The sequence below is a fragment of the Pelecanus crispus genome, chromosome Z (assembly GCF_030463565.1).
Source record: "Pelecanus crispus isolate bPelCri1 chromosome Z, bPelCri1.pri, whole genome shotgun sequence".
Lineage (NCBI taxonomy): Eukaryota > Metazoa > Chordata > Aves > Pelecaniformes > Pelecanidae > Pelecanus > Pelecanus crispus.
The window spans coordinates 66,625,204-66,764,543 of record NC_134676.1 but is presented as its reverse complement, the minus strand read 5'-3'; the positions used below and the strand labels follow the sequence as shown (position 1 = coordinate 66,764,543).

The 139,340-nt window shown below is 41.1% G+C and overlaps 1 protein-coding gene across 1 annotated transcript; it reads left to right on the top strand.

Moving 5' to 3' along the window:
* The first annotated feature begins 29,880 nt into the window (after positions 1–29,880).
* PRDM6 (PR/SET domain 6) lies at positions 29,881–106,076 on the top strand. Its single transcript, XM_075727026.1, has 7 exons — positions 29,881–30,406; positions 40,386–40,693; positions 81,748–81,875; positions 85,568–85,692; positions 88,805–89,147; positions 98,728–98,904; positions 105,962–106,076. Exons 1-7 carry the CDS (start codon positions 29,881–29,883, stop codon positions 106,074–106,076), a joined length of 1,722 nt encoding a protein of 573 aa, XP_075583141.1.
* Positions 106,077–139,340: the final 33,264 nt, after the last annotated feature.

Genomic DNA, 139,340 nt, shown 5'->3' with positions numbered 1-139,340 from the left:
CAACGTGTTTTCAAAATAGTCCAGCTGGAGCCAGAACCATTTTTGCTTTGAGAACATTTGTTTACAGGATATCAGAGCTATCTGTAATTGCACATCTCACTGTGGTGAGCATTTAGCACATAGTCATTCATTTGAATTCTGTTTTTCATAATGTCTGCAGTTGCATAAGATTCCTTAGGGGAAAAGAAAAAAAACTAGCAGTAAAGCCTATCTGTAAGGAAGCGAACAGTTCAGATTTCTTTGTTTTCAAGGCAAAAAAGCTGAACCTTAACTAAAAAAAGTAAAACTTCATAGCATCTTAAAATTATGTGATATTTTTTCTTTCTCTGATTATTACTTACAGTAAAGATTCTAGTTCTCCAAACACTTCTGCAGATCCCTTAACTATGGCTGTGGTCTTTCTTCCATGGAACTACTCACACCTAAAGATAAGTACATAGGTGTTTGAAAAGTATGCCTTTGTCAATAACTTGAAGCTCCAGTAATCAATACTTCTAGCCTGATAATGCCCAGAGGTGGAAATCAGGATATACAGCCTGTGGCTCTGAGAGAGAAGAGGAGAAAATTCCTTCCTTAAAAACACAAATGGGAAGTTGAAAAAGTTGTGAAGCAACATCCCATCACATGACTATGGTGAAGAATTGATCCAGCTTTGCTCTTTTCATGTGGATTTTTAATTATTACTAATATAGTTGTTGCAGGTTTTTCTGAGCAAGGGGAAGGCAGGGGAAGAAGGAAATAGGAAGAGTGAAACAGAGAAAGCTTATTAATTGTTTAGGAGGTAGCAACTCAGAAGTAACACTGTGAAGATGACTAACATACTCAGCATTGAGAAGGCATGTGAATGGGATTGGTCCCCACCTTCCAAATACTGGAGTATTCTGACTGTAGTAGTCACGAGGAAAAGTGGGGCTTGTAGCTGTTCAAGAAGAAGGTGACAATGACAAGTACAAGAGCTTTTCCTTTTTGAGTCATAAAGAAAGTGGTCAGATGTTTAGACAGCTTTTATATGACAAGTGATAATTTTGGAAAAGACCTGAGTATGTAGAACCAGGAGAAGGCTGCTTCAAGGATGGTTTCAAATGGATAAAAATATGTTGGTGGTTTGTTGCAAGATGAGTGAAAGGTGAGGATAAAATATATTTCTCTCTTCAACTTACTGTGGAGCCTGCTGTGCTGACAGAAGGACAAAGTTAGCTTCATTAATACAGGAAATATGGCTTAGAAGATACAGAGAAAACAGGTATGTGTAATTTCAGTGTCCCTGAAGTTCAGCATTGTTATTACTGTGCTAAAAGTAGTGTCTGATGAAGGACCCCACCTATCTAGCAGCTTTCTAATCAGTAAGATGCAGTGTTACTGAACAGATGAGTTCATTTACTATGTTACAGACTACAGTACATAAGAAAGATATCTTAAGCCACCTACAAAGATTTGGGGCCAGTTCTTCACCTGCGTATTTCCTTTTAACTTTGAAAGAGATTTCATACTTACACATACGCAATTGCCTGCATACACTTGACTTGGAGACCGCCCTATTTGTTGCATGTTTCAGGTCATTATGAAAATATACACTGAAGTAAAGAAAATATTTTATTAGAGCTGTAATATTCTTCCTGGAGATGTTGCCAATCAGAGATCAAATTTCTGAGAAATACATAGCATGATCCGTTGTCTATATGAAATAATTTTGTATAGATTTTTGTACATTAAATGTGTGCCGTAGCTAAAGGAACTCTGCCAGGATTACGTAAGGATCTAGGAAAGGCCACTAGTGCTGCTTACAAGATGAGCAGGAGGCACTCAGCTGTAGGCAAGTATATATAGTTGGTGTTTTTCCTTAGTATCTTTTGCCTGAACAGTGTTATGGTCAGTCATATGTAAACTCCTGTGCGGTGATCCTCATTAAGAATTTCTATGTCACAGTATCTGGGAAAGTATGATGGTTTCTCGCACTTGAAAAAAAGCAGTATCCTGTCTATCATGATACAGTAACTCTGCATGTATTGACATTTTAGTGGTGTTTGTGTGGGTTTTGCAACATTCAAATGAATGCCATTGAAGCTATTCTTCTTTCCTTCTCTGTTATCTATTCTAACTTGATTCTCCCTAAATATTTATTTTATAAAAATCCTAGAGTGCTCTGTAAATTCTACATTTTGTGCCCAGTAACTTCTTACAGCAGTCACCCTTACATTTTATCGCAGGGTTTTTTGTAGTGCTAGTAATGAATGGTGATGTGAGTGTGTTATTTTTGAGAAAGGAATTCTAGATAATTTGGAAATAATTCTGATTCTCAGTTTAGGAGAGCTGTACTGATGGCAGTGGGACCCTTTTGTGGTGGGTTGGCCATGGCTGGACACCAGGTGCCACGTGCCAGGTGCCCACCACACTGTTCTGTCACTCCCCTCCTCAACAGGATGGGGGGGAGAGAATAAGATGGACAAAAAACTCGTGGGTCAAGATAAAGGCAGTTTAATAAAGCAAAAGCAAAGGCTGGAGCACAGAAGCAAAGGAAAACAAAAGATTTATTTTCTACTTCCCACCAGCAGGTGATGTCTAGCCACTTCCTGGGAAGTAGGGCTTCAGTACACCTCCCGGTTGCTCTGAGAGGCAAACATCATAAATAATGAACGCCCCCCGCCGCTCTTCCTCCTTTCTCTTAGCTTTATTGCTGAGCAGATGTCATATGGTACGAAATATCCCTTTGGTCCGTTTGGGTCAGCTGTCCTGGCTACGTCCCCTCACAAGATCTTGTCCACGCCCAGGATACTCGTGAGGGGGGAAAAAAGTGTTGGAGAGACAGCCTTGATGCTGTTGTGGGAGCACTGCTCAGCAGTAGCTGAAGCACTGGTGTGTTACCAACACCTTTCTAGCTACCAATACAAAGCACAGCACTATGAGGGCTGCTGTGGGGAAAGTTAACTCCATCTCAGTCAGACCCAATACACCTTTATATTTACAAGTCAGATGTTCAGAGGTGCCTGAAGGATCTCAGCATTGGATTCTCATTATCAAAAGAGGAACCAAGAGGCCTGACATGAAAGGCTGGGGATATTAAACACCTTGTTCACTTTTGGGAAGGGAGCTTTCGGCCATTGGGGAACTTTTCTGTATTGTTTTTAGACTTCATGGGGTTAAGCTAGTGGAAAAAAGTAATGTTTTACAGATTTTTTTAAAGTGTCAGCAACCCCCTTAAGCCCTGAAGACTACACAAAGCATTTTAAAACAAGAACTTCCTATAAAACAGGTTGAATATACATAATGCATGGAAATGCAATTGTCTGGAATGACAATTTGCTCATACTGCTGTCACTTCTCAATATTTAATTCATCAGAAACTGATGCTGATGACGTTTTCCACTTGCCATTTGTGTTCTCTCTATTTGCTGTGAAGCAAGACTGCTAAGCCTTAACTCTAAGTGTTTGTTCTTAGTACATTGCCATTAAATGTTTTACTGGATTTGGGGTTTATCACTGATTGATATGAAGCACTGTAACATGTCAGAAAAAGTGCAAACAGTCTGGGAAATTTAAATTGGTCTAAATAAACAGAGCAGGTCTCTGAGCAACCTGATCTAGTTGAAGATGTCCCTGCACATGGCAGGAGGTTGGACTAGATGATCTTTAAATGTCCCTTCCAACCCAAACCGTTCTATGATTCTATGAAAACGAATCAAATTTGTGACTGCAAGCAAAGGAACCTGGAATAAATAGCTCAAGGATCAGATGTGTTAATATCATTTTACTGGGAAATGCTTTCAGACATATGACTTCACACTGTGTTTTATTATGCTGAAATGCTTAGTGTAATTGTAACACCATTGAAACTTTTGTTATTTCTTCTGTCTTTAGATTGCTTATACTTTGCTGGATGCCGTATTTTCTCTATGTCTGGAAGCATATCTTAATTATATAATGTTTTGGATGGCACATCTCACAGAGTTTTGGTTGACAAAGTAATGGTTTGGACAATGAAACAGATTACAGAATCCCATTTATATTATTTAATCCATTAAATTCTAGATAATCCTCATTAAAGACCCAAAAGCCTTACATTGATTATTGTTTTTCAGTTCAAAATAGACTTTGGTGGATTTAAATCAAATCCCGCAAATGCTACCTGGAAGCTGATTTAATTTTATGTCAGTTTTTACATATCTTGAAATATGGCCCTGGTTTCTAGCAGAAGCAGCAACGGAGTAGAAACAAAGCAGATGTTTCTTTGATTGTATCTAGGGATATGTCAATGGTATTCTTAGAAATAGAGAAATTTTGGCTTGGCAAACTACTGGTGGCATTTTTCTCCTCATTAAAACATCAGATTGATAAAGTCCATGTACTGCTCTGTTCCAAAATGTTCAGGCTTATTTAAACATTAGCATTCTTATGATTTCATTGGCACTGCAGGCTTCTAGGGAGCTCACTTTTTACAGATCTCTTCCTTCATATCTTTCCTTCCATCAACCTGACAAGTGAGAAAAAAGTCACCCCTAAGACTGCCAGTTGTGGCTGCTGCTGAAGGCAAGGGATTACAGTGAATACTTAAAATTCAGTTCCAGGGAAGCTTTTTCCTTTCTGGGGCGATGCCCTGTCTCCCTCCCAGCTGACAGAGAAGCCAGCACTTTCTTATATTCAGCAATGTTCTGTGTCAAAATTCTCTAACTTCAGACAGCATAGCCAAGGAAGTGACAGCTTTATATGTATCCCTTTGTAGAAGACCTCAGTAGTGTTGTAAATCCGGAGTTTATTCACAACTGTTGCGCTCGTACATTGCTATAAAAGCAGACTGATGTATCATGTGACGTGCAAACTACTGTTTTCACACTTAGAACACCAATCTGTAAATTTGAACCAGTAAATCTTCTTGAATGTGAAGACAAAATTGGTACTCATTTCATAAACACATTGGCTATGTATATTATGTCTAATGCAGCAAATGTTCCCCTAGAGGATAAACAATGTCATCCACAGCTAAAGTGTTGTCTTTTAATGACATGGTTCATAAATTATAATGTCAGTAGGAAGTTAGATTCAAACCATTTAGAAAAGCAAAATGAGTGTTTGAAATGTAAATTAGAACTTGGATCTGCCTCTTTAGCATCAGTGTAAACTCAGTTCTTACAAAGTGGTGTTTGCCTCTGTCAAAGCAGGATACTCAAGAGCACGAGCAGCGCGTTGGTGAAGCCTTCCAGCAGGGGTGTCCTTGTTGGCTGACCTTCTCTTCTCTCCGTCTTCTGTCTGTGATGCTTCCCCATTAATTGCATTTTCTGTCTGAGTAGGATTTTTACATTTGATAGTGTAGGATTTGTACATTTGGCAGCCTGTAAGGATCAAGTTGGCTAAGGATGTTTTTCTAGTGAGACTAAGAGTGTCCACATGTGGTCTTTTCTGCCAGAAGGTAGGAGTAGGAGAAGAGATGTCACAGCTATGTTCTGATTAAATTAAGCTTACCCATAGTTCTGTCTGAACCTCTTACCAGTTCAAAGATAGAGGTGTGATTGATGCTTCTTCCTTCAGACCTAGAATAGGTCTGCATGACTACAAATATTATCACAAGTTTTATTTCAGCCATGACCTGAATAAGTAAAATTGTCAGGTGTCCCAATCCTGATTTCTAGAAGAAAATAAGATGACCACGGTTTTCAGATCAATTCATTAGAAAGAACTCCTCTGTGAAAGCTGGGACAGGAGCAGGTCATCTGTGAGGGACAGCTAAGAAGACAGGCACAAATTCATACAGTGGCAAGCAGGGATAAACATGAAGTTAAGGCTTCAGGTTTCCTTTCCTTTCCTTCCCTTCTCTTCCCTTCCTACTGACTTTTTCAGAGATTTTAAAAAAGTTTTAGCTCATCTGCCTGCGCAGTGACTTGTATCACTACCTCAATGCTACACAGAGGTCAGTGGCTCAGTTGCAGGCCCCGTCTGTATTTTTCAAAAGTTACTGTTGGGAGAGTAAGTGATGCTGGAGCAGCTTCCAGCAGTATGACGACAATTGTGTCTCTGTCTTCCAGTGGATGCTATTGCCTCTGCTATTAAGACGTCATGATGCTGACAAGAAATTAAGTGCAACTAGTTCATCCTGAATCACAGCATGGTCAAAACTGTGAGATGATGCTTTGACTACCTGTCTCAGATACTGTTTCCAGCAGTACACACACCTCTGTGTCACTCTATGAAGCCTTGGCATCCTGTCTGAAATTGGATAATCAGGTAGCATCAGTATCTACAAATGGCTTATTTAACATTTAGCTTGCCTGTAAACTTTGTCTCTCCCTGCTGGGCAAGGACCTGATAAAGCAAACAGTGAATTTTGTTGAGATCTTGAACAAATCTCTGCTGCTTCAGTTGAAGCTGGCTGGCTGAGGCTGTTAGGAGCCCATCAGTCACTGAGCTCCTATCCAGCTTTGCATCCACTTTTCCAATGGGATCATCTTCAAAGTCATGAATTGTCTGAGTGAGTTGAATGAGGTAGAAGGCAGTTGTCCTTCCCTAAACCTGTGCTTTTGTCACCTACTAATGTTGCCTTTCTGCATCTACCTAGCAGTAATGTCAGTAAAACAAGCAAATTTAATAGATAGTAGATCTTCAAAGGATCTTCCCAGGCATTCAGAGCTACAGAAGCTAAAGTGATGCCTTGCTGGGGGGGAGGATGGGCAGAGGGGGGCAGGGTAAGCAAGCTTCTGGCATGAGTAATCCCAGCTGCTGTCAGTAATATCATGTGCTGTTGGTAATATCATGCAGGTAATTGCTATTAAGACTGAGCAGATGCTCAAGATTCTGGGGAAATAGTTAAAATTATTTAAATTACTTGCTTGATTCTAAAATTGTAGTCCACTAACCAGCTGCAAATTATCTGCATTTTGTTTTCTGAATAACAGATGTGTTTGGAAGGCATTGATTTCAGAATAATAGAATTGTTTTTTAAAAGAACTCTGGGCTTCCCAAGGAAGTGTTTTTCAGAATTGGCTTGGGAAAGGAAGAAGAGGTCTTTCAGATACTCCAGTGTCTTTGCAAAGAATGTGGCTACAGCTCCCTTCTCAGGGAACTGAGAAATTATCATATGTGTTTATAGATAGCTATAGATCATAAGCTCTTCGCTGTTTTGTTAGGAACATTATCCCTTCAAACTTTAAAGGGTAGCAGACCTTAGTTGTTGGCAGCTGCCAGTCCTGGAGCAGGAGAAATTAGTATAATCCATGTAAGAGGACTCTTAACATGTAACGTGTAAGTGAGGAGCAGGCAGAAGGCTTCACACACCGTCACAGCCATCTTTGACCCAGACCCAACTGCTTATAAAAGCTCAGAAGCTGCAGTGGCAGTTCCATTTCTCTCATAAAAATATTGGCAGTTGAGAAGAGAGTTTGGTATTCTGAGGATCTGGCTTTCAAAACAGCCTTAGAATTTTATGTACTGGCCTGGAAAGTGCTGCAAGAGACTCTGAAAGAAGTTGTCTAAAAAAGCAGCCAGAAAACGCACATGGGAGTAGAGTGAGTGGGCTAACAGAAGTGGTGAATGCCTGCCCTGACTTCAGGTGTCATTGTCATGGTTTAGCCCCAGCCAGCAACTAAGCACCACGCAGCCGCTTACTCACTCCCCCTACCCCCATGGGATGGGGGACAGAATTGGAGGAATAAGAGTGAGAAAAACTCCTGGGTTGAGATAAGAACAGTTTAATAATTGAAATAAAGTAAAATGGTAATGATAATAATAACAATATAATAATAATATACAAAGCAAGTGATGCACAATGCAGTTGCTCACCACCCACCAACCGATACCCAGACAGTTCCCGAGCAGCGATTGCTGCTGCTCGGCCAACTCCCCTCAGTTTATATACTGAGCATAACGTCATATGGTATGGAATAGCCCTTTGGTCAGTTTGGATCAGCTACTCTGGCTGTGCCCCTTCCCAGCTTCTTGTGTACCTGGCAGAGCATGGGAAGCTGAAAAGTCCTTGACTAGCATAAGCAGTACTTAGCAACAACTGAAAACATGAGTGTGTTATCAACATTCTTCTCATCCTAAATCCAAAACACAGCACTATGCCAGCTACTAGGAAGAAAATTAACTCTATCCCAGCCGAAACCAGGACAGTCATGAAAGCTGCCATTGATTTCAGGAGGCCTTAAATCACGAGTAAAACTCTGTTGTCAAGAGTTGCATGGCAACCTAGTTCAGACTAGTATCACCACAACAGCAGGAAAGACTATATTCAACCACATCAAATCTGGTGTACTTACAAGCTACACATCACTTTCAGCCCCATCTTATGATCAGTGTGGTAAATTCAGTAGGATTTGGGTAACAGACTTACTCTAGTTTATCCTCGAAATAAGGGTATAATTATGAAGAGAAGAATCAGTGCAGTTCATGTTTATTTTGTATGTCTTCTTTCCCCCAAGAACTCCCAAGAGCACAAAAAGAAAAAGATAGACTGAAGAAAGTAACAAGAACAAGGCCAAATTACACTCAGAAATACCTTTTTCTTGGCTGGATGGCAGTGCCCAGAGAGTTGTGGTGAATGGAGTTAAATCCAGTTGGCGACCAGTCACAAGTGGTGTTCCCCAGGCAAGTATCAGTCTTGGGGTGAGTCTTGTTCAATATTTTTATCAACGATCTGGATGAGGGGATTGAGTGTGCCCTCAGTAAGTTTGCAGATGACACCAAGTTGGGCAGGAGTGTTGATCTGCTTGAGGGTAGAAAGGCCCTGCAGAGGGATCTGGACATGCTGGATCAATAGGCTGAGGTCAATTGTATGAGGTTCAACAAGGCTCAGTGCCAGGTCCTGCGCCTGGGTCACAATAACCCCATGGAATGCCACAGGCTTGGGGAAGAGTGGCTGGAAAGCTGCCTGGCCAAAAAGGAGCTGGGGGTGCTGGCTGACAGCCGGCTGAACATGAGCCAGCAGTGTGCCCAGGTGGTCAAGAAGGCCAACAGCATCCTGGCTTGTATCAGGAATAGTGTGGCCAGCAGGAGCAGGGAGGTGATTGTCCCCCTGTACTCGGCACTGGTGAGGCTGCGCCTGGAATACTGTGTCCAGTTTTGGGCCCCTCACTACAAGAAGGACATTGAGGTGCTGGAGCATGTTCAGAGAAGGGCAACGAAGCTGGCGAAGGGTCTGGAGCACAAGTCTTATGAGGAGCGGCTGAGGGAACTGGGGTTGTTTAGCCTGGAGAAGAGGAGGCTGAGGGGAGACCTTATTGCTCTTTACAACTACCTGAAAGGAGGTTGTAGTGAGGTGGGTGTTGGTCTCTTCTACCAAGCAGATAGCAATAGGACGAGAGGAAATGGTCTCAAGTTGTGCCAGGGGAGGTTTAGATTGTATATTAGGAAAACTTTCTTCACAGAAAGAGTGGTCAAACATTGGAACAGGCTGCCCAGAGAGGTGATGGAGTCACCATCCCTGGAAGTGTTCAAAAACCATGTCGACATGGCTCTTTGGGACATGGTTTAGTGGGCATGGTGGTGTTTGGTTGATGGTTGGACTGATGATCTTAGAGATCCTTTCCAACCTTAATGATTCTATTCTAGTTGTACTTTCATTAAAAAATAATCCAGCCACCAAGCCAGGAAACATGAAATTAATTATTACTCTACCCTTAATTGGGTTAACGGTTGGACTTGGTAGTGTTAGGTTAATGGTTGGACTTGATGATCTTAAAGGTCTTTTCCAATCTAAACAATTCTATGATTCCATGATTCTACATTTTTAGTCCTGTCTTCTGTTTCCTTTTTCACTTGAAGGCAAAAGAAAAATGTTATTAAAGTTTCCCAGCAATAACACATGGCGCTAGTGGCTACTACCATTGACTCTGAAAGGAGTAAGGATCAGAAGGGATGACATAAAATGCAGTCTTTACTCAAATTCTGGTTGATAGGATACAGCTGGGGTACCTTGTTTTAGGAAGAAACAGGTTCAAAAAGTTTCAAGGGTAAATATGCTTTTTATTTTCAAGAATTATTGGTATGAATCATGTAGGCATACGCTTTTTTGTGAATGTAGTTATAGATTGCATATTTCCATTATTTTAATTTTTATTTAATTCAATTTCCCTGCCTTGTTTCAACCACATAGGAAACAGGAGTAGCAATATTGGACTTTGAGAAAAATACAGAGAAATAGGGAGAAATCACTTTGATTAGACTAGAATACTCTTTGGAGGCCAAAGGATTTTTTTTCTGCAGAAGGACTGAAGTAGATGTTTCAGAAGTTGCCAGTCAAGAGACACCTAAAAACTAATAATAGGGCTATCTTGCTCTTCCCTCAGCATGGCAGAGTAGTAGCCTGAGAGATGAGTACTGTAGGAAGCCATTTTTGGAGTTCAGCTGCTTTTACTAACCCCTTTTTCCCTTCCTGAATGTAATGTCTAGGGGCCAAGAACCATGATTATTTGGCAAGATGAGAGTTCCCAAAAGTTTTCATGGTTTCATCACTCCAACATATAACTTTAAGATATCTGCAGTTATGAGGCTGTCATCCAAAGGTCGTCAAAGGAGCATTTCGTATTGAATTTCAGGGAAAGGGGCATTGAATGAAGACCTTTTGTGTTTACTCATAATTACTCAGACAACTTTTCAACAGAAGATCTCTGCAGTAGATAGAATTGGAGAGGAAAAGGTAACAAGCCCGAGTACTCACTCACTAATGATAGTACTAGCCCCCCACATTTTACATTAGGCCCCTGCATGTTGCTCTATGTTATTGAGGATTAGGCAATGGATAATATTGATGAGAAGATTATCCTCTTTCTCTGTAACTGAAGCTACATGTTATTTTTCATTGTTTCATAATCTACACTCCTTAATCTGCTTTTCTTCAAGGCCTTTTCCACAGTCATTGAAAAGGGGAACTGATACGCATGTAAGAACCAGAGATGGTACAGAGCCTAGCACATAGCCCGTGAGATGCTACTATCAGCAAGAAGTCTGACTGTGGGGAGGCAGGGTCTGTGATGTGATATAAAAAAAACAAACTGATGGGAGTCCTTATGGGTGCAACAGGACAAGCCAGATTCAGAAGCTTTATTGCACTGTGAGGATGCCCTTTTGCGTTGCACCTAATCTGACTTAATTGTGGGCTGTTGCCAAAAAGAGGTGATCCCATTCTTTTTTCTCCCTTCCTATGCATCACAAGTGGCAAGCTCTATCCAGTCCTTTATGTCACATGAGATAATCATACAGCTATGCAGTGACTCAGATAAACCTACTGATCTGGTAGAGAACGTACCCTTCTTTTTGTTGGATTAGTTATCTGGTGGATCAGTGAACCAGAAGAGCTCACTCTAAAGCCTCATAGTTAATAAGTCCAGTTTTACACTGGTGAAGGAAAGACAGAGAGTAGAAGAGTGGGACAGTGAGAGATGCCTGCTGTCGTGTAAGATTAAACAGAACATGTAGATGCACCCTAAAAAATAGCAGGTAGCTGTCTAGGACAGACTCAATTCTAGGGTCTCATAGTCTATTGGTTCTTTCTGTACCTATTTCCTTTCCATTCAACAGATATGTAAGTGCTTTCGTATTTTTCTTTGCAAAGCATTGCAAAGACAATTGACTAATTCAACAACGCAGTTCCTCTCAGGATTTGTTGTAGATTCTGGTGATGACTTGCCCATGTTGCACTCCCATGCTGTTACCAGCTTCCTTTTATCTCCTTTTGTACCACTTCTGGTGTCTTGTTAGGCCTACAGGAAGGAACTGACTGCAGTGGGCTTTTTGAATGGAATAGGAATGCCTTCCTCTTCCTCACACAACTGAGGACTGAGACAAAAAGGTTAAGAGTTATCTAGGTGGTAAATGACTCTTGGTTTTGTTTTGATCAAAACATTCAGGTAGTCGAGCTAAAGCATGCAGCTGTGCTTACACATGCGCAATTCTTGCTAACAGCTTTCTTGCTGCTCTGCTTTTTTCCTCAGAACTCTTCCCTGTAGCATCACTGAAAGTTAAATTATTAATTTCTATTTTTAATTAACATACCAAATCAGGAAAACCAGCTACTATTTGGCATAATTTTATTTAAAAGTTTTTAATTTAATGCAGTTTTAATGCTGGAGTGGATGATTGGACACCAGTTCAGGACTCCCCAGTACAAGAGACATGGACATACTAGAGAGAGTCCACTGAAGGGCCACAAAGATGATGAAGGGACTGGAGCATCTCTCCTATGAAGAAAAGCTAAAAGAGCTGGGACTGTTCATCCTGGAGAAGAGAAGGCTCAGGGGGATCTCACCAATGTATATAAATACCTGAAGAGAGAGTGCAAAGAGGACAGAGCCAGGCTCTTTTCAGTGGTGCCCCGTGACAGGACCAGAGACAATGGGCACAAACCAAAACACAAGAGGCTTCCTCTGAACATCAGGAAACACTTTGTCTCTGTGAGGGTGACTGAGCGCTGGCAAAGGTTGCCCAGAGAGGTGGTGGAGTCTCCCTCCTTGGAGATGTTCAAAAGCTGCCTGGCCACAGTTCTAGGCAACTGGCTGTAGGTGTCCCTGCTTGAGCAGGGGGTTGGACCAGATGACCTCCAGCTGTCTCTTCCAACCTCAATTGTTCCATGATTCTATTAACCTCCTGTTTTTACTGAGAGTTTGAAGTTATATCACTTACTGCTTACCACCCTTTCTGATGATAAAATATACAGTAATATGATTTCCCAATGTGTCCGACTGTTCTGTATGATTCATCCACAAGAAGAAATACCAGAATTACTGCCATATGCACTCTGTCTTTAATCTTACAAAAATAAACACTGAAGCCATTGAGGGTGAAGCAAATTGCTCAGTTTCCTAAAATAGAACAAACAGCAACATGTTATCCTCTTCTTCATCATGCAGAAGTAATTGAAGAATTCTCTGCTAGTAATTAACATGGAAAAAGTGTAAGAGAAACAAGGCAAAACCTACATGAATGTGGAGGCAATTTAGGAAAGATTTTGCAGTATGTAGTTAAACCCCCAAATCTAAATGTCCCATTCTCAGAGTTAGCGCCAAGAACAACATTGTACTCCATGATCTAGCTGCCACGAATAGGACTTTCAGTAGCTTTACTAAAGGCTCTAGTCATCAAATTTAAGGGCACAGGCAAAGGAAATCGATTCACTTCTGGACCGTTTTCCACTGAATGACTTTCCACTGTAAAATTCATAAAATAAACAGTCTGAATGCTGCAGTACTGTGGCTACTACCAGTTGCAATTGGATAAGACCACTGCACCGTTTTTCTTAGGCTTTTAGATGAAGATGTGGTCTTTGTGTTCCATCCCCTCTAGATGAATGTCACTAGTTCATTGTGAATTATTATTGCACGTACACAACACATACTTCATACAACATGCAGGGGTAGCTGAAGAATATCTAGGACCCTTGGATCTTGTGTCCCCGTCCCAGACTTGTGCCCCTTGTGATAGAGAGGCCCTGTTACTGCATTGGTACAGTTTTTGATATGTCTTATGATGGTGTATGGATTGCTGTTTAAATTTGTTTTCCAGGTTTCGGCTTTCTGGTTATTTCAATACCATAATAGAAATAGGGCTATAGGTGAAGCACAGAATCAAAATCACTGCAAATGTTCAAGTTACAGGTTGTACAGTATCCTCTGACAACACAGGATTCTTCTACAGAACATGTCTCTAAGTCTTTCTGTACTCTAAATGAAATCATCTGTCTTTGTGGGACTTTCTGAAAGATCAGTTGAGATCACGAGGTGTTTGGGACAGACGTGTCATAGAAGATGCAGCCATGGAATAAAGCAAATCTGTTTTCCTGTGTTGCCAGTCTGCCTCAGTCCTACACTATCAGCAATGGTATAAATTTAAGGCATTGCACTAAGCTTTTTTCCTGCTCATGTTTCTTGTCTAGGCATTAGCCTGATTCCCATATGGTGCAGACCTTCTCTCCATGTCTTCTGTAGGGCAAATTAACTTTGTTGTTGTACCCCACCACCACCACCTTATTATTGAGCTCATTTCAGATACTCCTACAGCATGTCTCCTTTTTCCCTTGTACTTCATAATTCTCATCTCTTCTATCTTTAAAGTTTAACACTCTGCCTAACATCAGTTAAGTAACTTTTGAGGCAGCCCACTTGAAGGTAAATAATATAAATAAAGCTGTTCTGACATAGGTTGTCACCTCAGAAGTGCCAGAGCTGTGGACAGTACTTTATAAAAGTCATCTGTTCTTCAGCTGCTGGGAATGAAATGTGACAGTGCAACCTCTATTTGCGGTTTTCTGTAAAAGGCAGAGGCAGTGGGAATGGGAGATTCCAGTGTCCTAATTCTGTTTCGTAAGGATTATGTTTGTGTCCTGAGAAAAATAATGAAAGCCCCCCAAATACCACACGTATGTTTAGCTGCTCACATTGTATTTGTTCCATTGATTTCAAATGATGTATTTTTTATGTATGAAGTCTAAACCCATACTTACTTCATGTAGGATCAAGACTTATTTTTTTCACTGACTTGGTTTCTTCATCTGGAGGATAGTCATCTGCTATGTTAGTGATATTGATAAGAAGGTTTGTAGATAAAAATTGTGAAGGAGGTGCTAATTGCCACTCTTTCTTTTTACTTGTTCCTACCATTTATTCTTGGCCAAATTAAAAAAAAAAAATCTTAACAGAATAAACTCTGAGTAAAACTTGAATACGGTTTGTGGTACCTTACCTTTCTATTCATTTTTAACAGAACATAATTGTTTGCCAGACAAAAGCAGCTTCCTGTTATTATTACTGATTGTTCCAGGAAGTTCCAGATTTTCTCCTGAATATATAACAGCTGAACCACCCTCATAATGTCCTAAAGGGCATACCACTTCTGTAGACTTCTTTTTGGCAGATGTACTCCAAATTGAATGTTCTGGGCTTCAAGTTAAATGCTGTTTGAGGACTTCTTGACTGCATGTACACTTACAAGTTTGGACCATATAAATGTGTACAGAGATGTTTTGAAACAAGCCAGATCTGCTTATTATTCCAACTTAATTGCTGAACGGGCAGACTGCCCTACTCTCTTGTAACTTTTTATTGCAGGGAAGCTGTCTAATCTGGCTCTTCCTCCAACAACAGAACTTTATGAACTGTTCACATCCCACTTTGAGAACAAAATTAAGATCATTGTGAGTCAGCTGCCCTCTAACGAAGCTGCCAACACTAACAATTCTGTAATTCCAAATCTTGAGCCTGTCACAATTCTCAAGCTACAAATACTTCTGGCATTTTATGCTCCAGCACCTCAGGGCACTATTATGTTTTGCCAAATCTTTGGTCTAAACAGTTACAGTTTTTCTTGATTCTCTAATCCCTCTGGGTTCTCACATTGTTAATCTTTCTTTGATGGTGGAGAACTTCTTAATAATGCCACAAAGTAAAACAATTATCAGTCCAGTTTTTAAGAAAAAAAATCTGTTACCAATAGAAGATCCAGCGTGTTGCCATCTAATACTCAATCATCATTCTTTCTTCTTTATTTTAGTGATTGTAACACATTGCAAATGTGGCAGTATCTTTCAAAGAAGGTCTCTTGGCTTCCTCTCAGGCTGGATCCTGTCCTCTGCACTGTAAAATAATATTCTTAAGAGGTTATTTTTGATCTTCATACCCTGACTGATGATGAATTTTTTGCTGCTGCTGCTTGACCTCTCCATTTCCTTTGGCATTATTTTGATCATAATAGAATATTACGTCTCTTGGCAACCCACATTGATTTAGCTCTTGTTTTCATTGAGATCTATTACGCACATAGTCATTCTGCCTTTCTCTCTGTCCCTCTCTCTTTTGCATATATTCACAGGCACACACACCCAAGTATCTTCTACGTACCATAGCACAAAGCAGGCAAGCAGACATGGTCTGATGGTGAATAACCAACACTCCTGGCCAATGTGTGGGTTTATTCACTATAATTCAATTAGTAGATGTAATACCTAGCACGTACACCATTTTTAATGAGAAGGTATGAAAGCTTTTTACAAAGATGTGCAAGAACTAGTATCTCTGTGGAGACACTGTTGCAGACAGGGAAGTTTGCCTATTATATTATTGGGGAGAGTAGCTAGTCTTGGAACAGAAACCAAGCTATTAGCATACAGTGTCATGAAGAAAAGGGTATCATTACTGAAGTTTCATGGTTTTTCAGCCGTCCTGTCTCAACCTGTTTATATGGTATCGTTTTGTGCGTACTATTTAGGATATAAAGAGGTTTAGGTCCTGTTTCTTTTAGTCTCTATCTGTCTCAGTGCAGATCTTGTATGTCATTTGCAAAATGTTTGTTTCTAGGCCGTTTTAGGTGTACAGCACTGTCAACTGGGTATTCATTTGCCCAAATGTAGTTTCATGCTACACAGTCTGGTAGATCTGCTTAGAAGTTCCGGTGTTAGATCACTCCATTTTGCAGCGCAGTGTCTATTAGCACTGGTCTTTTGCTCAGCTTTTCTTGAAATGTAAAACAAAGATGTGTAAAGCTGAATCACTAGTCATTGGTTCCCGAAAGGAATTGCACCTAGTTCCCTTGTTTGCATTCTTTATCGATGCTCAAGGTATTCCTGCCTCGTAAATCAAATGCCCTTTTTTACCAACTCTTATAGACAACTATTTGGTTACATTTGGTATTTGTCGTGTTTCTTAAAAAATACCAAAACACTGGTTCATTCCTTTTTGTCAGTTATGTTATTTTAAATGCTTTATATATTCAAGTCTCTTAAGGTCAACATCTATTCTCCAAAATGTTTTAAAATTATCTGGGATATTTCAGTAAGTGATCTGACTGATTTTCCTCAAGTAAAAAGTGAAATCTTAAAAGGATAGAAAAATGAAATCTTAATTCCATTCTTCTTGAGTCATTGTTTCTGAGATTTGTAAGAATATATGAAACATCATGGGTATTTAATCAAAAATATATTTTAGATGAGTCAGTAATCAAGCACTCGAGTTATCAAATACTAGTGATTTTCTTCAACAGACTTTACGTGGGAAAATGCTTAAAATATGGCTTTTATGTGGCTGTAACTATAGCATAATAAAGGTTGTGTTTTTCATTGTCTCTTAGATTTTCTATATTGCATTTGTTCTTTTGAGGGGCTTCAGTGCAGCCTGCCCTGAAAACCTAACCTGTGTTCTAAAAGTAAAGCTGCTCTTTTTCTGATCACACTGTATCACAGATAATAAAGATTAAAGAATCAGAGGTTAGCTAATAAATCTGCTTATCTTATATAAATGGAAAAGTATCTAGCTCATTCTCCCACAGCTGTATTGATTCTACACAACGACTAGGAATTATAAGTGGTAAAAAATGTATTTTAATCACAGAAAAATAGAAGGAAAAGCAGCTATGACTCAATGCAGACCAGGAATAAGGCTGTTGGAAGGTGCCATTTTTATATAACCACTTTGCTGACCACAGTCACACTTTGATTTTAAACAGATACAATTGTACCAGTCTTGGTGTAAAAGGCTTAGGAACTGTTTTCAGTACAGTGTAAACTTCTTATTGAGTAAGCTGAAATTAAGTATATTAAGTATGCTTAACAATAATAACTTTTTTGAAATGGTAACTTCCACATGCCTATTCAAGCTAGTAGGTTAACGAACATTTAACTAACTCGTTTTTTTCTCAGATATATACCTTGGTCATTTGTCAAGTGAAAATATGTTCCAAAAGTCTAGTGAATACTAAACCAGATCTAATAAATCTAGTATCATACTCTGTTTTATACAGAGTCTATTCCTTCTGACTGAACCCCTATTGATTTGCAATCTACTTGGAGTACAAAGGTAACATATTACAAAGGTAACATATTACATAGCCATCAGATTAATTTCCAGAATTCTGTATCTGTCCATATGTGCAGATTTTAACAGAAATGAATGGACATAAGTGTTTTGTGACTCAAGTTCAGATTGTATTCAAGGAATTCTGTGTTGCCTACACAAACATCAGCACACCATCTCCCTTTCTGGAAAACACTTTTATTAAAAAATGTTACAGAAAATAGCCATTGAGCGCACTCCATGGAGGATACACTCTGCAAATTGTGTCTTTGAATGTTGTCTTGTTCAAAGCCTAAAAAGGCTTTGTGGAAAAACTGAATTCTCCTGCTGAACCTGAAAGAAGTTCTCAAGCTATTCTGAATTCAGTCTCTGAATGTTATCACCCTTTGTACATGATCAGGCAAAGTTAAAAAGAAGTAGTAATGATTCTGTCATTTCTTCAGGTCATGTGGTTTTAGCTGAGGAATCATTTTCCCTCCAAATCACTATGCAAGAGAACTACTGTAGTCTTTAGCCATGGCATAAATCTATATTAAAATGATTCTTACTGCTTTTGTCTGAAATATGTGATTAAAGCATGCAAATCTTCAGTATTTTCCAGCAACAATAAGATGAATGATAAGTGCTTGATTTAAAAATGGAAGCTTTGTATTCTGAGTGCCTGATAGTGTTTATTATAGCACTTGTCCTGCTGCAATCAGTAGGACTTGGGATGTGCTGATGGCATCAGAATTTGTCCATTCTTATTATTCTTTACTCTTGCTTACCAAAACTTAAATAAAAAAAGAATTATCTAGTAAGGGAGCTTTTCAAAGTGCATGTTTTCTCTTTACTTAACATGCTTCCTTTCTTCCAGCCCTATTATTTTTGCTTTGGAACTATTTATATAATCATAAAAGAAATGGTTTAATATAATATTTCTTTATGGTCTGTACTACTTACATTGTTCTGCATGCACTGAAGGGAGTCTAATGTTGCAGTTCTATGTTAAATCTGTAAAACCTTTGTTTTGAGGCTTTACAGCCTGAAAAAACTAAGAGGTGCTCAGAAAAACAGCACCTGTACTTCTTTTTTTTTTTTTTTTTTTTCTGTACACTACTTCTATATCTTCACATTTCCTGATGCTTATTTCTGAAAAAAGTGTCTCTTGCTCTCTTGCTAGCTACTCAGCTCTTCTGCCTCGGCTCTGTCTGTCATTTTTTCAGAAATCTGAAGAACTCTCTGGAAGTTCCACAAAGAGCAAGACTGCATGGTGGACAACCAAATTAGCAGTCAAAATGGCAGGAAGAATACGTTTTGAAAGATACATGCCAGGGTTACTCAGGCAAAGGGAAGTTTAACAGAGCAGAAGAGTAAGATCAGGAGTGTACCTGCCTTGCCTCCTTGAGATGTAACTAAAATCTGCTGTTCAGGAACAGAAAGGACAACAACCTGGCAACACAGGGATTAAACTTAATCTCTTGCTAGAATCAGTCTGAACTTTAAAAATATTGCAGGTTTGATTTAGATGGCTAGGACAGGTCATGGTTTAGATTAGGCTGGATTTGTGTAATGAGTGCATTTGTTTCATAGCTATAATGAAGCTCACTTGTAAGTGATTAAATAGTATAAGCTAAGTCACTGTTAATGTTTTTATGTTATCAGTGGGGTTTAGGGCATTTTATCTGAAGTAGTGCCATTGTATTGAAGTATGTGGCATGTTTTAAGAATCCATGTAGGTGCAGAATAGACAGGAAATTATTCTGAAGTGTAGAAGATTTTGAATGTCAGAGGACACTAGGTTAATTGACTTGCTTGGCATGCATTAAAAGTCTGCTCTGAGAGAGAAATGGGTGGTTTCATATTAAAAGTAGTGATAACATTCCAGACTGTTACGAATCCATTTCAGATAAATAGCACAGTAATCCATCTATATTTAAGAGGTGTAATTTGGGTTTGTTTGTCTGAAAAGAAGCAACACAAGTAATGATTAATTTGACTTTTGAAAAAACTCTGTTGAACTGCATATACTGCTTGTCATTTAAGTTCCTAATCATACATTGTATTGGCAACATGACTTTGACTTTTTTGATATTCCCTGGAAATATAAATGTAATAGGCTGAAAATACTAATTTTTGGAAAATTCAAAATCATAAAGGCTCTAGTGGAAATGATAGTCCTTACCAGGACCTTTACAATAAAAGAATAAATGCGTTTATATGACTAATTAGCCTAAAATAGGGTAGCAATAAACAAATTTTCAAGTTTAGCACTAAGTACGTTCTGTTTAGTAGACCTTTTGTTAGAGAAGGAAATCTCAAGTTATCCCCAGTTCCTTTCTGGTAGAGTGGTGGAGGTCATTTTGCAAGTTCCTCCTGGACCCATCTTCTTTAAGTGACACAGGCTGTGTATATCACAGCCTTCAGTGTCACAGAAAGAGCATACGCAGAGAATTTCTTCTCAGTGTAGCTGTATGTGTGAAGAAATTACCAACTACAGTTTATTTTTATCACCTGACAGCTAAAAATTACAGCATGTTCAGCCAGCACAACAAATAGCAAAGGAGGTCCCTTCAATTCAGCACAAGACTGAATGAAATTAAGCTGCCTCTGAGGGTATTTTGACTTCATCTGACTGATATGGACTGAATAAGGATGTGATTCCTTTTCCTACTTCTATCTGAAGATTGTAAGCTTCAGAAGAGATGTGATAAGTTATTTTAGGACAATAGCATCTTAAGCTCTAAGAACAAATTCCAAAGTGAAGGTATAGTACTGTGGTTAGGTTACCGAAATATGAAACACCTGTACCTTACTACTTACATGTTGTCCCATAAATGTCATGTATAAACTGTTGAACCTGTTTTAAAGTGAACTGCCTCATACTGTAAATTAAATAACCAACATAAAAGAACATCAGAAAATCAAATTCCGTAGTTTGCAAACTCCAAAACATTCAGTCTATGCTGTTGTGAAGGTCTGAACAACGTGTCTTAAGATCTCTGTAGTGGGCTTCTCTCACTGGAACAAAAGGAGCAATGACAATCCTTTTGGGATTAAGTGGAAGGAGATATCCCATGTGTGTTGCTAGAGGAACTGTTTGCATACCAGAAGCGGAGTGTGGGAGGAACAGCATTCCAAGGTTTGCCCTTGGCTTTGGGAAGGAACCAAAGTCTTGTGATCACAGCAGCGGCCGCAAGGGATGAATCATGTATAGATTTGACACTCTTGCAAGTGAACATGGCTTAGCCAGTGGCTCTGATATGTGAGATTTGTCTACAGTGGTTGTCGGGCAGAACCTTAAACTTTTGTTCATGCTGTTTCACCTAGTCTTCATGCCGTTTCACCTAGTCTTTGTGCCATTTCACCTAATCATCTACATGGAGCAGCAGTGAATGCCATTTGAGTCCTCACATTACGGTCAAGTTCCTTCTACCCCAGGTAGCCACTACCTGTTCTACAGAACAGTTTGCCTAGCAGGGGTGCAGATAGCCAGTGCCTAAGTCTCTGCTGCTTTCCTGCATAGTTTGTTGTCAAGAAGTTAGATGGAGTTTTCTAGTTTGTTGTTTGATTCTTAACCCTTTGTTTTCCTCAATGGTTATTCCAAACTGCTAGCACAGGCATTACCTGATCCCAGCTTCTATAGGCTGTCTCCCACTTCCTTTGTCCTTCCATTGTATCTATATATACCATAATAGGGTAGTTGGCCTCAGTTTTTCTTGATGCTAAATCGTGTTCTGATAAATTATCTGTATTTGCCTTTCTTTCAAGCGTCAGGAATTGCTGCAAGTGCGCTGATGTGCTTAATATCTTGGAGGGTTCTCAGTTTTATCTGGTCAAGATTTTCTTACGTTTATGAGATAAAACTGACCATTACATTTTGGTCTAGTGGAACCTTTCCCTGTGGTTATCAGCGACTGCTGGAGACATTTTTATTTCCTCTGTTCTCTGTGGGGTATTCCCTTTCTAAGGTCCCCTGGACATTTTCACTTGACCAATTCCTTTCCCAGTGCAGAGGCCCACAGCATCCCTTGTCTTTCCATTTCTTTACCTATGGTACATTGTATTCTGGAGGTTGTCTTTTTGGTCTTTTCTACTAAAAGTCTCAAGTTTGTTATAGAGATTTTTGGGGGGAAGCAGGAGAAGGTAGGGCTCTTACAGCATACCATAGAAAGAAGAGCTTTATTTTTTAACTTTTTTTGCACTTAACTACTATTCCACAGTTGCCTGCAATGGTAGTGTACTGAACTCAGTGATAAAAGTGTTTCTTTCCAGTTTACACTTTCTGTGTCTTCTTTTTAAACCCAAGAATTAGTACTTGTATTGCCAGTGTAGAAGAACACCTAACCTTTTCCACCCAAAATGAGAAATAGCTCACAAAATCATGTATCTCTAAGAGCTTTGAGTTTTAGGGTTGTCTTTTTCTAATGTCTGCTCAGCTGGACGGAGGCTAAGTACCTGTGACAGGCTACAGAGAGCCTACTTGTTTTCTCCAAACAAGGGAGTTGGCTCCCAGTATAGATTTAGCATGGATGCACAAGGTGAAATAATAAGGCCAGTCTGGTTGTCAGAAGGCAAACAGGAAACTAGAAAAACTGCTTGTTGTTAGTCAGAAGGGAAGAGTGCAGAACACAATGGGATGCTTAGGCAGGTTTCTAGCCTAAGGTGTGTGGTCGTTCCGTGTATTTCCATACATCAGCTGTTTTGGTTTTTGCTCCCTTGGCATGAATAATTCACAGTTGAGGATGTCAGAAAGTAAGCCTTGCTGCAGAAAATCGCCAACTGCAGTATGATTGCTATCTGTTGAAAAGCCAGTTGGTTTATCTGTGTCATTTATTCTTTGAGCAGCTGTATTTCTGGGTTCAGCTCTGGACTTCAGTTGCCACGAACCCGTAGTTCTAGATAACCTTGTGGGAAGTACTTAACCACATGACCTGAAACAAACATTTGTCTGGTAAAGCATCAGAAATTGAACTAAAGTAACTATTGTGGAGTGGCAAGAACTCTACTGTAGTTACTTAGTTATTTCATGTGTTGATTTAGATATTCCTCCTTGAGAGTTCATCTCCATACGCTGTTCAGTTTTATTCATTTACCTAGCAAACTCCATTGGTCACGAGGTGCTACTTATTAATACTGCTGTAGCAGCCCAGAGTTTTCTACTTGCTGCCTAAAGCTGTGACCAGGCATTTTTCACAGTATGCACAGTACCCACCACACATCTCTTCCAAAAGAGCTATTACCCTCTCCCCAAGTCCTTCTCTACACATGAAAGTTTACCAAAACAGCTATTCCTGAATAATGGTATCAGAATGAACACTTGTATTTGAGAATTTGACTTACTGAAGTCCCGCATATGGGCTGATTTTAAGCAAAAAAATCATCTACCAGACATAGTCCAGCAAAAAATGGCAAACATCAGCAGGACAGGTATTTCAGACATGTTCTATGTTCTTGCAGCCTTCTACCACACAGTACACAAGGCAAAAGAAGACATGGGCCCTGCTTTGAACTTTTGTTCCCTGGGGCTGTCGGTCTTTTCCTTTCCCTATCAATAGATTCACTGGTGATTTATGAAGGGGGGGGGGGGGACACCTACCAGTGTGTAGGCCTAGAAAAATCTGTCAGAAAAGTGTATGCTGTGAAAAAGCAGTTAAATGGGAAACGTAAAGTGTGAGGTTTTTTCTGTTTTTTCTGTTAAAAAACATTGAGTCATGATTATGATACTAAGCCAAAATTGAAAGAGAACCCCATAATTTCCATTTATTTCTGCAAACATTATGGTAAAACCGTGCCATTCTCATGACAATACTAACCATTGAAATGCTACTATTCTTGAGTTTTGTCCAGACCTTATCATTCTCATGTCACATGCAAACAATCATATTTAATAGATTCCGTATTTATGAGAGCTATTTTTAGATAAAGTGCAGGAAAACTCTTTAGACTATGTTTTGCTGTTTGCAGCAGCCACCCAGTGTTGCTTAAGTATTCAAAATGTTGAGTTGCGTAGTTTTGGAAAGCTTGATATCAGAGATTGTGAAGGAGGTCTGCCTCTCAGAGTGCTTCCTTACACCATTTCTGAAACTGTGGTGAATGAAATACACGTAAAAGCACGCACTCAGCCATGCAGGAATCAAAAAGTCACAAAAGCTGTGCTTAAAGATGTCGGAAGTGCTTGAAGGACTCAGCCTATTAATCTTGTTATCACCCAGAGAATGGATTTTAAACTGTGTAATCCTACCTGGAAAACCGTCTTAATGTACTGCATTATAGATTAAACTGTGTGTTTGGTTTAAAAAAAAAAAAAAAAAAGGCAGAAGCCCAAAGGCAAAGCCTATATTTGAATAGATAATTTAATTCTCAAATAATTGAGAATACTTTCAGATGGGCTGTGCATGAAAGTAGGAATGAAATTAACCCAAATTTGTCATGTTTAAGTTCAATTTTATTTGTACCCTGACTTGATTTATTTTTACTAGGTCTTTACAACCGAGCAATTCCTTTTCTCATCCCATCTGCAACGTGCCTTGCTTGGAGCAGAGTTTGTTTTGTTGATGGACATAAATATTTGAATCTGTCTGTGAGGGGGATTTGGTGGCTCAGGGAATTGGTAATAGACTATGGAGCCTTTCACCTCAAGGGTCACTAGTTCACATCCGTATCAGGTCAATAGTGGCAGAAAGTCATTATGCATCTGGCTGGCACCTGCCTGCTCGGTGGCCATTGCCAAATCCTTGCATAATCGGAGCCCGGTTCCACGTGGCCAGGTGCGTTCTGTTCTCCCCGAAGCAGCGGCCTGCGGCAGACCTCCTCGGCCAGTCTCTTGCCACCTGCTCCCAAGGCAGGATCCCAGTTCCCCTCTTTCGAGGGACCCCTTCGCGTCCCCCCCGAGACCCCGGAGCGGCCTCAGCCGGGGACCAGCGCTCCCCAGGCTCCGCCTCGCATCGGCACCCGCGGGGAGAGGGCGGCAGGGGCGCCGGCTGCCCGCCCCGGGGGGCAGCCCCCAGCTGCCCCCCCCCCGAGCCCCTGGGCTCGCCATCCCGCGGCGGGGGCCCCGCGGCCGCGGCGCCGGCAGCGACCCCCGGGCCCCGCGGCGCCTCCCGCCCCGCTCCGCCCGCCGGCGGGGGCGCGGGCGCCCTCTGCGGCCCCTCCCGGCCGCCGCTGCTCGCCCGCGGGCGAAGGGCAGCCCCCCGGCCCCGGCCCCGGCCGCGGCTCCTCCCGCGGGGGCCTCGCCGCCCCCTGCCCACGGGGGACGCCGTGGCGGCCGCACGCCGCGCCGGGGGTGCCCGCCTGGGCGCGCTGCGGGACGCGCTGCGGGACGCGCTGCTCCCCCCGACGGCGCCGGCCGCGGGGCCAGCCCGCCTGCGGCGCCCGGGGCGCGGAGGGGGCTCGGCACGCCGCCGCCCGGAGCCGGGTCGCCAGCCCCGGGGCCGGGTCGCCCCACGGGGCTCGCCGCCGCCGCCGCCCCGCCGCAGCCCTTGGCGCGCCGCAGCCCTTGCCTGGCCCTGGGGGCGCGCTGCCAGCCGGCGGCGGGCGTGGGGGAAAGGGCTCCTTCGGTCAGTTTTCTCCTGCCACGCTTGGGCTGCTTTCTAATTTCGGGGCAGGGGAAGGGGGAGGGCGGTGCCTGGCTTCGGTTCAGGAGAGGCTCGGGCGGTGGCGAGTGCCGCCGGGTCGCCCGCCCCTGGCCGGGCAGGCCCGGGGGGCGGCCCCGCTCTCAGCGGCGGCCCCGCAGCGCCGGGGCCGGGGGCAGCGCGGGGTCCGCCCGGCCGTGCGGGGCTCTGGCGGGCCCGCTGACCTGCCCCGGGCGGGCTGCCGCTGGGGGCACCACGTTTTAACCACGTGTGTGGAGATAGGTCCGTGTGCCGTGCAGAGCCTTCCTCCCTCCCTTCTCCTCCCCCTCTTCTGCTCTTCGGGGGAAGCTAAATCCGAACGGTGAGATGTAGGAGAGCGCGAATCCCCGTGAATCCCATCTGAATAAATGTCTATATTAATGAATTATTAACTCAGCCGCTCGTGACCTTAAAACTGGAATGAGGAGACGCCTAGGGCAAGAAGGAAAGCTGCTGAATCCTTTATCGGACTCCTGTCAGAGGTAACCGACCATTTGTCTTCCCCAGATCAGGAGAATTAATTAATATGAAAGGCAAACTTTTTAATTGTGTGTCAAACGAAATCAGATAGGGTGTCCCCGATTCAATCCCCTCCTAAAAGGGGTTTAGCTCCCTTTTCTACCCCCAGCCTAAAATAAAACCTTCGAGTTTCCGAAGAGACGCGTATTCTTCCTAAGGGTTATTTACAAAACAAAAAAACAAACAAAAGAAAAAAAAAAAAACAAAAGAAAAAAATCGCAGGGAAAATGATGAATTTGGGTAGTTAATTTATCGATCTTGGCTCCTCTTCCCGCTTGTTTTATTTTAGAGGTCATTAATCAATGAAGAAAAACACCACCGTGTTCCCCCTTTGCATTTAATACACTTACCCTCCTTATTTATTTCTTTTGAACAAATTCCTAGCAAATATTCACCAATCGATTCGTAGGCGATGGATTTTTATAAAGGTTTGATCGCCTTCTAAACGGTCAATGTGATTTGTTTCAGTGCTCGTCCTCTAAATAATGAAAAAAGCCTGAGAGAATGGGAAGGGGGAGGCAGTAGTTAAAAACTCCTCTCTTTTTTTTCTGCATCTTTACACACAGAAGTCACATCCAGGAGCGGGGGGGATTTAAAAAAAAAAAAAAAAAAAAAAAAGAAGAAAAAACAACGAAGAAATAGTAACAAATAGACCGTGGACGAACTCGGGGGAGACAAAAGGGAGGCGCACGAAGCGCTCTGCCTGGGGAAGCGAGACCAGAGGTCAGGGTGGGCTAAAGCCACCCCGGGGAGGGGCAGGTTCAGGGGCTGCCGGCTCTGCTCTCTCCGAGGGGGTGGTGGTGTTTTGGAGAGGCTGGGACCGGCGCCCTTCCCTGTCCCGACGAGGCGCGCCGCTGCCTGCCCCGCCGCTCGCCGAGCTTCCCCGCCGGGGGTCGAGTGAATCCGGCGCGGCGGGGCCGCTCGCCCTTGCCGAACAGAAGCCAAACCAGGAGGCTCGCTGGGTCCGCCGGCCCCCGCCGCCCCCGCCCGGCTGACCGGGAGCGCCGGCCGCTGCGCCCCGGAGCTGCGGGCAGAGCCGGCGGCCGCGGGGCCGGGCTGCCTGAGGGACGGCTCCGTCCCTCCGTCCCTCCGTCCGTCCGTCCGTCCGTCCTTCCCTCCCGCCCGCCGCCGGCTCCCGCTGCCCGCCCGGCCCTGAGGACGGGCGAGGGCGGCGAGCCTTGCACTCCTTTCTGCCTCCCGCCTCCCGTTAGGCTGGGTCCCAAAGTGTCAGGGGGGTCTATAAATTTTCTTCTGCCACCTTGATCCCTCGAAGCGCTACTTTTCTAGCTGTAAAAACCCCACGGTTAACAGATTAAAGCCCTCCTAATATGAACCCGCATGGAATATTTCTGTTAACAACTCGAGGCAAGTGCAGATATTGACAATGTACTTAAGCCCATTAGCTAGGAGCTTTTCCCCACTTCATCACGTTTTTCTAGCTCGAAACGAATTTTTAGAGATTGCTGCCACTAAAAGCAATTCGGTGTTTTTAAAGGATGTCCTGTAAGGTAAACGACAATAACGCAGAGGCGCGCCTTTGAAAAAATGAAAAGTGTCCGAAAGGGCGGAATAAAATGGTGACCAGGGAGCGAGCTGGCCAAGGACGAGACACTGCGTTAGTGCGGTGAAAACAGAGAAAACCAAGCGCGCCCACTCGCAGATGAGCGCACCGGCAACGCGGCGTGCACGCCAGCGGGTGTGCGGACAGACTGCCACCCCGCACCTCTGCCCCTCAGCTGAACGGCACCACTTCAGGACTTCAGAAAGTGGATTAATTGGGCGGGAGGGCTGGAAATCCATTATACGTTGCACAATGGAATTGATCAAAGACATAGAGAAGGTTTTTACAGCCAACTTTATAACCCATAAAAATCGGGGTTCTTTCCTACTCGTGTTTGCCTTTAACTTAGGTGTTATCAATCTATACAGCAGATGACGGATGACCTTGTCAAAATGACGCCAGTCAAAACATTTTTTTGCCCCAGCCCTGTTCAAATTTGTGTTACAATGTCCTGCCTTAGACACAGACGAAGTCTAAACAGCAGCAGCTTTCCCAGGCTCTGCGAGAGTGAAGGGTGGGAAAGAAAGAAACTAGAAACAGGGTGGGGGGGAACGGCAAAAACAGTTTACACGCGCACACGTCGCGTTTGTAAGCAAGTCTGCGCTCAGTGGCAGCCTGACACCTGACAGTGGGGGCTTTGCTGGCACTAGAGAGATGTTTTGGCGACCTGAACGCTCCGTGTTAAGTGTTTTGTCTTAAACGCGTCTCGTTTTTCGTACGGTGGTAGGAAAGAAACTGAAAAACACTGTTAAATACTGGTATGTGAGCTCGACGACTGAGTGGCGGGGCGGGAAAAAAAAAGCCAATTTTTAAGCAAAGTGGAGAGAAAAAGTCGCTAGAGATGAGAAGTTTCTCGCCACAGGTTGCGTCTCCGCCTGCGCGCTTCTTGCTCTGCGCTCTGACCGAGCGGAGAGAGCGGGAGAGGGACGCGCCGGTGCCCGGGGGGACAAGGTCTGGGAGGGGGATCCGAGGGCGCCGAGCCCCCTCGGCGGTGCCGGGACCTCCCGGGGCCGGGCTCAGGTGGCCGAGGGGAGCGGGAGGCGGGTCGTCCCAGGAGACACGTAAGTGACGTAGGTGGGACAGCATCGGGAGGGCGAAAGGCGCCGGGGAGGTCCCTCAAACCCACCTCGGCCCCCGAGGGGCGAGCGGCAAGCGGAGCAAGGCCGCGGCTGGCGGGAGCCTGGCGGGGTGCGAGGCGCCGGCGGGCCGGGAGCTGCCGCCGCCGCCCCGGGCCCGGCGCTGGGGAGGGCGCAGCGGCGCGGATCCCGCTCGGGGCTGCGCCGGGCCATTGTTCCCCTTCCGCCAGGATTAAATCCCAGCGCTTCCCGGGGCGCCGTGCTCCCGGAGCTGGGGCGGGGGGGGAGGCGGGGGGAGGGAGGGACGGAGGAGGGAAGGAAAGAAAGGGACACCTTTAAAAGTTGAGCAAGGAACAAAGTGGGGGAAGTTGCCAAAAAAAGGGCTCTGCGTTCAGGCTCGCTGGTAACTTCCCGCTCCCTCCCCTCCCTCCCGTACACACCACACACGCTTGTATTTTGCGCTGTCGTAAAACCCACGTGTCCAGCCCGGAGTCTGCCAGAGCCCAGCAAAGCGCCCGGGCGCGACTGCGATGCGCAGCCACGGCAGAGGGAGCCCGGCGGCTCGCGGCTAGCCGGCCCGCCGGTCCCCGGCCACCTGGGCGAGGATCACCCCGCTTCCCCGCGGACAAAGGCCAGAACAGTCCCTCGTCTCCACCCTCCTCCGCCTCGCAGGCTCCCGCCGCCGCCCGCACCCCCGCACGCCGACCGCGCAGCAGCCGCTCCGGCGCGGCCCGCTCAGGTAAGGCAGCTGCGGGCCGGGGCGCCGGGCAGCGCCAGCCCCGCCGGGGCCGCGGGGGGGGCTGCCTTCGCCCGCGGGTGGGTCCTGCCGCGCCGCGACCCCCTCCTCTCAAGGCTGGCGTGGGAAGCGGGAGCGGCCCGGGGAGAAAGGACTGGCGCGGGTGTGCGTGGGGCTGAAGTTTCCTCCTCCTCCTCCTCCCCGTTGTCAACTTTGGAAGCCGTTTGCCGCCGCGGAGGGAGGGAAGGGGATGGAAGGGGAAGGCACGGCGTGGGCCGGGGCCGGGGCGGGCTTCGCGCCTTTGCGGGCCGGCTGGCTTCGCGGCGTGGGGGGCTGCCCGCAGCGCCCGCGTCCTGCCCGCGCCCCGGGGCAAGCGGCGGCGGAGCGCCTCGTCGCCCCGGCCAGCGCCTCCCTCGCCTGATGGCCCCGGGGGAGGCTCTTCGGGCCGAGGTTTGCTCCTGCCGACGCCGGCACGGGCGGGGAAGCGGGGACGGCCCCGGCAGCCGGCGCGGGGAGCCCACGCGTGGGCCGGCGTGTCCGAGCGCGGAGAGAGCCGCGGGGTCCGGGCGGCCCGCCCGCGGCGGGGCGGGGGTCTCACGTCCGCTGTCGCCTTCCTCTCCGCTCCACAGGCAGCGCGATGCTGAAGCCCGGCGACCCCGGCGGATCCGCGTTCCTGAAGGTGGATCCCGCCTATCTGCAGCACTGGCAGCAGCTTTTCCCGCAGAGCAGCCAGCTCAAGAGCAGCGGGGCCCTCGCCCAGCTCCAGCCGCCCGAGAGAGCCGAGCCTCCGGCTGACAGCCTCCGCCAGCGCCCGGCCTCTCTCTCCTCCGCCTCCTCCTCCTCCTCGTCCTCGTCCACTCCGTCTTCCTCCTCCACCTCCTCCTGCGTGGCCGCGGCGGCCGCTTCCCTGGCCGGCCTGACCTCCCTGCCTGTGGCCCAGCTCCCGGTGTTCGGGCCGCTGCAGAGCTCCGAGCCCCCGGCCGGGGGAGCGCCCGCTCCCCTGCAGGGCAAGGACTTGTGCGGGGCCGGCGGCGGCGGGCAGTGCGGCGAGCGTGCCGCCGCCCGGTTCCGGTGCACGGCCGAGGAGCTGGACTACTACCTGTACGGGCAGCAGCGCATGGACATCATCCCCTTGAACCAGCACACCGGCGACCCCAACAACCGTACGTACCGCGCCCCTTCTCGCAGCCCCCGACCCCCCCCCCCACCCCCCCCCCGTCCTCCACTTCTCCCCGCAGCGGGCCAGCCGAGGGGACGCTCCAAGCTGGGGGGCCGCAGTCGGTGCCTGCACCGCTCTCTCCATGAGGAGCATCCTCCGCCCTGCCCTTCCCTCCCTTGAGCCGGTTTGGCGTTGGTTCGCAGTGCTTTGGGGAGGCGGACGGGGACCCCTCGGTAATAGCTTTTCTTGTCTGAGACCCAGCGCCTTCCCGGCAAGGCACGCTGCACCGGGAAGGCTGCTGTGGGGGTAGATGTCTCTCGGAGGGCTGCTTAGGACAGTGGATTCAGAAATGGTTCAGAGCAACTTGCGGTAAAGCTGGTCCTTTCCCGCTTCGCTTCTATCACTGCGTTCCTGCCTGGAAAGCCCGGGCTTCGCCGAATCAATTACTCCTCCGAGCTGGGCAGGGGAAAAGTTGCAGTTTTCGTCAGATGGACGACGGCAAAGTTTTCCTCCCTCTTATCTCCGAGTATCGTTTTCCTTTCAGACCTCGTTAACACCTCGCCGGTTTTAGTTTTCACCCCTACGGAAAAGTGTGACATTGTCATTTAATAAGAAAAGTTGAGGTTTCTAGACGAAAAAGCTCGTCTAGCCTTAGTGACAGAATTCATTTAGCACTTGCTGGTTAGAAAACGTTTAATACTGCTGTTGCCAATTATAGAGAGGGTTGGGATTTGGTTTTTTTTTTTAGGGGGGCGCCCCTATTATTAAACATCTGTATCGACTAGAGGTTTGTGATTTTAGAAATTGGTTCTGCCTGTGTTTTGTTCCTGTATCTATAGATACTATGCAACCGAGGAAATTCACAGGGTGAAAATAATTAGATGAACTATATTAATTAATCAGGTTTATTACTAACATTCAGAGCACACAGATCTGTCCTTGTTAAAACACTTGAACATGGCTTCAGCGTGTGCACTTTTTTCCCATTGTTTCAAACACCCTCTCTTGTTCTAAGGTTTCTTAAAATTCTTTATTTTTGTTGTCCCCAAATGTCTGTTTAAGGAAGGCTGTTGAACAGACAAACGATACCCCAAACCAGTGATCCACAAGCACATGCCCAAGCAAAAAGCAGATTCGTTTAATTTCATTTCAGACGCAGAGTTTGTTTTGAAACTTTCCATGAAACTCTGCTGTGTATTAATTAAACTGCGTGGATGCTAGCATAGTCTTAATAATTGTGCGTACGTCTTAAAGAGCAAGAGGAAAGTTGACTCTGACTTTGGCGGGTATTTTTCCCCCTTCTTAACCGTGCAAATCTTTATGTATTGGACACTGACTTTGTTTTGAGCAATTTCCTCATGCTTAGTTTTACCCTGTAGTGAAACGTGTTAGTGTCTTTTCTATTCTTGGGTGCAGAAAACGTGATCTCATAAATTACATGCACTTAATGGAATCTGAAATGCACTTTTAATCGCCGACCGAACCGTTTAGACAATACATGTTTTACTTCTCGGAGCAGGTCTGTAAATCTGCAAGATAAAGGTTTTAAAAAGAGAAAGCAAGATAAAAAAGCGATCTGGGGGAAGCATTTTTAAGGAGTGAGTGGAATAAAAGCACACCGCAGAGTCGCGGGGGAAGTCTGCGTAGTTTCTTCCCAACGGCGATATTAAAGGTGGATTCGAGAAAGAAAACGGGTCGGCTGCAGAAAGGACGCTTGTGAATCGCGTCCGACTGGGACGAGGCAGCCCTCGCCGTCTGAAGGACGGAGCAGGGTGCTGCCAGCACGGTCTCTCCCTTTTTTTTTTTTTTTTTCCTGCAGCGAGATCTGAAAAGTCTTTATCATTGAACTTGTTTACAAGGCGACTTTCGCTCCAGAGGTTATTAGTTGCCTCTGAGCAAAACTTTTAACCCGAGTTTTCAGCCTTCGGGGACCAGGTGCGTTTGCTTTGGGCAACCCGTTCTTGAAGAAAAAAGCAAAGTGCAAGCGAGGAAGGAGTGAGGGAATTGCAGCCCGTGCCGTGCCCCGCACTCCGCTCTCTCGCCCGAGCAGAGGCGCGACAAAGCGAGCTGCAGGGCACCGGCCTGGGTAGTGCCTCGGGGGGCCGGGGGTGCCTCGGGGGTCACGCAAGGCGCCCGTGGGCAGGCGGGATTTTCAGCCGCTGCGACCGGCGACCGCGTCCCTCCCTCCCCGTGCTGCACCGGAGGTGCGCCTCTGAAGGAAGGGAGGTCGGGGTTGTGGCGAGGTGAGGGGCGACCGACTTTAGCCCGACTTACGCTGGCTCGGTGCACTTCTGGCTCCGGACAGCCCCACCGAAGCTCCGAGGCGGGCAAACGGGCGCCTTGCGGGGGGCGGGGGGGGGGGGGGGGGTGTCCCCGGGCCCGATCCCGCCCGGGCGCGGGGCGCAGGGCCGCCGCCTCGGCCCCGCAGCTTGCCGAGCCGGGCTGGGCGCCAGGCCCCCGGCTGCTGCCTGTTCCTCGGCCTTTAGTTTTGGATGCACCTCCTTCGCGAGCCAAGCGAGTGCCCCGCTCCCCCGTCTTTCCCAAATGCGCCCGGTCTGCCCCGGAGAAGAGGGTCCAGCCTCTCGGCAGAGGCTCCCGCGAACTTCACCGGTGCCTCCGGCCGCGCTGCGTGGGGCAGCGGGGAGGCGGCCGGGCGGGCGGCCCCGCTGGGGCGGCGGCGGCGGCGGCGGCGGCGCTGCCTTCGCGCCGGGAAAGGCCGAGGGTCGGCGGCGCTGCCGGCTGCCGCCACCCCGCCCGGCCCGGCTCCCCAGTGCCCGCCCCAGCGCCCGTCCAGGCTCCCCAGTGCCCGGCCCGGCTCCCCAGCGCCCGGCCCGGCTCCCCAGTGCCCGCCCCAGCGCTTGTCCCGGCTCCCCAGTGCCCGTCCCAGCGCCCGTCCAGGCTCCCCATTGCCCGTCCCGGCTCCCCAGCGCCCGGCCCAGCGCCCGTCCAGGCTCCCCAGTGCCCGGCCCGGCTCCCCAGCGCCCGGCCGGCTCCCCAGTGCCCGCCCCAGCGCCCGTCCTGGCTCCCCAGTGCCCGTCCCGGCTCCCCATTGCCCGTCCAGGCTCCCCAGCGCCCGGCCCAGCGCCCGTCCTGGCTCCCCATTGCCCGTCCCGGCTCCCCAGCGCCCGTCCAGGCTCCCCAGTGCCCGCCCCAGCGCCCGTCCTGGCTCCCCAGCGCCCGTCCCGGCTCCCCAGCGCCCGTCCAGGCTCCCCAGTGCCCGGCCCGGCTCCCCAGCGCCCGTCCAGGCTCCCCATTGCCCGTCCCGGCTCCCCAGTGCCCGCCCCAGCGCCCGTCCTGGCTCCCCAGTGCCCGTCCCGGCTCCCCAGCGCCCGGCCGGCTCCCCAGTGCCCGGCCCAGCGCCCGTCCAGGCTCCCCAGCGCCCGGCCGGCTCCCCAGTGCCCGGCCCAGCGCCCGTCCAGGCTCCCCAGTGCCCGTCCCGGTTCCCCAGCGCCCGGCCGGCTCCCCAGTGCCCGTCCCAGCGCCCGTCCCGGCTCCCCAGCGCCCGGCCGGCACCCCAGTGCCCGGCCCAGCGCCTGTCCTGGCTCCCCAGTGCCCGTCCATGCTCCCCAGTGCCCGGCCCAGCGCCCGTCCCGGCGTCCCAGCGCCCGTCCCGGCTCCCCAGTGCCCGCCCCAGTGCCCGTCCCGGCGTCCCAGCGCCCGTCCAGGCTCCCCAGCGCCCGTCCCGTCCCGGCGCCGGGCAGCCGCGGTGGGGAGATGGATGGGCGGCGGTTTCCCTTAGACACACGCCTCGATCGTCGAGTACCAGGGAATGTGGCACGGTCTTGGGCGGGGGGGGGGGGTGGGGGGAGCTCCAAGGAGCTGTGGGTTAAGTGTATGTAATCGTTTTAAATTGAAAGAGGTTTAGTTAGGGGGGGTGGGGGGGGGAATAAAAAAAGAAAAACAAAAAAAAACCCAACCCAAAAAAACCCACCAAACCCAAAAACCAAGAAACAAAACCCTAATTGGGGCCCTGCAGCCTTTACTCCCAGGGAAGTAAAAAGGATTATGTTAAAACCCTGATAATGTGGCAGGCGGCTGGGGACCGTTTTCTTCCCAGCTCTGAGTCTGGAGAGATGAGGGTATTTCTGGGCGCTGGGGGAGGGGCGCTTGCGCGGCGAGGAGGAGATCTCCTGGGGTGAGTTCGGGGGGTGCGGGGCCGGCTCGCTCCCGTGCAGGCTTGCCCCTCGCTGCTGGGGAGAGGCTTTCGCGACGAGAAGTCTGCGACTCCTCTACCTTCACCAGAAAGCACCAACCTGCCACCGTAATAAATATGCCGCGTAAAATTAAAGTGTCACGCAAGCAAGCAGTTTGCACGCCTCTTCCCATTCAATTTACGGGGAGACAGTGTATATATAACGCGCTGTGAAGTGGATCGGTGTGGGGAATATTTGGATTTTTTTTTTTTTCTCTAGACTGCTGGTAACCTGTATGATTTAGCTATTTTACATCATTAGTTACCCAGCACCCTTAAACATAGCGGATAGCCATATATTAGATTGAGGTTAGAGAAGGTGGTGACTGTTTATTTAGGGTGATAAAATGGTCCATCAGCAGTAATCTCCATCGATATGTGCCACCAGGAGATGAAGGATGAGGGGACAAGCCACAATTAATTGCCCTATAGTTTTGTAGGAGAGAGTGGAGCTGGTGCGGACTGAACTTCGATCTCCTCTCCCAGAGCCTATTCATCATCTCTACATTGTATATGGGGGTCTCCTAGGGGCAGGGGGTGGCAAGGTTTATCTACACACAATATTCTCCTACCCTTCTCATACCTGACACGGAAATTTAATTCATTCATACCTTCAGTCGAAGGCAGGGAAAATCAAACACACCTCCCCCAACCCGCCCCCCACCCGCCTCGCAAAAGTAACCCGACAGCCGCTCCGCAAGCGGCAGGGTCCCCTCGGCCTCCCGGCCCACCCTGGGGTGCCCAGGCGGGCTCTCGCACACTGTGTCCCCCGGGGGAGCTGCGGCGGGGTGTGCCTGACTCCCCGACCGGGGGGCTTGGACCCCACGGCAGCTCTTGCTCTGGTGCGGGAGCAGCGGCCGGCGGGGCGCGGCATGGCGGGGGCTTGGTCCCGGCTGGGGGAGAGCGGGGAGGCGAGGCGACGGGGTAAAAGCCCGGGGAGGGCGGCCCGAGACCCGGTGCTCCGCAGCGAGTATTTAGAATAGATAAATAAATAAAAGGAACCCGGGGGGAAGAGCGCGCCTGTGTTTTGTCCCCCCGAAAGCCTGCCTTGAGTCAGGCAGTCTGCGAGAAGCTGCGATTAGTTTCGCAGAAGGAGGTGGACGTTAGGCTCGTCGATGAGGAAACTGAGGCAAGAAGAACCCGCAGTTCCCAGGAAAGCGCCAGCCCTCAGGAAACGAAAGGGTACTGTCTCACCCAGCCCACCCTCCTTCCTAGCTGGGTACCCAGGCCCAGCCAGGGATGCAGGGCCAGCCACGGTGATTTACACTTGCAAGTGAGTAATACGGTGTGAAATGATGGCCACTTACACCGGATACCTGCGTGCTTGCGGTGAATTATGAAGCAGAGGGTCAGAGGCCATCCTTCTTTAATACCAGCAAACTGCAGGTATCCAGTATAACTGCACCTTTGAAGCATATTATTGCCAAGACAAAAATGTATTTCTTTCATTTATTGTTACAGCTGGTTTGCTGGTTAAAACACTATGTTGGACTCTACCTTTGCCTGACAAAAGATTTCTCTGCTCAGATTTCCTTTAAAATATGCAGTAGTAGTGTTACTTAGGTTGGAGGGTGTTTAGAATTATATTTGGGGGGCAATGATGTGTCCTTTCCCTTTTGCTTATGTTTAGTACTTTTAAGTGTACTCGCATGGAGTTTTAGTGCTGGCATTACACTGTGCTCATTTTTATGGAGGCAAATAAACGATAACATATTGCACTCCTCCCAAGAGAGCCATACCAAACAGCTCCACTAGGAAAATGTTTAATTTTTTTTCTTGCTTCTTCCTTGCCTTAATCCTCCCATCTATAGAGCATGAAGGTATAAAGTGAGAAACTGATCTCCTTCCAAAGAGTCTGGCTGCATCTGGGCCTGCAGTGAAGCATTCCCACTGACCTTACCTTCTATGTCTCCTGGTTTTGTCAGGAGACACTCTGCTCTGGCTGCAGTCATCCTTGCTTTTTCCATTTTTAGCAAATCCCTCGATTTTCTCACATTTTTTGCTTCTTCTTGTCTTGAATTGGGGCTTAACTGATGCGATTACAACCAGTGGAAGTATTCATTTCAGCGGTCCTTGGAGGAGGCCTGCACTCACACAGCTGCCAATTGAGGCCAAAATAGGAGGAAGAGCACAGTACCTCTCTCCTTGTTGCCCTTTGTGCCAGTCCTCTGGAAAGCTCACACTTGTCCCGTCGTGTCCCTTTTACGTGAACTTCCCACACGCATGTGGGTCTTAACGGTTGCCGTCCAGTTTGGAGACTCTAGTGATGTCAGTGGACCACAGTGCTCTCCCGCTTAAAAAGAATCCCTTCTTTTCAATGTATTATTAGGCAAGTTGGTGCACTGTATCACATCCTACTTTGTAGTATCCATGAAGATGATGCTGTTGATCCTTTCTGTGAGGCAGGGTATGAGTCTTGAAGTTCTCCCTTTTTTCCCCGATCTGATATTAAGGACTTCCTTCCCTTGACCTCTGAGGCAGACAAATCCACTGCGTGCAGTGACTGTCTTTAAATGGGTGATATAATGTTATTGAAAGTGTACTTGCGTCAAAGTCTTCTCCGTACCATTACACAAAAGTTAGTCACAGAAGAGGAAAAGATGCACGGTAACTTTTTACTCAAGGCATGGTAAAACATGTCTAGTAGGGCTTCTGCTTCTTATAACATGTATGAGGAATTTTAAAAATTTTATTTGTACAATTGCATAAAAACTAGAGAGAGATGTATAAAGCATGTGACTAAGAAGAATTTCAGGGCTGCTTAGTATTAAAGACGGACTCCTTCCCTCTCATCAACAAGCCGTAAGTCAAAACAGTTTCAGAAGATGTCCCATTTTCCAAATTTTCAGCTTTGGCAGGACAAAGGGAAAGGAACACAGCAGGAGATCAGATACTGCCACTGCCCAGCATTAAGACATTACCAGTGGTTTTGGATAGTGGACAATAAATTATCACTATGTGTGACTTTCTGTAAGGGTAAATGACAGTGGCACAGGGTTTGTTTATACTCCTTGTCAATTTCTTAGTTTCTTTACCTTGAAAAGGTAGAAATAAAATGTTTTATGCACACTCATGCACACATATTGTCAGGATGAATTGAAGAAATCCTTGTTCTATACAGGTACTAAAAGTTGTGTGCATTAGAAGTTATGCATATCTGGTGGCAGGATGCAGGAAATTGACTCTAAAATTGCCTGAGTGGAGTCATGAAAATGCCTTAGTATGTTTAATGTAAGTTGCTACAGAGACATGGCGTCTCCAAGAAAGCCATTAATAATCAGGTAGTTGGGAGGAGAGCTATGCGTCTAGGAGACCATCAAACAGTGCAAACACGTCGGATTCAAGGACCTGCCCTGGGTGCTAACTGACATCATGGTTAGACGTCCTCTCTTTCAGCCCTCAGTTTTCCTGTCAGATGTTTCCTTTCTAACGTGCATGCTAGGATGCCAGATTTGTTTGAAGTGTACTCACATGCCAACCTGTTTGGGATTGGCTTTTTTTCCCACCCCCATCTGAGATCCTTTCCTGTATGATCTCCCATGCCAAACTCCAATGCAGCCCCTGAGGTCTTTGGATACGCCAAAAACACAGGGTTTCTTGATGACTGGTTTTGAAGAGGGAAGAAAAGATGTTGTGGTGGTACCTCACTTTCCAAACTAGCTGTGGAAACAACAACAACAGAAAAACCCCTGGCATGTACTTGCTGCCTTTTATTCATCATGCCTGGGAATGACTGTAGGAATATCTGCTGCACAATAATCTTCTCTCAAGACTAGCCAGAAACCTTTTCCCTGGGGTCCTGCAAATCTCATCCTCCAGCCACCTCTAATTGACGTGGCTGAGCGAGCAAAACCCCTCTGCAGTTGCGGCCTTAACCCAGCAAAAGAGTCGTTTTGCGACCGGGATTATACTGTTAAGGAAAGGCTTTCACCCTCCAGCCAAAAGGCATTTTTTTTGCCAATATAAGCACGGTCCCCAGCAGGGGGCTTTGTCCTGTCGCTGCAGCGCTGGCCAGGGCTCTTCTTCCCTCCTGCCTTCCTGCCCTTACTCTGCGTGACATGTTAGGGACAGCATGGGGCGAGTTTCGTATGCGGGCCGCCTTCTGCCAGGGCACCCGTCAGAGTAATGCACAGCTCAGGGTCTGCTTGCTCGGTTCCTGCTAACATCTGTAATCGATCTCATGGGTAGAGAACAGATGAGCACCAAGTAGGGACACATGCATTTCCTGCAAGTTGTAACAATTTTGAAGGAAATTAGCTTCCACATGTAACTTTCAAATATTTTCATATTGCATCATTTTTGTATGGTACAATTTAAAAGAAGATGACAGGAAATAGTGCTTAGAAAGTGTGTCTAAAATTGGAGAATGCGAATAGAGGCTATATTTTGAAAATGCAGCTTTTATTACCCTTTAGCAGCTTTTACTGAACAGAGAGGAAGGTTTTCCTCTGAAGGCTGTGTAGGAAAGAGGCCTATGTAATACATGGTATAGCCACCTTGGAAGGAAGAACAGCTGAGTCAGTCCCCCCGAGAATTGAAACTGTGGTTACAGGCAATCTAGCAAGTCTAAATCTGTGGCTTAGACCAAGAAGCTCCGGCTTCTATCGTGAATACCGTGCTTTATTTTTATAAGAATGGGTGTAGGTTGTATAAAATTATTAGGGGAAAGTTCCAGGACTTGCTGCATGAAATACTATGGCATAGTTAATTGTTTTTCCTTTGTATTTCTGGAATAAATTTATATGAAAACCTTTACTGTGCTACAAAAGTGAAATGTGCAGAAGATGGTAACCTATTTCAATAGATTTATTGTTATGCTAACTCAGCATACCTCCAGAGAAGTGGATTTCCTGGTATGAAACATTTTCCTGGAAGTTGTACATTCATGGCATGTGCAATAGAGTGCAGTGGAAGCATTTAACCAAAATTTTCTTTGCTCAAAAAAGAAAAATCACAGTAGGATCTTCCCAAAATAGAGAAACATCGTCCATTATTAAGAGCAGTTAGGGAAATTAACGTTTTTACAAAATGGTCTTTTTCATGGGAACTGCTCACAAAACAGACATGCTGTTTTTGTTCTTAGCTTCAGCTACATGTAACAGGCAAAGAACATGCATTCTGATTCAATAACAATTTTCAAATGTGTGCTAGGAAGCAGCAATATTTGCTACATAATTTCAATTTAAAGATTAGATTCATCTATAAGAAAGTAAATGTCCAGGCATGCTCTGATTTGTCATTCATGAGGTTCCATTTTATTAATTTTATTTTCTAAACAGACAGGCATGCACACACATGTTAATGTAAAAAGTAGAGTGAATGAGTGAAAGTTCATTTAAAATAAGGATGAAATTAAATCCCGTTCCAATTAAACCCTTGGTCTGAGCTGTGGTAAGGCAAATGAGGGGGACTTGCGAGGCGTTATGACTGTGTTTTAAAATGTCTCACTGAAACACACTAGGATGGTTTAAATGGGCTGTTTGTATTAGTCAAAAAATGACTCTTAAAAAACTGTTAAAATAAATGAGTCTTGGCAGGTCTGTGAACGCACCAGGCTTGCAAAATGTCTGCAGGGTTTCTGCTCAGCCTTTGGGATTTCTTATTAAGGGCTTTGGTGAGCTTAAGAAAACCATCCTAATCAACATGCAAAAGGGCATGGTGTCTACGAGTGCCGAGCTGCCGTGAAACGGTAGGAAGAGTAGAGGGATCTGCATGATCTTGCCCGTGGCAGTGATCGTGGTGGTGGCCAGAAGCACCGTATTGACCGCGTTTTCCCCTCTTTGCTCCCCAGGATGTGACATGTGTGCCGATAACCGCAACGGCGAGTGCCCCATGCACGGGCCCCTCCACTCCCTGCGCCGTCTGGTGGGCACCAGCAGTGCTGCCGCGGCAGCCCCTCCACCCGAGATCCCAGAGTGGCTCCGGGACCTGCCCCGGGAAGTGTGCCTCTGCACCAGCACGGTGCCCGGCCTAGCCTACGGCATTTGTGCCGCGCAGCGGATCCAGCAGGGTACCTGGATCGGGCCCTTCCAGGGAGTCCTGCTCTTGCCAGAGAAGGTTCAAGCAGGAGCCATCAGGAACACTCAGCATCTCTGGGAAGTAAGTCATCGCCTTTATTTCCTTGTCAAGTTTGATTGTTTTGAAGTAGATACTGAGTTGAATTGTACGCAGTACTAGCACCATTCGCTAGCCATGAAAAAAAACAACACAATTTAAGTAAGCTGACCCAGCAGATTTGAAAACGTAGCCAGTGCGAGCAAAAGCTTTGCTGCACTAGAGCTAGCCTGAAAACCGGTGGACACCTCAGAGGTCCAATTGCTTTGCACAGGAAGAGCAGATTGTTGCAGGTGCTGTGATGCAGAATAGAGAGAAATGGCCAGAGAAGGCTGAGGGTTACAACACACGGTGCTCTTTACGTTTTGACCTGAGTAACAAGAGCTGATGGAGCTCTCAGGTCACTGTACCAGCTGTATCATCTCAGTCTGAGTAGCACATCTGGGTTGAGATGGAGTATTGCACCATTCTGGTGGCCTACAGTCAGTCCAAGAAAGCTGCTGAAACAAGTGCAACCTATTCGACAGCCCTGCTATTTGCACAGTGAAGGTATTAGTGCTTGTTCACAATTTCGTTCAACTCTGGTCCTGCGCTGACCATGCATTCCTAATGATGCTCTCACTGCTTTTGTGTGAAAGCCACTTTCAGCTCTCTGAAGATGTTCTTTTTTTGCATTTGTCACCCTCTTGAGAGGACAACAGTGATAATTGATATGAAAACATTCAGGCTGTGATAGTTTGATTTATTTTGCAATGAACACTGACTGTGGTTTGGCAGAATAGATCATAAACCTGCTATTGTATTCTTTTGGCCATGCAGGGACATCCGTGGATGTTACTGTTGTGACCGTGCACATTTTCTCCAGTGAAACACTGGAGTTCTGTGCTTAGGTATAGTTTGTATGCAGATTGCTAACAACAGCATCATGTGGTATGTTAATTTAGAAAGAAAAGACAATATATGCTCATTTTACACACAGATATAATAATTAATATGGAACATGTATAGTCCCTGTGTGTGTCAGTACTTCCTATTTACAGAAACAGCCTGCTGTCTACCTATTCTTTTGCCATTCATTTCTTTGCTTTGTGCTGGAAGGTGTAATTTCTTAGTTCTGCTTAGTCTTCTGTAGCTGCAGCTTCTGCTCACCTCAAGACTAACTGCTAATGGAGAGTCAGTAGAAACATGCTTGTAGATCTGCAGGTGATACTTACTCACCTAGACCAAACCCAGATCTTCAGAATATAAGGGGAAGTGCTTGCTGATTACAAACCCGACAAGGAGTCCGTGAAGACACAGAGTGTTTTTGCTGTCTTCAGTGGGTATACAGTAAAAGTGAATGGATTTTTAAAACATATTTGGTGTTGTGGAGACAGTATGTTGTGTATAACACTCATTTGTGGAGAACCTGTGAATATTTAGATTGTCAGCTCTTTGGGACCGATTACCTCTTTTAATCATTATATTCTATTTTTGCATACTATCTAATATGTGTGACTTCCTTCTGTGAGTAGGATCTCCTGTGCATTTCCTATATGCAAACAAATAGTAAATAACACTTCGGGGTCTTTGTCTCAAAGTATTTACCCAAAAGAGTCATTGTGGCAAGAGGGAGATTTCACATTAAAGAGTAAAAGATCAGTCTCAGAACACACCTAAATGTACTCAGTACAATTATATGACTTGCAATCATTGGGAGTTTTGTTGCTGCCTTCAGTGGGGATGGAATTTCTCTTGTATAGAAGATATTAACAAATCGGACTTAAGCCTGTTCCTACCAAAGCCCAGTGATTATAATGAGAGCAATTTGGAATATGTTATTAATCACATCTTTTTTTATGTAACAGTCTATCGTGATGTTGGAGGCTTTATTTTCATTGTTAAGAGTTTAGATTATCCTAATTAACAGAATACAAAATAATAAAATAAGAAGCTTGCCAGATCATAAAGTTACATAAAACACTGAAATGTAGCTAAAGTAAGTGGAGTTAGAGAATTTTACATGATCATTAAATATTTGTATTATCAATTTATTTTTTTAAAAAATTGAATCAGTTTTATGCAAGTTAAGTTGCAAATATTGATAATATCTTTTTTAAATAGGCAAGAATTTTTTAGTTTAATTTCAGATGAGCTTAAAATTGTTTTAAAGCAATGAAAGAAAGAAAGTTGTTGGGGGGAAAGCCAAAAGCAAAGAAGAAAAAGATGTTAATCAAAAATAAGAAATAATACTGATGTCTGTGCCAGATGCTGGCCATCGATGGGCATCAGCTGAGTTTTTGTGTGGGTTTGCTCTTCTGTTCTTAACACAAAACACAGATTTCCTGTTGGCTAGCAAAATGAGTGTGAGTATTTCAAGTGAATTATCTTAAAAATAATAATTAAATTTAGTTTTTTGGGAGAGGTATTGTGGGCAGCTCATGGTCTCAGATTATTTCTGTTAATGGCAAATATTGTTAGCAAAGAATTACATACTCTAAGCTCTAGCTAAAAGTTTTGGCCGTTTCTCATTTGTTTTGACTTTCAGTGTAGTATGTTTTATCTATAAGAGAACTAATGTTTAATAAAGAAAAAGTATAGCAAAAGAAAGTAATCAGAAAGTGTGTGTGATTTTACAAAGCTGATCTATGAAAATAAATAAAAGCAGTTGAAAGTATGTATCTGAATAGTCTGTATTCTTTTAGTCTATATGGTATAGGATTGTGGATTAAATCACTGTAAATGTTAAAGGAATGTCTCATCATTGCCCCTTTGTAAAGTTGTGGTTCTAGTCAATTGTCTTCCACCAATCTTTTCAAGATAGCTACAATACAAGTATGTCCACAGATCAGTTATTCAGCATTAGTCCTGATGGACCTTATAGAGGCAACTTCTCTTAGTACCGTAAATAGCATTTCAATATTTTTTTCTCTCAGCACTGCAAAGTAAAGTTGATAGATTTTTGTTTGTTTGTTTGTTTACAGTTCTTTGTTTTCAATGTATACCAGATAAAGAGGAGGGCTGTTGCAAAGACTTTCAAATGTAGTTACTGATTTGGAGACTTTTTTTATTCTCTTTGTTGTGGGAAACATCAGAAGCACTGCATTTGATGTATAGTTCAACGCTATAGAAATATGCTTCAGTCTGTCTGCACAAGTGTTCCCACCATGTAGTCAATGTTTGCTTTGTATGTAATGCACACAGCATAATGTACAGTGATTCAGAGTAAATTACATACCATTCCATTACCTCACAACAGGCCTTGACACCTATGGGTGTTCATGGGAAATTATAGAGTTCTCTCGCAATCAGCCAAGATAATTTTTTATAACTTACAGAAAGATCAGTCCTTCAGAAAGCCAAAAATATTAGTCATTTTTAGTTGTAGTTCTTTTTTTCCCCTTTGGCCCACTTCTATCCAATCCAGAGTTTGCTTGTATTTTATAAAAATACAATAAACTCTGATTTGTTTAAAACAAAAACAGGACTGGGTGTATTAAGTAAACACTCTCTTTGGTAATACAGGCATTTATTCCAGCACTGCTTGATAATATTTCTGATCTTTTTTTTTTTTTAAATTTTTTTTTTTTTCCGTTTGGAAGTAATGAGAACAATCCTTTTGTTATTGCAAAGAAAACAGAGACTTTCTCAGCAATTGGGTCTTACTGATGAGAATGAGATAATTTTCCCCTAATGTGTTTTCTAATAAAGAAGTGAAAAGGCACACTTGATTCCAACATATATGAAAACATTATCTCAATTATTAATGTGTCCGTACTCCCTGGAGATAAATTAATCTAGTTGCACATGGTTTCCCCTTTCTGTTTAACATCAAAATTTAATAAGAGTAGACTTAAGGAATGTATACGATATACACTTAAATTCTATTAGAATAAAATACAGAAGTTTAAAAGGCTTATACGTTTTAGTAGTCAAAATTTTTCAGACTTTAAACTGTGAATTCTGGAAACAGCTAAATCGTAAATGGTCTTTTCCCCTGCACATGCAGTTTAGATGAAAAAACTTTTACTGACAGACGTATCAAAGGATAGAATCTTACAGTTTCCTTTTCTTCATTTGCCTGACAAAGAGTTTGCTTTCTTTTTTTCTTGTCAGAGGTCAAATAATCTTTTTTTCTTGGAATAGGCCAAGAATGTAAAATATATTGTTTCACTTTATTTTAGCTTGACTTAATTTAAGTTTTGCTTTTCTGGAAGAAATGCTTTTTCATATGTTAGGTTTTTTTACAGGGATGAGCAAAACATACATATAGCAGGGCGTTCATTAGTAATTACAAAATGCTAAACCCGTGTTACTGATTTTCCCCTTAAATGGACAGGATTAAGTGGCACTACTAGAAAGTGTGCATGTCATTTTAATAAAGTACCATTTGGGTACTTATTGGCCTTTTAGTGCCTCAACTGAAGTCAAAGAAAACATTGCCTTTGACTTCATCTGGGCCAAGAACAGGCATTTTGCTGGGATGCAGGCTAGCCAGAGTCCATGCAGCAGTACTGTACATTTCTGTGCGTATTAATATGCAGAGAGAAACCTTAACCTTTCAAATGAAGCACTCATTCCAGTTATGGTGTTAGAATTGTATGCAGATTCTCAAGGCTGTAGTTTTGGACTAAATTCGCTGTTACAGCAAAGCACTGGGGGATAGAATTATGTGCATGCCGTAGTTCTATTAAAGTGAAAATTATGTTTCTCAGCAATCCATCATCTAGTATTCTAGACTGCTTGTCAACCCTGTTTCAAATATGTCATGTTAATGAAATTCAAATAATTTTGTGTTGAAAAAAACCCTTAGTTATATTACTATTAGATCTTAAATTATGCATAGTAACAGCTGGTGCCATTCTGTTGTTGTTTTGTTTTGCCTCTTCTGAGGATTTTGTGTGATGTACCACCCTTGTGTTTATTTTCTATTAAAAAAAGCACAATAATTTTTACTTTTACGTGGATTTAAAGTTCACATACAGACTACTGGAAATATTCCTGATGTTGTGTTCAGTAGCTTGCTAAGCTGAAAGTTCAGTAAGAGCACATTCAGTGCCACAACTTCTTTAATTTATGTACCTTAGAAGAAAATCGCGCTAAGCTGCTATAAAGCAGCTTGCTAACATTAGTATTTCTGGATCACTTAGTATCACATTTTTCCAGATAACTTTTGTAAGTTGTAGGTTCCTTACTTAGGGTCAATATAAAGTTAGTTTGATCCCAAATATAAAAACTACTTTGTTTTTGATAATCATTATTCTTAGAAAAGCTAAACTAAACCTTGATGTTTCTTTTAGAAACCTTGTGATTTTTATAAGACTTCTTCACACCTTACCTTCATGTATCTCCGTGTCTTCAGTATGTTTATTTCATGTACACAAGGTAGCTATTATGTGCCTGAGCAGATAAATAAGCCTCAGCACACGTGCAACAAAATAAACTTAATTTGGCACAGGGACTGGTTCTCTTCCTACTTAATGAAGTGAAGTTTGGAATAAACTTTGGTGGGGAGTTGGATACAGCCCCAGAATCTCAACAGTGTTACTGAAAACAATAATTCTGTGGACGGCATGGAACATGCGTGCGTCCGGACACACATTATTCCCAGAAAAGAAAATATTTTCTAAATTGCCAGATCATGCAGGGACTGTCTGTTTTTCCATGGCACATAATCTCACCTTGGAGATTTTATTATGTAATACACAAAAATACTGAAATGGAACACAAATAAATATAAAGGCTCATTTCTGTCCTTATTTGACCACCACCTTTCCGTATTGCTCAAAAGTGATCTAATCACCAATATTACAGAAACACTTGACCTTTTTTTTTATTAGTTAGTAAAAGCAATTTCCATTGTTGGATGAAATCTGGTTTGTAAAGCTTGAAATGACTCTTTATTTATGATACCATTAACAATGAATTATTTCTATTGACTTTTGATTCAAAGTGAGTGAATAAAGGCAGTATTTTAATGAGATATATGGCTATGCAAAATGTGTTGCATACCTGATGCCAATAATATATTGGTTATAGATTTGATAAGCCGAAACTGCAGCACACACTTTTCAGGGTGGCGGTGGTGTTCAATATTTTGCAGAACTGTCTCCATCACTGTTTTGTGTGTTTTGGCCCCCCAGGTTTCATGGCATCAAACATGCATGGACATTAAAAAGCATACTTTTAAGTAACTGCTTAACATAAAAGCTGGAAAATTCAGCCCAGGGTGTACTTTCCTTCCACACATATGGCACCTTTTTCAGATAAGTTACAGAATTCCATTATCCAAATTGTTACACATGTGTGACAGAGGTTGACCTTTAGTCATGTCAATCCTTTTTGTGTAGGCCTCGGGCTCCAGCCTAATGGCTCAAAGCCTGATTTACTCACTGTAATAAGGGCAGGAGGTCGAGCAATTGTCAGCTTGCCTGCTCGTACTCGTCTCAGAGCCTGGTTGAAGGCTGTTAACACAAAGCTTTTCAAAGTGAATTTACAACCACCACCACTGACAGAGGCCAATCAGTACACCATAAATGTCAGGTTAGTGAGATTGAGCAGTAAGTAAAGTACTGGCAGCCCACTATTGGCTGAAATCAATTGCTTAAGGTTTAACTGAGAATAGCAATCCATGTATAACTATGTCTGCGGAACTGGCTTAAGTATGGAGAGCAAGTTGCAGAGTGGATTAGGTAGAATTACCCACCAGCAACAGCCATGGCACCAAGCCCTGCATTTGTTCTCCTCCCATACGAATGGTGCCTGCACTGATGTGATTCATGGTGAAAAAGCTGTTGGACCTGCCTCTTAGTTCTAGAAATAAGATTATTCTTTTTCATGTACAGAAAAAAAAAGAAGAAAGGTAAAACAGTGTGCTATCTTACTTGGACAAACAAGGCTATGAAATTTTTTAATGTATTGATTCAGTAATACTCGACTATTTTTAGTCCTTGGTCCCAGAGAAGGTTTTTTCATAAGGAAAGCATGGCTTTTTGCTGTAGGCTTGTAACTGGAAACTATCACAGAATTCACTAATGAGTGATTATGTACCTGATGGTCTGAATATCCATGAGATGTAGTTACCCACAAGACTGAATGTTTTTATCATTTTGTGTAGTGACAGCTTGGACAACAATTCATTTGGCTTTGAAAGCATCAGCATTAAAATGTAGGAATCCATTAAAATGCTGTATGCCAGCATTTATAAATTAGGCAATTTCCTTGATTATTGCAATCATTTACAAAATTGATTGTCCCAGTGTGGTATAAGCAGACTTCAGCAATGATCATTGACAACAGGCACATCCTCTAATATCTATACTCATTGTTCCCTAAAAGAAAAGCCACTCTACTGCGAGGTTATTCTCCATCTCAAGGTCAATTATGCATTGAAAAGTCTACTAATGTAGAAGAACACACATCTTTAAAGGAGAACCACATCAGCTATTTATAGACTGTAATGATAGCCAGAACACTTATTTTTTCTTCTGTTTCTAATTTGTTTGCTGACAGCCAAGGCATTCACTTGAGTCTGTAGTGCACATTCTCTTTGTGATCCGTTATTGAAAGGTAAATAATTTTGGCAAATTGCAGCTGTAAATATTTATTTGATTGAAGATTTAAAAGTCAATAATGTGTTTTATTTGTTGCATCTTAAAGTTCTAATTAACCTATAGATATAGTGTATAGTAACTTGATTTGGGTCAATTATTCCTGCAAGACATAATAAAGACATTATGTCACAAAGCAAATACACTCCAGAAGTTTTCCTATATTAAAACAAATACAATAAAGCCACAAAATGCTAGGCACCAACCACAAAACCACAGTGCTTTGTACTTGCGTGAAAATAAGCAATATGCATGGTAAAAACGTATAAATGGTAAACCTTAACATGCAGGTGATTACAGGAGATTCTTTCTGCAAACTGTAGATGAGGTCCAGTCATAGCTGGCAACAAGCTAATTTGTGTCAGGTCTCATGCAGATCATGAGCTTCCAGGACTAATATCCTGCAGTTGTTAATCAGTCCTTGCTCAGACAAGATAGCCATTGATGTCACTGGGAACTTTGATTTAATGAGGTCTTCAGGCATGACTGAATAGCACAGTATCACTTTAATCACAATTCTTAAATCATTTTTTCCCAAGATAGGCCAACTGCTCCTTCAGAACTACAGAGCCACCTGCATATTGTCTGCCACTGTCTATACAACAACAGTAACACGCAGTTAAAGTAAAGGTACCCTTGTATAAATGCACTCATTTGACCTAAGGATAGTATTTTAGTGTGAAGAAAGGGAGGATTGCATTGCCAGTGACTGTGCAGTAGTACGTTGTATTTAGTTAGATAAATATTAACATCAAAGAAAAATATTTTTTTTGTATCTTGTAAAAAAATCTGTAACTCATAAATTTATTGTTTGTACTACATTGCATATTTGTTGCATGGATTTAGCAAGATGTACGTAAACAGTTCCATATTTTAACAATAATTCAACCTGGTACTTTCTGTGTAGAGACCTACTGGTGTATAAGCAAGCAAATTTAGTGACCCCAGGGCATTTCTAAAGATGTTTTGATTTCATCTGTGGAACTACACAGTAGAGAAAAGTGGTTTTATCATGAGTACAAGAAGCTCCTACCAAAATAGAGGCCATATGAAGGCTCTGTTCTTCATGTCGTTCACCTGTAACACAGCCCTGAATTTGGAAATAGAGTAATGGTCAGTATTTGTAACAGTCCTAAACTGGAAAAAAAAATAATCCTACATTAACTGAAGTGTCACATATAAAGCGAGTGAAGTAAGCAAATCTAGGATTCATGACTTCTACCTAGGCTAATCTTCCAGTTGTGTAAAGGTCAGTATTTTTTAAAAAATTGTTTATATGTACTTTTTGCCTGATGCCATGTCAGCAGTCACTGTAGAAAGCAGCGTATTAGTTTTTATCAATCTGTCAAAATAACTTTTATAGCAGTATGGATTGCTGACTGATACTATTTTTAGACCACCATTTTATAAAAAGACTGTATCATTGAAGTGACAAAAAAAAAAAAGTTCTGTTTTCTATATTCTATTTCTATTTCTATTTCTAAGTTGTCTTGAATTCTGTCCCCATGTCCATTGCTCCAGTAAAAGAAGGCGATGTAAAAGGAGATGAAAGAAGGAGATGCACAATTACTTAGTGAAAAATGAGAAAGATTCAGGTATATTTTTTTTATTTGTAAGATCAGTTGCTAGTAAAGAACATCCTCATTTCCATTTGGAGATGTGAAGTTTTGCTGAGCTACAGGTATTTACCTGAGTTTGTGTTAATTCATTTTATTGTGACCAGTAAGATTTCAGTGACAGCTGTCGTAGCAAAGTGACATTTGTCTGCCTCTAAAAAAATGAGTTGCCTTTCAGAGCAAACATTCTGAGAAGAATTTGACATTTGATGGAAAAAAAACCCCAACTTTTAAAACAATTTGATTCTCATCCATGACATAGGGCCATTCTCCATTTTCAGAGCAGGAAAACTGGCATGCAGGTTGGTTAGGTGCCTCTAGGTGGCATGCATTTGGAAGGTTCAGGAAGAAACACAACATTTCATCACAATAAATATGTTTTTAACTAATGTAAAAATATCATCAGAATACTTAAGCAAAACTGATAGGTTCTTGAAAAAGAGTTTAATTTTTTACAAGATGGTTTTTTCATGCAGAAAAGTGCAGCTCTAACAGAAATGCCTAAGAGGTTAAACAGGCTTACAAATTTCTGTTAAAGTTACCATAACCATTTGGGGCAGTTGGCAAACTGTATCAAGCTAAGACCTCAGCTGTGTTTCCAGCAGTGTTCTCTTTTCCATGGTCCCAAACCTGCAAATTGATAAGTACCGTACTCTGGCTCTGGCATTTTGCTGGTGAGAGGCACTTCCTGAGAAATTTGAGATCTTGTTTCTGTGTTGGGACAAAAACTTTTCACACATCAGAACCGCTTCTGTTGTTCATGGACCAACACAGTAGAGTTTAATTTGCTGTAAATCTTTCAGCATGTTTAAAAGTCAGGTAAGGTGTTTAGGAAGCTCAATTTCTGATGCAATTTTATCACAAAGGTAACCAAAATTAAGATGAACATTGGCATTTCCTTAGGCTACACACTAATCATGAAGACGTTTAGGGAAAAGAATAGGTGCCGTATTGATGTTCAAATCTTTGCATCAATGTTGTCTCATCTGAATTTCATTCTCTTTTCTTTTCTGATTGAACCAGGACCACATTCATGTTACTTGGAATAGGAGGTAGTTTTTTAGGAATATTAACTTGCTTGCTTATTTGTTCAGAATGGTACCTATTGCATCCCCAGTCTAGGGATTTGGTGAGTTTCCAGCAGTGAGAGTTCAGCAGAAACCTCATGGCCTGGGCTCAGGGGTGTCTATAGCCCACTATATGGTGGAACATACATTAGAGTAGGCTATATATCTGAGCCTGGGTGGGCTCAGACAGTAACTCTGGCCTCACAGTTATTTGACCTTGGAGTCTGCCATTCCCAACAAAAGATGGCTGAGGGTCAGGCTGAGGTCTGCAGCCTCCCTTTCCTTCAAAGACTACAAATCTCTGTCTGTTTTCTTAACCTTTGTGGGTTTTTGTTTATTTAATAAAATGCTAATTTTTATGCCCTAATTACCCAAAAATGACATGTCCCAGGGGCAGTAGTGTTGCAGAAGTTTTACGTCATTATTTTAAATAGATTTTTCCTTTACTTTTGACAGGCTAATTTTTGTACAATTTCATTGTTTGCTGCCAAGCCAAATCAGATGGTTTCTTTTTTAAAGATACACTGTCATGTTGGATCACTTTAAGGACTTTGTAGATCTTAATTTGCTTAATCCTTCATTCTGAGTTTGTATTTCTTCCACATTATTACTTATCTCTTCTGAAATCTCACAGGTCCACATATTATACTTTGTGCTATTCATTCCCACTCTACGGCCTGCATGTCATAGTGGCTGTATTTATGATCAGATATAGCTAGCAATGCCTCTCTGTACACTGCCAATCACAATTTGAAATAACAACAATAGCTACTGAACAAGTTTGCACAAGGCCGCCTCCCTTCTCTGAAGCTGAGCAGCATACTGCTCCCATATCGCACCCAGGCACTGGTCAGTGGGTAGTTCAGGAAAAATGCTCCTTTCTCTGTCATATTTGACTTTCAGATCATTTGTTTTAGGGGATGAAAGATGTCACAAATTTAAACTTGCTGCTGCATCCATGGAAAAAACAGCCTGCTACAATGATAATTAAGGCAAGGCAATTCCATGTCTTGGCAATAATTTATGCTTAGAGCCAACCTATTGTGAAGGTATGGATCACCATGGTGTTTATTTTGCTATTTTTTACCTTTTCTTGCTTTTGTTTTAGTACTTTTCATTTCTTACTATTTTTACTTTTTTATTTAATTATTTATTACTGTAAAAATCTTACATTAAAAATGCTTTTTGTGATTTCTGAAAAGATGTGCATTTGTCTCAGTGCCTTCTACAAAGAGGCCAAACATTCTGGCATTTCCTTTCCGAATTAGCAGTAAGTTTGCTGTTGACAGCATCCGTTTCTAGTTCTAGCTGTCATCCCACATTAACAGTTGAAAAAAGTTTTCTCTTTCACTGACAAAGCTGGACTGGATGTACATTAATATTTTGATAGTTAATTCCATTGCTTTATTTAAATAATGCTACAGTCAGTCATTGCAACTTGATATTAACTTATCTGGTAAATCTCTAAAAAAAAGTAATGCTGAGAAATTTCTATGTAAGAAAGACTTTGTAGTAGAGTATCCAAGGATCAGATTGCCACAGACTGAAAGTCTGACTGAATTTCTCCCTCCTTCATACTCTTTGAAGGTCTAACCGTAAAAATCAGAGAGCTAGATATCTTATTTTCCACTTTTCCTCAGCAAATTCATGTGTCTATGGAGGCTGAAAAAGTGGACCTTTAGATCATAGTGAAAATTGGGGCAACAGACAGGTGCAGGCTGCTAAAACAGTGTGTTTGAAGAAGATGGAGAATAGGATAGCAATGCAATGTGGTGCCAGTGAGTTTGGAGAAAGAGCCAGGGCGCTCTCAGACTCTGACTCTTGTAGAAGATTACTGCTATTCTTTCTCTTTGTTCTCAAAGATTACAGGTAATTTTACCACTCTCTCACAAACCAGGCTAGACTTGTCTCATGAGCATTACAGTGCTGATCTATCCATTATCCAGTTTTTGAGCTGGCACTGCCTGATGAGGAGTTGTGGATATCCTACAGAAAGTCACAGGCAAAACGCTAAGAAATGATGGCATTCCGAATTAATAATTTTCTCCCTCATGTTCTCATGGTTTTCTGCTCTGGATTTTTCCTACTCTCTTGTTGATTAATTTAAATATTTTATCTAGTTTAAGGTTTCAAAAAGTTGCAAGTACTACAAAAGGTAGCTTTGTGATACTCTTGAGTATGCAAAGCTTTTCTTAGAGATCTTTTAGTTTGTCCTTAGCATTGCACTAGAAAATATGATATCACACCGAGGGTGGACCATAGGCCGGCACAACGGGGCAGAAACTTGCTATGTCTGTGGTCTAAGCTGACCAGACAGAAGCCTGCTGTGGACTGGAAGCCATGTGGGAGTGTGTCTGCTAGCACAGTGCCATGCCCAAGGGAACAAGTCCTAGCAAGGTTAATTGTCTTATGGGCTGAAACAGGATTGTGCCCAGGCAGTGTTTAGTATGATTAGAGTGAGCTGGATCTCTGTGCCGTCTGACATGGCTTTGTCCTGTGCCTGCTGGGGAAAATTTTTGTGACTATTTGACCAGCACCTTACTAGATTTTCTGAAAACTTAAAAATAAGATAGGCTTCCACTTTAGCTGCAGCTGATTTATCCTAGCAGTAATACTGACAGGGCTCCTTAGTGGCTTCAAGTTGATCATGAGCAAATGGTGCAATTGCAAATACCAGAGAAGGTCTTATACTGTGTGCTTTATAATAGAGCAGTTGTGCACATACACACAAACCAAATCAGTACTAACATTTGCTAAAGCTGCTCACAAATCATATGGTTGAAAGTTGAATAGTTTCATATTAAAGACTTGAAAACTCCTAGTAAACTTCACTATTAAACAAACAAACAAACAAATCTATTGCTGTGCCTAACTATGATCAATTGGGAAAGAATATTCTTCTCTTGTGTGCATGACAGCTATAGATAGTACATATGGAGACCTGGGTGCTGTAAGCTCATACCACAATGTCACTGTATGATTCTGAGCTTTCATTTATTCTCCAGCTTTGTTGGGAGCTGGTAGTGTTGAGGAGCTTACAGAAAGCATGGAGTGGCTTCCAAGATCAGGATTCCCTAGCTTTGTCCCAATGTCAGATTGCTGGATTTTTTAGGTCTTTTCATTCTGTTTCATGGTAATTGTACTTCCTAGTGAATAAAAAGACTCCAGTGTTACTCCCCATTCCAGCAAAACAAAAATGGCAGGAGTTGCAAAGCAGGCAAATATTTTAAATTCATACATCGGTCTCTTAAACTTTCCATCCTGGAGGAGCCTGTTGGAAAGGCACCAGGGAATGAGGAAAGAGACCTTGGCTTGGTGCATGAGCATAGGAATTTGTGTTTGAGTTGCCCATGAGTATTATGGCATTTAACTCTCCAGCAGAAGCGTTATGGTAGCTATAAATTGTATAAAATGAATAGTATCATCTGGCTGAAATATCTTTGAAGAGTTACCTTGTGTCTAGGGACCACAACTAGAGAACTGTGAGAAAAGCGAAGAGAGTACAAGGTGGCTGTGGAAGTGATCAGCTTCTGGGAAAAAAGCCTTTGAATGGGGTGCGTAATGGAGCTTAATATATCGTCTTCATTATGGAAGAGGTTAGAGTTGATTTGACTTCTTTGTATGGACACTTACATAAGGAAGAAAAAAACCCTGGCAGATGGGCTTTTCTATTCAATGCATGAGATGAGGTAGACAAAATACCATGGCTGGAAGCTGAAGTTAGACAAAATGAATCTCAAAAGAAGGAGGTAATTATGTTTTGCAGTAAACGTAAGAATATCTTACTAAAAGAGGCAGGTACCTTACTTTGAGTCTTTCGAAGGTCATTAGATGTGTCAAGTTCTGCATCTTTGGGTTTGATGATCTGAGCCTTTGCCTTCACAGTCTGTGAACCTCCAAACCCTTTGCTTTACCTCCTAGGCCATAGATAAGGAGAGCAAGACTGCCTGCATCTGCCTTGTAGCACTTTGCATAAGGGTCTCATCTTCAGTGGGGCACTTGCTGTGAATTTCTTTCCTCAGCTGTCCAGGTAGACTCTGCTTTCGCTTTGCTTTTTTTGTGGGGCCAGAGAATTGCTGCAGGCATTGGGCCAGGGACAGTGGTTTGAAGTGTTAGTCTTTCATTTCACAACTAGCGTATTTGTGCCCTGGGCTGACTGCCACCGACCTTACAGGTTTGTCATGATCTCTCCAGCTCAGATGAGGCCATCCTGGCTTGTTGATTCATCTGGGCATTTCTTGCCTTAGCAATTCCCTGCTGTTATGAGGGCATCAGGTAACCATGGCACACTGGTTCTCTCCCTTTTTTCTGTGCCTTTTTCTGGATGGAAGCTAATGGCCTATGAAGTGTAGTCTGGAGCGGATGATCGAACAGTCCCTTCTGGCTTTAAAATCCATGAAACTATGAAGCCAACCAAGAAAAGTTACTGTGTCTGTGTAAACCTTATCAAAAATGAGCTCTGCTCATTCTCCCAAGTGAGAGTTTCTGTGCTTATAAATTCCTCTCAGCCTCCTTTTCTGACAGAGTGCAGCACATCAGAGGAATTGTCTGATAAAGATGGGGAGAGAGGAGAGGGATTATTATAAAAGCTGGCCATGTGGCTTCTGCCCGGAAGTCTGCACATTTCCCTTATACATGAAGTGGTATATACAGACTGCAGCTTAACTCAGAGATCCAGAGGAATAATAGTGTGAAAGAAAGAGCAACAGTAGCTTTGCATTTCCTTGCAATGATCCTATTGCAACAACATGAAATGGACATGCAGCCATACACCACAACCCCCACAGCTGTCACTTTGGCAAACCTTTTGATGAATTGGATCTTGATATTTACAGAATCTATTAAAATACAGCCCATCATGTGTTTGTTTATATGTTGACAAGATGATGTACACCCTGCAGGTCAAGGGTGATGTGAACTGTTTTGGTGTTCTTGTCAAAGCAGCTAAAAAAAGAGCATTTAAATAATTTTTGTAGAATAATTGTCTAAGAATGTAAGAGCAACATACAGAATTCTTACTTTGAAAAAAATCTCTACTGATCTGACACAAAAATCTGAGCTTGTTATCAATCAAAAAGACTTTCCTACTTCTTTTCTAATATGTTAGAAAATTGGCAGCTTAGATAGAAAAACAAATAGCAAAATTAAGCAGAAAGGAATTGATTTAACTACTTGGGTGGTTTATCCAGTACCATATAAAATTTTTCACTTGGGCTTGTCACTTACTAAATATATTTCTTAACAAATGGGGCCATACAACGTATACAAAATCTTGCACTATTTTGTTATAAATATTCTAAGTCAGAATTAGCTTTATGAGGGTATCAGATGTATTTCTTTGAACATCATTCATATGTGTTTGATTTTGCTTTGCAGTTATGAAGAAAAAGTACTGTCTGAAATTAAACCATGTCAATGTAGTTGTCGTCACGGCTACGCCTTGTAAATCCAAATGTGCCTGTATCAAGGGTGTTACCTGTGTAAAATTGGACCCCAAACTCATATGCTGAAGGATTCCAGAGCATTCTCCCAACTTCATTGTATTGTTATTAGATTATATTCTTATGAAGTGGTCTAAAAGCTAAGACAACTTATTGTAGAAGAATCTCTTTCCATCTCAGATTTTTATTACTTGTTTTTTTCAGTGCCTTGGAGTCATGTGCCTGAGAAATAAATAATTCCTGTCCCAACATAAAGCTAGCACTTGGTCATTTTGGGCCCATAAAAGAAATCATGGAAGAGAACAGATAAAGAAGATGAGTTTCAAGGGAACAAAAAATATACAGTTTTCTCAGATTTGTTATGCGCATGTTGCCAAATTGTTGCAGTATCCAAATGCTTCACTGTTTTAGAAAGGAATGGGTGCATTTGGAACACAGAGTGGAGCTGGGATGAAAAGCCAGAGAGAGAAGAAGGGTGTGTGAAGGTGAAAAAGAAAGAATGGGTGGATAAAGGAGGGCAAAGGAAGAACTGGATCTAGGCAGTGTGAGAAAGGAGGGATCAGGAGTGTTGCAGATGAGGAACACAAGGTGACTACTGGACATGAGCTGTCCTGAGACATTGTGCTGAAGAAGTGGCAGTGTTGGCCCTCATGTCCCCCTTGAGAAGAGGGACCTGAGAGCAGTTCGTATTACCTTCAGATTTCCTCTTCCTCAAGGCTGTGCTTGTTCAGTTCTGGTGAAAGCTTATTCCTGGGCCCTGGAGTCCCTCGGAGAGCTGCCCCTTGGATCAAGTCTGGGAAAGGAAGCAGAGCAGCCTGTTCTTTTATTCATATTACAGAAAAGAGGTTCAGGGCTTTTCTGAGCTGAAATACTGCTAGCTCTTTTTTTCTTCTTCTTCTTTTGTTATATATTTCTAAGACTGTTTTGGCAAAGAAAAGTGCTTATAACTTTGTTTCAGAATGAAAGCCAAGAGCCTCCTTCACATATCTGGGAACTTCTCTCTTCCTCTTTTTTTCCTTCAACTTGCCTTAACCTTGCTCCAAAAGCATTACTTTAAATATTTTTCTCTCTCTTTTTTTTTTTTTTTTTTTTTTTTGACTTTTCTGTTGGGACTGCCAACAATGAACCAGTTAGAGGTAGTTGTGAGATTGCAGTCTACAGGCACTTCCCCAGATGAAGCTGAGCTGATACCACCAAAGGCATGGTCATCAGATGCTAGTGCCCTTTGGTCACAAAGGATATATCTACCCTCTACAATGAGGTGTTGGGCTGAGTTATTTCTGAATAACCTATTGTACGTACATGGCACAATATAGCTGAGTTTTTGATGTTGTTAGCCTGGATGCATCATTGCTGCATCGCATAATGTTAGCAAGGTTTGAGATTCTGCTCCCGAAACCACCCAAATCAGTGATCAAGGCTCTGAGCAGAGCTCAGTGGTTAGACTGAATACAAGATGTTTGTGTCCTGGGAATAAAAAAATAGTACCCCAATTTGGCTGTTGTACTGAGCTGTTCATTATGATGGTCTCTATTTAGATGCTACAGATCTTTCAGGCTCATGGTATGTGCAAACCTCAAATAAGAAAATCTGGAACTGGATGACTTCTTTTTTTCTTTTTTAACTTAATTTCGAGTGTTAAGCTCACAGCAGAATCAGAAAAATTCATTATCATACTAATGACAAAATGTGCTTAATTTTCTGGAAGCTTACATTAAGTTTTGATGTGTAACATTTAAAGCACTTAAGCAGTACAGTGTAAAGCAAAGGAAGGAGGTGAAGGTGATTTGAAACTGAAGGTATATGCAAAAAAAATCCAATTCTCTTAAACTTTGTTCTATTTTATTCTATTTTACTCTATTTAATTTTTATTTATAAACAGCTAATAAAGGTTGCAGTATGGTTTATACCCCTGTAAACTGGTACGTGAGTTACATACAAGTGTCACATTTGCATTACATTTTCCAGATTTTCCAAGTTTGTCAGACTAAATGCTCTTTGGACAATGTTTCTGACAGTTTAATTAATTATATTGGAAATATAACAAAATGCTCATGCCTTTAACTGTATTCTTTGGCAAGTGTAATACACTTTATGAAGAACTTCATAACTCTAAAAAAGAAAAAATCCGATATATTAGTTAAGCTTTTTCATTTTTATTAATGGTCTTTGTTATGTGCTTTCTTATGTGGGAAACAGACTTTCAGGCAAGAATAATGAAAACAAGAAAGAACCAAAGAAACTTCTCTTTCAGTGTTATGCTAATGGGGTCTCATAAGCCTTATGAATGGATTAGCTCCCATTCAGTGAGTGTGCTTAGAAATGAGGAGGTATGGTACAGGATTTAGTCCCTGGTTATAGATACATAATCCGTGGTGTTAGGGTCAGATGTTAAAAAAAAAAAAAAAAAGAAAACAACCGAGTTGCCTACTTGTAACTGTGGTTGCTTCCACCAGAGGCTACTATGCTGTCGTCCATGGCTCCCTGGTGGTCTGCAGGACCTTGCAAAACGTTCTGCAGATCACATGGAGGACTGAGTTCAAAGGAGTCTCACTAGGTGGTATAATCGTGAGCTGTATTTCAGCACCATCGTGACAGATGCTTTCCCTGACACAAGACAGGACCTGCACCATGCCTGGCATTGGCATTCCACTAGGATTTCCACATACACAGTTAAGGATGTCCGTGTGCTCATCAGACACTTGTTTGCAAATGTCATGTGTACGCAGGCACTCAGTTTGCCTGTGAAATCTTGTCATAGCTGAACACCAAGTGTCAGTATGGGTGCAGCTCACTTCAACAGAGTAAAAACTGGCCTTTCTTGTAGCTGATTGCACTGTCTGGATAATAAGATTATGGCAAGAGTCACTAGATGACACTGTTACATAGTTTCATACAATCTTTTGTCTTAGTGCCTGTGTTCAGTTTTTGAAGTTATGCCGTACTGTCTCCTGTGTTTCAGTTCCTGTTAGTTTATACTGCTGCAAGCACCAGGACAATTTTCTGTCTGATTAAATCTTTCTGACTAGACTTTGCTGGAGGGCAGAGCTGGTCCTTCATTTTGGACAAGACTGAACATAATTTGCATCCCAAAGACCCAATTTTGAGAGCAACGATTTCTCCTCTGTTAAGAAAGAGATCTGCAAAAACCTCTGCCTTTGGAGAACTCAGAAGATACTCATGTCCACCACGGGACAAGGCTGTGGTGGCACAGGGACAGCTGGGTGGTATCTGCTGTGGTGCCTTTGGAGAGAGCAGGTCAGCAAGGGGAACCACAGCTGCTTTACTGAAAGCCCACCTGGTTCTGCTGTGGAGTGATGGACTGCTTGGAGCCACTGTCACCTTCCATGTGGCAACTATGGTTTCCCTTGGCCCTTCTCCTGGTGGAGGCATAAGAGCCTCTGGTCTTAAGTAAAGACTTTTTTCTTCTCCATCTGATAAGGTTGAAATAGTTAGGCTCACCAGGCTCTATTATTTTACGCTGTCGTCCGCAATGTCAAGATTTTGCTGCAGTGGAAGCAGTGGTATGCAATTATTGTCAGGCTCCAGACATACTCATATACTTGCCACTTGCATATTATCTCAAGGCTTCCAGAGAATGACTTGAGGCATCCCAGCCAGTCAAGTCTTGAAATTAAAGTTGAGTGGAAGTGGCACGCTTTTAGTGGTTTGTTTTTTTTTTTTAAACTTTTAATCATGTGTCTGAAAAGCTTTCCCAGCACAGTAGTTTTGTGAGCAATATGGCAAAAAGTGATTTTTTTTTTTCCTTTTTGCTTTTGAGTTGCCCTGCTGGAATCCTTTACTGGGTAGTAAAGGTCATTTTAGGGAAGCAGCTTTCAGCAGCATTACAACCACAGCTCTCCTAAAAGCTGCTGTTGCTGTTGTTCACTGTACCAAAAAAAAAAAAAAAAAAAAGAAGAAAAAAAAGTGAGAAGTGTATTTTGGAAAGAAAGCTGAAATTAAAAAAAAAAAAAAAAGAAAGAAAAGGAAAAAATGATGATATTCCTTACATCATTTCTCCTCACTGGTTGACAGCATGCTTTCACAGTCCAGTCATTAAGACTGATAGGATGCTATACATTTACTTATAAATATATTTATATAAAGAGGCTATTCTTGTTCTGCTAGTCAAAAAAGCACTACGATAGTCACACTCAAATATTAAGATGCTAAAAATTGTTTATACCTTTATTCTTCCTACAGAGCATGAGAAAGAAACCAATATAAAAGCAATACAAAATATCTGACTTTTTTGAGGACTAGTCTCAGTGAACTCCATCCAGGGTGTGGCAATTTATAACAGGTGATATTTGCACTTTCAGTCGGTAATATTAGATATCAGTAAGTTAAGTATCTGGTCTAAGTCAGTTAACCTTCCTTATGATGTATTGCCCTCTGACGGTACCTGTTTCTCTCTATTGTCCCTACAAGGACTTTGGGTAATAGGGTTAGGTTATATACTTAACCTTAGTTGGTTGACGTTATATGAAATGAATCCTACCTTCAAGTCGCTTACAAACTTCATTTTACACTGCATGTGAACAAAGTAAGTAATCAACAGTGCCCCAGTATTTATTATGAGTTTCCCCTATTGTAAATTCACTAAGGGCATGTTACATTGCAGCTGAAGACGTGTCTGCACCTCTGGGCAGATACAAGCCAACTAGCTTTAATCGAGGTGATTATTTCAGCCTTATAAATAATGTAACTCCAGCAATACTGAGCTTACCATGGGAAGCAAAACTCTCAGTAAAGCATAGTAAATAGCCTTAAGCACATCCCATGCTGCTGTGATTGCCCTGCTGTTGTGACCCAGGTAGCTAATTTACACCTAGAGAACAGATTTGTTTGCATCAGTCCCAGTCACTTTGATTGCAGTGTACACATGCTCTAAATCAGTAGGATTTTTAATCTGTGATTATACATGATATATATGAAAGCAGAACTGGGCTGGTATCTTTTCCTATGCAATGTATCTGATATGTCTACTAAAGCAAAGGCTGCTTAATTTAAGCATTCTCTGTTTTGCAAATGCAGAGCCACCAATATTTTTCTTGGATAACATTTGTTCCCAATTGTAGCCATCGGAAGGTCAGAAGAAGTTCAAAATGACATGATGGAGTTTATCTATTTGTTTGGAAAAATGATCTGGTCATTGCCATAGTAAGTTATATTAAATTGTTTTGGTTGTATGATATAGGATTTTTATATTAATGCCATATTTTAAGTGTATTTATAAAACAGTTGAGCTTTGACTATTATAGTTCAGATCTGTGCAGTTTTATAACTGAGACATTTGCAAATTTACAGTTAAAATTATTTTGGCAGGGACCAAACATAGATGCATTTTAAAAGAAAAACTTTGGATAATTGCATCATGATGGATCTTTTGAGTCCTGTTCATTTCTGCACTCAAAAGATATTAAATCAATACAAATCTCAGGACTGACTGTGTACAATATGTGAATGATGTATGTGATGAGGTTTGGATTTTTTTCTCATTTATGTGCACAGTATATGTAGATGTGCCATTAAAGTTGACAAACTGTTTAAGCAGAGTTGCAATGTTAATGGCATGGTTTACCTCAGGTGTAAAATGGGAATTGCAATACATATCTTTTGTAATATTACAGGTGAAAAGTGCTACAATCATTTGTTATAAGTGACAAAAGGTCTTCCTGCTCTTTCTCTCTCATCACCACAATAATTTAAAAATCTGCTAGCTATCTGCTTGCTGCTGGTTATTATTGTACTGACTTTTAGAGGACTTACACCATAATTAAGAGACTGAAGCATAGGTGCTCTGCATTGTGAAGAAAGACGCCTTTTGATACTACTTGTAGTCTTTGCATGGAATTTTGTGTGTTAAGAGTTGCTCATGGCAGTATGATTTTGGGTCTGATTTAGATCCTATTTACAATGTTAAAACCTTTGTTAGAAGCGGAGGGTTTTTTTTTAGTGTTCGTTGGTTTTGAACATTTTTAGAGAAATCACATTTTAGATTGAGAAAATATATCACAAAAAATTTATGAAAAATTCTATGAATATGAAATGTATCTACAATTGAACTATGTTATTGCTAATGATTTACCTGTAGTGCTTGGAATTGATTATTTCATAGTCACAACTATAATGATAGGAAGACCATAATCCCTCCTTCATTTTCACTAAATTTGATATAATAGGTATATAAGTTAAATCTCCTGAAAGGTGGAAAAAGTAGCAAAAAAAAAAATGACAACAGGAAATGTAATTTTCTTCTTTCTGATTGCCAGACATTCTGTATAATACAGGATGTCCTGTATACATAGTGAAGTCAAATATGAAAAGCATACAGGGCACACTCTTTTCTGTATTGTCATGGCAACTGGTGCTTTTCCAAACATGCAGCAGCTTAAATTTCCAGAGATTCAGGAAAACAGCAGCTGTATCTGGACCCATTGCCTGTGCAATTGGTCCAACACATGAGATTTCTTAAGCATGTGCAAACTGTGCACCATGACTTTTCTGTCCAGCACTGTTCCAGATTTCACGTTCTTGCTACTTGACATTTCATCATGTAACTTCTAAAAGTAGTCATACGCTTTTGGGATGCTGTTGAGAAGATTATTGAAGATGCAGATGAGTATTAATGGGGATCAGCAAAGGTCACTGACCCAATCCATATGTCACTGCCGAGCAAAAATTACTGGTTTTTTTGTGAGCATTTATTGTCACCACGATACCACTTACTTACTTGCACATCACAAGGCCAGATATCCCAGGACACCATTCATCCTGCATCTGCAGTGAGAGACTCCACCATACATTTTCCTCTTCCGCATGCTGAACTTCCAGTGATATCAGCAGCAGTGCTAAATATGTAATAACTGAAAAATATTTAGATATCAGTTTTATACACTGGAATCAGTGTAGAAGTGGAGATTATTACAGCAGTAAAAGTTTTGGGGACAAAGGACACACATCCATACTAAAAACAGGCTTCATTAATTCTGCTCACTGAGCAGCTAGCCTTTAAATTATGGAATGCTCCCAAATGTACCTCATTATTAAGCCTCTGGTAAGTGTCTTTTCCTCTCAGTCAGTTTGTTTATTCATCCTTGATTCCAAGGATTTGCTCAATTTTCTAGTAAGTGTAATATATTTCCTATCCAGATGCCACATGGGATTACTAGACAATTTACTTATCTGGACAAAATAAATGTCTTTCCTTTGAAGCCTGGAGTAACTCACATCCTTCTCTGGTCTCTACTGGAGAATGAAAAGTCTTTGAGAAAAAGAAACAAAATCTTCCACAGTGACATACTATCATATTCTGTTGGATGATCCTTGGTATTTTTTGACAGAATGAGTCAGCATAGGCTAGAATCATAGTGCATTAACCTCTCCCGTCTCACTCATCCCATACTCCCAGTTTCTTGGAGAGTTTTTAGACAAATTTGAACAGGCTAAGACAACAGCCCTGGGATTGCAGCAGCTGTTTGGGCTGTCTCAGTACAGTGTGTTATCTAAAGTTGGCCGTGACTCTGTAATAGCAGTGACTCCCTAATGCTAAAGTACTTTTTCATCTTCTCCTCTCACCTTTTACTTTGATTTTTGGCTGAAAATGTTGGCCTCTTTAGTTTACTGTTGTTAGGTGGAGTGAGTTCAAGATACTAAGCAACCAAGGGGTTTGAGTTTAGGAATGTTTTCAAAATAACTATAAAATATGAAATTTATGTTATCCACAATATGTTGGAGGTCAGTTCGCCCTCAAAACATAATGTCTGACAATTGTGCTTTCTTAGTGTGGGTTAGAAAAAGAATATAGTAGACTTAGGAAAACATCATAATTTAAGAAGTGACACATTTCAACAAAGACATAAAACTGTAGGCAGCACAGAAAAGAAGCAAAACCTTAGGAAACCATTACTTCATTAGGACAAATATTTTATGTCTTTTAAAAGACTCCTTATTAAAAAGGGTGAGCTCTAGGACATTCATGTTTGCATGAAATCATAAATCTGCCATTTGAGAACAAGAAGTGCTTCTTTCTATGGATAAATTGATTTTTATTACAGCTTCATCAAATTCTTTGAAAATAGTTAATCTGAGTGTATGGCTAAGAGTCGGCACACAGTTATTTTTAATATTCTCTCATCTTACAAGTGTAGTTGTCAAGTCAGTTAGGAAAGTCAGCACCATACAGTAAGTATGCAGTCTGTGAGGCATAAAAAAAAGCTGAACAAGGGCTCATTTGCTTGCTATTAGCAGGAACATGTTCCTTTTGAGGAACCCCTTGCATAAAATATACAAACGTACTCTTTTATTTCCCACATTGCCTAGCTTCTCCCACCCTTTCTTTAGTATGCCTTCCCTTTCCCTTTGCCTTCAAAAGTGTGGGCTAATATATGCATATGACATAAGGCTACCTGGCTTCTGAATGCACTGGCAGCCAGGGAATACTAGCTGGCCAAGAAAGGGCTTAGATTTTAACTTGTCTGCATGTAGATTTAGGGTATATTTACTCCATGAATGGGAGGGAGCTGATAGAGCTCTCTACCCCACTGGTAAACCCAAGACTTTTCTCTTCTGGCAGAGGAGAAGTGGGGCAATTGCTGCTTAGCTCAGGAAAACTGTGAAGTTGCACTCCCTGTTAAACTCTGTATTTAAGCAGAGAATTTTTGTGATTATGCATGAGGCACAAAGAGACAGGAAAGGAGTGGGGAAAGGTTACACTTTCATCATGTTTTCTGGGTCTCCCAATTCATTTAGCCTTATCTGTGTCTTTTAGATTGCAAGCTCTTAGGTGCCACGACTGTTTTTATGTATGCCTTTAATAGCCTATCACTGGTGTACAACAGATAACTGGTTACAAATTGTTGGTGTTTTGAAGGAAACAATTTTTTTTTTCCCAGAGCGTGCTGAGAAACTAACACTGCTTGCATTAAAATGTCAGTTTCAGGGAAACTTCTGATGAATAAAACTTTGGGGAAAATGGCTCAAAACCATCTAAACATGTTGTTCTTACATTTTCTAAACAGAAAGCTCATTTCTCAGTTCAGAACTCCTTTCAGTTTTAAAGCTCAGTAAGCTTATAATGCAACTTTTTACTATGGTTTATAAAATATTGAAATTATCCAAAAGAGTTTTTTTAACAAAAAAAATCTTGCTTTAAAACATTTTGTTATTGCTTTTGCTTTACAAACATTGTGAGGTTTTGGCTATATTCAGAAAAATATTTTTGCAATTTAGCAATCTGCTAAATAGTGATTAATTTCCCCTTTGTGTTAAACTTTGAGGATGATGGGAGAATAATCAAAATAAGAACTGGTTTATTTTGCTTTGTTTGTAGAATTAATTTTGGAGTAAAAATAAAACCTATTTTGGATGAATCATTTTACTGTTAAAATTTTTGACATGGATTATAATCACTGGTTCTATTGGTTTCTAATTAATTCATCTGCTTTGAGTTCCTTTGTAAAAAAGTCAACATCCAAGGCCAGTACACTTGCTGCTCAAACTACTCTCCTATTTCTGAAATATACCTGCTGCATCTGTGTTAGCCTACATAAGCTGTCTAAATATTTGCACTTAAAACTGGGACCAAAAAAATGCCCTTTTACCTAAATTATTTTGGCACAGAGAGCTGAACTAAGAAATGCTGGAAGGATAAAGGTAAGCTGCATAGTGTTAAAAGATGAATAGGAAAAATGCAGAATGGAATAGAGAAAGAAGAACACAGACCTTTGCAGTCAATCCTTGGTTTTCACTCTAATGAGGCATCCTTGGGTGTTTTTCAGCTGCCTTGATAAAATGAGGGACAGAAAGAAAGACCATCAGGAGGCAGTGGCTGATAGGAGAGTAGAGGGAAGTAAAGAGAATTTTGAATAACATTGGTTAGATATAGAAGAGAAAGTTGGAATTAATAGTAAGAAAAATGTTTCTTAATCTAATTAGAAATAGAATCATAGAATCATAGAATCATTTAGGTTGGAAAAGACCTTTAAGATCATCCAGTCCAACCATTAACCTACACTACCAAGTCCACACTAAACCAATCAAGGGTAGGCTAGACTAAACCATGTCCCCAAGTGCCACATCTACCTGTTTTTTGAACACTTCCAGGGATGGGGACTCCACCACCTCTCTGGGCAGCCTCTTCCAATGCTTGACCACCCTTTCCATGAAGAAATTTTTCCTAATTTCCAACCTAAACCTCCCCTGGCACAGCTTAAGCCCATTTCCTCTCATCCTATCGCTAGCTACTTGGGAGAAGAGACCAACACCCACCTCACTACAACCTCCTTTCAGGTAGTTGTAGAGAGCGATAAGGTCTCCCCTCAGCCTCCTCTTCTCCAGACTAAACAACCCCAGTTCCCTTAGCTGCTCCTCATAAGGCCTGTGCTCCAGACCCTTCACCAGCTTCGTTGCCCTTCTCTGAACACGTTCCAGCACCTCAATGTCCTTCTTGTATTGAGGGGCCCAAAACTGGACACAGTATTCCATGTGTGTCCTCACCAGTGCCGAGTACAGGGGAACAATCACCTCCCTGCTCCTGCTGGCCACACTATTCCTGATACAAGCCAGGATGCTGTTGGCCTTCTTGACCACCTGGGCACACTGCTGGCTCATGTTCAGCCAGCTGTCTACCAACACCCCCAGGTCCTTTTCCACCAGGCAGCTTTCCAGCCACTCTTCCCCAAGCCTGTAGCATTGCATGGGATTGTTGTGACCGAAGTGCAGGACCTGGCACTTGGCCTTGTTGAACCTCATACGGTTGGCCTCGACCCATCGATCCAGCCTGTCCAGGTCCCTCTGCAGGGCCATCCTACCCTCCAGCAGATCGACAGTCCCACCCAACTTGGTGTCATCTGCAAACTTATATAAATATATATAATATAAATAAAGACAGAGAAGAACCATAGTAGTGTAAATGATATTCTTGTAACAAGGTGCTATCCAGTCATGGAGCAGCATAACATGTAGATCCAAATGTAACCATTTATAGACCATATATCTATGTTGTGTGTAATGTTAGGGGTGGCAGTGTTTGATTCATTCCAGGAACAAGGAAATACGCCTCCTGTTGAATTGCCAACACTGCTTCTGTCAGCATCTCCGTGCTGCTTGGACATCTACAGTCCCAATACTGTCTTTGTTAGATACCAGATGGTTTTGGAGAACTGACTGAAGCACTGCAGAATGTAGCTTGGCTCCATGCTAACCTCTTGGAGAGAGGCTAATTTATATTTATTTGTAAATCTGTATCATTCTATGATATTCTTTTTCTTGGCATGTATCTAGAATGTGGAGACCTAAAGGGGAAATGCTTAATTTTTATTATCATCCATGTAACTCTCCAAAATAAGTGCTTCCGTTCTTACCCATTGAGGCTCTCAGTCAGGTTTTAACTTTCACAGTGTGAAGATGTGATGAGTACAGGAGCAGTTACTCAGATTTGCTGGTCATAGTCTGAGATTAATTACAAAACACAGGTTTGCAACAATGAGCTTGCCAAAATCTATCAAACATTGATCCTTTTTCATGTCAGCAAATATGGAAATGAAAAGGATGAAGGAAAGCTTGAGCTGAAGAGCAGTTGGAACCTATTGTGTTTCGTCCACCTCAACAGATAGGCAAAACATTGTAATGCTGAGTCCACCCTTTATTTAGAGTATACACAATTCATGGCAGTGGTTTTTATAACTCTAAAAATTACACTTAATAAATATGAGAAGATACAGGTTTTCTTGATTACTTAAACCTAAATGTTTATTCAAGCTTTCATGAGAAGTTTGTCTTAATTTAAACAGAGCTAGGGCTGCTGAACGGATGCCATTTTTTTGATGTGGACTCAGCACACATGAAACAAGTTTTAATAACATCCACACTCATTTAACCGGTAAATGTATTCTACAGAGGCTTTGCTTCAGCATGGTTTGCCTACTGCAATCAGAATGAAACTGAAGTCGACTTTTCGTAGGTAGATTGTATTTAAGGGTTTTATCCTTCATTTCATGTAATAAAATGATTGCTGGCTTTAATTAAAAAAATCAGAAGAAACGTGTGTAAATATTGCTGCTGTAGTTCAGAGCAATGAAGTGTTACTTGTATTTTCCCTTTTGGTGTTGATGTTATGTAGAAGTTGGAGACACTAACACATTGTGGATATTGCTGCTGAGAAGGAGAAGGGAAAAAGATAGGCTTGAAACACAGCCTGCAAGATGGCACAAGGCCAACGCACTGAAAAATGGCAAACGTCACATTTAACAGCTGGACACAGAAATATTTCTCTTTAATTTGGAAGGAGAAAATTTTTTTCACAGCAGGGCACTCTCAAAAGAGCACAACATCAAAGAGGGTGGGTCTCCCCAGTCAAACATCATCTGGCTCCAGTGATGGAGCAAAATGAATGAACTGTCAGGACTTTTTTCCAGTGTGTATGTTTTTGCCAAGTGAAAAGTAAAAGGTTCAGTGGCTTGTTCTGATCACAGACCAAATCCTGATAATGGAAAGCTGATTCCCTGAAGTCTTCCTCTGATCAGCTGACAGGCAATGTCTGAAGAAGACCCCAGATTGATTGATGGTCCACTTTGTATTGATGGCCCCTGCCACCCTTAGAGATAAGTAAGATATGCCAAATGCTTAACAGCTCTGGAGGGCTTCTGTGATTGTGACTCAAGCAATGTTCTAATCTAATGTTATAATCCTCATAGAAACAAACTCTCTTCCAAAGAAACTTAACATGATACTTACCAATACCAGACCTGCACTCTGGCAAGAAAAAAATCCATTTCACATTCTCCACCATGTGTCCACTAGCCACACGAGCAGTACTTCTTAAGGCACCCTTTTCATCTGCTTCTTGACTCTGACTTCAGCCCTGAAGCAGTTGCAAACTAACCGTCACCATACTGGTTTTCTGACAATCCTATAAACTAACAAATTTGAAGGCACAGGCATTTTTTCAATATAAAAACATGGTGACACAGTTTGTACAGCCATTACTCATTTGTTTTATGAGGAATCTCAGGCATAGTTTATCATATACTTTATTACTTGACCTTTTAATCATCATCTGGGGAACTTAGCATTCCAGACATTCCAAAATATTCCAAACTAAAAATATCAGTGTGCCTCATTATTTAAAACTCACAAAGGAATTAAGTAGATTTTCTAAAATATGTCATTTTTTACTGAAATTACTCATTTATGGTGAGCCTTAATGAGACATTTAAAAAAAGGTACAAAGAATTATCTGTGGAGTCTGTACTGTAGTAGTAAATGGGTGCTCCGCTGAGATAGATGTTCTACACATATACTGTAAAGACAGTTCCCACCCATATTTACATACAAACTCAGAGTGAAGATAAACAAATGGTGCACAAAAAAAGTATCAAAATCCCTGTTTTCTATGGCCACAGGATCAAGACACAGAGTTTAAGTATTTGCTGTTAGTCATTTGACAAACCTTTACAGAGCAGGAGCTGAGCCCAGGCATCTGCAAAGCAATTCCAGTGTCTGAACAGAGATGCTTAATGCCATTTTAAATCCTGGAAAGTATCTAAGACATATAGACAGGGCTGACAGGTAAGGCACAGAACTTACAGACATCTGCCTGCCTCTGGAGCAGTCACTGGAAGCTCAGCAGCGTACTTGGGGCCATCAGAAACACTAGTGGAAACTTAAGTTTAGACACCTGAATATAATGCTTTGGAGCCTAATCTGGTGCCAAACCCACTTATCAGTGGGTCACCACCATTAGAGTAGGCAGCAATGCTTTTGTCAGAACAAAGTAATGTTCTTGACATTGCTTGAAAGTGAGGTTACTTGCAGACAGGCTTTCATTTCAGAGGGTTTCTTTTACACGTAACTCATTTCTGAATTATATTTTTTTCAGTTCCTTTTTTCTCATAGAATGCCAATGAACCATGAGTCAGGAATTTCAAAGTGAAGGTGGTGGAGGTCATCACTATCTTGTGAGCTGACAAGATGATCTCCAGATATCCCTTCCAACCTCAGTGATTCCATGATTCCCTGAAATGCCCCAGACTTCAAATGAGACCATAGCCTCTCATGGCACGTGTAAAGAAAATAGAAGAATTCTGTGTCTCAAGGCAAGAAGTCTTGCTTAGAAAGTTAGAGCAAATTATAGCTGCTTTTACCTGCCTAAAAAGCAGACAGGCATGTAGGTTTCCAAAGTGTCCAAGTCAGTAGGAGCATGAGTCCCATTGAATTCCGTGGCAGTTTTAAGTCTAACTTGCTAAAGGATTTTTGCCAGTTTTACTACAGGACTGAGAGCATCTCTAGGAGCTCTGGGCTTGAGAAGGTAAGTACCTTTCTAAACGGGCTCTTAAAATGCCTAGGGGGATATGGTGTTGGAGCTTTAAAAAATCCTAAAGGTAAAGAAAAGAATGAGAAGCCCTAAGTGCTTCTTTTAGAATTATCTCTAATCTAGCAAGCTTCATTTACAGAAAGATAGCTGTGCCATATATTCTATGTGCCATACTTTAGTACATCTGAAAGCATAACTAAGCAGTGAGGCTGGGATTTGTAAGTCTAAAATCTGCTACCTTCCTGTTAGTGCTAATTCACACATAGACACAGTTTCATGCACAAAGCTATGAAAACACAGTTTGGAACCATGTTTTGAAAATGTACTGAACAGAAATTACAGGAGTGAGGGATCAAAACCTGTTCTTTCTTTGTGCCATCAGTTTTCTCTTGGTCAGTAGTAAGGTAAGCCCTGAGTCATATTTGAACAGCAGACTTTCCTTGCTCTCCCTGCAATTTCCTTCCTTCTCACATATTAGAATCAGAGCAATTTAGAATGATTTCCACTTATGAATGTCTTTTGGTCCTGAGTGATTTCTCTAAGGTCACTGAGTTATCAGTAAGTCACCTTAGGAGCTACGTACCCACTCACTTGTTTCAGCTGCATTGCCTAGCTTGACGCTGAGTGATGAAATCTGCCAAAACTTGTTTTTGTACATGCTGCTTTGGAGTGCTGTCCTCTGTCACATTATGTTTGTGGTTAGCTATTTTGCTCTTTTAATTCTTTGTCCAATTGGATGGGTGTATTGACTATATGGAAATAGGCTGAAAGAACATCTCAGCTGAATGACAGAGGACCCCTCTGGAATTCTTGGTTGCTTGTAAAAGAGTGAAAAAATATGAAACAAACACTTTTTAATAGAACTTTGCAACGTCTAAAGGTTTTGAGAAGCTGCAAGAAAATGGCCAAAGCTCTGACATTACCTTGCAAAGGAACCAGTCATGTTTTTGGAGGCACCAGGGGCAACAAAGATCACCATAACCGTCTTGACTCCCTACCTCAGAATATAATCTGAGGACCTTTATTACTGAGTAAGTTCAGTGAGGCTTCCCAGATGAGTCAGGGTTTTCAGCATCAGGCCCTTATAATCTTCTTGTAACTCCCTCCCTGATGCATGTATTGGCATATGCATCTACCAGTGAACTGTTGTGACAGTCTTCTGTTTGGGTTATTTCAGCTTTGATCATTTGCCTCCTTGTTTTTAAACCATCTTCTCCTTTTTCGTCTGTCTTTTTCCTCATCTCTTTGGATACTGAGCTTAGAACAATTTTTCTCTTCATGCTCTGTCCCCCACATAAATGGGACTGCAGAGAACAACTTCAGTCTGTTGCCTCCCCATGCTCTTCTGCTACCAGGGCTGCATGGGAGTGCAGTGCAGTGAGCAAGGTGGAAATATCAATACCAAGCAAAAATGTCTCCATCTCCATCGCAGAATGACCCATGGCCAGAGTGCGACTGCTTTTTCTGTCCTTTCACTGGACCTGTCAGAAGAGTGCAAAATGAGGAGGCCATGTTACCTCATGCAAGATACACTGCAGGAACACCAGTCCTCTACAGACCTGTTTGCATGTGTGCCAGTTTCCAACTTCATGTGTGTTTTTTCTGCTCTGTGTCTTCCCATTTTTGTCCTGTTGTTGAGTAACACTGGTTTGTATTACGTGGAATTCTTCCCCATTCCAGGACCTCCATGAGCTAGTGTCAAAACACACTGTTGAGACTTGCCTTAAAAAAAAAAAAAAAATAAAATTAATGAAGTCCACATAATCAGCAGGGCATTGCTCTCATGACACTTTCTGGAACAAGGCCCCAGTCCTCCAACCGCTTACACAGATGCTTGATTTCACACACGAGTAGTCCCATTGAGATCAATGAGACTACAACATGTGCGTAAGTGTTTGTTAGACTGGGGTCTAAGTGAGAGATGAAGCCTTTCACCTAGCACAGACAGTTCAAAACAATGTTTATAGTTTCATATGCTATAATCCTTTGAGAAACATTAAAACTAAATAGCTTTTAATATTAGTTGGCAAGTATTCTCTTTTATAAAATTTGCTAGATGATGCCTGCTAGATTAAAGAGAAGAAACATTAAGCAGATATCACAAGATGTACCCTCCATATCAGATATGGCTAATTGTAGAAAATTGCTTTGAATAGTGTGAGCAGTTAAAGACCATTGGCTGTCAGGATATATTTCTGTGCATTTTCACAGAGGTGTTGCATCCCAGGGAGATTATTGCCAAGAAATGTTGGAGAACATTTTAGTCTGATTTTAACCAGTGAGGTCTCCTGATGTTTCCTCCTTGCTCACTTGTTTAAGATTTCTATTCTGTTAATAATTTATAGCAGTTCAGAATGCTTCAGTGCAGTTTAAAACATTTGGAAATCTTCATGCTAAGTAAAATATAAAGAGATTGACACCATTGTGCATGTAATTCAAAAATTGTAAAAGCAAAAATCATTCTTTAAATGAACTGCTGCATTTTTTACATGGCAACAAAATTTTATCCAGTTATTTAAAAAATAGAAGTGCTTCTAAGTAAGTAACTAGTTATTGACATAGATTTATTTCATGTACATGTAAAGACTGTAGTAATTAGCTTTCACTGTCTACATAATAATAAAACCAAAGCCTTGTATTTCATCATAAGCCAACAAGCTTAGAAGTTATCTGTAGCATATTTATATTTTTAATTCTGATATCTGTCCATAAAGAATCTGAAGGCATATTTTAAGTGGCAAACCAAGTCAGTTAGTCTTATCAAGCAACAGAGGAATATAGGAGTAGCATTTATAACTGACTAATGTCTTTCTGAAATGTCCATACAGATGAACAGTTCCCTAACTTATCCAAATGTTTCCACTTATAGTGAAATGAGGTTGCTGACATGTATGCTACTATTTTTTCATAACAGTTTTATTTGTGTAGTTGATTATTACAGATTCAATAATATTTATTAGGCATCAAAGTTAGGGTTATCACAATGTGATGAATAGACATTTCTTTATACTGGCTAAGAATAATTTGCCTGTCTACTGTACAGGTAATATAAAAGATAGTATGTCATTTACAAAGTATTTCAATGTTTGTGATGTGGTCTTTGTAAAGAATGTGACTATATAATGTTGTTATTATCTATCCGTGTCAGTGTTTCTTTTTAGTTAAGCTATATTTGCAGACTTTTCCATGCATTGCGGTTTGCTTCTGAGTTTCACTATATTTCATGTTTTCTTTTATACAGAGAGACTAGGAGTTGTTCTTAAAATGTTTGCTGAACAGCCTGACTTGGTCACCAAGCTCGTGAATGAAAGAAGAAAGATGTGATGGCTAAATGCATGATTGTTTCTACACAGCTTTCTCATTCAGTGTGTAACACGGAGAAGATGCATATTCAGAAGGACCCTCCTCCTCCTCTAAATCAGACACCTAGCTCCTAATATTAAAGACATTTAAAGTCTAAAAACATCCATTCTTCAAAGAGTTTTTATCATCAAATATGAACCCAGCTGTAGTTTGATTTGCAGCCTAAAATACACTCCTCAAATGGAATCTTTTCAGGGAATTTTGTCAGTTGTCTCCTCTCTTTAAGTTCCTACAGCATCTTCTTCTGAACATTTCAAACTTTCTAGATAATGAGGTCCTTTGGTAGTGTGTTTATTTCAAAGGGAGCTAGGCACCAATGTACTACACAGAATCCAATCTAAATGAGTAAGTTATCAAGTCATGCATACAATCCAGTTTGCTTTCAGTTTAACATGATTAGAAATGCTAACAAATAAATAATGTATACATGTCATAATAAACACTAGAGCCCATTGGCATTTTGCTCAACAATCACTGCCTTAGGCAAGTCAGATCACTGAATTTTACTGTACGCTTACCTGTGTGAGTCTCAGAGTTTTTCAGAAAAGTGACGGCTACTTCATCTGCTTTGCAGAAGAACTAACCTTCCTTGTCATTTGTTAAGATGGCCATACTGTTCTACCAGTAATGTCACTGAACACTGTCTCCTAATCTATCAAAACATGATATCATAGAATCATAGAATGCTTTGGGTTGGAAGGGACCTTTAGACATCATCTAGGCCAACCCCCCCGGCAGTGAGCAGGGACAGTTTCAACTAGATCAGGGTGCTCAGAGCCCCGTCCAACCTGACCTTGAATGTTGCCAGGGATGGGGCCTCTACCACCTCTCTGGGCAACCTGTTCCAGTGCTTCACCACCCTCATTGTAAAAAATTTCTTTCTTATGTCTAGTCTAAATCTATTCTTCTTTGGTTTAAATCCATTATTCCTTGTCCTGTCACAACAGGCCTTGTTAAAAAGATTCTCCCCATCTTTCCTGTAGGCCCCGTTTAAGTAATGGAAGGTCGCAATAAGGTCTCCTCGCAACCTTCTCTTCTCCAGGCTGAACAACCCCATTTTCTCAGCCTGTCCTTGTAAGAGAGGTGCTCCAGCCCTCGGATCATTTTTGTGGCCCTCCTCTGGACTCGCTCCAACAGGTCCATGTCCTTCTTGTGCTGAGGGCCCCAGAGCTGGACGCAGTGCTCCAGGTGAGGTCTCACCAGAGCAGAGCAGAGGGGCAGAGTCACCTCCCTCGACCTGCTGGCCACGCTTCTTTGGATGCAGCCCAGGATACAGTTGGCTTTCTGGGCTGCAAGCGCACATTGCTGGCTCATGTCCAGCTTTTCATCTACCAGTAGCCCCAAGTCCTTCTCCTCAGGGCTGCTCTCAATCCCTTCATGCCCCAGCCTGTATTGATATTGGGGGTTGCCCCATCCCAGGTGCAGGACCTTACACTTGGCCTTGTTGAACCTCATGAGGTTCACACAGGCCCACCTCTCCAGCTCGTGCAGGTCCCTTTGGATGACATCTCGTCCTCCTGGTGTGTCAACGGCACCACTCAGCTTGGTGTCATCTGCAAACTTGCTGAGGGTGCACTCAATCCCACTGTGTATGTCATTGATGAAGATGTTAAATAGCACCGGTCCCAGTACAGACCCCTGAGGGACACCACTTGTCACTGGTCTCCAGGTGGACATTGAGACATTGACCACGACCCTCTGGATGTGACCATCCAACCAATTCCTTATCCATCGAACAGTCCACACATCAAACCCATATCTCTCCAATTTAGAGAGAAGGATGTTGTGGGGGACTGTGTCGAAGGCTTTACAGAAGTCCAGATAGATGACATCCATTGCTTTTCCCTTGTCCACTGATGCAGTCACTCCTTCATAGAAAGCCACTAGGTTGGTCAGGCAGGACTTGCCCTTGGTGAATCTGTGCTGGCTGTCTCAAATCACCTCCCTGTCCTCCATGTGCTTGAGCAGAACTTCTAGGAGGATCTGTTCTACGATCTTCCCAGGCACAGAGGTGAGGCTGACAGGGCAGTAGTTCCCAGGGTCCTCCTTTCTTCCCTTTTTAAAAATGGGCGCAACATTCCCCTTTTTCCAGTCAGCAGGGACTTCACCTGACTGCCATGACTTTTCAAATATCATGGAGAGTGGCTTGGCAACTACATCAGCCAACTCCCTCAGGACTCCGGGTTGCATCTCATCAGGTCCCATAGACTTGTGTACATTGAGGTTCTTCAGGTGGTCTTGAACCTGATCTTCCCTTACAGTGGGAGGGGCTTTACCCCCTGGTCCCCATCTTTTGGTCCATCGATTCAGGAGGGGTGAGGAGAGAGGTTGCCGGTGAAGACTGAGGCAAAGAAGTTGTTGAGTACCTCCGACTTCTCCTCGTCCGTTGTATTCAGCTTTACTTATGGTACTAGTTTATTCCAGGGGATGAATACAATGCTGCAAAGCAAATTGAAAAAAAAAAGAAAAAAAAGGGAAAAAAGATAGAGAAATTAAAGAAATGGCAGTTACCTTCAAATAATTAAATAGTGGAACCAGCCCAAAAAGGACCATAACAGACACACAAATCCTGCGCCTTTTTGCCTGTAACTTTCTTCTCCAAATGTCCAAATGAACAAATGGACAGAAACATGGCCTGGGTGGCTGAAGAGTTATGGGCTCTAGGGAGGAAACTGGACTCTGAGGTTTAGGATGCATCAGAAAGATTATGTGTCAGGCAGTGGGTCTCACTGGCTCTCCCAGGAAGGCTGCTCTCTCTAGTGTCAAGAATAGGCTTTATATGTCCAGTCTCAGGATGTAATCTTCCATAATTACATACCTTTCACAGACTGTCAGCTAAGTACCCAGGCTTATCAAACATTGCTCTTTTGGGCATTTTTTTCAGCTTCTGTTTAGGATACAGTTACCTGTAGAGGATGTTGTAGTGTTTTTATGTCAAAAGCAAGGTCTCACAGTAGTGAGATTTGCCTAGTGTAGAGATTATTCAGTTTTGATGTCCAACCCAGGGAAGGAAGAAGCTTTCAGTGTTGCTGTAGCTTGTAGGTGCATACATTGTTATAGAAAGAATATAACTTGTGTGGGTGCTACCATACTTGACACCTCAGTCTGTTTCATCAGACTGTTACAAATTTTTCCCTGTATTTCCAGCAGTTTAGAGTACATCTGTGGTTTTTAACCGTATGGCTGATGATTTATGAAATGTATGTACTCATCAGAAGTACTTCTTGGTATCTTGACTCTTCCCACTGAAGTCAAGGGTAGAACTTCTTGTGGGAGGAGAAGGCTAATACTGAGTGATTTGAAAGTCTTATGACCTTATGCATGTGATGTCAATGAGAGTAGCAGTGAACAGCAAAAAGCAAGATTCTCTACTAATGGTAAGAATTAATTCTTACATATTTTGTGGTTTTCTTTACATCTCTTTCGATGTCTTGCAACATTAAAAATTATTCTAATAGCTATTTTTACAATACAAATGTACATGCAATGAAAAATTCCACTTTCAGGACCAGTTTTTTCTCCCTCTGCCTGCAAGGAAAATGAGAGGTCAATTAAATTGTATGCTAATACCTTTTTTATTTGGCTAAATGGAAGAATAAAATGCAGGCGGAATTTCAAAAGATACAATCCTTTAACAGGCCATGGAAAGAGAACAAAGGAAAGCAATAGATAGGAAAGATCTCCAACAAACTAAACATTTTTGCTCTCCCTATCTCTTCTGTGAAAGTGTTTTTAATTGCTTCATAGCTTGGCTTTCTCTGCAGCTGTGCTGTTACATTTGGGCTCCTTTATTCTAAAATTCTGTGGCATCTGTACTAGAAACTGGCATAACAGTCTTTAGCATTGGAATTACTTTTGCCCCCATCTATCCAAATGAGCAGTAGTGGCTATGTCGGTACTGAGGTAATAGAGAGTTCTCAGCAGGCTCTTTAGCGGTCTGGCTTATCTGTTATACTACTTAAATCTTACATTGTCCTACCTAGACTTGGTATCTTGCCAGAGTGACAGAAGTTCCAGCAACTGCTGTTTACTTTACTTAGTAATGGTCATTCATAGATTTTAGAGCATCACTTACATGAGATGCTGTGCTCTTTAGAAATTATATTATTATCACCATTATGTGTTGCTACCATCATTGTCATTATAAGTTTCAGTATCTACAGCCTCCAAATAATTATCAATAACCAATCCAACAAGTAACAATCCATTCCTTCAAATTTAATTTATATTTGCATGCCACTACAAATGAACCTGACCAGTATCAATACACTGGCATCCTACCTGCTTTTTCCCATATTTTCCAGTTGGAATGCATGTGCAGGTCATGAGGAATATCAGTGGCACTCCGTAAGAAATTTCATCATATACCTTGCACCTTTCTGTATTTATGTCTTGGTTACTGACTAAACTGGTGTTTATAAGGAAAGTAATAAAAAAAATGGAAAAGAGACGACTTGAATTGTGCTGGTTACACTCAAGACTTACTTTCCTGGAAAATGAAGCTGTTTCTACTGTATTCTGAAGTCAAAGGATGAAATTTGTGTCATAATAATATGCTTCACATTCTGAGTCTCTTGATGTGTAACATACCAGTAAACTACCAGTAAATAGTCAAAAGCCTATTAAGAAATTAATTAATTATATGGGAACTACTAAGGAGGAACACAAGGTGTGTCAAATGAGAAGGTGAGTGCAGTCCACTTCTATCAGGCTCCAGTCTCTGCCAGTAGTCTGGTGCACTCCTCAAAATTGGAACAGACCATAAAAAAGAAATGTTAAAGCTTTGAAACATTTAAAGCAAAAGAAAAAGAAACCTTAAAACTCAGCAAAAAGAACAGTTAACAAGTACTTAGGGGCAGAAGAGAGAAAAGATCCAGTAAGCAGTTTAGGTAACACTTCCAAGTGTAATCAAAGTAGAAAAATTACATAACTAATTTTGTTTCCTCCACTTAGATCAATGACTGTTGTGAGATACAGAAAAAAAAAACATGCATTCTCCATAGGTAGTTGAAGAAATGGTATTTTATTTTGCTATGAGGCTCTTGCAATGTGTTAAAAAGTTATGCCAGCATAGATGGAGGTAGTGATCTAGTGAGATAGTAAAAGATTTTCAGTAAAATGAGTTTATCACAGGATTCTGCAGTAGTTTTTTGAATAGATGAGTATTTTAGTACACATGTGGATGTAATACAGATGCAGGTGAATATGTATATCCATATAGTTTGCTATAATGTCTGGGTTTGCAACTTATGCTACAGGTTTGCTTTTCCTGTGTTATGGCAGGTCATGGTTTGCTTCCTTGTGATGGTTTCTTCAGGCAATTATGTAGTGGTTGCCAGATTTAGGCAATTGTAAAATTACTAAGAACTGGTAATATGAATAATAATAACCATATCAGTTAAGTTTTTTCACATTTTAACCTGTATTATGCAATCTGACAAATAAACAGATACAATGCAGTGTTGCTATTTCACTTCTAAGGTTAGGGTTTCTGCTTCCTTGCAGCTGGATTTTCATTCCTGTAAGAACAGGGCTAAGAATGCTGTGGGATAGGTTCTGACTATGCAGGTTTATTTGCAATGTCAGTAATATCCCCCTAGGAAAGGAGGGCATAGTGTCACTGATGCATCAGTAGTTGCAAGAATAAAGCATATGAGAATATTTAGTCTTGCTTGTAGAGCAGTCCTTCCTACTCCAAGCCAAGGCCTGAGAAAGCTCCAGTCCTGCATTTTCATGGCAGGTTTTAATTTCTCATGTCAGCTCATGACTGTCCATATACACAAAGTTCTGAGTAGGTCCCTGTGTGTCCAGGTATGGCTGTCAGTACCGATTATGGCAGTCATCTTTGTCTTTCCTGTTTCATATCATCTGGGGATTAGGAAGCTATCAGCTCTTTATTTATGGGGATCATTTTTGCCTCATGTTAAGCCATATATTATTATGTTCGTAAGAATCATGCAAATGAATAGATAATAAACACTGTGCTGAGATTGTCTGGATAGATATTGCTTAAAAAGTCCCAGCCAAACACTGTTAGGCATTAATTTTTCCTTCTCTTCCTTTTTGTGGGCTGATTTCCTGTAAAACTTTTCCATTTCCACTACAGATTTTTATTGGTTAGCATATTTTGCTCATATGTCCAACATAGAGTAACATGTTTACATAAGAATAGGTCCTTGCTGATAATCAAAAAGCTACCATATATAAAAAAAAACCCACGAAATCCCCAGTATTGGAGTACATGTTTGCCTCTGAAGCATCTTGCTTCTCCAACCCATGAGCATCTGGCCAGGTTCCACCTGGTCTTTGTCACAGGCACACAGGAACAAATGATAAGGATCTCTGTAGACACTTGATTTCTCTGTCTCTCATGCTCCAGCAATGGTTATTTTGTTCCTGATTACTCAGAGTCCCTCTTGGTCAAAAGCAAAGGCAAGGCTGGCTCCTGAATTTGAGACTCTCATGTGGTGGAGTAAAGAACTACATTCTGATTCATGTTTATGTTTTGTGTGCATTGTAGGAAACACTCTTTTAATAAATCAGAAATATTGAATATAGTCACATAATTTCTGAGATTTTTCTCTTCATATTGAAACAGAAATGCACGATTGTTAATTTGCTTGCTCTAGAAATGTTCAATCCAATGCAATAAATTTGCTTCCTCTTTAATTAGCAGAATTAATACTTTCAAGAACACATCAATTTAGGCTCATACAATTTCAAAAGGCATAACATTTTTGGGGTAGGATTATTAAAACAAATGGTGTCAGTGGAGGGTCAAAAGATCTGAAGATCAGGTTTGCTTCAGATAAGCACCTAAATGTTCAGATGCATTTCTGAAATTTAACAAAGTAATTGTGTAACAGGTAAAAATCTTGTGAGACCATGCACTTTTACTAGGATTAGCACTTCCTAGATAACATTTTTTAAGCAGTCAGAAGGTCAGGTATGCAAGAAACATGTATCTTTTCATTTCAGAGGCTCCAGAGCAAATTAATTCTTCAACTTTAGAGGGAGCATCCAGTGCAGAATAGAGCCATAATACTTTCTTTTTCTAAATTACCCGAACTGGTTCTCATGTCCTTAGCAAGGATGTCATGTTTAGGAAAACCATGATTCCCTCAGGACTGATTTCTCATTTACTACTTCCAAAAATTATATGTCTCAAGGGAGCTTCTAAAGTAATCTCCAACTCTCTTTTTCCTTCTAGTCTCATTTGTTTTGGTATTATGAATCCTACAACTCCCTAATGTATCATGTGAGGTTGCTGAAGTACATGCTCTTGCTGCAACTGAGATGTGAAGGAAGGGATACTTGTTTACGGATTACTACTGCCCCTTGCTCAGATGTTCCAGCCATTTCAATGCAGGCTTTACATCCAGATTTTCTTGTTTATCTGGCAGTTCATTGTTTAAGGCCAGCCTGTCAAAATAGGTTAAATATTCTTTGGGAAACATGGTCACATCTTTGAGACACCACAAATATGTTTCATACAAAAAGATTGGCTTGATAAAAGAAACATGATAAACTTGCATCCCCCAAAACACTTTTCTGCTGTTCCATGTAGATTTCTAAGAGCATCAGTACGCATGACAAATCTCATGGCAATAAATTCCTGGAAAAGGCACAGAGAGACACCAGCAAAGCAGTGAAAATGATTGCAGATGATTTGTTCTAACCACTTGACCTTGTGACATCTCCCCCAGATATATGACCAAGATGGGACACTGCAGCACTTTATTGATGGTGGAGAACCCAGTAAGTCAAGCTGGATGAGGTATATCCGATGTGCGAGGCACTGCGGGGAACAGAACTTAACAGTGGTTCAATACAGGTAAAGTGTGTTTTGACTTACCCAATGCAACAAAGTGAAAATGTTTTTAGTGAAAAGTCAGACTGTAACTGTCACCAGTACTATTGCCTTTGATTGCAAAGACAGTAGCAGGGCTTTTGTGAATGTGCTCATTCGGGGCAATACAAAAGCTGCAGAGTGTAGTGAGGATGGGTTTAACCTTGGCTGCTCTGAGCTGAAGGCCATTGTCGTAAGCGTGCTAGACCTGGAGCTCCTGGGAACAAGTACAGCCCTGTGTCGTTCATGTGACCACTACGCTGCACAGAGCCCTCTGCACGTTTTTCAATGGTCTCATCAGAAGCAAGACAACACAAGTAATCTTCTGCCCTTAATAAAGATGCATGTGCTAGAGGAAGGGGAAAAATGGCAGGAGAGGAGTTTTGAACCCAAAGGCTTTCTGAGAGTCAGTCATGAGACACATATACATCTAAAGCTTATAGGTTGAGTGCACCTGCTAGCCAACATTGCTAGTGCTTGTGCCTCTTACATCGCTGGCTAGAGAAGGTCAAAATGTGAAGAAAAGTGTAAAGAAATTATGGTGCATTTTACTTTGTACTTGCTAACAGATCCAGAAAGCCCAGACGATGCATTACATAAATACATGATCTCAGCTATAAACAAACCTTTTGCCTCAGAATCAGAAGCAACTGCTTGGCCTTATTAAACGTGGAAGGAAGCACATCAAAGAATGCCCCAGGCTTGCCAGTCACAGTGAGCAATCCTGATTTTGGCTAGTTGTTTTAGAGAGTGGAGATTCTTTTCTTTAGGAAGAATCTTAAACTTATTTAAAGTACCTTTAAAATTAAAAATAAAACATACAAAAGCAAGCTAAAATGAAATATATATAAAGTTTGATTATCCCATAGGGTTCCAATTTAACAATGGTAAAATTGCTCAATTCCATTTTCAGCTTTTTTATTCTCTGTCCAGTTGACTAAATAATGCCGCAGTTAAAAAAAATAACAATCCTATTTATACAGTACAAATCTTTTATTATACCCTTAAATATCTGATATCTATAGCTAAAACCCCATTGGATTTTAAATAAACACACTGGATAATGAATAAAGATTTCTGTGATGAAAGAGTATTTTTGTAGGTATCTTGTGAACTATTTCTCAGTGTGGTGGTGTGTGCACGCACATATATATATAAAAATAAGAAAAAAATGTATATGCGTACATATACATAGATGACAAACCTAAATGAAAAGTGAGCATGAGAAAGTCATTACACATCTGTCAATATTAAGTGGATTTTACAACTCTCCTTTCATGATGGAGTTTTTGCTTAGAGTTCCCTCTGTTGATCTGTTTTCGATTACTTCAGATCTTTATAAAATGAACTACAAAAACACAATTTAAAAAACTGGCATCCATCACCAGTGACTGCATCCAAGTGTAAGAAAATAGAAAAGTTGGACACTGAAAAACCGGCCTAATTTTTATTGTACATGGATGTCCTCCTCACAGAAAGTCAGCTGGTTTAAATTCATTCTGTTATGATTTGTAATATCTAAATGGAATTTTCTTCAAAGTGCTCTTGATTGATTGACCCTTAGCTGAACGTTTTGTTTTTATTTTGAGGCTGACAATAATGTTTGTTGGCATGTGTTCTGCTTCAACTGCGTTGGGACGCCATGAAGCTATCTTTATGAGTCATCCAACCACAATACTAAATACATGTCAGCAAAGGAAATATTATCCAAAAAGGGAAAAATCCCTTTGATGTACTTCAGCATGCAGAGATTTCTGCGAGTTTTGGAAGCTCTGCACACTTGTAAGGGACGGTGTACGCTTACACTTTTTTTTCCCTGCCTACTCCAAGCCTCACAGACCACCCATTGCTCAAAAACAGTTCTGCTCTTTCAGCGGCAAAGTGTGTCATTTGGTTTTAGCACATTCATTTGCTGGGCTGCTGTGTTTATGTTAAGGGAAGCCAAACTGAGAGATGAAATGTTACAAGGGTGAAGTACAAAGTAGACTCAATTTTTCTCAAGTTAGGGGATGCTGGTAATTTATAGCATGGCTCCAATTTTCATTTTAATGTAACAGTGGAAAGAATTAACAAAATGCGCAGCTCTGGGAAGAAAGAGACGGAGGAGAGGAGGAGAGAGGGGGAGACACAAAGGGGAAAGTTTTTGTCAGATATGCATAGAAGGGTAGGAAAATGGTTCTGCTTAGCTAGCAGTGCCCTCCTGAGACAGGGTGGCAGTAAGCGAGGAAAATAACAAGATAAATGAAATTTTTGCAGCTGCTAGTAAAATATTGAGAATCTGCACTTTTTTATTGATCTTTATGATCCTGTTGCCAAGAGCCACTTTGCGGTGACAAAATATGTTGACAAGTGCATATCTCACTGCCATGAAAAATGTGGTAAAGGATTCTCCTTATGTCTGCAGTGTTATACAAGGAACAAATTGCATTGCTACAGCCAATTCTTTACAGAAAGTCTAAATTTAAAGCCTACCAACCCTAAACACTTTTATCTTGAACTTCAGGCTAACGTTTGTAGCAATTCTTCACTCAGAAAACCGGTTGAGGCCTGACGGGTTTTTTTTGGTCTATAGATGTTTTTCTGCCTTACATAAGCTGTTATAAAAAATGGTCATTTCTTGGTACTTTGACTGTATCATTTTGGTATGTAATCCTTCAGCGAGAGTGGAGTGTTATTCTTGTATATATTGAATTTCTATCCATCTCACAGGAGTGTGTTTTACTGTTCCATATGAAGCCTAAGGGAAAAGCCACTACAAACTGATAACATTTTTATTTTATCTTGTGCCTGATTCTAATCTTACATAGTTTTTGCCCCCATGTAAATCTGTTAACTGTAGAAGTACCACTCTGAAGCTATTTACATCAGTGCAAGACCAGGATAAGGCTCTTGTTTTTGTGGTGGAGACTCTAGTTTTTTTTTCCCTTTTTTCCCTCAACTCCCAGTTCAGTGGTATAGGAATATCCACAGTCTTTTCCCACAGAGCGATGTGATATCACATTTACAGTAACACTAATTTATACTTACTGAAGGATCATTAATGTTACCCTCATGTTTGATACTGGGGAAGGTTTTTGTGTTTGTATGTTCAGATTAACCCCAATTTTATTTCCCTGTCTATTTTACTCAGCAATCCAATATCTCTCTTTTTGGTGGTATATTACTGTAATGAAAGGCCACATCATGCTACTTCAAACCTCTTGCTGAAAACACTTATTCAAATAAAAGAGTTGTTGTCTATTTACCCCTAAAATATGTTAGCTTTATCTTAGATGACAAATGCAAAGCTGTTTAAATGGCTGAACTTACCTAACTCTGGGAACCACTCTGATGCTTGTACTGTGTTAGCAAAATACGTAATTTCTAAAATCACTTTAAAAGGAACATTGCAAGAAAATATCAATCTTTTCATAAAATCTTGGTGCTCGTAAAATCTTAGACTTTAAAATATGCTAGGTACAAAGTGCCTGTAAGCTCTTTGTTACCCTGTGCTACAGGAACAAAGTATCATCTGCCCTGATGATAGATTTGGGTTTAAAATAATCAGTAAGTTATTAATTTAGTTACCTGCAGAAATGCTTCCAAAACAATGGATTTCTACTGTGATACTGTGTATGATAAGAGGGGCATGCTCTATTCCTAAAGTAGGCATTTTTTTTTCTTTTTCTCTTGATCAGGTCAAATATATTCTACCGGGCTTGTATAGATATCCCCAGGGGCACTGAGCTGTTGGTGTGGTACAATGACAGCTACACATCTTTCTTTGGAATCCCTCTCCAGTGCATTGCACAAGATGAAAATTGTAAGTTCTTCCTTGCATTTCTGCCTGCATAAGCCGGAATTCCTGTTTCATACCTAATCAGCTATATCCTTAGAGAGTTTTAAGACATAGTAAATGAAAATGGTTATATATCTAAGGTAAGCTTGATGTATACAAAATAAAACCTTGAAGCTGATACACTTAAGCCATGCAAAACCATGGTATGGTTACCTAGATCAACAGTGGTGTTTGGAAGTGTGCAGGTTGTGCAATTAAATAGCAAATTTCCCACTATGGCAGCTCCACATAGCTTGGTAGTGTGTAGAATCACTCTTCCTTGTGATTCATTCCTAGTCTGTTCTTAACCAATTTGCTTGGCCCTCTCCATTGTTATCAGACCTGTCAGAAGAGACTGTCTTGCCAAAACAGTAATGCATTGCAGGTCTACAAGGCCTCTGTTAGTTCTTCATTCTATTACCACTGAGTAAGCTGAGAAAAGCTTTGTCTCACTGATTGTAGAGATGAGATCCTTGTGGGTAAAATAAAAAAGCTAGCCTCTCTAAATACAGCTTGAGCGTAAGCAGCCTGAAATGACAAGGAACTTCCATTCCATCCTGCCCCATCCCCATTTCCATCCATTCTTCTACCCCTTCTCAATATTTTACTTTTAGTTTGCTAGCAATCATCACAAAATTAAGCATGTAACTTACTTACAACACAGACCCAGTGCAACCTAGTGCAGGATACCTTTGTCTGTAATGGGAATGGGTGATCCACGCATGCCCTTCAGTTTCACTGTTTGTGTATGGAACTTGATTAGAGCTTGCATCAAAGACCTCCCTTCCATTTTGACAACTCTGTGTATCTACATTGTGGAAGAAGCCAGTAATGAATGGCTGATTGACTTTGGTCTAAAGTAACCCTGTGGCTGGCCATGCTTAATCAATTGCATACAAGATGTATTTTTTGTGTCAAGTACTTGGATACTTAAACAGCAATGCTAGGATGAACTTGTGTGTCGTAGCAACTTAAATACTGAACCAAGCGGCAATAAAACAGCAAGATAGCAGGGATTAAACTGTCAAAAATAAACATCTTTTTTCATCTTAAGTTTTCAAATCTGTTGGGCTTGAGAAAAGTTTAAAAGAAATTTAATTACTGGCAGTAATGTTTGCTGATAAAACTCATGCTCTGCAGTGTACAATATAGAAATATTATTTTTTCTTTCATGAGCTGAAGCTTACAAAACCTTAGTTGAAAAGCAAAGAACTATGGTTAAAATCTCCAAATATTCTGACTTGCTATTTTGCTGTGAGAGAAACCAGAGTTTCATCCACAGAGAGACTGGCATGAGTAGATGAAATTAATCTCCAAGCATGGAGCCAACTGCAGGCTGGTATATGACTTAAGTGTCACTTAACCCCTCAGAGTAGACCTTCTGCTTATCTTCTGCACAGAGGTATTTTTACCCAGTAACTCTGCCTATATTCCTTAGGTCTTTATTATCCTGATCTTATTGCTTCTGTGGACTTTTATGAATACATTTTAAAAAAAAAAAAAAAAAACAACTATTTCTTGTGTGAGAATGTTGGGGCAAAATGGAAGTATACAAATTGCCCATTGTACTGAAGAGAGACATAGAAGATGTGTTATATGTCTGGAAACTTGTGATAGACAGCCCCCTGGGTGTAACTCTACTTAGAAATCAGGACCTTAGATACTCCAGAAAACAAAAGTCTAGGAAGGACCTCAACCTACATAAATTAAATAGCATGTAATATTATAATATTAGAGTTATTATGATTGCTGGAAGATATTAAAACATAACTCTGTGAAGTAACTGGCATTATTTAAGGTATTACCAAAACATTAGTTTGCATTACATTTTTATTGTATAGTAAATTATGTTGGATGATTCCAGCTCACAACTGAAATTTAATTCTTGTATTTGCTCTTAGAAACCTGTCATCATGATTTACTTAAACAGAGTTGCAGTTTCTAATCACCTGTTTAGTAGGTGCTATGTACCTACATGTGGATATATACATATAAACACTTTGTGACAGTAACAAAATGTGTGAATATGTACACAGACATATGCATTCAACATATTTCATTAAAAGATCTCCATTAAAATATTAATCTCATGAGGCTGAGCATGCCAAAACTAGAACACATGAGAAGGTACGAGGTCTAGGTGGCCTAAATTATGCTTGGTTTTGCATTGTGATACAATCTTGCATGAGCTGACCCCCTTTTTCCATAGGACCCTTGCTTCATTCACTGCATGATCTAGATGGTACTCAAGGAGTGAGGCAGCTGTTCAACTTTCTTCTATATGTTTGACCTCCAGCCTTCCTTATCATGCAAAATCCAAATTCAGTATTAAATCACTTCTTTGTGAGAACCGTGTATATTGCATTTGTTGCTGAAATATCTCATAAGCCATAGTTAATTGATGATGATAAGACATTTATGGGACTAGAAACAATTTTTGTTCCTATTTTGTAGGTGGGAAATTGATGCACAAAGATATCTCTGTCTATACTGTGCATTGTCTCATGGTGATCTAACTGCTGTTAGCTTTAATTATATGAGTCATGGTGAAGTCACTGGCTTTGTATTGTATTGGCTGTGTGACTATTTGTGAAATGTAATACTATAATATCCTTAGTGGCTGCCCTTTAACAGGATAAGGGAACTATTGCTGCGATATTTAAACCCTGTTGTATCTCAAGGAGTGTCTGAGCAAGGATTTTTTTCCCCATAATCTCAAAATCCATGCTTGTCTGTGATATAGCAATTGGACATGCTGACTGCAACATGCAGAGTCAGGGTATCACAAGTACAGCAGCATTTTCTTTCAGACGATAATCCCGTTGTGCAATAAATGTATATCACAGTCAGGCCTCTCTGAGTCTTTTCACTCTCAGACACCCCTTTGCATGAGTTTTCATTTCAGTGTCACAGGATCAGCATCATCCATTCAGATCACTGTGTCATTCAAGCCCATTTTTTTGTGCATTGTTAAAATAAGGTGTTTAATTCTAGTGTCAAGAAAATGGATGTTGGTATTTTTTTGGTGTCTCCCACACTGTATTAGTTTTAAAAAGGCATAAAAAGGATCTTATTTACTTTTCTTGTTTTCTCCCAGTGAATGTCCCTTCGACTGTAATGGAGGCCATGTCCAGACAAGACACCCTACAGCCATTTAATAAAAGTAGCAAACTATCCCCTGCCACTCCACAGCGATCCATAGTATTTCCACAGACTCCGTGTAGCAGAAATTTTTCTCTCCTGGATAAGTCTGGGTCCATCGAGTCAGGATTTAACCAGATCAGTGTCAAAAACCAACGAGTTCTTGCAAGCCCAACTTCAACAAGCCAACTAAATTCTGAGTTCAGTGACTGGCATCTTTGGAAATGTGGGCAATGCTTTAAGACTTTCACCCAGCGGATCCTCTTACAGATGCATGTGTGTACGCAGAATCCTGACAGGTAAAGCCCAGGCTCTCTTTATTTCTGTATCTACTGATAGCCAGATCCACTGCTTTCTTCTTTTATCAAGCTGTTATCATTTCCAAAAACAAACCATTATTAGGAGGAGCCTGTACGACATAATTCATCTGCAGCTGTGTGAAGTAAGCCGATAAAAACCATTGCTTGACTTCACTATTTGTAAAAACATTTGGTGCCTAAATGTGCAGATAAAAGGAAATAGCTAAGGATATAATCTTGTTTTCAGAATGGTTTGGTACATCTGATGGAGGCAACAAAATAGAAGGAAAATTTATTAATATCATAGATGGAAAAATGAGGTCAAGATAATTAAAAGTCTCTCTGTCTTCCAAAGATAATCTAACTTGCTGCTCAGTGGCTGTCACAGTCATTTCAGGGTTCACCTATAGTGTGCAATGTGTATGAACTTAATTAAGTACTAAGAGGTAATGAATTGGAATTTTTTGCTTAGTACTATTTTTCTTCAGAGCATGCAAACCCATAAATCGTGCAAAGCTGTCAAAAGGAAATACCTACTCCACTAGTGATGTGGAGGAAAACAGATGCCACTTATTCAATAAACTAATATCCACACAGAAGAAAAATGTTGACTAGATACCTCAGAGTCAAAGTTGGTTTGAAAGTTTGTCAATACAGAATTTTATGGCTGTGAACTGAGGATGAAATTTAGCTGAACAAGTGAATTAAAATTTCAGGTACTCTGACCGGTGGCACAGTAAATATAATGGAACCATTATTTATTAATCAAAGCTGGTTTATTTGACAATTTTGATAGCTGGCAGGACAAAAGACAAAAATCAAATTAATTCAATAAAAAAGGCTGCCCATATTTTGTCTCTTCTTCAGCTGTGAAGAAGGTTTGAACAGAACAGCTGAATCCCTGGAAGGTTGTTCTAAAAGCAGCATTTAATTGTGAACTACATTTAACAAAAACACTACCAAAACATACTCAACAGTGAGTCTGTGCATGTGTTTGTGTGCTTGTCTATGTCTCTTTGTGTACGTGGTTATCTACATGTACACATGCTTGTGTGATTCTGTGGGTATGGAGATACTGGAGCATAAATCTGGTTTTCCAGGAAGAAATGTCAAGCATGCTAGGGGCAAAATAGATTCTGTGGAAATCTTCATAACACTTAAAGAGTTGATAATATTGTGAATGCAAACAAGCACTTTCAACATTTTCTGAATTTTATGCTGGCCTTAGCAGAAACAAATGGCATGCTAAGGAAGCTGTAGGACACAACTGTCAATTTAAGTCCCTCAATGTAGAATATAGGTCCTGAAAGGTCCACTCCCCTAAGTTTCATGGACTCTCGTGTTTCCAACATTAAAGTATCCTAAGCATACTGTAAAGCATAAAGTGCTGCATCAGGGAGTCTAGAAGAGGTATGTTGTGAGGCTCCTCCACATACTTTTTCAGTGATCCACCCAACCAGGTGTGACACCTAGATTTCATCCTTTCCTTCACTTGAACCTGTGTCTTCCTTTATGAAGAACCAAACTGCAGTTAATAGTTAATGCAAAAAGAGTCTCTCCTAATGGGGCTATTCTGCATTCAAACAGATAGTTAAATATTCATTTTGCCAGGGAGAAAATGAGGACAAGTCTATCCTACAATGAGGTCTGTCATCTTGGAGGTGAGAGATTTGATTTTTTTTTTCTTTGTATTTATTGTTATTTATTTTCTCCTAAGTATCTTGTGTTAAATATTGCCTGAGACACAGGCCAGATTTTAAGTCTTCCCCCAAGAGGTGAACATCCTCATTAGTAGGTTACTGATCCATGACGTTTTACTGTTTTGTCTCTTCTGTGCCTACCTAATTTCTCCATGCAGAACAGCTTCAACAAGAAAGTGTAGGGCATTTTTAGCTTAGAACATGCTACAGCATAGTAGGAAAATTATCTGGCTCAGAAGACAAGCTGGGTCCTCCAGGAACAAAAAGAGCAAAGGGTGACTTCAGAAAGGACTCAGCAGATTTGGGGAGGATTGGGGTGGAGGGGAGGTAAGTGAAGACTCTGAGTTGTAAGTGTTGAATCCTGGAAGCTTTCAGGAAGATTCAAAACATAATAGCTAACGCCTTTTTCTCAATATTGATACTGGCTATCTTAGCTGATTTCCTCTTTTGGCTTGTTGGGTTTTGTGAATCCTGTTCTTAAGAAACTTTTTCTCTTGTGTTATACAGAAAGCATAAAACTTTAATAAGGTTGCAAGATACACTTAGGATCAATCCTAAGTGTATGCAACAAAGGTCGCATAAATACTAGATACTGCAGTACTCTGTTCTGTGACACCTGTGTTCCCTGTGTACTGAAAACTGGCTTACATCTCTATGTTTTCATTAAATAAATTGTGCAGACTCCTTGCGGAGGCCAGTTTTGTAATGCCTTCTTTGTTCCTGTGAGGTGTGCCATCAACGTAACTGCTGTAAAAGCATTTCCCAACAGGTCTTCTTTAGAGTGTTACGTGGGACGTCAGTCACATGAATCTGTTTAAGCTCACTGCCGTTCATTCGGTGTTTGAAATTACCAGAATAATAGTTACTGCAGATCATAACTGCCCTACGATCTGTGTTCTCATATCCCTGGTTAGAAATCCTTACAGGCTGAGCTTACATCACCGGCAGCTTTTTGTCTTTTAGCAGGTACCAGTAGACCAGCTATTTAGTGACACAGTGGCTGGAAAAGAGTTGTCTTTCATTTCTTAAACGTACTGCATTTCTTCAGATGAAAAATTCCTGAAGTGTTTTACAAAATTTCCAGGAGACAAGAAAATAAGGTATCATTTGTGAAAGAATACCTGCCTGCCAGCCTGAAGTACTGGGTGCAACTCTCTGGTTTGTATTTTCTCAACAATATCTGCAGCACCACTCCAGCTGATAAACAGCTCCCCATTTATTGTCAGCAATTTGTGAGCACACCAACCACTATATCTTTGATGTGACTGAAGCAGCAGGGGCTGCCTTCTCTAGGAAATGGCTTTAGACTATCTGTTCTGGCTTTGTATTTGTTTTTCAACAACGCTGATTACCTACAGCATGAGGTGCAGGGGAAAAGTCTTTGAATCTATACAGGAGTCCCGTTCATGGGCTGAAATTTGAGAAGAGCAGACTACTTGAGAAATTCAAAAAGAGAAATTACTTTAAAACCACTTAGATTCAGAAAACATAAGAGTAGGTATAAAAAAGGCCAAAATATACTTAATTGAGTTAAGCAATAAGAAAGAAATGGTCCTATTTAACAGGCAGATGATTTAATAAATAAAAATAATTTTTAAAAATGATGAATCCAAAATAGGGAGAATTATTAAAATCATCTACTCTGTTGTTTTAGATTAAGATTAAGGTTTTAATTTAAATTAAAATTAACTATAAATTATTTACTGGTTTACTTATAATTTACTTCTCCCTTTCCACTGAGATTTTTTTAGCTTGTTATATTTTACAGGATTTCTCTTTGAACTTAATGGTAGTTGGGATTGGAGTGGGTGTGGGAGGTGAAGACTTAAATCCATCAAGATTTGAATTCTGCGATTTTCTGAGCCTTTGGGACTTTTTTTAAGCCTTGTCCAGATAGCAGCAGTTTGAGCAACTATTCCTTGAAGCAGAAGTCAGAAATCTATTTGCTCTTCTTTTTTTATTTTTGGTTTTGCTTTTAGTTTTTTTCCTCGCCCTCCTGCAGAAATTCCCAACAATCCTATTTCGGGGGCCTGCACAAAGAGGTAACCAAAAGCCTTTGATCACAGTGAACCATTTTTGGAGCAGGTTGGGTTTTGTTTTTGTTTTTGTTTTTGTTTTTGTTTTTGTTTTTGTTTTTTTAACAGCAACCACTTTTCTGATAATGACACAGTCTCTTTTAATGACATCTTTCTCACTATGATCACCAGATTCAGGATCTATTGGTGTTGCGGGAAGGCAGATGGCTGCAGTTCCCAAGAGCTGTCTGTGGCACATCTTCATATACAATATGTACATCTGTATGATATATATTCTCATTGATTGCCATGTATTTAAGCTGATAATCTGAAGGAAAACCCACTCTATAAGTGTGTCTGTGGCTGATAGATTGTGGATGTTATCTGGCCCTCACAATTCTTGTTTACTCAAAAGATATTATTGTACTCATGTTTTGCTGTAGCAACTCAGTATTAAATTGTGAGGTTTTTTAAAAAACAGGAGCTTGAAGCTTGAAGTTGGCAGTTTAACAGATCCTTTTCTCTAAGATTATGGCTCAGCCCATTTTCTGTGTCTTTGACCTTTATCTCTTCCCTAAGTCCATTAATTAATTTAAACATCTTCCAAACAGACCTAAAAAAAGTAAATTTTGTGAGCAAGAGTTGACTATTTCTATTTATAGAGTGGCTATGAAATATTGCTCAATTAAAGTAAACATTATGCTGAATATAATGGTTCTTCTTGCATAATCTTTTCACAAAGGTTTGCAAACTCCCAGTACTCACTTAGTAACAATAAAGGGTGTACACAGCAGCACCTCTCCCTGACAGTTTCAGAAGTTTGAAAACACTTCAAGTCCACTGACTTTCTGCTTTTGCTAGTTCCTCCATAAACATTTGTAAGAAACAATCCCAGAACTCCCAGTGGGTCCAGCTCTGCCATCCCCACTGCTGTGTGGTGCCTGCAGTGCTCAGGGCAGCAGCTGTGCCGCCTAAGGGGAATGCCAAGGCAGGAGGGGATGGAACGAAAGTCCAGAGGTAGTGAATGCAACCCACCCATGGCCATGCCGATGCTAGGCATGCTTCTGTGTGCAAGCTAACAGTACCCTTAGAAGTCACTTTGTTCTCCAGCTTCTTAGTTCAACTTGCTAGAAAAAGGCATCCCTCCAAAATACCTTTCCATTAGGACAACTGTGACCTAACTCCTCTGACTGCAGCTGTGCTCTTAATGCTGTGTTGTACGAAGGCCTGTCCCTGAAAGCTGATGCTGGCCCCATTTCAACATGCCCTGCTTTCATTTTTTTGCAGAGGCTGTGGTGTGACAGCGTTCCCCCTATCACATCATGAAACCCTACCCTGGGTTCAATGGAGCCCTGCATCCCATGCTTTGAGACCCTGACATCAATCACATTCATTTTTTACTTCTTCTTAGTCTTCGCTAAGGAGAAAAGCACTTTCAACCGCATGTCAGTCTCTCTTCTTTCACCTGATGCTTTTCTAGCTTTTTCTAAGGGGGAAAAATGACAGCAATGTGCTATTTTGTCTCCCTGAACTGACACTGTTTCAATGATAGAGTTACAGGTATTCAGGAACTCACCATTACAAGCAATTCCTCTTCTAAGGATTGCACTAGGATTCTACATGCCCCTTGAAAACAGCAAATTCGCTTCTGAAGAAGCCTCACGAGAAACCTGTTCATCATAAAGGAAAGAATTTTAAAATTCAGAGGAAAATAATTATAAGATTTTTCAGGATTCTAATAATTCAGACCATTAATCAGTTACAATGTAGAAAATAAGTTAATATTGGCTGAATGTAGTTAGCAGTCAGAGGCTGGAAAGTGTATTGTTCTAGCAGGGAATAGTACAAGGCAAATAATTAAAGGCTATGTCAGTTTTGCCAAATGAAAATCTAAGTAGAATCAATCTAAATGTACAGTTGTCTGTCAGCAGCTATTCCAGGGGCAAAGGCACGGATTTTTCTATTGCTATCCCTTAACGTGCTTTATACATGTTAAGGGATCCCCATCCCCTGTACAAAGCACGAGCTTTGGTGAGGTTCAATAAGCCTCGGAGAGGAACATAGGTTTTGCGCTGGTCTTACACATGATATAGTTTCACGCAGAAAAAATCAGCTACAAAGGTTGAGAAAATTGTAAGATGTGAAAGGACATCACCAAACAGCAAAATCATTCAAGAGATTGTCTAAATTAGGGAGCAAAAAATATTTTGACTGATTTAATTTTGAAAATGTAACTTGAAAAACTTGGAAAAGCTCAAAATCTGAATAACTACAAAACTTGAAAACTATTACATTACAGTTGCCCCTTATTGAATTTCACTTTAAGTGGCCTGTGTTCCTACAGTGGGCCATCATATAGTCAGGGACTGTAAGATTAGGGCCTCTAGAAAAAGCTGGTGGACTCTACATGATAGTAAATCTAGATAGCTGATAGATAGTGCATGAGGTTAATGACAACAGTGTAATTTTTCCAACAGGAGAATTTGCTTCTAGGTAAGTAGATTTCCTTCCTTTAAGCTCAGACAGGAAGACAGAGAACTAGAAAAATATGTAGCTACGTGTTTAATGAAAAACATTAGAACTGCTTTTGGTGGCTGTCAGCACATCATTCTCATCTGCACATTGCTATACGTCAGTTTATCTGTTCTTAAATGTAACTTAAAAATACTATATGAGAAGATCTTGATCAGGCTCAATTTACATCTGAAAGGCCTACAAGATCCTTTGAAGAAAATGCAATGATGAAGACATTCAAAACTATGTTGTTTCTGCTACATGATAGCTGGAGAACAAATTTTTGTTGGAAAAAAAATTCTTCATATAGTCAGCATGTACTTTGAGGCCCTAGTACACTTGTTTCATCAAACTGATTATTTTCATGCTTGCAAATCTGTCTGTACATCTGCAAAGGAATATTTTAGTTATACATGCTTTCACATATGAAGTGACTGACATCCATTTTGTTTGAACATTAATTTTCTGGAGCATCAACGCACATCTGGACTGTGACACAGCTAGGCTAATATTCACAAGGGTACCTTGAAGCTCAGGAAGGTACAATGTGTTCTCGGCTATTCCAATGGAAATGAGTTTTTTTGGGCTGGGACTGCATTCAGTCTAGCAGCACGTCTTCGAAAATACAGCATATGAAGACAACCATTTTTGTCACTATATCCCTGGTCCTTCTGTCTGCAAACCTCTGCTATAAAGAGGTCACCATCTTAATTCATTGTCCCAGTGCAGACCAAAGTGGTGGCAGAAGACATAACTGCTACATCAAAGATAGCCCTGCTCTGTCTATGTCAATGTAGTCACTGAACCGAGCATTGCTCATGTTCAGTACTTCCGCACCACTTTCATTGTTTTTAAAAACAACATATTGATTTTATTTTCTGCCAAGAAAAATTTCTGAACACAGTAAAATGATTACCAGAGATCAAAATGATAACTTTTACACTTATTGCATGACTTTTTTTGCTCTTGGAAAAAATAGTAGTATCCAAAAGTTGTCAAGTTGTGGCATATTTGAATCTGTAATTGTGCAAATTAGATACAGCATTTTTAAATTGTCACAGTATGTCAATGCATTTATAGGCTTTCTTTTTAAAATGAGCTTTGTTTAATGTGTGCCATGTATCTAGCTTGAAAAAAATTACTTTTTCTGCCCATTTTAGTATTAATCAGAATCGCCTGTGTATAAGGTGGAGAAATGCATCGCCTGCAAAAAGAAGGGTAACTTCTTTAATAGTTGTTCTCCCAAGATATAGAAGAATGGAAAAAAACCAAAGTGATCTAACAATAGGTGATTTTTTACAGGGCTCTTTTTCTTGAGCATCAGCCAGCGAAATGTATTCTGAGTACATACATTAATATCCTTTGTAAACAAGAAATTTTTTTTTGAGTCAATGTAGGGGGTAAAAACATTTTACTTGGCATCACAATGTTCAGTTTAGAATTTTGACTTTACAGACAAGTTACGGTGTGACTTTTCACAGTACGAAATTAATCACATCGACTCTTAAAAAAACAAAAGATTAATTAGTTTTATGTAGTGTTGTATCATTTATTGTGGTAGCTGTTAAAAATAGATAACCAGGGGCTAATAGATGTTAATGGTCCCTTTCACTATTAAAAAATCAATGTTTCTTGGATACAGAATATCTTAATGTGTTCTTTCTGCTTAAAAGTGTTTGATATGAAAATACCCAAACAAATAAGTCTGCATTCACAAATCATCTTTGTTGTACCAGCACTTGAATTTTCATGTCAAGTTTGATAAATATTTTCTATGCAAATTAACTGTGCACTTCAAGAAAGGAGAAGACTGGGTATGTTGCTACTTGTCTTCCAATAAGGGAAAGAGATATTCAGTACTTATTCTTTTCTTAAAATAGTATTTTACATATATAATAATGTAATTTTTAAGGGCCATGCCATCTAGGTTAAGTAACCTTTCCACAGCTTTTATATATTTCTTTCAAGCTTGTTGGAGAGCAGTTAGATTTTCAAATGTAAGTAATTAAAATTGTAAGCTATTGAGTTATTGACCAATACTGAGCTATTAATCAAGCTAAAAAATTCTACAATCAAGGTTCAGTGCTCTGAAGCACTGTAAAATAATAGTATTTGTGTTCAGTGATGCAAGTAGCCACAATTAAGCAGTTCACTTGACAAATGAGATAGTTCACTTTATTTTGCACTTAATTGAATTGTACATGCTTGGTCACCATTGTCTCCTTCCCTTTAGTTTTGGTTTCTAGCCATTTAAACATACACATTTATTAAAGAGGGAGCAATTAAGTTGGTGTTGGCCATCGGCTCTAGAAATGCAGACATCAAGAGCTGTGCCTTAAAACATTGTGCAGGGTAAAAATGATTAATATCCCTTTAGAAAAATTCTTAATTTTCTTAACAAAAATCTGATGAGAATGTAGGACTCTGTCACTAACTTAAATGAGATGTGAAACGGAAAAAAAAAATCTGTAAGATGTTGATATTAAATCACTTTTACCAAACAGAAATGTATAGACATTGTTTCTTTACATTTTATTTTAGTTAGCAATGGCATTTGGATTTCAGCAGTCCTGTCTCACCTTGCTGTCTTGTATCCTTTTCTTTCTATGTTTGCAGTCTGTTTGTTATGATTCTGAATTTGTAGCATCTCAGTCAGTTTTGTTTGTTTGTTAATGCTGTTTTTAACAAACTGTGGTGTTGAAAACCTAAGTTCTGTGTTTCATTTCAAGATCACAGAAAATGCATTTTCAGTCTGGATGGGAGAAATGTGTTATTAAAAGCAAATGTTTTCAAGAGCAGTAAGAAAATAGAAAGGTAATTGTAGCATAGTGGGTTTTTTTTCCAATGTTTCTCATTGAAAAAGGTGATTGCAAAACCCCTAGATTCCTCCAAAGCAATATGAAGAATTTAATTGCAAACAGTCAGAGAATCCACCTAGGATATAGGTATAACAATCAGACATGCATTTGTAGGTAAGACAAGCAGACAGAGGATTTCATCAATCTCTTAGCTCTGATGTGTGAGGAGTTTTTTGTGACTGAGGAGTACCATGTTGAGTTTGGGGGAAATAAGGCAGGCATATGATGTGTAGTGCAGGCTCAGTAGCTTGCTGAATTATGTTTTGTGTGGCACGATGCCCACAGACTCTCAGTCAGTTCCTGCACAAGCGTTTCACATTTGCTAAAGTGGTCTTGAAATTTTGGGTATGTGTCTCCCAAGAAAGCCCTAGAGAAGTGCACCCGCAGTTCTCTTTGGAAATCACTAGGAAGACCAGATGTTCCTGCCCATATAGTTTCCTGTTCGTGGCAATAGAAAGCACTGACGGCATGGTGTTTCTTTTTCCCATTGCAGGCCCTATCAGTGTGGTCACTGCTCCCAGTCTTTCTCCCAACCTTCAGAGCTGAGGAACCATGTAGTTACGCACTCCAGCGACAGGCCTTTCAAGTGTGGCTACTGCGGTCGTGCCTTTGCCGGTGCCACAACACTCAACAATCACATCCGGACACACACTGGGGAAAAGCCCTTCAAGTAAGTACTTGAAGCCAGCAGCCTTTGCCAGCTGAGATTAGAGAGGGACACGAATCACTGCTATTCACTAGCATCACTGGTCCATACCAGCACACAGCAGAGGTTCCCTTGAAAGCCACAGTCAGATCTCCAGATAAATCCATTAGTGGAGTGGCTAAAATCAGGATTAAACCAGGCTTGTTGTGGGGTGCCTTGCAAGCCCTGAGCAATCTTCTGTTGTCTGATGAGAACTTGACTGTTTTAATTAAATGACAACCTGCTGCCAGGGAGCCATAGCTGAAAAGACACTCAAAACTGGGACAGTCTATGCTGTAAGAACATTAGTATGATTCTTTGATATCTATATGCTGAGGTAGATGGAGTTTCACATAAAAGCTAATTTGGACCTGGTTAAATATGGGGGAGAAATATGTGTCAGAATCACTGTATAAAAAATGCAGTTCTGGCTTGTGGCATGAGTTTGGTGAGATCATAATAATAAATTGACAGTGTTCAGGTGTCCAAGTATAAGGGAAAAAAATAAGTCACCTGGTCAAGACAGTTTTTAATTAATTAAATTAAAAAGACTCTGCTTATTTCTGCAGTTTCTGTTTGCTGAAACTAAAGTCAAGCACACACCTGCCTCTCAGAAATTTTCCCTCTGTGCTCACCTACAGCCATAACACAGCTGATCCAGGTGGATCTTACCTTCTGCTGTGCAAGACTCTGCCTACCTAACAGGAGGTGTTCTCCAAAACAGAATACAAATTTTCCATATTTGTGTCTGTGTCTTTGCTGAACCGATAGGCACAAATTTTATGGATATTGTACCTGGAACAATCTGCTTTGGAAGAAAAATACTGTATTGATATCAATGTATAATGTATTGATATCACTTCTTTTGGAAGCTACCTGATGTTCCTAGGAGGAATGGGAATAAGTGTAGAAGAAGGTGTGTATCTCTCCCAGTTCTCCAAGAACTGTCTGTCCTCCATCTACTTTTCTCCATTTGTCTGTCTTTTCTACTTTTGGTCTACTGTGCTCTTGGTCTGGTTAATGTAAGAATGCTCAGCCATGGGGCCTGTCAGAACCCCTCATAACAAGCTCGGTAGAGATACCGGTAGAGATGCTTTGCCTCCATATATGGTTGAAAGGAAGCATGGCCTCCATACATGTCTCTGCTGGGGGCAAGGGGACAGCGCCAGGAACCAAATACTGCATATCCAGTACAGAAGAGCTTGCATACCAGAAATCATGGCTAGGATAGTGTTGTAGGTGGCAAAACACGGAAACTGAGAGCATCTGAACATCGACTCCTCTAGAACCAGTCTGTTGAATGCTCAGAGCCCATAGAAAGTGAGCCAAAAATAGTGTGAGCAATCAGATTGATTTTATCTAGTTGCTGTGTAAATAGATTTTAGTAATTAATGGAAGAGGTTTCCGGGTCAAAATGGAAAATAGATTTCTTTTAATGTTAAGGTGTTACTTATGTGTAACCTTGTTGACTCCACTTAATTTTTTTCCTTAACATCCTGTTTTTGTCATGTTTCCAATAGATCTGCTATTTTGCCCCATTTAGAGTCATTATTTTTCCCCCTTGGTTTAGTAATTTTTTGCCCTTTTCCAAAATGGTCTTGACTACAGCACAATATCATTTGTGAAAGGGCTTAATGTATGTGCTAGAGTTAACCAGTGGTCTGGGATTTGTTTGTTTGTTTTGCCCTTCTTATGCTGAAGTATTTAAGTATTCTGGGATGTATCTGCCCATTCTTAAAGGTGCAGGGCAGAGCAACAAAAAATGTGGATGCTTTGTACTGCTTCTGTATGATGTATGGCATAATTTCATGCTTGTAAGATTTTTATTTAGTTTCTTCCTTAAACTGAAGAAACAGTAGTACCAATTTCTCTCTGGAAGACTTGTTGGAATATTTGCAGTAAGCTGACTATTAATTTCACATGAAGCTAAAACTGGAGCTGCAGATCTTCCCAACCCTGCTAGTCAGATAAGGGGACACATACACCCTGATCCTGCAAGCTGTTCAAAAGGGCAGATTTGCCTCCCGTGCAGGACTGCTTGCATTTGAGAGAGGAGGGGCAGAAAACTTACCCAGAAACTGACCCACCCTCTCTGCTGGAGGAAAAAGAGATAGCTGCAGCTCATCTTGGTGTCTCATCACCATTTAGATCCTCTGAAAAGGAGGGATCCAAGACCTAGTGTTAAGCACACTTAGGAAAAAACCTCAACAAGTTCTAATAAACAAGAACCATAAATGGGACAAACAAGATTTCTGTCTCTTGATCATACAATTTAGGTTTTAAATGTTTGTTTACAAAGGGATTTTGAGTGTATTCTTACCAAAAAAAGTGCAAACTGGAAAAGTCCACTGAGTCCATTTCTGTACCTCAAAAAAGTCTATATTTGTGCTAATGTACATACTTCTGTTGGATAATATTTTTTACTCTTAGCAAGAACAACCATGCATGAATAGTGCCAAATTACTTAAATTCTAGCTAAGTTATTTTAAAAATAACAGCCATAATTTTAAAGGTATTACTAAGTTCAATTTCATAGGTCAAAATAGGCAGTCAACTGGACAGTTAACTTGCATCTACCGTGAATGCAATCTCACTATTTCTAACGCAGTAAAGCAGTTCTGTTTGTAAGCGTTATTTGGACAAATTAGAGTGTGCATGGATTGAGCAGGCAATGTCAAACAATAACTGTATGTTTGTATGCATATTATTTTCAGAAGGTGGTTTTAAAAACAGTGAACATAGAGTGAGAGCATTTTAAAATATTTCAAATTAATTGTTATTTAAAAGGAAGTCTGTGATTGGTTAAAAAACTTTTTCTATGAGAAGGCACTTTCTTTGTAGGTAGGTAACTTTGGATGTATGGTGGAAGACTTTTCTATTTGCTTTTCATTACAGATAACAATGCTAAGTGAGGTTATCTGTAGTCAAAGCTTTAGCTGCATTGCCTGGACCGCAGGTCCAGTTAGAAGGGATTTCTTTTCATGTCATCACAAGCTATCAAGTCAGCCTCACCACTGTAAAGTTTTTGTGTATTCTTATCTTACTGAAGTCTCCACTATGGCTGCTAGTCTGGGAACAAAGCTCTTAAGCAAATTAAAAGGTAAGGGAAAAAGGAAAATTATTGGCCATCCCTGTTTTCTTAAATTCTTCTGCCCAGTCTCTTCCAGTTCAGCAAAACTAAAGATTAGTCAAGGGACTTGCCTGCAGAATCAGGGTTATGCAAACATCTAATATTCAGCAGTCAACCAAAAGAATTAGAAGAAAGATTCTTTCAGATTGGGATAACCCAGGTGTCTTTCATTGTTTCTTACTGAAATTTAAAACTGGGGAACATTAATTTCAGGTTGAATATAGATGTTGTACCTGCAGTGACATCCCAGCTTTGTCCTATTTTGGGGGTGGGTGGGTGGGTGGGTGTGCTGACCCTTTCAATTATTTTAAAATTCAGTGTTAAATGCAATTCTTGAATGAAATTTTAAAATTTATATTTTGAAAATATCAAATGAAGATATTTTTTCCTAAAACAGACCTTCAGCATTTTTTTCACTCAAAGCCTTTCACAGAGGATGACATAAAATTAGGAATTAGACCAATCCTGTCTGTAATCCTCAGTGTCAATGTTTTGACACCACTGTGAAGCAAAAAAGCAGACCTGTGACCATGAGGGCTATCTAACCAAACTCAGAAAACCCAGTACCTTAGAAACATCCAAACCCCATTGAAGTTCATGTTTTTTGTGAATTTAAGAACCGTTTTGTTTACCACCCCCACCCAAGCAAACCACACAGGGAAACCTTGTGGTAGAAGGTCTTATGTTTGATGAGGTTGAATGTTGTGGTACAGCATTGCTCCTTACAATTAAAATGAAGGCATACACACATTGTAAAAAAAGATAACATGGATCCAGTTTCCACTGACAGCATCTAATTATGTGAAGTCTTTTAAATTGCTTTTTTGCATCTACATCATGTCAGGGGCTGTTTAAATTACTCTCAAATGCGATCACGTGACTTAAGTGAAAATTAAGTGGTCTCTCAGTTAATAGGTATCATTATTGCTAATACTTGTATCTACACTTGAGGCTTAACCAAAAATTTGGTGTATGTCTAGTAGCCAGGCTTGGGCTCAGCCCCATGGTGATGTGTGAGTGGTTGCAGGAGAGGTGGGCCCTTTTTCCTTTCTGACTGTTTTGGCTACTATTCAACCTTCCAACACAACCTTAAACACATGTGGTGTGTAGTATAGAAACATGCATGCAAAAACATGCACACACATCCTCACCAGTCTCATAGACACAGGTCATTGGAGTGATTATTCTGCTATGACAGGCTAGGAAAGGATGGTTGATAGAGGGAAAGAGTACATCATAATTCAAAAGAAAAAATATTCCTGCTTTTCCTCCCATTCCTACCTACTGTGAGATAGTTATGCTGACTGCTGTGACACTATTGTCTTCATCTTTCCTATCAGTTTGTATCCGGCAACAACTTCCTTGGACCACATTGAAAAAAGGAGTCAGGGGCCTAATACAGTTCCCTGCCTGTAAGCCAGGTACTTATATATCCCACATTATAGTCCTGAAAACACCATCCACACCCTAGAAAATACTACGCACCTTGCGTACTATCTGAAGGTTACCTGGGTACATGAGAAAGCCAGAGGAATTAGGTGCTTTGTCAGGGGCTTTATTCTGACTTTTGCCCAAGGGTTGTATAGTGCAGACAACAACCTGCAGCAACACTTGGCACCCACATCCCTCCTGCCCAAAGGGCAAATGCTTGTAGAAAGAGATTTATTCTTTTCTGATCTCTCTTTAGCATCCTCCTTTCCTGTGTCTGTATGAAAGTATCCCAGAACAGCCTGTAGCTAGGAAGTTAGAGCACTCTCATGGCAGAAGCAGCTTGTGGATAAAGGACAGGAACTTGCATTTTTAAGGAATACAGTCAGCCTTGTTCTATGCTTTCAAGAGCAATGCAAGGTGCTGAGTGAATGCGGTGCCCAGCTCTAGCCTCCCAGGCAAGCTCCAGAAAGGGTAAGGAGGTCTGCCACAGCTTCATGGCCAGCGGTTTTAATGAGTAACTCTGTCTTTTGATCACATTATAGTCTTTCTCTGATTCACGTACGGCCCCTAGGCATCCCAACATAGTATATTTCATTTATTTGGCCAGGCACTTAGAAGCCAGTGCTGCCACACCTGATTTGGTAGGTTATTTTGCAACTATACCACTTACAGCTTGGTTAGGCAAGGATCCAAGCCTCCTATTACTCAGCAAGCAAAGCACTTGTCTTTGTAGACATCAAAATAACAAAACTATCAAGTTCAAGTAGATGGCAATTTCTCATGCAGACTAAGGTAACCCCCCAGCCTTAAAATTGATTCTAATGCCTCTGTGATAGATATATATATATGTATATAAAAATAATACAATAATTTGCAAGTTTGTCAGGCAATGAAAGGTAGTATATTTTGACACACTAATCCAGTAACTAATCAGTTTTCTAATAAACAATCAGCAGTACACTAATGTGTCATCAGCACTTCAGGAGCTCTGGAGAGTGGATGATCTGCACATAGACGTTAATGAATACCCCAAAAATCATTAAGTAATCAATACTTCTGAGTTATTTTCATTGAGCTGATAGGTCTGATACATTAAAGCTGACATTTTACATTTGTCAAGATCACAGTGCAGTTTTTAACAGTGGAACAGGCTGCTAAAAATATTCCATGAAAGACAATCAAAGAAACACAACTTAAAAGTGTTGACATTTTAGATTGGTACAGTAGCTTGGATGAATGATTCTGTAATGTCTGTGCTAAATGTTCCCAAAGCAGAACTTTCTTCCTAAAAATTACTAATGTGAAGAACATTCCACAATTATGCGTATGTGTAAATATCTTTCTTTTCTCTTTTTTTTTTTCTGTAAGCAGCTAGATCAGTGACAGTTCACTTTCTATCATTCACATCAGTGAAGAGAGAAAGATGAATATGAATTAGCTGAGCCCTTTGTTTTCCTCACTTCTCCTTTGAAGGTGAAGAATTCGTCGTAGTGATGCTTTTATGATAATCTTCTTTGAAGATAAAACATCACACAGCACCATTAAATCAAAGGTGGCTTTTGGAGCGAGCACCATACAAGAAGAATCGGCTGCATCCGTATTTGCAACTCATCAAACACCCTTATCTAGTGTTCAGAATGCAAATTAAGGCGGCAGTATTTGGGATATTAAATACAATAGATTCTCTTTCAGAGCAGACATAGGGGATTCATTCCAAGCTAGCAATAACACCCATCCTATCCCCTCCAAAATTCAATGGCTTTGTTCATTTGTTCACAAGTTATTTTTGTTGCAGATTATGGGTCTCTAAAGAGAGGACAGGGTAGAAAGAGAGATGACATAAAAGACAGTGAAGCAAACACTGGTGAATGTTATGAATTCTTGCTCAACCCACAGATTTCTCAAATTGTGTGAATGTTTTCAGATAATTAAGTAAGCATTAACTCTATGTGCCTCTTTAAAATGAATCCCACTGCATAGTCAGAGCAGATAAACAAAGAGTTTTCTCTTGTTCTAGCACTGAATGATCACTGCTTTCTGATTTCTCTTCCTCCAATAGGCAATTGTGGATTTTAAATTAGCAGAAGGTGAAATTCTATTTGTCATCAATTTCTCCTAGGGGTTACAGAGCAGAAAACTGCAGACAAGCTGCTTCTTTGATGGCTCACTCCTAAAAATCTCTTTTTGTTCTTTATCTATTTGAACTGACAGCGATCAGAGCTACAGCAGGACAGGCCTCTCTGGAGAAATCACCTTCCCCCTGTCTATTGACAGATTCCTCTGTTCTGAATCAGACAGGCCTTGTCCCATCATAGGCATCAAGGCCTTGGAAGTAGCCACCAATTAAACCTCTTGAGCCAGTAAAATCTGAAGCCACTTTTGAGTGTCTGTTCTGATTAGCCAGGATGAGACAAAGCCCATCACCCCCCCCCCAGCCCAGAGCAGCTCCCTGGTCTCAATTTTCTCTCTTGCCTTCACCAGGTGCGAGAGGTGTGAGAGGAGCTTCACACAAGCCACCCAGCTGAGTCGACACCAGAGGATGCCCAATGAGTGCAAGCCAATAACAGAGAGCACAGAATCAATTGAAGTGGATTAACTGATTGACTGGTTGGAATTAAACTGCAAGGAAAGTCATGATTAAATGTCACGGACACTTAAGCAAAACCAAAGATTTCCTCTGAGCAACTTTCAATCAGTCCCAGAAAACCAAAAGCAGTAATAAAATAAGTAAGATGTTAAGAGATATTGATCCTGGCGTAGAAGTGAGACCAGGAAAGAGATTATTTATTTATGACTAGGGATGAGTCTTATTTCAATTGACAAGTTACTTGGGACTGTTAACATTTCAAGTCCCGCCATGTATTGCTTTAATTCTGAAAGCCTTTATAATTGTTATTTAATGCCAAAGTGAGGAATCTCAAGGGTTCTTCTGCCCATAGTTATGACTGAGAATGCACATGGACTTGTTTATTGTTGCACCTTTTTTTGTAGCATGACTCAAAGGACACAGATGTAATCTGTACATTTGGCTGGGCTGGGCTAAGTTGATCTTGACATGGCTATAATAGAAATTGCTGTGCGGGATGGGAAGTGATCAAGAGCTATATCTGGGTCAGTGTCAGCCTCCTCAGACCAACGGGCATTTCATTTCCATAGTCTCATTCCTCACACTGTGTGCACTTTTTCATGCAAGTAGTTTCATTCAACAGCATTGCATTGGCATAGATATTCTGGAAAAAAAAGGGAAAAAAAAGGGGAAAAAAAAAAGAAAAAAAAAAAGAATGTTGTATATCTGCAAATATAGATTATATAAAGAAGCCAGTAGGAAAACTATGTTAAACTAACAGAGCTCTTAAATTCAGTCTAATAGCTATGAAACACAGAGATGGTAGAAAATATTTTAAATGTTTAAGATTCCAGTCTACGTGTAAATCATACTATGAGGAGCAAAAAAATAAGATGATGGTTTTTGTTTGGGTGATTGATTTAATTGCTTGCTGATTTCTAGGAAAACTGATCAGAAATCTAAGCCGAGATCCATTCATATTTCTATGCTGTTGGTTTGGATCAAATTGAAAACGCTCCTGTATTAGATGAAACTTTCAACATACTTGGGTTGAGCTTCAAAACAAAAGCTAAATCTGAACTCAGATACTTTGTAAATGACTTGGAGGCTTCATAGTATTCACTTCATGGAAATTTGCCTGGTACAGTTGTGAATGAAAGGAAGCCAAAATATTCCCAACACCAATGTAAAAAGCTCAGATGTCATTACATTTGTTCACTTTAACAGTTTCCATATTGGCTTTTTTCAAGCTTTTATTCTTGATGTATTTCAGATTTCATGATTTTCACTTTTTGAGACCAGCAGTGTTTGTTTATATATTGATTGTCTTAATGCTAGAGCTGTAGTTTGATAAAAATGTAAAAAAAAAAAAAATAAAAACCACACAGACACACAAAAAAACCTACAAAAAAAAAAAAAAAAACAACCAAGAAGAAGCAAAACCTAAACAGTTCTGAGGTCATGCTATATCATAAGGTAAAACTGCAAAATAAATTTGTGGAGTTTATGGGGATTAAAACAGATCCATTCAGTTTTGCACCAAAACTGAAGTGCTAGGTAGCTCATAAGGGCTCAGTTGATTATATTAAATATTTTAAAAACATTTATGGGGATGATTTTAAATATGTAGAGAATTAAGTATCCAGTTCTGTAAAGGGCTAGACAGAATCAGCTACAAATTTAATAACAGGTTCAGACCATTTATGAATTCTGCAAAGAGCTCAAGCAGAAAAAGAGCATACAGTAAAATTCAAATACATTTAAAAGGAATTTAGAAGGTAAGGCATCCTTACTTCAGGATGTTTGTTTATTATATTGCAGAAACTACACTGCAGAATCTGGAGTTTCCAAAGCTTTGCAGGGAATTACTTCAGGAGTTACTGTATTTGTGTTTGGCCGTTAAAAATGTAAAATATTGTGGAAAACAAAGATTTTTTTTATCATTGTTCTAACAAGTACCAGATTATGTCATAAAGAGGCTATCGGCCCTGTGAGTTTTTCAGCTCTGTTTCTCAGTGCAGAGATATGGGGAGTGAACAATTCTGTTGTCACTTGCCTGATTTTATCCTGAAAGCTATGAGAGATTCTTGGCTACTATATAAATGTGTTTGTTTGTTTGTTTGTTTGTTTGTTTGTTTGTTTGTTTGTTTAGGTTCGAAGAAGCATGGGAAGCTGGGTAGGAAGAATTGTAAGTTAAAGGTGACTATTTGAACATTGTTTTGTTCCTAGCAAGGCTGATCAAACAGAAAAAACCAAAATCTGATCCTAAACCTTTCAGACCCTGACGCCTGACACCTTCCCTTATTTAAGAGACTTAATGTAAAGTAACATCTTGGTGCGGTACCAGCTTTTAGTTAACATTTGAACAGCAGCTGTAGATCATTTCTGCAAGAAAACAGGTATTCTCACAAAAACAGAAAAGCAGAAATACATAAATAGAGCAAGTGGGAAAAGAGATACGTCATGCTCTGAAAAGCAAATGTGAGCTATCTGTTAGATCACTGACTTGTGCTGTTGCATTATCTAACTGTGCTCTCCTGTTCAGGGATGTGGTTAGTGGTAGTGCAGAGCACTCAGCCTCTTGCAGAAAAGGCTTTATATTTGAATCCTATAATGCAAATAGCACGTAAGTATGTGCTTACAGATATTGCAAGTTCTCTGCTGAATATAGATAAGCTTACTCATATGTTTTTAATTAAACATGTGTCTAAATATTCTCCTGAATGGGTGTGAAGTAGAGATCAATTATTTCAAGATTTTACGGGATTTTTAAAAAAATGCACCAGAGTAAGATTTCTGCAGAACTTACTTTTTTCTTCCAAATAATTCTTTCTTGTGTAAATCACTATGTTGTGCCAGATGCCTAAGCACAATTTCAGTTACTGTATTATTTTGTACATGGCACTTTCACAACAGATTTGGCAGCATACAAAAGCAGTTCAATGAAAAGTCATGATTTCATAGTGGGTTTTTCTCGAGTACAACATTTGGCATTCTGTTACAATACAGCAAACGAAAAACTAACATGGACAAGCTAAAATACATCTTAGGTTTGGACTAAACAGAATCTAGTTCCTGTCTGCACTTCCCAAATGCTGAGTGAGTTTCTGTTCATGTATTGACAGAACAACCATACATTTAGGTCTATTATGAATACAGTATGTGTTTGCACACAGTAAACTGAAGCAGTAAGTGTAGTACAATTATCTTTAAATGTAGTGATTATGTGCCTGCCATTTCAGAATTTCTGAAACACTTGGCATCTCTGTTTTGTAGTCTGGTAAATAAATACAGGCTTGGGTTTTGGTTTTTTTTTTGTCCAACCCTGAACACATTGGAAGTCATATTTGAAAATCATGCCTAGTTGTCATTTTTTTTTTTTTTTCAGTGTGGCGTTCAATTAGGTACATCTATAGAGTTATTCCTTTCAGAAAGATGTTAGGTCCTTTTTGAACCTGCAGTTATAGACCCCAAATATGATCTTCTTTAATACAATTTGATTGTCTTCTCATGAAAGAAAACTGAATTGAGAATAACGTAATAATTACAGCACATTACATACTAGAAACTTACAAGCAATGATATGTATATCTTTTCTTTTGGTAACATCACCTCTCTTTTTAATTACTATTTATTATTTGTATGGTGCCATTACTTACGTGATGCTGTCTTATAACTAACAAAATGATGTGATTTCAGATGAATAAATAGGCGAAAGTCCAAAAGTAAGTCCTCATTGCTTTTGAGAGTCATCTGTTGCTATGAATTTTTTTTTTTTTAAATTACAATTAAAGCACTCTTCTGTTCCACCCCAGTTCTTTCCTTATCCTGTGGATAAGATTCCAGAAGATAAAATACTCTGGGACTGCATGAATTCTTTTTTTTAATATTTTGTCTAGAATTTGGAAGTTTTGACGTCATCAAGCCAATCTGAAAAAGCGCATAAATCCACCCAGTAGATATAGAGTATGCTGAAGGGGTCCTCTGTTGTAATAAAAATAACAATGACACTGTAATTAGAAAGGTAAGCAGCTTGCTTGCAGTTTTTAAACTTCATAAAATTGCATCTTTTTTACTGCAAAGGACCAATTAAGTCATGCATGTAGCTGTATTCTTGTGATATCAACAGTAAAGATTACATTGTGTTTAAATGAAAGTAACAGGCACACATTTAAAAAGAAGACGAAGAAATGTAAATATATTTGATTAATAAAACATTTCTATTACCATATCCTAAGCCTTTGTTTTATGTTAAGATTACGTATGGAATTTTGTGCATGCTATGCAGAAAACCAAATATGCTTAAATGTGTGTGCATTTAAGGTAGCCTCAAATAATCACAGTGTCTTGCTTTAATTTTCATTATGAGCTTCCAAAAGGGGTTTGCAGCTCGGATGTTGCGAACTGATTTGCAGTGAGAAGAGAGTGAGATCCAGTTCAGTTTTCTTGGTGCCTGGGTCCCAATACTCCTGTTGATGTAATGATGAGGGCACAGAGCAGTCATAGGCTCAAGCAATTACTCAACCATGTTTTGGAATTTGTTTGTATACATTTATGATGCAAATCATGTCATATTGTAACCAAGTTTTTCTATTTTGCATACTAGAGTGGTTTTGGTTTGGGGTTTGTTTTTTTGGGTTTTTTTTTTTTTTGTGGTTAATGGCCTCAGTCTGGTTTAGTTACCTGAATCCTGATTTACAAGGATCACCATCTAGTGGACTAAGACAGAATTTCAAAACTCCAGTTGATGTGATGTCCAAGTTAATTTTTTAAAAATCATTCTAAAACCAAAGCTAAAAGCACTAGCTACGCTCCACTGCAACGGACATTCAGTGCCTTTTTTAACATTATTTCACTGCCATTCTGTATGTCAAAGAGCAGTGATTAGTTCACTAAGTCACCCCTTGTTCCACTTGAAAAAATACTACTTGAGTATGAGAAAAATATGTCAGTTTCTGTCATTTTTCATGTTATATGACCTTTTACATAAGCACCAGAACCACTGCGGTAGAATAATTGTGCAAAACTACTGTACTTGAGAAAATACTCAGGTAAATTGGCCAGCAGACTGCCTGCCGGTTTGCAAGTAGCAGGGATAGTCAATCATTTGAGGCAAGCTTCTATACATCCAAGGAAAATTCTTTATAACAAGAAATTGTATTGAGTCACGCTGTATGAGATTATATTGCCAAACCCACGTAATCTGTCATGAGCTAATGAGACACAAATGTCTAAAGGGGGTGGCGGGTGGAGAAGTCCTTTGGCTGATGGCCCAATCTATGATATAAAAGTGTCCTGGAGTCCACCTTCTTGCAACTCTCCGGGTGCGTGATTTAGAAGATGTGAGGCTTAGGTTTGCTAATATTTTTCTTTTAATTCATTTACTGAACTTTTTTAGCTGGGCTGAGTGGTAGGAGTTTGCTGCCTTCTCACTTTTGTCCCTGTATGTATTCACTGAGATCTGGGGAAGAATCAATCCAATATTAAAGTACAGGAGACCAGCAGAGCAAGACAGCATTAATTTTGTTGTTTGGTTGTTGGGGTATTTTTATCCAAATAAACTGGGCACTTGCTCCCAAACAAATATATAGAGATCAGCAGCTTCCAAGTCAATGCACACACTACTTAGGTAGTTTTCTTGGCACCACTGAGCATCTGTCAGTTAAAACAAGTCCAGTGACTTTTTAACTCCACAAACCCAAGCTATACTTGAACTGATGACACACAGATGTTGGAGCTGCACGCTAACCTCCATGTATTGAATGTCCATTCTCCCAGCCTCAGACTCGCTTCTTTTCCTACTTGCTAAAGGACAGTCAGCAAAACATTTTGGCAGCAAACTTGGTCAATCCTGTCTTCCATGGTTGCAGGGGATCTGATAGCCTTTTGGACTAGACTGATAATGCTGGGTGCTTAACATACCCAGTTGTCTGGTGAAATAGAAATTTACACCAACCAATGTACAACAATAATTAGGTGCCTAAGAATAAGATCTGTACGAGCCAGTGCACTGCATGGGGTTTTTGTCTTTTGCCTCAGTACTTCCTGGTGGCCATCCTGAAGTAGATCCCTGACCAGCTAGTCAAGAGATAGCCATAAGTGGCTTCTTTGCTCTAAATCTGAATCACTTGCATAGACATAAAACCAACTAAGATGACCACAGAGAGCTGGACACAGCAACAGGTGGTTTCCCATCTACATATGTAAGGCCATCAATAAACTCATGCTGTAGAAGACCTAGATCTCCAAACGTGATTGGAATTAGTGCAAGGACATGGGGAGGGAAGAAGAACATATATTCTCTCATAAAAAGGATCAAAATTTTCACACTCCACTCAGTAGGTCTCACCTTTGAAGACTAAATTGACAAAACTTAATTTTTTTTTTTTCCAGTTTTTATTTTTATTACAGATAACATAACTTGAGAGACACCCATGGTCTTGGAAACCCGTATTAGTGAATCCTAGGCCATCCTTTGTAGTCATAGCTGGATCACTCTAGCTTTCTCTCAAATGTCTTCTCCACCAACCACAGCAGATGAGTCTTACCAGTACTTCCCCATGGATCTAAACTTTTTCCAATCTTTAGACTTCTCCCCCTCCCATCTTGGCTCTCATCATTTCCATCTATTATGCTTTTATTTTTCTCTTCCCCTCTGACATTACTGCATTCAATCATTCTCCTCATCTCTAGAGTTTCTCCAAATAAGCTTGCAAATGACTAAGGAAAGAACTTTATTTGTTTATATTGGCACAACAAGTCAGAGAAATACATTTTTTTTTCTATAATCTCAGCCTCAATAGAATGAGTCAAACTATAATACTCATGCAGAGCCTTCAACCTGGAATTTTTTTTTTAGGGAGCCAAAAACATTTTGGCCTACAGCACACACATTACTAGTGATCAAATATTCTTCTGGAAGCTATTTAGGTTTTTTTTTTTTCATTAGCCTTTTATCGGGGCAATTGTTTTCTGTTTTTTCCCATGGCATAAAAGTTAATTAGGTAGCCAGTAAATTAGAATTTTCATATAGAAAATACTTTCTATTGAGCCAAAAAAGAGCACAATTAAATGTATGCACTGAGCCATACTTGTAATATCTGTACGTTTGTCTGAGTCTTTCTTCACTTTCTCTTCTTTTTTCTTTAAAACATAAAAAACCAATTTCTTCTACTTACACATAAGATCTTCAAGAAGGGGATAATATATTGCTGTAATACTGTACCATAGTTCTGCACAATGAAATGCTGCAGTAGTGTCTGATCAGTCAGTGATAAGAACACCAAGTAACTCCCATCTCAGTTTTTGAAATTGCTTATGTGATGAAGATACACGTTCCATGAATAGGGAGGCAGGTACAACTGAAAACAGTATCTGATTCATTACCATTGGGTTGTTTAACTTGTTTTTATTTAATGAGCTAATGAGAGAAAGGAGGTTGCACTGTTCTTTAATGGGAGGTAAGTGGATCTGGGAAGTTTAAGCTCTGAAGGAAATTCAGAAGCATATTGTATCTGCCTTCCATCTTGCTATTTTTTCTTTGCTCTGTGCTAACAGTAGGGTTCCTACAGACAGATCTTCTTCCAAGTGCACATCTTGAATAAATATTATTCAGATTGTTTTTCATTTTTTCTTCCCAGAATTTACTCTCTAGAAAAGTAGAGGGCTTGCTTGAAGTGAAAAATATAGATTTTTCTTCTATAAATTTTAGGGGGAAAAAAAATTTAAAATGTCTCCATGAAATCAGATGCTTTCTGCATGATTGCTCTTCTTCAAGAGCTCCTCTTCATCCAAAAAGTGTTTTGAGAGATGTTTTCTGTCTAGGTCTAATTACTACAGCAAAAAATCATGACCATTTTTATACTACAAATGGTGGCTTTCCATAGTGTTTAATGGTTGGTTCTTCTGTGTAATCTTCTTAGTAACACTGATTTTTAAATTATTGTTTTACTTTTTACTGTGGCTGCAAAAATAATCTATCTCCTTCTGTCTTGCATGGTCATATGGTCTTAATTCACCACAAGTCCTAATGAAGGTACTGCATTGTGCAGTTTATCGTATGTATTAACAAGTCATACTGTAGATTGTGGAAGAATTTTAAACCATGTGTAGCTTTTCTTTTCCCTCTCTTTGGTTTGCCAGTACCTTTTTGGTTAGGATTTTCCTGTGTTGAGTAAGGTTGCTGGCTAGCTCCCTTTCTGCCAGAAGCCTAAGTACAAGGGCTCTTTGCCCAAAAAATCCCATGGCAGACTCACAGCTACTTCAGCATGCTTCTGTATTGCCTCCAGATGTAAAACTTCCCAGATCTGCTTCCATCCCAGTAAAGGACAGCATAGGCTCCTTTCTATTATTAGCTCATTAACTAAAAACAAATTAAGCAACCCCATGGTAATGACCCGGATGTTGGTTTTGGTTTTATCAGTCTAATTCTTGCTTTCTGTTGTGATGTTTACCATCACTGAAACCACACAGTTCAAAAATTGGAGAAGAGAAAGGGAATCTGCATCATTGTTGACATATTGTTTATCTGCACTTCTTTCTGCCATAATTTAGCTTGTACCCCTCTGACCTTTGAATGTGTCATTAACAGCACAGGTAAAATCACAAGAACCAATACGAATTATCAGGCTGAATTAGGATAAAAACCTTAATAAAATAGCAAACTAAATATAATATAGTAAAGCCATTACAAATTATCATCCATTTATGTTAGGGCAAAGCAGAGTTGTCACTATATTGGATTTTTTTTAATCCCTGAAGCTTTTACATATGTAGTAAATTAATTGTCTGTCAAAATACCTTGGAGTGATAGCTTCATTTAAATATTTGGGGGGGGAGGGGGCTGTTTTTCACAAAATGCTCAACCTATTCAACATACTTAGTGAAGCCGAGACGATGCAATCTATCCCCAAATCTGTCACAACCGTAGCTGTAGTCATTTAAAATAACCAATCCAATCATCCAGCTCCTGATTGTTTGATGTTCTTTCTGGCTTTACACTTTTGATTAAGAGGCTCAGCAAAGAGGTGAAGTTGCAGAATAGCAAAGGGTTCCTTGACCTAAAGAACTTGAAGTCAGCAGGTCACTTATAGTGACTGTGATTTATTGAACAATAAACACAGCCTCACCAAACCCTTTTCTTTCCTCACTGGCCTATTTTTGCAGGCAACATATTCTTGTTCAGAGGATACGTGCAGCAGAGAACTTTCAGATAGATTGTTCAATCTCAATATCAAATAAAATTTATCTGTGATTCTGCCTAACCATAATAATATATTTTAATAAACTGCTTCTCAGAAATGGGATAACCTAATAATAACAATCCATGCTACTGAAGATTTTTAACATACTCTACCAAAACAAAGGAAAACACTAGAACTCATTTCATTAAAAAATAGAACTTCAGCAATGAGTCTTTTTTGGAAAGAACCACATGAAATTTTGGTCAGAGAGTAAAGAGCATTTTTCTTGTACATGATTTTGTTACTGAGGTCTTGTGCATGGCACAAGAACAAGAGTTTGTAACAAGGAAAGATAAACATGCCTTTTCAAGCTAAAATATCTTTTTTTTTGGGGGGGGGGGGGGGAAGATGCATAAAAAAGGAAGAAATGAAAGAAAAAGAAAGAACAGAAAAAAACACCTGCATGGAAATAAAGGTTTTCACTATATTCATTCTTGGAAATGTAGCATGATTTATAATGATTTTAAGAGATGGCTTTGAAACACAAGGAAATTAATCACACTTTACTGAAGATCTAGGCCAGATTTAAGCAATCAAAACCTATGATGATTTTTATACTATTTTTGTCTAACACATTTTTCTTAATAAGCATCTCCTGTAGCGTACCGTCTTGCTGATCTACATAACTCAGGGATGACAAGTACAAGCTCTTTTCCCTATATATGTACAGGTACACACGCAGGCATTCATTCTCATTCTCTCTCTCCCTAATCTGTGTTAAGTCTGTCTTCTTCAAAAGATCCAAACTTTTCATAAGTGAGAAGAAAATGGAAGGGAAGGAGGTGACAAAGTTGAATGTTCATAAAAACAAGAAGGAAACTTTCTACCAGGAAATCTTACTGTCTAACTTTAATAAGCTTCACCAAAAGAACATGTATATATCACACATAATTTTTTCATTAAAATTACTTTTCAGATAAGTGCTTCATTTGTCTCTGGGCTCAACATACTGCATTTTGCCTTGCATTAAATCAAGGTAATCTTCCACATGATAGATCATCTGGCTTCTGTTCTTACACACAGTAGTACTTGGGACTTTTTGACAGTCTTTACCCTGCGTTTAAAATTAAATGCTCCGTAAAGGAATGAAAAATAAGCTTCTTCTAACCAAAACCTTTCCAAGGGAGACGGATGACTTCTATTCTGCTCCGGGAGGTTCCATCCAGCACAAGCTGCCTCAGAGAGGGTGATTGCACCCTCGCTGCTCTGCTGCCTTGCTCCGGGGGCTCTGCAAGCACTCAGTAAGCTCTGATCCTTAACGGGGTGCCAAGCTGGCTAGATTCTTTCCTAAACATGAAACTTGCAGAGCAATTAAAAGCACAGGAAGAGAAAGCCCACATACTGCATTCCATCCCAAAGTTAACCACATTTAAAATGGACTTGTATATACAGATAAACAAAGAATGCCTTTAAATACCAATCATCTAACAAAGACAATCGTGTTTTCAGCAAGGAAGTACAAGGTTTGGAAGCTCAAGCTTTCTGTTTATTTGTTTGCTTGCAACAGTATTTTAAATGAATGCAGCCTGATGCACAAAGCTGGTAAGCCAGCGGCTGGCTCCACATTTCGTTCAGGGGCTGTTTGTTTTCTGTGCCCACCCATGTCACTACAGATCTGCAGTGTCTGAGAGGAAACGTACCCACGACCAATTCTGGGACTACTTGTGTGACATAATTTATGTTCATAATGCTCTTCCATGGTACCCCTGTGTTTCCAAATGCTTAATGCTGCTAGGAGTAAATGATTTCTTTCCACTACGGCTCAAAGTGCCAGAAGGCAGGAGAAATTTAAACACAACTAAGATCAACACTGTGAGTTTACTTGGCCTCCACATCTAGCAACACAGTCATAAATTTCTTAGGCTTCTTATTTGAGAATTTAAAAGGCCCTGTAGATTTGGTAAGTTTTCAATAACAATGCTTCTTCTATATGGCTTATAAATGTTGGAAATCCCAGGAGCTGCACTTTGCATTGTATTTGATCAGAGGGTCACTGTTTGACCGAGAACTTTCCCATTCAGGTGCTGTTTCACTGTTGACTGCTGCAATGGTGGAGACATCAAAATACCAAAAGCAACAAGGAATGGTGTCATTTCAGTTCCCAGTCTGCTTCTTTCAGATATTGTTCCTGCTTAGTAGAAATAGTTGCTCTGCTTAAACGTGTGATCTTTCTGTCCTTGGAGCTACTTTCGTTTGCAGCCCCTGCTGGGTACACACAAGTCTAAGAGCCTTATGACTGACCTTGCAATATTTAAACCCCCAGTATCCCATTAGAACAGGGACACTGTCATTGGCAGGAGGCAACAGAGCATCATTTCTGGTAGGGTCTCTTGATGTGATGAGGATTATGAAAGATTCATGTCACATTCATGATGTGTGTCAGTCTTGTGTCTGTCAGTCTTGTGTCTGTCAGTGCAGCGCTCAGCCACCCAAACACTGATAGTTACTTTGCAGTCACCAAACTGCAAATCAATGCAATCTGTATTGCTGCACATCATATAACTAATGATGTTGTTCTGTGGTGTCTGTGGTAACAGGCAGCCTTCGTATGGCCAACAAATAACACTGGTTTAATTCTATCAAAGAGCCCTTTATTATAGTAAGTCCATGCAAGCTCCTTTTACCCCCAGTTGGATTACATTTTCCTCCTTAAAAAACATACTGTGGTTGAAGTTAGTGAAGCGTTTTTCCCAAGTTGTGTATTATGCAATATGGAAAGTATTTCTCAAAGGATCCGCTATTGTTTGCTGTGAGTGACTTAGCCCCCTAAGGAAAGATAATGCCAGGCATTCGGGCAGTATGAAGAGTGCTTCAGCAGTACTGTCAATAAATATAACGACGGTAATGATTCCTTCCCCACACACCCAGAAGACAAAGGGGAAATGTTCTAAATATAGGTCAACCTTATTATTGTTACTATTAAAAGTTTATAACTGCCTAGAGAATGCTATCTCAATTTCTGATGGCCTACTGCTGTAAGAAGTGCAATCCCACACTGGGTTAGCATCATGTTGTAACCTAAGAAACAGAGAAGTTTTTAAAAAATTACTAAAATCCCTGCACATTTACTGAAGTGCAAGAGAACACAGAGGTATTTTTTGCAATCACAACCCCAGACTTTCTGAGGCCCATGTGCAATGAAAAGGTTCAAACAACAGATACAGAAAAGCACAAAGATTGTCCAACAGCATCCATTAATTTCTTTCACCCCAATGGCATTGACTTCACTCTCAGCTTCATGAGTCATCATTTATGATCTCGGTAATTTACTGCAATGGGCATGAGATATACCACAAAATCAATGAAAACGAAGGCAAATTCAGAACTAAGATCAGGGTCTGTAAGTCACTAATGTTCGAAAATGATGGAGTGAGAATTATTACATAGATTCCTATCAGCCTCAACTGTCCATGGTATAACTTGCCCAAGTGCAGCATGCACAAACTCTTTATTGTATAGGAATCAAGCTGCAGTCTCTGCTGAACCACCTGGCCTCCTTAGCACTTAAAGATGAACTGCAAATCAATTATGAAAATAGAGTTTAGTCCATATTTATGGCCTGAATGTCCCTACTAGCCAGGCTCTAGGGGACGTTCAGAACAGAAATACATTTCAGCTGCTCCTTTAAATAATTTGTTTTCCTCTGTGAAATCCTCTTGATAATTCTTGGTTCCCTGCAGATATTTCCGAATACATCATCCTGTGGTACCACAAATACAACGTACCGCAGGGTAATGCTGGTGGTGCTTAAATGTCTTATATCCATGAAAAGTATGTTCAGAAAACATACTTCACTGTGTAAAGGAAGGTATACACGCTCTGCACTGGATGCTTCTACTTGTCATTCCATGAGGGTAGTTTGGAAAGACATTTGGGCCTTATTCACTGTTTATATTTCTTTTTCAGATAAACTTACCAACATTAAGAAGCTGCACTCTATGAACATCACACGTTAGAAATGTTTGCCTTTTTTTCTGTTGGAGCAAACTGGCGATCAAAATAGACAAGTCTTGGATGTGTCATTAGAAATGGAAAATCACCAGCCATGAGGCCAAGGAATAGTATAGCCGCATCCCAACAGTGTTATTTGTCCTTGCCAGGAAAGCTGTTCTCAAATAACCCCACTCCCTAATAAGGTTATTAAGGCTCATATTCACTGAGGAAGACAGAAGCAAAGGAATTAATTGAGACGATACAGTTCCCATTTTCATAGCATTTTACTGTTTCTTTTGCTTACTCTCATTTGCTGCCTGAACTGTACAAAGCACATTCAAACACCATCTGCAGCGTGAAAGACTGTGTCACTCTCTCCCTCTCCTAATCCCAATGTCCAGCTGGGGATCTGCTCACAGAACAAAACATGGCAGAAAGGAGGGGAAGGAGAGCTAGTGATGGTGTGAATCTGATGCAAGAGAAGTGTGTGTTTCAGACAGGGAGAAATAAGAAATAGGATACAGATTAAGAAATAGAAATGGAAAAAGTTTGGTGAACACCATTAAAAAGTGTAGGCAGTGGGCTGGAAGAAAGCTCTTCCATGTGTGGAAAGAGTGAGAAAGGTGTACCGTTAGGGAAATTCTTTTAAAGTTAATGTGATTGAAGAAAATAATTTAAAACACAGTTCCAAGCCTTCCTTTACTTACTACAGTTTAAAATAGTCCTTCAGGATGTGTCAGGGATAGGTGTCCTGCATGGCACATGCCACAGTTTTAGCCCTGTTCTTCATCTGGACCAGGGATATGGCTGCAGTGTGCAGAGGTGGAAAACATAAAGGAGAGGGATGAAGGGAAAAAGGGGCCATAAGTGCCTGGACTACATTGCATTTCCGGGTCAGATGGGTTGCTGCTGCAAACACCTGACCGGGGAGCTGGGTAGTGTTACCAGGTCTCTCAGGTTAGGCTGAGGCTTATCATTGGAAGGGTCTTGTTATTTTTTTCCCCTACAATGCCAGAGGACAAAAGTATTAAGAAAAACTAACCCCAAATGGAAAGTAACATAAAACCAGTTTTTAATAAGCAAACTTTTTCTTTTCTTTTTAATCATCTGGATGCCAGCTCTGTTACAGAAGCTAATTGGATACTTAAATCTGTTGTAGTTTAAATAAAAAATGAGAAAATAGAGAAAAACTGAAAATCAAGCCCAGAGTTGAACAGATATCGAGGGTCATAGGACAGAAGGGACTTTGTCATCCATTAGTTTTCCCTTGGAGGCCCTCTTTAAGGCACAAAGTAATTCCCACTGACTTAATAGAATTTTTATACATTCTTGGAGTTATGCAGCTGCACTCGTTTGTCAGTAACACAGCAACATTTTCTGACTCAGGGCCTTTAGTCTACCTTATTGAAAGCTGCACACATGCTTCACAAAATCATCTGATAACCCCAACAGCAACATTAGATTGGTTCATAATGCTGCAGGACTCTGAGGGATGCTTGGATTTATATTCTGTGCCCTAACTGTAAGATCTCTATCCAATATTTTGAGATTATTAGAGGATTTTCATAAGGGAAAACATGCTTTTGGCAAAACCACAACGAAACTTATCCTTTTGCCTTCATTCAAGGTTACTTTTCATATAAATTTGTTTGTTACAGAAACTTAAAAAAAAAAAAAAACTAGAGAAAAATACCTTTTGAATATTTTCTTCCAAGTTTTGAGTGAAAAAAAGATAAAAGGGAGTGGAAACAAATTATAATCAATATGTTTCATTTTGTACTGTAGAAAGGAAAATGACTCTGCTAAGAGACTATGCATAACCTTAAGCAATACCAGATGTGGTACAGAGAGAACTATTAACCACTACTCACAGTTTGGAGTTTCTTTCAAGGCAGCTAAGAACAGGTAAATTTGATGGGTGAAAGCACTCTGCCAGAAGAAGCCAGTTAATGAAGCAGAGTCAGACCTGTTAAAAAACAACTACAACACAGGGTTCATGCAATTTGTAAAATATTATGTTATCCTTTGGAATGACAATTCTGAACAAGAGAAATAAGACGTTATTGTTCTCAGTTTTTCTAAGTTTTGACCTAGCAAAAGGGAAGTTTAATACAATTCTCCGAGGACATGACAGTGGTTGCATAAATCACTCCCCTCTTCAGCCCCAGTCAGACCGAGGGTGTGCTGTTTTGTAACCCACTCATTTGCCAGGCAGGATCCAGGTGGCTGAGCCTGCAAGCTCCACATGGTAGAGGAAAGCAGGGAGAAAGCACTCACCGCAACCAGGCTCCTTGAGGGATTTCTGCTGCCTACAACTCCCCTTTCTGGGCAGGCACTGTGGGAGCCCACCTGAAGTGCTGCTGCATTCCTGTGGTGCGCGAGTGATCTAGAAGCAATCAAGCTAGAAGAATCTGCAGACACTTTGGAGTTTGTTTTAAGTGTTTTGGGGTTGGGGTTTTCTTACATTACGCTATCTGAACTGCTGTTGCCATGTTATCACTATAGTTTTGTTTTGGAGACTGTTCATCTGTGTCTGTATATTTTGATGAACTGGGAGGTGCTACTGCAGTGCAAATACTAAATTACAGCCTCTATTGTGTTGCATTATTCACATCATGCAGTAGTCTTTAATTCTCACCTCAGATGAAAATCAGCTCAGATGGTGGTGAGCAGCTGCGTCAGATCTGTCTGAAACAAAGGCTATCATAAAAATAAATAGCCATGGAAGTCTTCTGTTGTGTCTAGGTATATAGAGAGGTACAGGACAGCTGTCTAAATTCTAGTGTGTTTCATCCAGTCAAAATAAAACAACAACAGTCAAAATAAAACAACAACCAAAAAAACCCCAAATCAACCCCTTCCCTTAAATGGCAGACTTCTCTGGATAAACTTTCCCCTTTTCACTAGTTCTAGATTGTGTTATGAATACTACAAAAACAGACTCCAGGGAACAATCCTTCACAGACAGGCAGACAGGCTAAATGAGGTAAGGTTTTTGCCAGCTGTAATTTTTCTGATCTGTGATCTGTGCAGTATATTCTAAAAAGCCAAAAATATCCACATACCCTCAGAGGATAGGTCAGACCTAGATGGAAGGCCAAGAAAACTCCACGAGTTTCAACTTCAGAGCTGGCCAAGATAAGGGAGCTCAAGCCTATTAGAGCTCCAGCTCTCATATTTGGTTTCTTCGAAGTCTATGTCTGCAGGTCTCATCTTTCCTCCCATCCCATCCTGCGTGAGCCACTACAGACTTCCTCTGTTTTTAACAAATGGTGACCAAGTTCAGCAAAGCCTCTAACAGCTTCTGGGCATGGGAAGTAATATGCACCTTCATGATAATGCAAAATTAGAATAACTCAGACATGGCTAGGGAACAGCTTTTAAAACCTGTTGTATGACTTCTATAGGACAGCAGTCAGTGAACACATCTGCTCCAGTCCCAGGACTTGACTCAGCCTTAGTGGAAGTATGAACTCAAGAGAGTTACACCAAAGGTGGACTTGGCTGTACATGCAAAGCCTTTTAAAGGCTCCTCTCATATTTCCTCTGTAATTTAAAAAATGCACCCCAGTGCATTTTAATACTGTTGCAGTAGGTCAGCAGCCCAGCAAAACACACGGAATCCCACTAAATGTAATGAATTGGAGTCATCATTCTGTACATATATATTTGTGACAGGCCTGTATTTGTGTGGTCTTGCTCATAGTCAGGGGAAAGTACTAAATAATTCCTGTGTATTCACATAACTTCACTACTGCCAGAACTTGTTTACCCATTGACCACTCCCAGCACATTACGTAGACTGTATTTCTTTCAAAAGGTTCATTTCCTATCTTCTACCTCAAACGGACATTTGAGAAGTGATTACTTTGAATCAAGTCACTAAAGCTGTTATCATCCTCCTCTTTTCTATGGTTTTATTTGAAAAAAAAAATTGAGATCTTTATATAGGAAATCATATCTAAGTGGTATTCAAGATATTCAGCCTGAATATTGTGGTCCTATTCAATCTTTATCCTGGCACAGCTCTTACTGAGGTCAATGGGCATATAGCCTGAATAAAGACTAAAAGCTGTGAGATGGGGCCCACTGGGCAAAATTACTAGAGATGGACAAATTAGTTTGGATAGACTAGCAATGAAACAAAATCTGTGCTCAAAACCTAGACCAAGCTGAATCCGGTCCTTCACATTTAGCTGTGGGTATACCTTTTGTGAATATTCATATTCACAGCTTGGGTCCCTCCTTCCTGGCCTCAAGCATGTGTGAATTTCTACAGCCATCCTTTCTTCCTGCCACGGTGGCCCCGTTGCAGGAGAAGGCTTCCTCCCTGCAGGAGCTCAGCTCAGCAGACAGGCAATTCTGGGACATGAACAAGGCAGCTCTCACTGCAGGACCTGGGGTTGGTCTTCTGCCTGAGAAAATGTTGGGGGTTTTAAAAAAAATTTGTCAAAGAGCCCCAGAAAAAAACAACCATCTGGATTTCTGGTAAAAGGTGACTGAAGTACACATCTCTTCCCATTGCTGCGACTGCTTTACTTTTGCTCCTCTCATCTGCTCATACAGCTCTGCTGCACCCCATAAGATGCCACCTCCAAGGGCCTCTCCAGCGGTCCATCCATGTCTCTGCAGCTTGCTACCTAGGCCAGAAAATTTACTTTCTTCTGGGTTGGGCTGAGGGAGGGAGCTCTTCCCTCCGCAGCCAGGGCACAGGAGAGCTGAGGTGAAGCATCGCCAGCCCGTGCCAATGTGAGGTGCTGGGAGATTTTTTCTGACTAAAGCAGCATGTGCACACTGCTTTGCCCTTTGTGCTTGTCTGTTGTGTATTCAAGAGGATATGCCTCTGCCCACACATGCTTATCTTGACTTTGAAATGGGGGGTTGAACCCTGAAACCTTTATTCACTTGCATACCCACCTTTGTTCCCAGGAGTGGAGGTGAGACTGCAATGTACTTCTGCTGACAGCAAGATTTCTTCACAAAAACTAGAAAGTTCAGGTGAATTCTTGTTGCTTTGAGAAGTCCAGCTGTATTTTGTGACCAAAAATGTTTAGACAGGCCATAGAAAAAGCATTCAGACCTGTGAGTATTTAGAAAATTGGAATCTGCTATGGCCTGACTTCTGCATTCTTGCTAAAAGTTACTCTTTGTCTGTGTGCTCTATAGGTAACGAAAACACTGCCTCAGCTAATTTTCATGCTCTCCTGGTGGAGCAAAAGAACAGCAGATCATTTATATAATTTCTAGTTGGAAAACTTCGTTTAAAAGTCTGATTTTGTGGTTGAGTGACTGGAAAATATTCATTAATATTTTTGAAGGTATTGGAGACAAGTACCATAAATCTGATTTTCAGATATTATGGATCTTTGGTAATAAAATTTAAAAATAAATAATAAAGCATCTCCTCCAGATTATTTAAACTGCAAAGGCAAATGTACCTGCTATATATTAACACTGTCAGCCACCTAGGCATTACAGTGGATTTTTAATGTGTTTCATCAAAACACTTAAAGGCACTTTTTAAAATATATGACCCACTAAATAAAAAAACATAGGACGTAATCTTCAAGGCACACTGATTAATGCAAAATTGACTTGAACAAATGCAGCTTATGGCCATAGTCCAGGAAGCTCTCTTGGTGCTAAAGAGTTTCATACAATAGTTTTCCATTTTCAAAATCGCATCAATTTTTACTTACAACGTTTTGAAAACAGGTACAGCAACTTTCAATCAACTGCCCAGCAATAATTTAAAATCTCTTACTATTAAATTGTAAAAGTTGGAGTCATGGGAAGAGGACAATGTTGTATAGAGCTGATTTCCTGACTGTCATCACCCCCAGAGCTGTCAGCTGCTGTGCAGTATTGCCTGTGTGGAGATAGAGATGGAGTGAGCCAAATTATTCATTGTGAATAAGTTATGTGATGAATTTGTCTCTATTTTTTTTTTTTTCTGTTCATGGACCAATACTGATTTCTCCAGATACCTTATTGACAGATAGTCCCAAAATATTTATGCGAGCAAAACTCTGAGTAGCATTTGTGCGTGAAATACCCATGGTGTCAACTGATGCTAAATGAGTATATAACAGTAATCAAATGATATGAGATGCTCTCTACCTCACCTATGCAGCACCACTTTGAGAAAAATATCTGTAATTTTTTTCTGTAATTATTTTCTATGTTAATCTTTGAATGTCTGCAATTAGTAGCAGACACCTGACCGCCAGGTATAACACAACCAGATATAAACACTGGCTTTCTAACTACAACAAAGATTTGAATTGCAAAGAATTTAGCCAGCATACAAATGTTGGGAAAACATAGCTAAATATTTCCTGAATAACACCTTCACATAATATGACAGTCACAATGTATGCACCCTGTGGTCGGTCCTGGGGCTTCAGCCTCAGCAGTGAAATCACCAGCACTTCTGCAGGCTGCAGCATGAGGCAAGGTGGGCCTCAGCCAGGAGTGACAATGGAGTTCTGGTTTCCACTTGGGAAGGAAAAATTAGTTGAAACGGGAAATTATGGTACCTGCTCTGTGTGTTGGCTGGAGCCTGACAGAAGGAGGACCTTTTGATGATACTGGCGCAAGCACTTCACAGAAAGGATGTTTTTCTTCTTGCAAATCCAGCAAGAAATCATTCAGTGTACGTGCTACGCATGACGCTCTTTCCAGAGGCCTTGAAAATGCTAGAGGACTTTGAAGTGCAATTTTTCACCCCACCCAATCTCATGTTCTTCCTCTCCTTTGGAGGAAACAGAAGCCTGATGAAGACACCCCTCTCACAGCTTCTAGCAGGTCATGGCTGTGTGCTGACCTGCTGGTGGAAATCAGAGATAGGCAACATGGAGGTGTTATTTGAGGCACCTCACCCGTAAGTGGATCAAAAAGCATTAAAGCTCTCATGAAAGTGTTCACCACATACAAAGAAAAGAAAAACAGGAAATGAAAAGAGAAGCAGAGAGAATAAAAGTTCAGACAAAGTTTTCAGCGTTCCAGCATCAATATTCTTTTTATAAGACAAAAAAGTTTGAGTCATTTTTTATGAAAAGAAAAGCCTGTTTTATTAACTGATGAAAGCTTTATGATAGCTCTATGATCTGCTCTATAATTTCTAAATCATTCCTGGACTTCTCCCTCTGGAGAGTCTCTGAGGCAGCCTGGGGAACTTGCAGCCTCACAGTCTAACAATGTTATAACCACTGCCACCCCTCTGAAAGAGGGATCAGGGGTACGAGCAATGGCTGTGTCTTGCTCGTTCAACCTGTACTGAACACACAGCGTAGGAAAAGATGTGGGCAGCCTGATGTTCAGCAGGGCCTTTGCAAAACAAGAATGATCTTCCACTCTTGTAAGTGGAATTGCTGCAAGGCTGCTGTAGAGTTTGGTCTTCCAGCAGTCTGTTTCCCATGCAAGGAAACAGACTCATGTTTTCCTCATGTTTCCTGTGTGAGGAAAGATGGACACGCTAGAGATAGGGCAGGTGAACCCCTTTAAGATGAGGTTTGCAATGGAACTTAGAAATGGCTAACACTTTCCATGATCAAAGAAACATGTATGCAGTTGGGGCTATCAGAGCCATTATCTTGTGAAATACAGGCTGTGGCTGTGTAAGCAATTTCAAGAATGAAATTGGCTACATTAAAACTGATGGAAGGACATCATATGCAAGCTGTATGTGTGCTGGGAGTGTGGCAGCCTACAGGGTTCCCACGTCTGAGGACCAGGAAAGCTTTAAAACCTAAACGTTAAGTCTATAATGAAAGACCCTCACTGGGTCAGGCCTTTCAAAAAACACTCAGTAAGGACATTTTCTACTTCATAGGCGTTCACAACTGCCTCTGGGGGCCACTGCAGTAAACTGGAAGAACAATCTTGTGCATCACAGCCCAAGTAGTAGGTGGGAACCAAGGGTCATCCCATCAAACCCCCCCTCTCAGCTGTGCTGGATCACAAAAGCTGAACACTGGAGTTGATGCAAGAGCTACAAAGCTCCTCTTTGCACAAAATGTGTGTTTAAAATCCCCCCACTGCCGTGATATATGAACAGTTCCAAAGAAATGACACAGAGGCTCCTAAGTGGCTTCAGCAAAACGTGTAGGGGGGAAGAGAAGATTGAGATGATATATTTTCCTGTATTTTCCACTATAAGTCTCCAGTCTATGGGAAACCATTAGGATGTTTTTGTGCATGCGTGGTGTGAGAATAAATGCATGCTTCCTCACAAAGAAAAGTTACTGCTTTTTGGTGTTGGCACAGTAATAGTTAGATGTGTCTTCCAATTTACCCCACTGCTGTAAACTTTTTTTCTGGTGATTTCTGAGCTCTTCTGGACTGTGCACTTGTGAAAAACTGGTAATGTTATGCATATTCTCCCCATTATTTTATACAGGGAGGTTAATGAGTGCATGCAACGTGATAACTATGGCAGAGGACCTCTGTGGGCCTTTGCCAGCTCAAACACCAGTCAATCCAGACCAAACAAAGTTGTTCTGTAGCATCTTGAACTACATGATGCACTTAGAAAAAAAAGACACATTTCCTTATAGAAAAGAGTTTACAAAGGGTGTGAGATTTCTGGGAGCCCTTGGGAGCCCCTAGGGCATGGCTGGTGCCAGGGTCCTGAAGTGCACTCCAGCACAGATGAGGACTGAAAACTTCAGGATAATGGGGTGTTTGGCTCCAAGGCTGTAACCACTGAGGGATACCACTTGCCTTGTCTGTCTCCACTGAGCTGGAAAACAGTGGGCTCGTGCTGCAGAAAAAGGTCAGGGCTGCCTTTGTGCCTCCCTGCTCTGCACACACAGCACCAGCCTCTTCGCACTGCTTTCCGCTCCTCCAAGCTCAGTGAAGGGAGCAGTCTTCAGCTAGTCAAGGGATTAATTTTTTTCCCCAAGGTCTTTATTACCTTGCACCCTATAAGCCAGTTTTCATTTCGATGTAGGACCATAGGCATGGATTAAAGACTCTTTCAGCATGGCTTGGTAAGTGTACGGGATGGTTCCTATGCTCAAGAGAGCGGTCTTGAAGCTCTCCCCAAACTTGACTTGGGCTGCTGCTGAGACACCCTTATGTTCATTATTTCAATGGGGAAAAATGAGCTGGAAGTAGCTAAACTTATATAATGTTTTTCTTTCCTTCCCCTGCCCCCATTCCCTCCAAACCTTACATTCTTTTGTGTTGTTCAAGTTCCTGAGTGCTTTATACGAGGATTCAGAAGTCTGGCTCTCTGGAAACAATTGTTATGTCAGCTGACATTAACACAGCAAGCACTTTAACTATTTTTCCAACATATCCATCAAGTGCAATGGCTGAAACATTAATTCTCATTACGCTTCAACAAAGTTTCTCATTTTCCTCTAATTCTGTCACCAGACTGCCTCCATGCAAGACTGCTCTACAAATATATCAAGTCATTTAACTAAAAGGACTTTGGGAAGCTTTATTTTTAGTGACTTTGTGCCTATACATTTGTGAATGTTCTAGGCCATTTATGACACAAATTTGAGCCCCTCCTGCCCTAAGTTAACAAAAACCATGTATGTTTTAAATCAGCCAAAAAATGTAAAATTATATATTGCAATTTCTAGCTTGGAAACTAGGCATAACCATCTAGGATCATCAGAAAATACACAGAAAAAAATAAAGATGAACTCAGCTGCCAAAACCTGGATCAAAACCTTCTTGCTGCCTACAGGCATAGGATCATGTGGGCTATCCCTAAAGATTCATCACCCAGTTTCATAAATCTCAATTCTGAATTTTTGCTCATTGGACAAAGGAAAACATTGTTCAAGGACATTGTTCAAAAAAGTACAAAGGAAAAATAGATGGAGTATTACTTTTTTTTTAGTCATTATTAAACAGCTACAGATATGTATCATTTAATACTGAAGATGGGCAAGTCTAATGGTTGAGATCTCCAATGTTCAGAGCACTGACAGTGTTGTAACTGGACTGGTCTAAGGCCATAATGCATATGGAAACCTACCCACTAATAAATAACAAATGTCTACTACAAGATATCACAGTTTCACAGTGGGCAGAGGCTAAAAAAATACCAATAATATCTCAGATATTATTATAGCAATTGATAAATGTTCCCATTTTAGAACAATAATGCAGTAAATGTATTAAGCAGAGTCTGTGCTTACTTTTTAAATGAAGCATGCATCCCCATCCGATTCACCAAACTACATTTTTACCTTCAAATATCACCCAAAAAATGTGCGTAAGAACTACAGTTGAAGGAAGTAAGATGCCGATCTTGCCTCTAGAGAGAAGAATCATACCAGGTTAACTCCCATGTCCTTTCTGGGTGCTCTGAAGATTTATAAAATAAATTCCCACCACCATTAACAGAGGTTAGTATAGGTAATTGACCTTGTAAATCAAGAATAGAATAGAGCCTATAATGTATAATATTTTGAGGTATTTATCACTTTGCTGAGGCAGACAGGATCTGAGCATGTAAATCGTTATAATGGTAACAGTAATTCTACATCCCGGTGCCTGCATGGCAGTGAGAGTGCCCCCGCGGCTGCAGGGAGGGCTTTCTCTCTGCACCCCCTCACTCAGCCCTGGCACTGCTCAGACTGAGGGTTGGGAAGCACTTTCCCATGGTCCACAGAGACCAGCACAAATAGGACAAAGTGGTACGCCAAATTGCATTACTTTTTTCGTTACTTCTGCAAGTGCACATCTAATTTTCTATGCCTTTTGATCTGCTCACTATTTTCTCTAGATTTCTTCCCAACTCTGCAGGATTTTCTTTCCTAAGGAGAAGGTAGACTTAGGTTATTCTCAGTTCAATCCCATATCATGATAGAAAAAAACGACATAAGCCATGGCTCAATATATATTCAGAAAATTTCTAAGCATTTGAAGTGGGATAAAATAAATAATTCTGAGGCAAATGGCATGTTAAAGTCTCCAATTCTGCTAATATATTCCAGAAATGCACAATAACTTTAAGAATACATTGCAACCTTCAGATAATTGTTAATGCACGTAAGTGTTGTGCAGGAAAAAAGACATTTTGTGTTATCTGCAAAAAGCCCTCTTGAGTAAGAGTCCATATCTCCAGGTATTTCTTTTAAAGGGGAACAGTTTAATAAAAATAACAAAGCTAGAAACCAAGAACATTAACTTTCACTTTGCCTAGCTACATGCTAGTACTCTTGCTGTAATTATAACACAGAGGTCATTCCAAAGGAATTACCAGCCTTCAAATGATATGAGACAATTATTCTCCTGGGAGTTGGACAAATTTGTAAGACAAATACAGTTGAAATTTCAGACATCAATCTCTTTTTTACCATAGCATGGGAACAAGGGAGCTGTGAAATGTAATTTTACCCTAAGGCCCAACAAATGATCGCATTAAAATGATTTAAAAAAAAGACTTTACATCTATTATATCTTAGAAGTGAATGTAGCATTAGATTTTTCTAAAGCTTCCTGTGAATAATAGTATTTAATAGAATCTGTAAAAAGCACTTTACAGATGCCCATGTTGTTGGCTAGCCTATAGGCGGGCCAGCTGGGCAGTCACTAAATGCAGCCCCACGTGCGACGGCGCGGCTGTTCGGTGCCGTGCTGGGGAGCAGTGTGGTGCTGGGAGCTGGCTCCTGCTCCCTCTGCAACCTCCCAGCTGCGGGGGCTTCGGTCAGACCCTGCTGCACCACCTCCCAGCTGCTGCGTACCTCTCCTTGTGGTAGCTCCGTTCACGAGGGGGTTTCCCAAAGTGCCTGTGTTTAACGTGCCCCAGTATTCCCCAAACTGGAGGAAGCTGAGCTGGTTTTATGCGCACCTGTGGCAAGAAGCTGTGCTGGATGGGAGCCTTGTTTCCCTGGTCCTGACAACCATGAGTGAAAAGTTCAAGGGAAAAAAACTTCCACCCTTCTCAAAAGCACCCTGAAGGGCTTTCAGTGATCATCCCTGGGCAGCTGTGAGCCACAAGGGCACCCATTAGTGCTGTGCATTGCCTGAGGATGTAGGAGACCTAATAAAACCCCAAAAGGCGGTAGCTGTGGATCCACTGCTTTCTACACTTCAATCCATCAGCTTTACATTGCCTCCCATCAGCACAGTTTGACAATAACCCTGCACAGCTCAAGCCCATCCAGCAGAGAAATTTGAGATTGGTAGGGCCCATCCCAAAAACTGGTTCTCTCCTCGCATGGGACTCATGCACCCAGGCACACCACTACCAATATTTGTGTGCAGAAAGCAGCAAACCCTCCCGTTCCTACTCTCATGGAGTCAACCTCTCTTCTACATTTACACAGCACCAGTGATGCCAGCATTGATTTGAGTGGACTACTCATGTGAGCTGAGCAGGATTTAGCCCAGTGTGTGTGCCGTAGTCAAAGTGGTGAAGCGGAAAATGGATATTAAGGAACTGCTCTTTGGCTAAGGTTTGATTTACAGAAACCTATAACAGTCTCATTCTTTAGATAAGTGCATTTCTCCAACTGCTATTACTCAAGAAAACAGGCTCCTTAGAAATCTTTACAGCCAACACATTGCAATGTGACCTTGCACAACTTGGCAATGCAACTCCGCATGTTTTTATTGTATTTAAATAGTACCATTAGTTTTATTCATATGTGGAAGTTAAACTTTAGCTTTAGTGTAATTCTTGCATTGCACATGTGTTGTGCCCATGTAGGTACAAGGTTTCTGTGGAGCAGAAGAGGGAAGGGGTGTGTGAGTACGTGAGAAGGGTGTGTACATTTGTGCATGTACTTGCATCCATCTTTTCCAAGGATGGATTCCTGTCCCTGTGACACCTACTGTCAACAGCTGCCTGAATGATCTCATTAGATATAGCCTCTGCAAATATTTAGGTTTGCCTACTGACTTCCATTGATTGTACAAGAATGCTTCCCAAATGGAAGCTGACAAATTAATGAGAAATGCAAACACATCCTGGTTTAAATGAGTGCAAACCAGAGCAACACCTGTCTGATTGATGAGGATGATTGACTGTGGAGAGGTGTGCTGAGGTTCTTTGGTCTTTCAGGTGGGGAAAGTGGTCAAAACATCATGTTTCTATTTACCAGACCAAATAATCTCATTCTACCCCCACAACATTTTTCCAAGGTACAGGGACTTTCCCAAGAGATATAATGAATTGTTAGGAAAAAATAGAAAATCAGTATGATGAGTGATAGGCATCTTAAAGTTGCCATGTGATGTCTCACCAGCAAACACTTTGTCCACCTTATTGTGGGAACACTTTGAGCGCCCCAGCAAGTTCCCAGAAGTATAAAAAGTTATGAGTCCCTGATGATACATAGCTTCCTAACTTAGCTTTAAACTAACACGCTGTTGTATTATTAGACAGGCAAAAATGAAGGGAGTAACACAAGCCAGTAAAAAAACCCATAAATTGATATGCATATTTTATACATACATATATCTTTTATTTGACTTAAATTACCCCATGACATAGGTGGCAAATCTTTCATCATTTGCCTGTTGTCTGCGTTTTATTTTAAGGTCACAGGAAGTCCCATTTGCTGAATTTGGTGCCAGTACACTCAGCAGCCTTGAGAGCTGGGAGCAAACTGGTGGCGTCTTGGCTGAGGGGAGGACAAAAAAAAAAAGTAAATGTCACTGTATGGCAATACCAGAACACACGCAGACACCTGAGGAGGTATCACATGAGGTCCAGAGATGATAAAACAAAATTGTGTGAAGATTCCTGTGTATTAAAACCAAAACTAAACTAAACTAAACCCCCATCTCACCAAGTTCTCTTGCTCATGACAAATAAATCACAAGTTTTAAATAAAAAAAATGTGTCATGCCTCTTCACTGCCCTGATTAGGAGGGATAGCTTCCTACAAATATGGAGGAACTCTTTTGCTCCTTACTCTTTCTTAGGTGAATCTCTAAGTATGTATCTACCAGTTTTGTTGCATGTAATCTTCTTTATGACCACTGTACACTCTCAATTTTTTCCATTTTGCTCTGTTCATATGAAATACCTATTTGCCATGAGACTGACGGGGGGGGGGGGGGGGGGGGGGGGCAGGGTGGAGAATTACCCAAAAGCTCTGGAAATGTCAGTCTTACAATAGTCAGAGCCATGTATGTCCATAAGGACTCCAGAATACAATAGAAAGCAAAGCAGTTTAAAGGAACTGATTTTATTTCTTTTTTCTGATAGAAAAAGAGGAAAAACTGCAAACAGCCATTGGAAGACTGTTTTCACTGTAAATCAGTACAAACAATTTCAAGAACTGCTGTACTTGGATCAAGAGTGTATCTAACCCATAGTCAACCCAACAGTTTAATTTTCAAAACTTGGCTTCCAGTATTGGAAGCATGAGATCAAGCCAAGATACATCGCCAGTAAAAGGCTGGAGCTCAAAGCCAGTGTTGAATTACAGAGCTCAGAAGGTTTACGGAAGTGTTTAGTGAAAATTGTTTGCAAATGGGTTTAGAAAAGATTTCTGCCTCTTGCTGGCTGCTTCAGGATCTGGCCACGTCAGAAGAGCTGAAGAGCTCTCCTCTCATCATGCTGGCAGAGATACGGAAGATCTGCATGTGGGCAGGCAGGATGCTTAGTGCCCAAACCAACGTCCTAAAATTAAGCTAGAGAGTTTTTCTGGAAGATGTGCTTTAGCCAAGGCAAGTGTTCTCCAGCCAAAGACGCTACTGGTCCCCATCCAGGCATAGCTGGATGAAATGTAAAGCCGTCCGATACAGAAAAAAGAGGTTGCGTGATCTAATGGTCCCTTCTGGACTCAAATATTCCACCAAAACTGGCATATTTAGTGCTTTTTTTTCCTGTTTATCAGATGCACTGTTAAGTGGAATAGTTCTACAAGGAATAGGAGTAAACTATGAACACAGGGTTTTGTCCTGAGCAAAGCAGATTTGTATTTGATTTCTCGTCTTTGTTCTTGTATCTGATATCCATTTAAAAGAATTTCATGGGGCCTTCAGGAATTGTGCTAATCAATGGGCTGTAAATTTATGCTTTTAAACAGCTTTCTTGTCCCTGTACCCAGTGCAGTCATCACTTACGTCAGAACTTGCACAGGAGTGGTTTTGGCAATACCTCTGTTTCAGGAAAGCCCTGGAAGTAGGTTGCTATTGTTAAATGTATAGTTCCAGTTCATTTCAGAGCAGAACAGAAATACAGATACCCAGCAGGATAAGCAGCTCCTAGAGGTCATGGGGAAACATATTTGCATCTCACTGAGATGCACTTATTTCTATTCCCTCACTCAGGAATACAGGCAAGTGCTTTTTAGTGAAACTAATTACGTTTGGCTTGTAACAGCATCTGCTGATTCGTGATTGCTGCTTTTTGGTCCTTTTTTTTTTTTTTTACTTGGAATCTCTTTGAGATTTCCTGCTTCTTTTTATAATCACTGAGCTCATACATTTAGTTTAAACATGGGGAACTATACTTGTCAAAACCTACTCCTCCCCTCTAATGAAAGCCCCGAGTTTGGTGCTGTATCTAACATTCATAAGAGCACATTCACTGTGCCGTGAAGATAGAGATCTTATTAATTGTGGATGAGTTACCTTCTGCCAAATCCCTAGGGATCTCTCAGAAGTGCTGACATAGCTCAGATCAAGGGGTTTCTATGAGAATTTCTTAAAATAACTCCGGGGACTCCCTGAAATCATTTAGTTGGGTCCTTTTGGCTGCGAGAGCTATCATTTCAGGAGGTATTATTGTGTATGGATTTTCTCTCCTCTGCATTTGTACTGCTAGGCCTGCTTAGCACCCATTTGTTTCCCAATGTGATGTCCCTAGGACCCAAATTAATAGAGGAGGACCTTGCTGTTCTGACAACAATGCAATTGGATTTCTAGGCTTTTTCCTATTGAAAGACCTAACATTGCACTGATGAAAGGCAACTGCTGGTCCCAGCCATGCAAAATGAAGTCCTGTTTGTATCTTGGACATGTACAGGGAGATGTGCTGCAAGCACCCTCACAGTATGAATTACCAGGGTCTTATCCCATTCTTTCCTCCTTTTTTTCCTGAAATTCTCTCCATGGCACGAAACCAGCAAGAAGTGCCTAAAGTGCAGATATTTGTACTTAAAACAGGTGCAGATATTTGTACTTCTTAAACCAGACAAAGTGCTACCTAGGCTGGTAGCACTGAGCAAACAACCTGGCAGCTGTCATCAGCCTGGCCTGCATTACCTTGAGGGATGTAAACCACTGAATGTTTTGTTTCGTGCTCAGCTTGGTGTGCAAAACAGGTTCTGTAAATGATACAGTTTTCACCCAGGGTGTCACCAAAGTATTGGGCTTTTCCCACTCGCCACGATCTAAAGGGGCCTCCTAGGAACTCAAACAAGCACCGGGGGATAAGACATTGGCACTTGAGCTATAGACTTGTGCTGCAGTCCAAGAAATAGACATTTAACCACCCGACCTCCACTTCTCTGTCATAAAAAGCTTACCCTCCTCTGACCATGCTCAGGATGCAAAAATACTGTGCACTATCAGCACAAAGCAACAGTAGTGGGCTTTGAAAACCAAACATCACTGGAGCCACCCTGCTAAATGCATCCCAGTGATCGCCCTGTGGTGGCACCGATCTTTCCACATCCCTCACATCACCTGTGAAACACTCAGCATTGCTTTGGCAGCAGGGTCAGCCCCTGCTCCAAGTTTTTAAGAAAAACGTGCAAAGAAGTCAAAACTAATCACTTCCCTCCCCAGCAAACAGCTAAAGAGGAAAAACCCAATGCAAGAGCACCCTTCCACATGAGTAATCAATGCTGAGCTATGCTGGGCAATCTCTTAAAGCCTAAACTTTTTAGCCTAACGAAGAATAAATGAGGCTGTCCCAGCAACACTCCGAATGTTTAAAGCCAGCTGTGCACTTAAGTGCTTTCCTAAATAATGGGTCTTAAGGAGGTTGATAGTTGTTGAAAGATCCAGTTGCTGATCACAAGCGTGTTCTGCTAATGCAGTACTTCTTCTCTCCTTGAAGAAAGGCATGTCTGATATTACACAAAAGTTAGGTTTAAACTTCAGTGATGGGCTGATCGGCTGCCTGCTGTTTTATACTGAAAAACACGTTGCATGTGTACCTGCAGTACTGTTCTCTCTGATTCTTTCCTAAAGGTATTTCCCACTCCTCCGCCTCCTTCCTTCTCTCTGATTAACAATCATAGCATGATCTCATCAGGCCTCGACAAGTATTGATGGGCCACAGTATCATGAGGCTAATAAAGTGTGTTACCCAGTATTTTCTGGTGACACATAAAAACTCCCTTATGAAAGACACAGGAGACAGAATATAATATAAATGCCTTTCTAGTAACAGCAGAGTACCACAGGCCCCACGGCGCCGGGTGCGAGTGCATTATTTAATGGAGCTCCGCAGGGCTGCAGCGTCTGAACGCCTGGCGGGGGGAGGCAGGGGAGGGGGTGATGGGGGCCCCAGGGCTGGGGACCCTGCTCTGCTGTGGCTGTGGCAGAGGGGACAGGGTCGGGCAGGACCCAGAGCACTTTGTGGGAAAGCAAAACCCCCAGGCACCCTCCCTGGGTGCTGCCCCAGCACCTGAGCAAAGCCCTCCAAGATCAGCAGACCTCTGCAGTTCTGTGTGCGCTGCCTCCACTTGCCATTGCTATTTTCTTTTCTGTGTTACCTCCACATTGCCCTGTTAATAATACAATAATATTATTAGAGTACAGTATCAAATATTCATTGTGTTAAGTCCATTCCTTTAAAAAGGACGGTTGGAAACATACATCAGGTATTTTGCTCAGTTAACCTTCCTCCTACTTACAATTATTCCCTGAGCACGTGTCAAACATTAAATAATAAGGGTAAGAAGGCTGAATTATTTTCTCCTCTCTCCCACATCAAGACACAAGTGTCAAGCCCAGCAAAGCTACATGCTACGAGGACAGCGGTGTCAGTTCAAGGCCATGAGCAAAGCCATGGTCCCAGCTCTGCCATTCTCCGCTGACCCCTCCGGACCCTCCGTTACACCAGGGCTGGTAGATGCTGGTCCCCAGCCTGGGGCAGGGTGACGGGGCATCCCCCCTAAAGCCTGGGTGAACACCCAGTGCCTCCCCAGATGCCCTGTTTGCATGAGCCTCCCTGGGGTGATGTGCTTTGGGGTGATGTACTCGTGAAGTCCTGGGGGAAGCTGAGCTGAGCTGGCCTCCCTGGAACCCCCCTTTGGGAGGAGCCTCACAGCTCCCCCTTGCAGGTAACCCCAAGCCTCTCCCCTCCCTTCCCTTCATTTGCCAGTGAATTGATTGCTCCTTATTTTAAAAAAGTGCAGATTCTGGAATTCCCGTTGCCGAGTGGAAGGCAGGGGAAAGTCACAAGGTTAACAACTTGGGGGCTCACTGGGGCCACTCTTGTAACAGAGTAAAAGAGAAAAAAAATCCAACAAGAGGTGCAGCAACAAAGAAAATCCTTTTTCTATCTATCAAGCCCTCTTTCCCCAGCTTCTCTGAATGCCTCACCTCCTGCACAGTCTCCGAATATAAACTTTGCTCAGCACACTCAGGCTAATCTTTTCACATCATAAAACTTATAATCCTCCTAAAGTGGTTTCCTAGGGTTTGAGGTATGATGCACTTATCAAATAACTGAAACAAATAAATCAGCTTATTTAGGCTGTGGTCAGTGTGTGTGTATCTCTGTGTACGCAGGGAGGAAGCCAGCGCCATACCAGCATTTGTATACATTACCAACAAAGCTGTCTGTGACAAGCTGTCCTCTGCACAACTAAATATTTAGTTGCGTATCATAAGTAACTTCTTAAGCGATTAAAGAGAGAGGGTGCTCTCTGTCTGCGCTGGCGTGGGGAGCCAAGGTGTCGGGGCGAGCAGTGTGGCAGGCTGGGGAGGAAAGCCCTCGCCGCGGCCGTGCGGATGCGGGAAGGGAGGATGCCCACGGCAGCCTCTGTGCACCCGTGCCGCTTGGGGACAACCCCGGCTCCGGCCAGGGGTGCGTGGCTTCCGGCATGTTCTGCTGTCACCCATCTCTGCCTAGAAACTGGCTCCAACCAGGGTCCACGTGGCTTTCTTGCATATTTGGACAGAGCTCAAGTTTTCAAATATTTGTTGCTAGCTTTTATTGGTGTTAGAGCAAGGTTTATTTTTAACCAGGCCTGTATTTATGGATTCCCGTGGCTGCATATTTTTTGCATGTGCAAAATTAAACTAATAAAGCAATTTCATATTTAAGAATTATATAATATATGCTTCCTGTTCAATATAAACACATTGTTAATAAACTCAAAACCTATTGGCTTGTAAAAATTAACTTTAAACTACAACAAGCTAGAAAAGCTATCCTAAACATCCTCCCTGTACGTTTTTCTGTGGGTACAATAAGTGGTTTCTTCAGTGTTCAAGCACCATCACGACGGCGCTGACTTAAAATGTTAGGGTTGTTTGGATGTAGATACGTGCTTAATATAATATTTTGAATTCGATATTTTACTTAGGGAAAAAGAGAAGGAAACCAGCCTGCCTTAGGGACGTGGGCCCAGTTTTTAGATGTGGGGCTCCCTCCTCCTCCTGCTGCCTCCTGCCCTTTCCTCCAGGCTCTTGCTGCCTGACTTTGGCTCTCTGGATGGTATTTCAGCTTTTCCTTACTCTGAGGGGGAAACTCCAGAGGCAACATGAACTATTTTCAAGAATATTGACATCATTTCTGTTTCAGTATGTGCCATGTGCAGGCAAAGGGCAGAGCAGGATTGGGCGTAGCCCTACGCAGAAGAAGGTTGCAGGGGTCCGATGGCGGCAGTGCCCAGGGAGCAGGGATGGGTGCTTCCCTGCACCCCCAGCACCTGGCATATCATCCTGTCTCCCAGCACCTAAGACCTTGCTTCCCTGAAACATTTCTCAGAGATTTTGTTACTTGCATCCAGGAGAGCAGCATGAGGAAGACAGGAGCACGGTCATCTTCTTTTCTAGAACATACCGGGTTAAAAAGAAAATTAAAGCTCACATAAATATTCACCAGAAAGTAATTTCAGTCTGTCATGGAAATTATCTACATTTATAAGTTATCTAAAGTAAAGTGAGCTGTACTAGCCTTCAGCAGCTTTGAAACCATTATGAATTATTGAATAAGTAATCTTTTTTT

Excerpts from the sequence above, each read along its gene's own strand:
- PRDM6 (XM_075727026.1), top strand. The coding sequence starts at position 29,881 with ATGCTGAAGCCCGGCGACCCCGGCGGATCCGCGTTCCTGAAGGTGGAT. Across the intron at positions 40,694-81,747 it reads ACACTCAGCATCTCTGGGAA|ATATATGACCAAGATGGGAC; the intron begins GTAAGTCATCGC and ends CATCTCCCCCAG. Across the intron at positions 89,148-98,727 it reads TGTACGCAGAATCCTGACAG|GCCCTATCAGTGTGGTCACT; the intron begins GTAAAGCCCAGG and ends TTCCCATTGCAG.